Raw genomic sequence first — 141,798 nt, 5'->3', positions numbered from 1 at the left:
ATCACAACAATCTTATCAACAATATTCTGGCGAAGGTCCTTTGTCCTTTAGATTTGGTTGTTGATGCTTAATAATTGCAGTAGGACTTAGTTGTTAATGCTTCTATGCAGATAGAGGGTAACCTTGCACAGGCTGAGGATGCCATCATGCTAGATAAAGATGGTTTTGTATCAGAAACAAATGCAACAAACATTGTAAGTGTACATGGCTGTTATCATGCATTTGTTTGAAATTTACCTCAATATAATTCATATCATCTATTTATTTCTAAAAATGGCACCATGTTAATTTCAGTTTATGGTTAAGAAGGGGATTGTGTTGACACCTCATGCTGAGTACTGCCTTCCAGGCATTACACGTGCAACTGTAAGTATAATCAGGTTCCAATTGGAAAACTATAAGAATTCAGAACAAATCTGATAAATTGGATCTCCCTCCATTGGAATGACATGCAAGAGATTTTTCATACCGTTTTTGTCTGATTGCATGCCATTGCATTTTTCAATTAGTGTTATAGCAATACACATTGCATTGTACACTAATGCACTTGTACAACTATGTTTGTACTGGAAAGTATTGCGCGTAACCAGAGAAACTATTTTTTTTACTGTGACAAAGATGCCCGATACATATTAAATATGAGGTGTTTCTTCTGTTTTTGTGCTCTTTTTCTGTATATGTTGATGTTATTGAATCATTGGCATTTTCTAAATATCTGAAAGACAATAGTGCTAAGTCATCATAATTCTCTGTACCATTAGAATCCCTACTGAGTTAATTTGTTTTGCTAGAGCATTGATTGTCTCTTTTTTCTTTTCGTTTTACATCAATGCAAATGACACATTATGTTTACCTAATGCCTACAGTTATATTTAGAATATATATTTTCCTGTCTTGCTGCATCATGACCTAAAAAAATATGTTCTATCCTTTTACATGCATGGAAGAGAAAATTTGTGGTCTCAGTTAATATGGAGCATTGTGCGATTATCAAGTTGAACACACGTTTCTGAAAAACTCAAAAGGGCCATCTTGGCAGATGCTAACATTTCTCATGTTGGATGAAAATAACAGGTCATGGATCTTGTGGTAAAAGAAAGCTTGGTGCTACATGAACGTCGCATTAGTCTATCAGAATTTCATGCTGCAGATGAGGTTTCACTCTATTTCATGGTCAATATTTATCTAGTGCAAACAAACCTGCTGCCTTTTCAGATAAAAAACTGTAGCTGTCAAAAATATGTTTATTGTTTTAAGGACATGAGGTTACCCTGCCTTTTTAAGGTAGGGGGAAGAGAAAATGCTATGAGCAGAGGTCTGAATATACTCAACCAGAGAACCCCAGTTACACTGTTTTACAGGGCAAGTGAGCAAACAAAATGAACCATCAGAATTATAGTTTGCTTGCTTCAATTAAGCACTACAATTATCTAGTTGGGCATACATTGTTTTCTTAAAAAAACAAAAGACCCGTGTTTGCATATGCTAATATTTTTCACATTTAACTTGATAGATCTTTATCTATATCATGACGAATTACTATAGTATATTTTCTTACAGAACATTTACATGAATACTGATATTGTGGGGTTCTCACATGCAGGTGTGGACAACTGGAACGATGGGTGAAATCACACCAGTGAGTTGATATTTCCAGTGCACTCATGTTTTCCTAGTTTACTGCATGAATTCTGTTTTCTAAACCAAATTATTTGGTCACTCTAGTAAATGACTATATTACACCTACTACTATTCTTCCACACAGGTTATTTTCATAAAGTGCTTCTACTGTTCCTATCAAGGTTCTCATGTTTGCCATATTTTAGAGATGACAAACACACAGTGACCATGAACTTGTTAGTAGTGACAGTCCGTCCTATAGCTGATGCTTCGTTGCTGATTTATTCTACTCTACGACACAGGTAGTAATGATCGATGGTCGTGAAATTGGTGACGGGAAAATAGGTCCCGTCACAAGACAAATCCAGAACGCATACAAAGTCCTGACTGCAGGATCTGGAGTACCAATACCGAGAAATGCTGAAGAATAACAAATAGTGCAGGCGTTCCTGATTCACCTGCCAGGACCAATTTAAACGTGAAATCGATTGTGTACCAGTTTAGAGCAATAATGGCTGCCATGTGATCGCTAATGTGCGAAGATGCGCCGTACAAAATTGTCATTTCAGCTAGAAAATGTATATTACAATTAGGCGACCCTTGCAGTCAACTGTGGAGTTTATTGTTGTTCAATTAGGGCTTTAACCTAAATTTCGGGTTTGATTTTTGGACGATTATGAATTCAATGGACATCCCAAACAAAAAAGAATAATTCAATAAACATGTCCAATGGTACTACTCTGTTTGGCACTGTGATGACCTTTTTAAAAGGACCTGTGCAGTTCTAGTTTTTGTTTTTCATTAAAAAGTTAGTACTACTTGAAAGCATGTATGCTGAAGATAAAAGCCACGTTAGAATGACAAAATATACCTTTCATAAGATCTCACGGTTGAAGGAACACAGGAATATCGTAAGATTGCATGGGTTTGAAATACGAACTGCTGAATTATTTTCAATCTTATTCCTCAATCTGGTAAAATTTCCATAAGCCGCGGCCGCTTAATTCCGGCGGTATTGCTTAAAATCCGACGTGACAGACGGTGGCTTGGGGGAGAGGCGATGGCCGTCCGATGGACAAGAGAATATTTTCCAGGAGTGTAACGTATGGTGATGACCACTGCGCTAAGGTAGTGCTTGTAATCTATACTACTTTAAAAGAAAGCAGAAACAGTGAATCTGTCATCCCACCATCTGTCTTATTTTTTTACCAACTACTCTATGTTCTTTAGTATTAAAAATAGTTTTTCTATATGTTATTAATATCTTATTTCATCTCTAGAATAGAAGTTTACTCATCTCAAAGAATCTACGAAGCATTTGATGTACCATTGCAAAGCATGAGTACTTTGCTAGTTAAACAATTACACATATATGTATCAAACCATGGTTCAATCGAAAAGTTCTCGGGCATGGCGACAATTTTGCAATTTTTCCCTTGCCGCTCTCTGTACGGGCGGCAAGTGGCCAAATTGCAAAATTGCCACCACGCTATCATCGCCCGTCTCTGACTCCCTCTCCGCCGTCTGCCACGTTATCTTTCTGCCTTCTAGGAGGGCGGTAGGAGGTTAGATTTGCAAATTTTGAACATGAAAATATATCTTTGTAAATTATTTATTAAATAAAATTAAAAACATTCACGAATTCACAATGCACCAAGATTACCCACTAAAGCACCCGCTGTAAATTCGGCCCAACAACGGGTGCGCATTCGGGGCCGAAAGGCCCAATAGTTTGTGTGACTCCACATAAAGAACAGCCCAATTCCAGCCTTTTTGCATTTGAAAATGTCCCACATGCAAAACGTCTAGACCACCAGCAGCCACAGCCCAGCATCTCCCATCGGGCCATGTGACACCCGATCCACGCAAGTACGGCCCAACAACTTGCGTGCGTGACGTCCTGACGGGCCCTCCTCACGCAAACAGGTCTTCTCGAATCCAAGCCATCCATCTCCGGCGGCGCACGCACCCCGCCGGCGCGAGCGCTGCCTCGGAGGCGGAGGCCGAAGCGGTTCATACGCACCGAGACCGAGAGAGAGTAGCAGCGCTGGCGAGGCCCGAGGTAGAAGGGCATATACAGCAGTGAGATAATAGTTATCTATATATATATATTTTCGTAAGATTGTTTATTTTACGTGAGTATTATCTATACTTATACTACCGTAAAAAGATAAAAAGGAGGAGTTGGAATTTCTCTATAGCCACCACCAACAATTGTACATAGGATTGACTTAAATCGATTTTTCACCATGAGATGTAGATATCCAATGACCCAAATTGATCAGAAATCTCTCTCCTTGCAATCCTACGCATGATGCATCCTCTAACCACGCCCTCCACGCCATTAACTAATCCTTCTCTCTGGAGGATGTCGTCTCTTCCCCATCGTCGGTCGCCCCCACGCCTCTGCCCGCCGCTTGCCTCCCCCACACCGATGCCCACCGCCGGCCACACCGATGCTCCCGGCCATCGTCGGCTCCCGCCCCCACGCCGTCGGCCGCACCCACGCTCCCATCCGCAGCCGGCTCCCGCCCCCACGCCGCTGGCCGCCCCCAAAACGATGCCCGCTGCCGGTATTTATCACATGACTGACAACTTGTATCAGCTAATTGATCATGTTCATTACAATACATTCAACGTGAAGATGGCATTGTGTTGGTTGGCTGCCTGCACCTGCAATTAGTTGCATGTTCCATATATTTTTCATAGATTGCCATTGCATGAATACCGCAATTTACAGGTGATATATAGTTAATTTACTATCACAAATTATGTCTCTTTTTCAAGAAATCTTACATCTACGAATCTTATTTTTTAGATAATGCCGGCAATAATATTAGCTTTGTTTAGAAATGTGCAGAAACACAGAAAAAAATGTTTAGACCACCTAAGCAAATCAACAGGACACCCTAGCAACTGGTGTTGTCTAATAATAAAAAAGATTATTGGATGTTCTTATTATTTTTATTTAGTTGAGTAATTTCTATTAGTGAAATGCTTTGGCAGAAGTAGACGAGTATTAATTTGTTTGGTTATAGTCTTATAGAGGTTATGTACTGAACATGTGATCCAATAGTGTGTGGCTCTATCAAAAATTACGAAATATTTATTAGGCATGCTACGAAATAATTGACACTGTGTTGATGCTAATTTTTTAAGCCCAAATCTATGTAAAGGCAGCTAGCAGGCATATGACTCTTCTATGTCCTATGAGAACCCTCTCAACAGGAGTGTTGGTATTGCTTTCTTATCTCATAATTAGAATAAATAATTTCCCATTAATGACCATGCAAACAATGATTCAAGATCATAGTGAAGTTTATTTTTATATGGAACATTTCGAGTGTAACTTGCAGTGCTTCAATTCAACGTATCTGTAGCACCATTACCTTGTGTTGTTCATTTACTAAAACCTATAATCAATATATTAACACTGTAGATGTTCATGGTAAGTCAATCAGATGAATATATTGGCCCCTTAAAAATTGTAGCGAACTTTTTATCGGTTTAGCTTTTTTAACCTAGGTCATTGGATGTTGCTGGAGCTGCAACTTCCCAGTTTTGGACTAAACTATTCAGGGTGGTGCACCTGATGTTTTGCTCTAAGTTATCGATATAACCCATTTCAGTATTGGAGTTTTGTATAGTGAACTTTTTAGAAATTCGGTGATGCTTGGAAGGCTTACAAATTTGTTTGGTTATGTTAACGGTTAACTATGCAAATTTGTCTTGTTCCGATATGTGTGACGTTATTCTCTTTTGTAGAAATTATACACTATAATAGACAGATTCAGTTTGAGAATATTGATGCTCTAGGCTTAGTTTTGGTTTTCAATGCAGCTCCAAACATCTGTGCTAACTTGAAGGTATTGCGGGTTGCAGATATTGAGAGGGTTATTTTTTGAAGTTATAGTATTATGGATGACAGGAAGCTACCGTGTAAATAATGATGTTCTTTTCTTCAATTTTGTGTATTGGGGTTCTTTTCTTCGAGGTAGATAGTGAGATTTTCAAGAAAACTGCTAAAGGCCATAACTCTCTTGCTTTTAGACTTTGAATCATTTGTCAAGCTCTGGTAAGACGTATATATATTTTTGCACTTTCTCATCAAGTATCAAAAATGGAGTTATAAATATATGCCATATAGCATTAGATTACACATTATTATTGAACTTAAGTTTATTTTTATGTTTTATGTGTTATACATTGGGGAAAACACAAATATAGTTCGAGTGTATTTATATGCTTTCTGTGTGTCTTGCTATGGGAAAATGTGCATTGCACGTGCATGATTACCGTGGCCGGTAGCTCAACTTTTATCTTAGATTACATCAGTCATTTTTAAGAACTTGGTCATATTATGTTTATCTTTGCCGGCAGGGGTAAGGAAGCCTACGGCTATTTGGTTTTAGAGTGCCTCACAAACAACACGCTACTATCAACGTAATACTGCACGGTAATACATCTCCTAGAAATAACAATACATTTGTCTATGTACATATTATTGCCTTAGTGCCTCTATATGCTGATACACGTGTGTAACGGTGGCTAAAAGGCCAAGGAGAGGCTAATGAGAGGGTTTGAAAATAATCGGTAAATAAACTGCAAGTTTTGAGTTTTGTGTTTCTCCTAAAACACAAGCTACATGATCGATGTGTAATACTTTAGCACCTTCCTTGTTTCTCCTATATCTATATTACTTTTCTTAAATTGTATAATGAAGTATTACCAAGTTGTTTTGGACATGCGGTTGGTAATAGAATCACTCCTGCCTACCAACACCACTAATCACAAGCAGGCCCTTTTTTGAAGATTTCTAGACTGTGGAAACCAGCAAGTAATCGGGATATGGCAGAGTACTAAATCTTTTAATATGTACATTTTTCATCTTCGTATATTGTGTTTTTTGTTCTTCAAAAATAATATGCGGTTATCGGTAAGAGGGTCAATCTTTGTTTTTAGCACTATAATCCTGGTTCTCATGTATTCCATTCATTTATTCAGAGTTCATTGTTAGTACTCCTCTTCAATCAATGCATGCATTTCCTTTTTTTATAATATGCTTCTGATTTTTGTTTAGGCTCAATTTTCTCTCAAATTTTAATGTGTGCTCATTTACATCACAGGAATATCCAGATAATTTACATCACGGAGAAATGCATGCACATCTTTTATATTTGTAGGATGTTTGACTTTTTTCTTATAACGTTTGACCATTTGTCTTATTCAAAAAATTATGAAAATATTATTTATTTTTCTTGTGACTTATTTTTTTTTGATACTTTAAGCACAACTTGTCATTTTTTATATTTGTACTAAATTTTAAATAAGACGAATGGTCGAACGTTGTAACCAAAAAAGTTAAACATCTTATATTATGAAACGGAGGTAGCAACAAATTTGTTTTGCAACTTTGGTTGTGGTGCAATGAATTGCATGGATTGGAGACCCAACTATTTATTTACCATGAAAACCAACATACACACACATCTTGATTTTTAACAAGGGTCTTGTGATCAGTTGATTGTTAATTGAAGCTGTGGTGCTACAACCCGCTTACATTATAGAATAGCTTCAAACTTGGGATATGGTTATAAATTTTAGTAATTTCAGCATGCACAATAGTTTCTTATAAATGGACAAAAAAATTTGAATTCTGGCAAACAGTCTGACCTAAACTATAAACCTAAATCAAAGCTCCTCAAGAGATCCATCTTACCATATTTTTTCTTTCTTTTTTGTTCCAGATATCCAACATAATGAATTCAATGTTTTTGTGCTCAATAAGAAATTGGGAGTTAAAATCACCATCAATGGACTGCTAATTGGGTTTTCAATATAATGGTTAGAGTCGCTCACAAGAAAATATACCATTGTATTGTTAATAAAGATGTCTCCTTTTCTTGTCATAGTATTTGATTTATTTTATACACTTGTTTTCCTTCATCTGAGGTGTCTTTTGTATTATATTATACATTGATTTTCACTAACATTTTATTTTCTTAATTTTTTGAACTATGAGGATTTAACTTGGTTACTACTTGCAAATGTTGTGTAAGTTAGAATGGTTCCTTTAACCACAACCAACCAACAAGTAAAATGTTAGTGAGAGATTTAGAATTTTAATTCGAATAAAGCAACCAAATGTATTAGTTGATCATCATAGGTGAAATTTGTAAAGATATCGTAGGTAAATTTGTAAAATATGCATATTTGTAACAATACTGGTGGCTTCTAAATAAATTTATATCTTTATTTTGTGAAACTGAAGGTATAACTTTAAATGACAAAGCGACTATTTTACAACATATAAATTTTCACAACGTGGATTCCACGTGCACACTTACTAGTTAAAACATAAAAGTTGTCTTTTTGTTCATCTGCTTCTTGGGCACGTGCTTTCAACTTACATGCAATCCTTTTTAGAGAAAAGCTTCATGCATTGATTGCATGCAACAAAATAAAACATAGAAAAAATGTGTATTAAATATTACATAGACAACTAAATAGATAACCTTTTAGAGCAAGTTCAATAGTATAGCCAACTAGTAGCTTCAATTCATCTATAGCCAACTCATACAATATCTAACTACAAAACATATATTACCATGTTCCACGTGTCATACACACATTATGTATTAGAATCTGTGTTGTAACTGGCTATAAATTAGTAGCCCACTTCTCTTCTCTCTTATTTGCTTAAATATATTTATAGCTGACTTATAGCCTGCTATTATACCTGCTCTTCTTATATAAGCTATCTGTTTTCTTTTTTGTCTATATATACTTATAGACAGCAACCGATTTACACAGTTGCATGTGCCCGAAGGGAAGCAGCTTTCTCTCTCTTCAAGCCCCAGACTCCGAGGAGTCAACCGTCCCCTTGGTCAAACGGAGGAGGGCCAGGCCAGACGCCAGCTGGCACAAAGGCGCCCGATCCAATCATGTGGGCCTCTCCTCCCGGTGGGCCCAGCCGAAGCCGGAGAAGCCTCGGGCCAACGCGGGACCCACGTGTCGGTCTCGTTGTGGGGGGCGGGGGTTTTCACTTGCGCTTTTGTGTTGCGTTGCGCGCTGGGGCTGGGCTGGCTGCGGCCGCGTCCCCCCAACCAATAATGCCCAGCACGTGGCCCACCAGCAGCGGCTGGGCCCACCTCCGAGGCTTTCCAGTAGGGGGGTGGTTTTTTTTGCACATGAGACCTCTCTGTTTCTGGTATTTTTCGTCGGCTGAGCCTGAACGTGACTGTTGAGGGGAAGAGAATGGCAAAGACGGATAAAAGTGACTGTGTGTCGTTTTTTGAACCAGGAAATGCGGTATTTTGAGGTGACTGTGGCATGCCACCATGGATGACAAATAGCGAAGCTTGGCTGGTTATAGGCGCGGGGGGGGGGGGGGGGGGGGGGGGGGGGATGAAAATGCTTCGAAACGGGCATAAATTATCTTTACCTTTTTCGTTTTTATATCTTTTCAAAATCAAAATTAAAAATCTCATATACGAAAACGGAATTGAATATTATCGAACATCAAAACAAGACGAATTGGTCAAACGTATGTCATAAATCAAACGTGTTTTTATCATTAAATAATTTTTAAGTGTCTTTTTATCATTTTTGAATTAAAAGTTTCGATAAGATAATTGATCAAACTCAACGTATGTCTAGAAGTCAATGTAATCAAACTAAAAATCCAAAGACAATATAATATAAATTGCTGTAGTTTTCTAATTATGGTTATAAACTATCATCCTATAAATCCAACGTTGACATATTAGCCTTGGTTGCCTTGGTTACACTTGGCTTTGTACCTAAATGCAACCATATTAGAGGAAAAAGTGTCCTTTTTTAGTAGACTAATCTTCGTATTCCTATTATCTTCCCGACATAGCTATGGTTTACAAGCTTAGGTTGTCTACCAAGGAGATTATATAAGCTCATTTCGTGTCAAACACCTTCCTACCCTTAAATAGTCTTTTTCGGCTTGCCTCCCTCCTCACACCTTCTCATCAGTGGCATGACCTCATCTACCCCAACATGTCATTCTAGGGAGACGCGCGTAAGGTTGGCAATGGGATGGGTCGGGACCGGGTTGGCCAAGACTGGTCCCATCCTACCATCGACTTCCTCCCTCGGGCTCGAGCTCGAAGTCGAAATTGGGGCTGAATCACCTCTTGTCCCCAACCCTGCTGGGGCCCGACTAGGACTGCGCAAGTAGATGGTGACGACGAGTGGCGAGGAGGAGCGCGACGATGGCGACGGGTGGTTGGCGTGACAACCAAGCAAAGTCGACAAGGAGGTCGGCCGAGCGGCACAACGTCGATGCTATGGGAGGTAGGTGAGGCGGGGGCTAAGTTACTGTGGTAGGGTTTGTACTGCATATATACCCATTTCATATTTGCACTGTTAGACTTTTTTCAATGGACAATATAGACGTTGGGTATATAGACGTTGGGTCTTCGTGGGGGAACCTACGGAGAATCCCCGTCCCCTGCGAGAGGAGGAAAAATCTTTCCTGGCCCCACGGGGGAAACCACCAACACTAGAGGTGTGAGGTTTGCTAGGCCAACCTAGGCCGAGTTCGTTCCCTCTGGCTAGTAAGCCAAATTACATCTTTTTTCCGCGCGTATGTTTTCCAAACTGATAAACGGTGTGTTTTTTGCAAAAAATTTTAATAGAAAAGTTGTTTTAAAATCATTTTAATCTATTTTTATTTTTTATACCTACTAATTAATTAACTATCCTAACTGCCGAACATAACCATATTCTCCTTTTTTTTCTTGGGTTAGCGGTGAGTGTCCTTGCTATGTTCTCTTACTCATCCGTGATAGTTACCTTCTTGTTACAAACACTAGTGCTGCCTCCCCCACCTACCCACTCCGGATCAAATGGCCTTGTTACCGATCTCACCAACTATTATCTTTTAACCCCACAGCTATGGCCGTGCTGCAGCCACCTCACCCTCTGTCCCATTAATACAAGTGAAATCCCATCTCTTGCTCCTCTCCCAACCGCTCTCCTGCCACGACCCTTATCCCAAAAAGTAAACAATATGTTCTCTATAGGAGTTTCGACGTTGTTCTCATCTCCAAAGAAAACCACCATCACCATTCAACCATCTCTCTCTTCCCCTAACTAGAGCTTAAACCCAATTTCCAAGCCATTATATTGATATATTTAATTCCAACAACTTATGACACATAAGAACTAGCAAATCCATATTTACTATTATCTTCCTCCCATAATAAGCACATGACTATAAAACAACTAAACTATGAGTATATATTTGTTATAGGACGGAGGTAATAGTCATGAGTATTTCGCATCCAAGGATGGTGTACCTGTGAAACATTTTAGCACGGACGACACTGTGTGACCAATGACAAAATTCTGGCTGTGGGCCAATCACCAATCATACTATTATACCAAAACGCCAAAATAAAAGAACAGAGGGTCCAAAACGGGAAAACCGGTATTCCCTTCCACCTTCCACCGCTGCTGCTGCGGTTGCCGTCACCGAAGCCGTACCCGAGGCCGGAAACGAGAAGGGAGGGGAAGGCAACCACGCCAAGGGAACCACCCCCAGCCCAAGCAACAAATTAAAAAGAGGGTGTGTGGTGGTGGCCTCGCTGGGATTCGCGAGCGAGACGCGATCTCCTCCTCCGTCTCCTCCTCGCGCGCGGCTGCGCTTTGTTTTGCTTGCTTGCTTGCCTGCAGAGTTGCGGCCCGATCTCCCCAATCCCCCCCCCCCCTTCAGCCTCTTCGCTTGTGGGGGTGCGGAGATTCGGCGCGTCGAGAGCGATGGACCAGCTCGTCAATTTCATCATCCGGCCTCCCAGGTGAGGAGCGTCGTCTCCGCGGTTCGGTTTGGGGGCGTGTGCAGGGCTCGTGGATCTGGGTGTCGGGTGGGGGTTCCGCGCGGTTTTGGGGGCGCGGGGTGGTTGCGCCGATCGGTTTCGTGTGGGTGGGTGGGGCGGGGTTGCTGGATTGGGCGCGGCGGCCGTTTAATTCCGGCGGGATTTCATGCGTGCTGTTGCGTACGGGGGACTTGCAGCTCGATTAGGGGTGGAGTGCCCGGGGATGCTTGCGTGGTACCATGCGTTGGTCAGGATTTTGCTGTGGATGCGTGGGCTTTTTTTTTCCCGTTATATTCACTTAGCAATTGTTTAGCTGGGGATGGCGGATTTCTGTCTCCTTTTAAGTGAAAGCAGGGTTGACATACCTGCCAATCAACTGACTTTGTGAGATGCTTGCCAATCTTAGGTTAAATTACCCTGAATGAATGCAAGCCTTCCCACTGATGTTGTAAAGCCTACATGTGTTAGCGTGTCTGTTCAAGCATAACAAAACATTATTTCCACGTAACCAAATATGAGGTTTTCAGGAGTTGTTCTTGCTACCATGAATGATCAAGCTAATAGTGTTCTATAGCCTTTTATTCCATGTATTATGCTCCCATGAGCAAATCCAATATTCTATGTTAGTTACTTGATTAACTTGTCTCTCACATTGTTTTATTGCAGAGCTGAATACAGTCCAAATGATGATCTACTGGAGCAGGAGTTTATGTTGAAACGAAGATGGTTTCAGAGAAAGGATTTGGAGGTTATATGTTTAATACGTCCTTCAATATGCTGCTAATATATTAAAATGATGCTGAGGAGCTCATATATTTCTGTTTGCTTTGTAGTAATAATTTTGTATTCGTGAATAATGTAATAAAATCTACTTATGGTCACACTTATCATCACGAAAATTTCAGACCACCATATTTCTGTTGTCCTGCTTTAAAAACTGGGAAAAAAATCTTTCCTCTATGGCGAATCTCATTGATTTTCACAAAAAAGGGCATCAGTTTTTTTCTCTCTTCATTTGGTGCCCAACCAACCAGGCTGCATTGATATCTAATCAGTTTCCCCTTGCTTCTTTCGTGGTGCTTGGATTAAATATGGGTGGTCTCCATTTCAGGTTGTAAATGGCCAGGGCAAGAAATTGCAGTGTAGCCACTACATGCCTACTGTGATCCCCGAAGGAAAAGCTCTTCCTTGCGTTATATACTGTCATGGGAACAGGTACATGTATACTATATATTACATGTTCAATACTTAAAATGAACATACTGTTTCTATTTCTTAATATAGCTGAGCAATACCTTCACACATGTGGAGTTTCTGATGAAGCTAAAAATAGTCCTTACATATATCTGCTAATGTATTATGTTCTTTGTATTTTCTAGGCATTAATTAATCTGCATTATTTATTTTACAGTGGATGCAGAGCTGATGCTAGTGAAGCTGCAATTATTCTTCTACCATCAAATATTACAGTCTTTACACTGGACTTTTCAGGGTCTGGCCTCTCTGAAGGAGAACATGTCACCTTAGGCTGGAATGAAGTAAGCCATTCTTGCACTTATGGACAATAAGATCATACTTCCTCCATCTGAAAATATAAGGCGTCCCTGTTTTCTGCAAAGTCAGCATTTGAAGCTAACAATATATATGTTTTATGTTATGCATGTAGTACCATTAGATTTGTATTTGAAAATAGTTTCTTGTGATGTTAATTTTATAGTTGTTGATAATATATTAAAGGGAATTAATAATCAAAGAATAAGGTTAGAGACCGTGTAAAAAACTAATATGCCTTATATGGGAGTACTTGTTCTTTTTTAAACCTTCTGTTTCATTGTATACTTTGTGCATGCAAAACTAGTTGAAATGTGATTAGGCAAGTTATAAACAACGTGGAATGCTTGATATTTCTTCATGTTCTCATTCAGAAAGAAATAGTGTGGAAAGTAACTGTCAAATGGATGGTTAGAGGCTGAATATGAACCTTTCAATAGGAGTCATCAGACATGTTGGCATGCTGCCTTTAAACCTCTGCATCAGTTTTGTCTCAGTAGCAGCATATTGCCACCGAGCAAACAATGCATATGGATTCTCTTGAGGCTAAGGCAAATTTTTTAATGCTATTTGAAGAGCACAGTGGTAGATGATACCTATGTTGTTTTACAGAGAGAAGATCTGAAAGCTGTTGTCAATTATTTGCGGACAGATGGGAACGTATCCTGTATTGGTTTGTGGGGTCGCTCAATGGGTGCAGTAACAAGGTATCTTCTTTAAGTGAGTAAATTATGCTAGGGTAGCATTCATCTTTAGTATTCTTGTAGAACACATGTTATCCCAAAACTTGAGCAGCTAATTGGAATACAGTATTGACAATTGTCATCCTTTAACATGTGAAATATCATCCTTCGACATGTAGCACCTGCAGCCCATAAACACCCAGAGTCCCACACCAATCTACTCACATTCACAGTCCTTGTCCTAATCTTATATAATGCCAGACATCACCATTTTATATAATATTGACTTTTTGATACTTATGAAAACTGCCACCTTTTGATTTTTCAGTCTGATGTATGGAGCAGAGGATCCATCAATTGCTGGAATGGTTCTTGACAGTCCGTTCTCGAACTTGGTTGACTTGATGATGGAACTAGTGGATACATACAAATATCCCCTACCAAAATTTACGGTGAGGATCATTTGATGACATGGACTTGTTATTTATTAGTGATGAAATTGTTGGCCCAGGGACTAGTTTAGTTGATATGCGCTTTAAATTTACTGTGCTGTTGCTACCATTTGCTCTAAATATTACAACCTTATGGCATCGCTCCTATGCATGAATACGATTATTCAGACCAACTACTGACCATATGGCATCGCTCCTATGCATGAATACTATTATCCACACCTACTACTGGGACTCTGCATGATCTTTTCTATCTTTCTGTCATATCAAAATGCCATGGACTGTATTTTTGGATAAGTGTACATGGAGGTTGAGATTGGAGGAAACACCATTAGATTTGTGCTGGGAACTGGGAGGGGGGAGACAGAGAGGACTTGACATGAGGAAGAGGGCGATGTATTAATTCTTGCTTTAATTGGAGGGGGCCCGTCTGCCCACACAGATTATCTTACAACCCATTTCTAATCATATCTCTAATAAATAGAAACTAAACAAACAACTATTCAATCTAATCTCTTAGTTAGCAAACCTGGGAACAAACTCTTATAGAGAGCAACCTAATCTTGCCATTGGATGTTCAACTGAATTACTGGGTACACCCATGGCAAGTACCAACTATAACTTGTTCTAGCAGTGCATAAGCTGTTTCCAGCCTTCTGTGCACTACCCTGAAGAATATTGTGATACCTGGTTTTGGTATTTTCAATTATGCTTAATTTGTTTACTCTATCTATTAATTTTATTTGGTAATGTATATGCTTAGCTTTTATCCACACCTTCATAAGGTAGATCTCATACTTCCGTCTCATTTTGTGGAACTTCTGTTTGTTTCTTAGGTGAAACTAGCAATACAACATATGCGAAAGGTTGTCAAGAGAAAAGCCAGCTTTGACATCATGGATCTTGATACCATTCAGGTTTGCTACCATCTTAATATGAAGTATGCTAAATATTATGGTTGGCCCATGTTTTTGGCCTGGTGCAGTGATTTGCTCCTCATGGTCTTGATTACAAATGCTGTATCCACGTCAGATGATTTATTTGCTGTGGTATAGCTGTTTTAATCTTTATTTTAAGTTTTGTGTTCTTTGCTTTTTGGTTGTTTTGCGCGTCACAATAGTTTCTAGAAGCTTCTGCTAGCCTCTTTGTTCTGCTCCAATCTTGATAGACAATCCCAGACGGCTAGGTTGGCTTTCTTATACTGTTCTTTCTTCATACCTACCTTGTGCCCCTAAGTACACAAGAGCTAAAGGTTGAATCAGAAACAGAGGAACTCAAGCCTGTCATAGAATGTGGATGTATTTTCTTTTCCAACTGTGAACTATCACAATTTTATTTGAGATGCCCATCCATTGCAGTGGTGGGCTAGGGGTGGGTATCCAGTGTCATGGATATTTGGTTACTCTGTTTTTTCTGGTTTTCTCAAGGGAGTTGGTGGTCCGCCTGTGACATGGGGCTGGACGGATGATTTTAGAGTAGGAAGATAGCCAAATACCTGTGTGTTGCACCTGCTTCCAAGCAAATCTGTGATAAGTTCTAAAATTGAAATGAGATCTATATTTCTCCGGAGAAACATATACGGTTCGCTGGAAAACATCAACACGCTAATAGTCTTATTATCTCATTATGACCCACAGAAGATACTATCAACTCAAGTGGTGGTGCTGGGATGGCATATTTGCTTCCACCACCATATTTCCCTTTGATTTATGTAGTGGAGATAATGCTGTAAAACACCTCCTCGCTGCTTATTAGTGACTATTTTGACCGCACATCAGTACACATTTTTAATATATGAAATGTAATTTTGCAGGTAGCAAAGCGATGTTTTGTTCCTGCTTTGTTTGGACACGCGACTGAAGATGATTTTATACTGCCCCATCATTCAGACAAAATTTATGAAGCATATGTTGTAAGCTTCTACTTTTCCCTTCAATGTGGACAAATGATTCCTTTCCCTGATAAGGTAGTAATGTATGGTTGATTTAAATGCACCTGCAGGGAGATAAAAACATTATTAAATTTGATGGGGACCACAATTCACCCCGTCCACAATTTTACTTTGATTCTATAACAATATTTTTCCATAATGTGCTAAACCCTCCTGATGTTCCTGATGATCATTTTTTCCTGACACCACATGGAAGCCTTGGTCAGGTACTACAGATTGACTTTTCTTAAGAATGGTTACATAATGTTCAACATATCTTACCTTGGGTCCTTCTGATAGGGTCATTGGGATACAGAACATGACATAGAGTATAGGTTTGCTCAATCACCAACAGGTATGAATATGATTTACAAAAATGTGCAATTATGTTTGGTACACCAATAGTGATACAAGCTTCTGTATATGTTATGGAACAGCCCGCGCAGCTACCACAGAAGATGCCATTGCACAGTTGCGTTCGAGAAGGCTCATGAGTAGAATGGAGGTGGGTGTTTTCAGTTCTTTGCCATTATGAGCAATGCTAAAATTCTACTTTATTTTAGCGCCAGTGGTATTGGAGTTAACCGATAGTCATTTCTGTCTGTTAGCAATGAAGCTCAATTGCTAGTAGTGGTATTATAGGCGGATCAAATATTATCAAATAAGTTTTAATATCTGAGGCAGCAGTGATATCTCTTTCATGGAGCAGCAAACTTATTCTTGGTTTCTTTTGATTGTTCTCCAGGTCCCGACTGGTGCCACTGCAGAAGACAGGGCCGACAGAAATGAGGTATTTTTTAATGCTATTTTTAAATACTTTAGGATCATATCTGAGTCCGCCAGTCACAATTTAAGTCTTCTACATGATCATCCACTACCAGACTGAATTTCTGCAGCCAATGTGGTTTCTAGAAAAGAAACAAATGAGTCAGTTGTCACCTAGAACTGTCGTAGTAGCTCAGAATGATTTCCCAAAACGATCATGCAGAATGACTTGAGGGATTAGTGCTAGTGCTGTACTTGAACCCAGCTATAGCCCCATTGCAGCTCCTGCAGTTTTAGTAAAAAAAGATAATTCATGACACGTGTGCATTAATTATAGGAAACTAAATGCCACAACTATAAAGAACAGGTTTCCCATACTTGTAAATGAGGAACTATTAGACAAGGGGCAAAAGTATTCTCGAAAATTTATTTGAGGAAAGGTCATCCCCAAATAAGGATGAAAGAAAGTGATCCTTGATGAATGGATCTGGAGGTGAATGGATATACTAAATACATCTAGTTAAAACAAGAGCACAATAATCCTTGATGATTTTGGGATTATGGATGGAGTGTCATCATTAGGACACTAATAATTCTTTCAATATATATATGGATGAGCTTTCAGAATATAATAATGCTCAGAGCGTCACCTCTGACACTGAGATTGCTATTTGGGTTATCTTTGAACAGGTAATGGACAGTGATAATGGTCCTTCCTCTTCTAGTATATCTACCGCAACTCCTCCTAATGGCCGCAATGGACGGTTGCTAACTCCAACCTCTGACGATGGCGAGTATGTGGAGTACTCATTTGATAGTCTATCAGATATGCCCTACACCGAGGAAGATGAGGATAGAGTAAGTTATTTACCTTAACATCCTTCAGATTTCTCACCATGTCATGTTTCACTATACTTTGTTGTTTCTAGACCCTTGTAGACAGTTCAATATGCATAAAGCATTGTGTAGCGCAGAAAAAGGGGATCTAGTACTGGGTTCCTGGTCAAAGATCAGGCTGGAGAATATTACATCCACAAATCCTTTTTCTTTGGCCAAGGCTTAGGCCCCATTTAATCAAGCAGTTGGGGCTGAGCTGATAGCGGCACACAAAACATGGTGATTCATTAGCGCATGATTAATTAGGTATTAGCTATTAGTAACAAATGTGAAAAATGGATTCATTTGAATTTTTAAGAACTTTTTTGGCAAAAAAACACACCGTTAAGCAATTTCGGAAGTGTGCGCACAGAAAATGGAGTAGCTCAATCAACAATCCAAAACGAACAGGCCTTAACCATTTAATATGGACTCCTCACTAAATCTTTAATCGGTATATATGTAAACACGTCTTTTAAGAAGGATTTATTGTTGTAAATATCTGCTGTAATGTAAAATATGTATCACACTTACCTGTCGATGTTTCCGTTATCAGTTGATATCTTTTTTGCTACTCTGAAATTTAGATGCTAATGCAAGCAATTATGGAGTCCTTGAAGGATCTTGAGCAGTCAAATACAAAGACTGTGCAATCTGTTGCATCTGATGCTGCATCCAAAGAACATAAAGAAGAAAATGGTTGCAATGGTGCAACTGAGGCAGTGTTGGAGCCAGATACATCCTCCACCTCGGCACGGACCACAGATGCTCCCAGCAAGGATCCAACAGCATGCAGCAGCGAAGTAAAGTCATCGGACGTGCAAAGTGCAGACAAGTACACTACAAATAGTGCTGCTTCTGTTAACACTTCTAGTTCATCAGAATCCAATGCATCATCCCAGGTTACGAATGGAAAATCCATCTCATCAGAGTCCCAGAAACCAACACAGAACGCCAATGGCGAGGATGGGACCAGAGCAACCCTGGTGGTACAAAAGAGCCGAACTGGCAGCCTAATAGATGGACTGACACACAAATGGGGTTCCCTTTTCAAGAACAATGACTAAGACAAACGAAGGTATACGATGACGCCAGTTGACGATTTATGTTATTGTGTGTTTAATATAGCCATAGAGCTGCCTCTGGCCGCACATGTCCAGCGTGATTGGTTTACGTGTAAAATGAAAGGGAAAAGGGAAAATACTGTAAAAGTGGTGTATATATACAGCTAGGGTGGTAGTGATCCCATTGATAGTGTATCATCATGTCTCACTCAGCACTGCATTGATTTTGGTGAACTGGCAGGCTCTTTCTTGCAAATATGGTGTGATATGCTGACCCCCTTGCCTCTTGCAGTACTACATAAAATATGGTGTGATATGGTGTGATATGCAGCACTACATAAATTTTCCAAGAGATGTTCATTTTTTTTATTTGTTCCACCTGTGGAGATTTGCACTATTACGTTTAAACCTATATGAGAAGACGGAGCCAAACCTGGATAGTACTGAAATGTAGCTGAAGTGAGCATTATTCAGATGGAACGGTAGCCAGTTCTCTCTATTTTTATGTTGTCAATAGTGGTCATCTCGGTCAGCTATCACCGCGTTAAGAGCGACAATATCCTACCAGATCAACTAGACTCTTGGCGAGATAACTGAAATTATTTGCAATTTTCAGTCATATAAAGTGTAGAGAGTCGCATATTAAAATTAGAGAGGGACATACGTACTGGGGAATGGAATTGAACCAAAAAGTCTAGTTGTATAGACACTCGTAAGAGCAACTCCAACAGTTCGGCAAAAATAGTTTCCCAAATCTGATGTTTTAGCAAGTTCGTAACCAATATGGCAAAGAAAAAATTATTTTATCTCTAATAATTAGGGATATTTTAATTACAAAAACAGATTAAGTTATCAAAACGGTTGGACGTTAAGAGAGATCGTAGATTGCCGTCTCTGTTGTCGCTCCCGGAGCCCCAACATTTTGCTGCCGCGACAGAAACTTGTGATGTTCCTGAATGTTTTAGATGGAAGGGAGAATCCCTTCGTGAAAGCATCAAGTGACACGAGCACTTTCTTGCCCTTCAGCTCGGATTGAAACCAGGAACGAAGGTTAATTTTCCTATGGATGATTTCCCGCTGGTTCTACATTGTAACAATTACTTCTGGTGTCTATACAGGCAGACTTCATGAAGATTCCGTTTTCTGACAACACATACCGGGGCGAGCGGGCGAGAGGCCGAGCGGGACGCCGGGGCGCCGGGCGAGCGGCCGCCGGGGCGGAGCAGGCGACGGCGGCCGGGAACGGGCCTGGCCGGCGGCGGGACGGCGTGCGGCGGCGTCGCCGGTCGGCATTAGACCACGAGTAGCTCACGCTGAGAAAACCTAGCGTCGAACTAATTGTGCAGTGAATCGTAGATAAAAATACAGTAACACAATAACTAATTTACGGTAACAATGTTGAAAATACCCGTGAGGGATCTTATTTTCTAAAACACTTTTTACAAACATTTAAAAAATAATATATGAGATGAGAGATAAAATTGTTTAAAGTTTTAAATCTTAACAAATATCTATACGATTTGTATTAGTATACACTAATGGTATGACAATAGCTATATAACATTGTAACTATGTTGCTACAATGTTGTGATAGAAGTACAGTGACATTATGATACAGGTGCAGTAACATATGCGCTGTTAGTGCATATTTGCAATAACATCGGCATAATTGCAGTAACATCGTGATATAAGTGCAGTAACATATACGCTGTTACTGCACAATTACAGTAGCGTCATGATATAAGTACAATAACATCATGATAGAAATACAGTAACACGCGGTGTGGCTGCATACTGTTACTACAGTACAACTAATACATGTAAGAGAGCTAAAAGATTTATTCCCAATCTTTAGAGAGCAATATCTCACATGTCTTATATTATTTTTTAAAACCGTTTTCACCACAATGGTAAAAAAAGTGATTTAAAAAACTAGATCCGTCATAACTATATTTTGGTGTTGTCACTGTATTTTATATGACATGTTGCTGTACTTTATCTTTGTGTTACTACAGTTTTTAGATATGGAGTGAATAAAGATGGGGTGTGAAGGAAGGTCAAAGAACGAGTTTGATCGCTGGGGAAGAGCTTTGACTAAACCAAAAGAGATGTTTTAGGCCCTTGAAAGGGTGGGACGGAGGTTTAGGCTTTGTGAGGGAGGGGCATAGAATAACTTATTTAAATAGGGGGATACATATTAATTTTGCTATATATATATATATAAATATATATGTATATATGTGTATATATATATGTATATATATGTTTATTTTTTGTTTTTCTCTTCTCGTTTTCATTTTCTATCATTTCTTCTTCATTTTTTCTTTTCTCCTCTCTTCTTTTCCCTTTTTGTCCCCCGTACATGGCCTTGTTATCCGCGTGCAATTCTGGCACAATCGGCTGAATTAAGAAAATAATTTTGAAATAGAGCGAGCACGATTGTTTTCTAATGACTAAAATATCTCTGGGATGAAAACTTCCAAAATTTGGACAAAATGCATCGAACTCGAAACCTCTTACCTGCAAAGTAATCTCTTAACCACTGGACCAACTAGTCGTTATGGACTTTAAATACCCCCGCAGCTCTAATCAACGCGCCACCGCGCCCTCCAAAATTTCGAAGCACCACCTCCCCTCGCAAACCAATCCCCACGCCGCCATCGCCATGCGGCGCAGGGCGAGCAGAAGAGCGAGGGGTCGTCCTACTGTCTCGTCTCTCAGCGAGGTTGAGGAGCTCATCGACTCGCGTGGACGCAGGCGCGGTCTCCGCGTCAAGGTCCCGTTCCTGTCGAGGATGAGCGAGGCGCCGGAGATGCAGAGGCTGCTCCGCCAGCGGGTCCGTAGGAAGGGGTGGAGGATCGACGGTCTCGAGCATCTGGACCCACTGGTGGGCATCCACCCCATCCTCGCCCTCGCCGACGCCGTCCTCGACCACGTGATCGCCGATTACACCGGCGCTCCCGCTTCCGCTTCCGTCCCGTGGCCCGACGTCCTACAGCTCGCGCGGATGGCGCGGGCGGTCGCCCCACGGCGGCGGCGGCGACGACGGCGCGCCCGAGCTCCCACGTCGATCGCGCTCCTCCGCGACGCGGGTGGAGCGCTCTCCGACGTCCGCCTCGGAAGCATCGCTCTGGAGGACGTCCTGCGGCAGCTCGGCGAGCTGCTCGAGGAAATCGGTTGCAGGATCAGCACAGAACGCTGCCGACGCCCCGGGATGGTCGAACTCCTTCGTGGAGACCAGAGGCTGACTCAGACCCTCTTGAACCTGAAGATTCCTGCCAGTGAATTCAACCTGCTGTGAGGTGATCAATTCAGCCTTGTCCTCGTGCTACCTCCCCTCCCTCTTCGATCTCCTGCCTTCGGCCACACATTGTTCTGGTGCCTCTGCATCCGCCATATCGTCGCCAGTAGAGATGCTCCGGGCGCGGCGAAGCTACTGGCCCTGGTTGACGAGATAACACCCGTAAGGCAATCGACTTCTGAACTCCGATCTGTTCGGTGACATCTCCTCAGTCAACTCTGAATTTCTGATGCACTCATTTCCTCTACTGCTGTCCCAGCGACTTCTGATGCTCCCGTTTCCTCTGTAGCGAGAATTTCTGATGCACTCGTTTCCTCTACTGCTGTCGCTGCGATTTCTGATGCTCTCGTTTCCTCTGTCTGTTGCTGTTCTCAATCTGTTATTCCTCTGTCGATTCTGTCTGCTGTCGTTTCGGTTGTTTGCTATGAATTCTGGCTTGCATCGCTTTGTAGCTGTATGCTGTGAATTTAGAATTTGATGAGATTCAGAGAAACATCGTAGGAAATATACGTGATTTCAGTTAGATTTTACTGATGGGATTCAGAGAAACGTTGTACGAAATATATGTGATCCCAATCAGAAGATTTTACTGGATTCATATGCTGAATTCCAGGCCCTTATTAGTTGTTTGTACTGGCTAGCTCATCATCTTCTAGTTTCAACCATGCCATTTGTAGGATTTGGAAGCTGAACACACACCGTAGATCCACCAGTATTAGCACTGCTCCAGCCACCAGATTGTTAATTTGAATGATAGTACACACATCACATAGGTCATAACAAACATATCAACATTTCTGTCTCTAACCAACAAAATTCGTTGCACTTGTTAGGTGTATAGTTCATCTAGTTCCTACTGTTTCATTTCATACTCAAAAAATTACATGTATTCAGTAAAGACAGCAAGAATATCAACATTTCTGTCTCTAAAGAACAAAATTCGTTGCACTTGTTAGGTGTATAGTTCATCTAGTTCCTACTGTTTCATTTCATACTCAAAAAATTACGGTCCTTAGAAGCACACAAATGTCATGTATTCAGTAAGGACAGTTTCCTAAACCATCTATTCCATTCATTCAAGTGTCTATCATTCTGATGAGCAGGCTAGCTTCTGGATCTCCTGAATAATTAGATCCCTCTCCTCATCAAGTTCATCTTCGCCTATAAGATGAAGTGAAATCAGTACTGTTAAACACATCTGCACAATCTTCCTTACACTGCAATTGACTGTTCAGATTATGCCAATGTGTTGAATCTTTCTCCCCATGGGGTTTCAAGGGGAGATAATAGCATATGAAAGAATCAGAGCGGCCACCTTTACTCGTAGGAAGATTTTGGAGTAGCTTCAGCAGTTCTCTGCGATTTTCGATCAAAGCCTCGATGATGCTGCGATGCTTGTTTGGATTGGCAACAAAAACCTGGTATTGCAAAGAAATTTAGATGAATCATGTCGAATTAGAGATAGAAGCTTGTGCGTGAGTTCAGAGGATGATCGGATAGAGTCCGGTACGTGTGGTAATAGCTGTTTTGGTGTAGATAGATTATATCTCTCCATAGTTAGTTAGTCTGTTAATCAAACTTTATCTCATGCACCGTAATATCTCCAACGCACGTACAGGTGCGATCTACCAGATGTAAACGCCACGGCCTGGGGCTGTTCCGGCCTATATATACACGTACGCAACGCAGCACTCAACAGTGTGGCCTATATCCAGAAATTCCACATGGTATCAGAGCATTGATCCAACCTTTCTTCCACCACCAAAGCCTTGCAGAGATCTCGCCATGGCGTCCACATCATCCGCAAGCTCAAAAACCAGCAACCCGCTCCAAGGAAACCCGGTTTCAGAGAAACTCGGGAAAACAAACCACACGTTATGGAAAGCACAGATTAGTGCTGCTGTTCGAGGAGCACGCCTCCTTGGACATATGACTGGCGCCACCAAGAAACCAGATGCTGAGATCACGGAGACCGCCAGCGACAAGATCGTGAAGAAGGTCAACCCAGAATTTGAAGATTGGGAGGCACAAGACCAGCAAGTTCTAGGGTATCTCCTGTCATCTTTGACGCGAGATGTCCTAATCCAGGTCGCAACGTGCGAGACGGCGGCCGAAGCATGGAGTATTATCGAACAGATGTACTCCTCGCACACACGAGCAAGATGCATCAACACACGCATTGCGCTCGCAACCACCAAAAGAGGTAACTTGTCAATCAGTGAATACTTTGCAAAGATAAAGGGACTGCGGGATGAGATGATCGCAGGAGGCAAGATGACCGACGATGAAGATTTGCTGCAGTACATCATCACTGGACTGGGTCCAGATTACAGCGAAGTGGTCTCCGCAGTTTGCGCACGAGTTGAACCCATCACCCTGAGTGAGTTATACTCACAGCTGCTTAATTATGAGACTCGCAGGTCCCTTTACAACGGCACACAGGAAACTGTCGGGAGGGTTAACTCGGCAAGCCGAGGAAACAACTCTTGAGGACAGATTGGTCGCGGATACAACAGCAGCGGCCGAAGCAATGGTGCACCAGGTGCGTCGCGCGGTCGAGGCCATGGACCTAGCGGCTACACTTGTGGCCGTGGACGCGGACAAGGGGCAGGAGGCCTTGATCACCGCCCCACATACCAAGTGTGCTTCAAAAGAGGACACACTGCCACTGAATGCTGGCATCGATTCGAAGAAGATTATGTGCCAGATCCAAAGTTTGTTGCTGCAGCAAGCTCCAACCCATCCTATGGAATAGATCCCAATTGGTACATTGATACCGGTGCCACGGATCACATAACTGGTGAACTTAAAAAACTCACCACAAAGGAGAAGTATGAAGGAGGAGATCAGATCCAAACCGCTAGCGGTGCAGGTATGGACATAAAGTTACATTGGTTCTACTACTGTTCATACCCCTTATAATAGAAAAGTAAAACTACAAAACGTTTTATATGTTCCACAAGCCAAGAAAAATCTTGTTTCAGTTCATAGATTGGTTTCCGAAACTCTGTTTTTCTTGAACTTCATCGTGATTATTTTTCTATTAAGGATCGAGCAATTAACAAAGGAAACTCTGCTTAATGGTCCCTCATGGCGCAGGCTCTATCCCCTACCAGATGCATCCTTGAAGGAAGCCTGCAGTGCCGAAAAAATCTCCTTGACTAGATGGCATAGCCGTCTTGGTCATCCCTCTTTATCAGTTGTTAGACAAATAGTCAATAAATATCACCTTCCGTGTTCAAAACAATTAGTTCAGTCAGTCTGTAATGCTTGTCAGCAAGTAAAGAGTTATCAATTGCTAGAGTACAAATATATATGGACGAGGAATCTATTTTGGATGGTCATTTAAATACGGATATAGAGGATCATATTTGAATAAGCTGTTGGGCATGCTCTAAGCAACTCATTGGCTCTTAGATGATTGGGACCATAAAATTCAATGGGTGAATGTTTATATTCTGTGGTATAAGTATGAATTCTATAAATGCATATGGGTATGTTTGGTTCACGCCTAAGTTTATCAAGCCACATTTTAGGTACACCATGATTTCTAAAACATATATTTTATTCGTGCTATAACTTTATCTTGGCACAGATTTAACTTTTAGCACCCTATCTCACCCGACCGAGTTTCTATCCATAGTTTGCCTTACCCACGGCACTCATTTTCTTCACACTTCAATGACGCGTGCACACTTTAATGAAGTTACCAACATGTACATTTTTTTCATGGATGTAAATGAAAAAAAGCTAAAGCTAAAATTGCTTCAAACGAGGATAAAACCATTAAATCATTTGATGTGCTCCCTCAGTATTAAAATAAAGCATTTTTTTGCTGAATATGACAATACAAATCTAGAATGTGTTATACTCGGTAATATTGCTTCATTTTAGAACGGAGGAAGCAGTCAGCAATAACCACTCATCCAATCTGCACAGTAGTATGCCAACATACGCACGGCTCGGGCTCGGGCTCGATCGGGTATTCGAGCAAGCGAAGCAGATGGTAAGTTTAAGGGCATTCACAATATGGTATAAAAATGGTCCATAAGCAATATAATATGTGATTCAGCCACCCCAACATTATGAAACTAGTCCATAGTAAAGAAATACGTAACAAAAGTTACCCATATATTTGTATCTCTCTCTCTCCTCCTACTCCCATATACAGCCCTAAGTAGTTGTAGTCAGATCAATCGGCTCACTTGACGGCACGACGAGCCGAGCCGGAAGTGCGGTGAGCCAGCTCATTTGGACGCCTTTAAATCTAAAACCCACGCGGAACAAACAAACCAACCCCTGCGCGCTCTGCCCAATTCTCCATCTCCGCCGCCGCCGCCGCCGCCTCCCAATTCAATCCGCGTCTTCCTCATCCCGCCCGTCGGCGTCAATGGCGTCCAGCCCGGACCACGCCGTGAGTCACCCAGATCCCTAGCCACCTGTTCGCCTCGCCGATCTCTCTCTCCCTCTCTCTCTCTGTGTTTGTGTGTGTGCGCTGATCGGCGTGCAGCGTGTTCGTGCCTCTTCTCGCCTCGTCGATCTCTGTGCTGCCTGATGGACGTGTTTGGTGTGCAAGCAGTTCGGAGCCACGCGGTGGATTTCCAGGCTCGTTGCGGAGGACTTCTCCAGGGGGTGCAGGGAGGACCGGACCGGAGGACCGGTTCTGTGTGGAGTGCCTCGCCGCCTTCTGCGGCCACTGCTGCGGCGGCCACCTCCACCTCGGTCACGAGGTCGTCCGCGTCGGGGAGGACAGAGAGGGCCACACCGCCGTCGCTGTGGTGGACCTGCAAAAGCTCCTGGCGTCTCCTGCCGCCGTGGACCGCCTCGTCGACATCGCTTCCGCCGCCGCCAGCGCCAGGGCATCCCGTCGCTCCGGCTCGAGGAAGGACTCGTTCTGCATGGACTGCGCTGCGGCTTTCTCCTCCGCACTCTGCGACCACCACGATGGCCACGAGACCGTCCGCATCGTCCTCCACGAGGGTCGGTACTGCGTGCGCTGCACGGACTCAGAGCCGTGGTTCGAGGAGTTCGACGGCGTCATGGTAACCACCTCGTGCTACCCCTCCCTTCTCCTCCTCCTCCTAAATCTCCGAAGTGGTTTTACGCCGTGCGCTTATCCTCTCGTTTCGATTTTGCACCGCCATTTGCAGACGTACCAGGACGAGTCCAGCGCCGTGCTGGTGCCTCTGCATCCGCCAAGGTATTCAACACTCAGGTTCGGCTGAGATGCTCCGGGCGAGGCGATCCTCCAGGGGACAAGCTACTGGCCTTGGAAGCCAGCTTTCACGAGATAACACCCGTAAGGCAATCGACTTCTGAACTCCGATCTGTTCGGTGACATCTCCTCAGTCAACTCTGAATTTCTGATGCAGTTGTTTCCTCTACTGCTGTCGCTACGACTTCTGATGCTTCGTTTCCTCTGTAGCGAGAATTCCTCTGCTGCTGTCGCTGTGATTTCTGATGCTCACGTTTCTTCTGTCTACGTTTGCTCACGTTGCTGTCGCTGCGATTTCTGATGCTTACGTTTGCTCACGTTTCCTGTCTGTTGCTGTTCTGAATCTGTTGTTCTGAACCTGTTCGTTTCGGTTGTTTGCTATGGATTCTGGCTTGCATTGCTTGTAGCTGTATGCTGCGAATTTAGAATTTGATGAGATTCAGAGAAACATCGTAGGAAATATACGTGATTCCAGTTAGATTTTACTGATAGGATTCAAAGAAACGTTGTACGAAATATACGTGATAACAGTTAGAAGATTTTACTGAATTCGTATGCTGAATTCCATGCCCTTATTAATTGTTTGTACTGGCTATCTTCTAGTTTCAACCATGTCATTTCTGAACGCACACAGTAGATCCATCCATCTCCAGCCTCCAGATTTCCAGATTTTTAATTTGAATGATAGTACACACATCACATAAGTCATAACAAACATATCAACATTTCTGTCACTAAAGAACAAAATTCGCTGCACTTGTTAGGTGTATAGTGCATCTAGTTCCTACTGTTTCATTTCATACTAAAAAAATTACGGTCCTTAGAAGCACACAAATGCCATGTATTCAGTAAAGACATTTTCCTAAACCATCTATTCCATTGATTCAAGTGACTATCATGTTGATGAGCAGGCCAGCTTCTGGATCTCCTGAATAATTAGATCTCTCTCCTCATCAAGTTCATCTTCGCCTATAAGATGAAGTGAAATCAGTACTGTTTAACACATCTGCACAACCTTCCTTACACTGCAATTGACTGTTCAGATTATGCCAATGTGGACTGCAATTAACAGTTCAGATTATGCCAATGTGTTGTCTACAGCTTTAGCGACAACAATTTCTATCATTTTGAATCTTTCTCCCCCATGCGGTTTCAAGGGGAAATAATAGCATATGAAAGAATCAGAGAGGCCACCTTTACTCGTAGGAAGATTTTGGAGTAGCTTCAGTAGTTCTCTGCGATTTTCGATCAAAGCCTCGATGATGCTGCGATGCTTGTTTGGATTGGCAACAAAAACCTGGTATTGCAAAGAAAATTTAGATGAATTAGATGAATCGGTGTCAATTTTTCAGCATCATCTTAACTGAGCTACTACAATCTGATCAATTTAATGTCATCTTAGTTCGATAGATTTTGATTGATTAGATAGGATTAGACTGGGTTCCCTATCCTGAAAGGTAGGCGTTACATTGCATAATTCTCTATTCTCTTTCTCCATCCCTTGATGGTGCGTTGTCGATCATGACTTCACCGTAGGTTCAGGGTCCTTCCCTATTTCCTTCTACTATAATCGAGCTAATTCAGGCCCTTCACCCAAAGTTCACTTGACATGTAATGCCTTGTGTGCGTTTAAGTGCCGTGTGTTTATTTGCACATCCATGTATGCTGCAAACCTTGCTCATGCACACAACCATATTATGAACCTACAGCCTACAGCAAAGCACTTGCGCACAATATCAAATATAGTACCTTAAAAACGTGGAAGGCGCATATTCTAATGTTTTTGCTTGAATCCTACAAAGAGGCTGCAGGTTAGTGACATGGAAGAATAAAAATGTTTATCCAAAATTTGATTATTATATGCAGAAAGTAATAGCTTCTAAATAAATGTGAAGATTTGTTCGTTTGATGGTTTCAGAAGATCTGCAACAATGTATTAGCCTCTTAATGTACTTCAGATAAGGGGTAGAAATTTGTGTCCAAAAGATTAACAAAATGGTCAACCAAAAGGAAGTAACTGGCTTACTACCATAATCTGTTATTAAACATTTATGAATGAACAGTACGTATATAAGTAATACCTTCAGTAGAGTAATCATAATATTTAAGAAACGAACTTCCGTGATATAATGCATTCCGACGGATACTACTCTTACCGTATCCGTTTCCGAAAAAAAATCCGATTCCAATATCGTTTCCGAAAATTTCCGAAAAAATTCCGACCAAATGGTTCTGTTTTCGAAGACATGTCCGGATTCCAAAACAATTCCGATCCGTTTTCATTCCTACTCATGATAGTCTACCTTATAGTGCACAAATCTACCCTATAGTGCACAAATATAGGGACATCAAGTATCTCCTTTGTGGATTTTTCATCTATTGATGTACCATAAGCTAGCTATTGTAGTTTTCAGATTACTGCATGAGCTTGTGTTATGCAGTCCTGCATGGACATTCCTCCCCCAATCTACCCTTGTTTGGAATATCAAGTATCCTGTCCAGCATAGTGGTGTTTTCTGTTTGATCCATAAAGGGCTAGAGAATAAATAGGATACAGTATATAATCCAATCGTACATGTAAGATTAATTTCAAATTCATGATATGTATAAAGGTAGGATGTTGCATACTTGTGTGCTTGTGACTGGCAGAATACGGTTGGTTCATATTCACGGCCAAAAAATGGTTTACTCCACCTTTAGTGCTCTGTTTGATCCTGTACTTTCTTTTCTAATTTTACTTTTTTATTGTATATTAAATTTACTAGATATCCACCTCACCTCCGGGGCCACCCTACGAGCCACCTCCTCTACGCCATCCCTCTGTCGCGCCCTTCCGTCCCACCACCGTTGGTGCCACCGCCTCCTCTACACCAGGTGCTCTGCAGCCTCTTTCACGCCGGTTTCGCGCCTCCACACTTGTATATAGTTTTTCCCCCTATTTTCCATAATCAGCTATATTTAAACTCAATTTTCTGATTGCTAATGGTTGATTTATGTAACTTTTATTTCAAACTTGAAACTGATTGTTGATAAAATTATTGCTGCGGAATAAATTAAATGTTTTATAAAAGTAAGCTTTAACAAATACTTCCTCGTTTCATATTGCATATTGTATTATTAGTGAGCTCACTAATAATACTCCATTTCATAATGAGTTTCTTTCTTACTTAGATTCACGTAGAACACATGCAGAAAAATAAAAAGGGTGATTGTTAATTGGCTTTATAGAGAATAATCTAAATGGCATATTCTCAAACGAAAGTAATTGTGAATAAAACTTTTATATATGTGTTTTTAGAAATCTAAAAGTCAAGGCTAGAAAATAAATTATAATGGAAACACTCCAAAATTAAGTTTAAATATAAGGTTAAAATTTTAAATTTTGGTTTATAGGCATAGGCATGAGCGAAAGATGAGGTAGAAGTCTTTTTGGAATAACAGGAACAGTAGAATCGAAGCTACAATTCGAGTAAAGATAAGCATTCTCCTCCATACATTTATTTATCCTACTTGAAAGCCGCCACTGCCATGGCTATGAGCAAAACATCTGCAGCTACAGTAGCTTATCACGTAACAGTTGAAGGCAGTGTGTGTGAACTGCGCAAGCGTAATGGGCAGACTCATGCAAAATTTATTATACTGTAACAGTCGTCCTTAAACACCACACTTCAGCCTAATCCCACACGGGGATACACAGATTACTAAAATGCACCCGCATGCAATGCTTTAGCAAGCTTAAACATACCGTTGACGCTGGAAATGACAATCAACGGTCACACACGTAGACCTGGGAATCAATCTTAGACCATTTCAGTGCATGACCTAATTCTTAGAAATATTGGGCTTACCAGTCAGTTTGATCCTGTAACTGACAAGATATAATATGGAAAACAGTTAACCCTGAAATCGCTATCAGCCGAATAGCCGATACCGCCCCAGGACCCTAGCCGATGGACTAACGATCGGCTTTATAGGAATTTTATAATATCGAACATAAATATGCCCAATCGGCTGAATCAAGCGCAGGATAAATACTAAACAGACAAATCAGCTACTTAATCTTAAAAGATCGGATCCAACCGACAGTCTTAAAATTAACCAGTCGATCGGACCACTCTAGTACTTATCGTAGGTACAATTAATCAGCCGGACTAACTATGGAATTAAATGTAGACTAGAATGCTATACTAATTACCAACATGAAATAATAATAATTAACAGCATGCATTCTCATACAAGATATAGAAGATCGAACCTAATCGAGACAGTACAGATCTAGACATAATCACACAAGATCAATTAACTATTATAATATGCGAATAATAAGATAGCAGATCAGCGTAGTCTGTCAACCAATTTATTAAACTCAGCCGATCGGACAAACCTCTATGAGCAGATCACACCGAATATACATAGATCAGACCTAACCAAGACAGTATGCAATCTAATACGATATAATCATAGAAACATGAAGATCGACGAGCTTAATGAGCCAATCAACATATTACTTAGGATAATACTGGCTAAAACTCCAGCGATAAGCCCTCACGAGCCCCCAATCCAATCTAGTAGCGTGAACCCGGCAAGCCAAATTGATCGGACCAAACCGAGACAGAATCAGAATCAGGCTAACCAGAACCACATTTACCAGATTGAATAGAAGAACTTATGAGGACTTGATCGAGAACTAATACTACTTCAAGCTAAAACAGATTAAAACAATAATAGAACTCAGCTCGTCAATCAACTAGGCAGGAGATCGGACTTAAACGAGGCAGTCCTTTTCTAGTTGATCGACGGGTTTTGACGAGCAGGAACTTACATTGCGAAGCTGACAAACCCCGCACCGAAAGCTCAAGCAAGTCAAAGGTCTTGAGGCGATGCGCCAAATTGAATTGATCTAGAGATATCTTACAAGGACCCCGGGCACAGATATTTATAGCCCCGGTTATTAACTAACCTATCCGGATAAGAATCCGCAACTAACTAACTTACATTGTTCGGACTCTAATCAAATACAAGAATCCTAACCGAACTTCAAGATAGAACCTAATTAAGCTACACGGACTCACGATTAATACTGAACCCATCTCCAAGCTTTGGTCCTAATCGGACTCCAATCCCGATCTGATTCAGACTCTATCAGTTGCAACTACTCCGCATCCAGTTTCCTACCTCCAGCCGATTCGCACCTTCTTGTCCAATTCGGTCTTTAATCGTGTTTCAATCTATAACGGCAATTTGCCAAAATCTAGCGTTAACATATGCCCCCAATTTCGAAATAATTCATTGTTCCGAAATTTCCTCTCCTATAACCGATCTCTGTCATCGGCTATCACTGTAGCAACGGTATTGTTTCAACGACTCCCCTGTTTTGGCACACTGTGCTAACGGTCGTCTTCACTGGCTTGCGTTATAAGCTTCTTTCTTCCCAGACTTAGGCTCTTCTTACCATCATTCTCTTATTCCCCTCGAGCTCTCTTGCAATCGGCACCCCTGCATCCGGCGCACTTACTCTGCTCCTTGAGCCCGTGTTCCTTGCACAAGATCGCCAGGCCTTACCGCCGCGTCTCAACCAAGCGTACTACCTCAAGACACCTGTGAACCCCGCCGCATCGAATCTCCGCCAGCAGCAATGGCTTCGACAAGCTCTTCTCCGGACACTCCGTATGAGATCCCTGAGGTAAGTTCCCCATTCTGGGTTCATTTCCACTTTCCGCCATAGAGCATTGTGTTTTATCCGCCTAGGGTTTATTGTTTGAATTTCCCGCTCAATACTTCATTTTGCCTTGCACCGATATGATTCTTCACGCCGCCCATCGGCCTGATAACTGATTTACCCTTCTCTTCTCATCCCTGCTTTACTTTCCTTTTTCTAGCAATCCAAAAATCAGATCATGATTCCTAGCTTAAACCCTAGATTTTACTTTCTCGGGCCACTAGGAAATCCTGATCCCACGGAAATCATATGCTCAGAGGCCAACAGAATTCCTTTTAAGAATGCCAGGCTCAATGCTTCCGATTGGACCCAATCTTTTAGATCTTTCCCTACTCCCTTGACTGGTTGGAGGGACTGGTATAATCGGCTCTACAAGACTTATGGTACTCAGTGGGAAGAATTAGACATCAGACACTGTATAGGGCTAAGCTTATCCGAGATGGAGAAATATGAACCCTTGCTAGCTACAGCATCCTACTTTTGGTCTGATGCCTTGAACACATTCATATTCGGCCATGGGATACTTACTCCCACTCTTATGGACATTCTGATGTTAACTGGCCTGAATATCATGGCGCCCTTAAACCCTTTGAACCTGAGGGGAACCTTCCAGCATGGGCTGCAGACTAAAGGCGTTGGAGGCTGGTCAGGATACATCTCCTCCCACCACAAGGACTCCGGGACGGCCGATCACAGGGAGCACAGCGCTTTCCTGAACCTATGGCCAGAGAGGTTCGTTTTTTGCGGACAAACTCTAGGCTCCACAACCAACTTTGAGAACATAGCAGAGCGCTTAGCCGATGGAGACCCTGTACCCCTTGGTCAGTACTTGCTCGGAGCAGTATACTAGATGCTTCACCAAGTGACCTCCAAGCTATCAGTCGGCCAGTCGATTGGACATATTGCTGGCCCATGGTGGTTTCTCCAGCTGTGGCTGCGACTGTATCTTTCCAAAGTACTGGAGTTATCCGCTTTCAGCCAGCGCAGCTATCCCTCCTTATTCCACCTAGAATCAGAACCTACCGAAACCCTGAGATGTATATCTTATGGGGAAGTCGTGTCATCCTTCCCGGGTCATCGATGTCGGCCGTCTGATTAGCACACATCTTCAAACTCTACTACACAGGACCCGAGCCCAACGCACAAACTTGGTTTGCTTACCCAGATTTTCAAGATTATGAAGCCCCAAGCATATTCAGATTAGACGAAGTACAAACAAACAAGTGCTCATCAGAGAACTTCACTTTTGCCCTCACCCCGTGTTTGTTACCGGTGAGTTTTCATGCTGGACGATCGGTTCGACCTTCATATGAATTCTACCATCCAGCTCTCGCGGCACGTCAGCTTGGATGTGGTCAACTGCCAGCCGATCTCTTCCTCCTTGGCAAGATCGAGATGAGGGGCCACATGACTTCGGCCTTGGAATTTGATAGAATTAGCAGGATGGCCGAAGTGATCCCATTTGGGTCAATAACCTCCTTCTCCTTCGAAAACACGGTGTTGGACTTTTACATCGGCTGGTGGGACGAGCTGCAACTGCACCTGTTCTCGACCGCCGTTGGCTTCTTCTGCAGCCGGATTGATCCCGATTACGAATATTCAGATGCTGAGGTAACCTTCGTGCACACCTGGTACTTTACTTCTAGTATCTTCTTCCTGCAATCACTAACTTTTCTTGATCTGTAGCCTACTTTTGCGGTTCCCACTACCAGCAGAAGTGGCAAACCGATCGAGTATTCGACGTCGGCTCTCCCAACTCTGGGCCATGGCACTCCCTCTCCTAGTGCGTACATCAAGAAATTCTCGGGGCCCCCAAGTTCAACGAAAAGGCCTCTTAGGAGTAAGAAGGTGTCACGCCCTGAGTTTTTGCCAAGCCAAGAATTAATTAAATAATGCATTAAAAATAATTTGTCTAATTAAAGTTCAGGAGAAAAACAGTGTAAATTAATTCAATTAATTGGAAGCTTTTTGGATGTTCTAAAATATCCCGAAAGCATTTTAAAATTATTAACATGATTTAAATTTAAACTTCAGAGATTAAAATTTGCTCAAATAAACTTAATAAAAATCAGCAAAGTTGGAGGCAATTTATTTTTTTCCCTCCTTTCTTTTTCTTTTCTTTTTCCTTTCTTTCTTTCTTCCTTTTTCCCTTTTCTTTTTCCTCTTCTTTTTTCCCACCCTGGCCGAACTCCTCCTCCTCCCTGGTCGCACGTCCTGCTCCCTTCCCCCTGGTGCGATCTCCTCTCCCTCCTCCCCCAAGCCGTGAGCCCCCACCTTTCTCTCTCACGGTAAAACAAATCTCTAATCCACTAGGACTCCAAATCTTATCCCTTTAAGATTCTATCTATTTCCTTTTTAATAGAAGATGGATAAGATTTATCTCTAGCTCCCCCTATAAATACCCCCTAGGGCCTCGCCTTTCTCTCCGTCTCCACTGTGCCCTGCTGCTCCCTGTTCACAGCACATCGTCGGCTGGTTTCTCTCCACCAAATCTCAGGTTCACATACATTTTACTCATGCGAATCAATCTATTTTTAATCTATCGTGTAATTGTTTAGATTTTCTAATCTAATTAGCTAGCGTAAGATTGATTTACAGTGCGGAGTTCAATTTTGTACACGTAGATTGATTTTACATTAAAGTCCTTTAGTTTCAGTTTAGCGAGTTGTTAAATCTCGATTTAACGGGCCGTTCAATCCTATCGTTGTTTTGCTTTTAGTGCAACGGTTCGTGTTTCGGGTCTGATTCGTCGTACGAATCTCAGATTCGTGCACATTTCAGTTCTGTCGTGTGAATGCACATTCCGTTCGTAATTTCCTGAGCCACGGCCCAATTCCTCTCCTCTCCTCTCCCTTCGGCCCATCTCCACTCCTCCCCTTCTCGACGCCGGCCCAACACTCCCAGCCCTCCTCTTCCTCCCTCCTAGCCGACAAGGCCGTCGGCTTGCCAGCCCAACTCTCTTCGGACTCCTCCCCTCTCCCGCGTGGGCCGACCCAGCTCTCCCCTTCGGTGCACCGCAGCCCACTCACTCCTGCCTCACTCTCCTCTCTCCGGGCCACTGACACGTGGGGACCACCTATTAGCCCCGTCATCTTCCTCCAGCAGCATGCCCGCGTCTCACCGCGACGTCGCCTCGCCGTGTCGGCGCGCTGCCTCATCGCCGGCCATACTCCGCCCACGCTCGTGGCTCGCCACACTGCACCTTGCGCTCGCCTCGCCCGTGCCACCTCCCTTTGCCTCATTGTTGCGCTGCTGCGCCGTTGCCGCCTCTCTCGCCGCCTTGCCGCACGCGCATCTCGCCAATCCCGTGTGCACCATGCGAGCGCTCACCGTCATCCACCTCCCCGTGCCGTGTCTGCTCACCGCCAGACGCCGTTCTCCGCCGCAACGCCACCGAGCCGCTGCCTACCTCGCTGAGCCACGTTGCGTCATCGGCGTCGGCCACGCCTCACCGTGCACCGCCGCCGAGCTACGCCGCGTATGCGCCACAGCCTCACCACCTCGCGCTCGACTAGCCCTCGCTTGCGCGTTTGCCGCACCACCGTCGCGTCGTGCTCGCCACCACCTCCTCCTGTCGCTCGCCGTGCCCAGGTGCCGAGCTGCATCGCCGTCGTGCCGCTGCCTCGTGCCAAGTTGCCGCGCCCTCACGCCCACGCTTCGTCACCGCCACCACACGCACCCGCGAGTTTGCCCGCCGCGTCGCCGGCGCGCTTCGCCTCTGCCTCGCCGCCGCACTCACTACCATGCCCCACATCCGCTCAGTCGCGCCGCGTCACCGGCCGCCTTTCGCCTCTGCCGCCGTGCCGCGACACGTTCCCCACCGAGCCGACGCTGACCACGTCCTCACCGCGCCGCCGTACTCGCGCCCGCGCCGCGACATCGCCGGCCGTGACTTGCCACCGCTGCACGCTCGCCGTCGCCATGGCCGTTGCCGCCGCGCGCCCTCGCACCAGCGCTTCACCGTCGCTGCATCGCCGCCTCACGCGCTCGTCGCTCGCACCCGTGCGTCATTGCCGCCCGCCTCTGCTCGTGCCCGCCAGACCGCAAGCACGCCCGCTCGCACGCGCAATGCGCGCCACCTCCTGCAACCCGCCTCCCGCGTCGGTGCAATGGCTGACGCCGTTTTTCCTGCACCGGCCGCCGCCGAATCCGTCGCCCGGTGTAACCACCTCCCCGCTTCTTCTGGCGCCATCCCCAATATTTTGGCCAGTTAGCCCATAGGTTAACCGGTCTCTAGTCCTAGAAACTTTCTACTCACGCCATATGGAACACACGAGTTCAGTTGCAGTGCATAGTTCATAATGATTTTTATGAATTTGATTTGCTTTAGTCTAAAACAAATTGTATTTGAATCAAAGACAGATGTAGTAATATATATATATATATATATATATATATATATATGTTTGTTACCAGAAACAAATCATATCAATCTTATGTTGTCTTCTTATGTCCATGCAAGGCGGGTTCCACCCCTTTCTACCTCATCGTTGTTGTCATCTCCGTGATTTGACTCTTGATCACCCCCGCCATCACTCGGAGCTATATCAATTTGAACCGGGGATGATCGAGCGCGTTTGGCGCTTCTTTCGATCCTTGGTGAAGAAGATGGTGCCTTGTGACTGTGGAATAGAGGCATCAATGTTTGGTGCTTGCGGACATGATTCTGGCATCTCATTTTCCGAATGAGAACTCAATAACTGTAACACCCCTAAAATTTGCTAAGTTTTAAAACCGTTTCTATTTTCTCGTGAGTTTTAAAAATCCGCGCGTCGATTTTTTCGTTTCGATCAATTTTGAAAAAGTCGGTCGTTTTCCTTTTATCGTTTTTGTTTCCTTTTGAAATTGCAAAGTTCTTTCCTCAAACTCTTCCATTAACCGATGATCCGTCCTATCGCCGAGCTTCGGCCCATCTTTTCTTTCCCTTAATACCGACCCGTTTTTGTCGGATCAACTAAAATCAATATATCTCTTTTATTTTTCTTCTCCTGACCCATACTGATCTAGACCGAGTTGGCCCAGACCAGCCCAAGCTGAGCCCAACCCAGTCCAGCCCAAAAATTCCACCGCCCCCAACTAGCAAACCAACGTTGCAGTCATCATCCTCATCCTGCCACGCACCAACCTTCACCCCTGCATCGTAAATCTACTCACTGTCCTAAGCAAGCCAATTCCCAAGCAAAAATTAGTTTTACCCCCCTCTGTTCGAGCTATTGAGCTAAAGCTCACCACTGCCCTCTCACCGACCTAGTCTCAGAGTTCATCTACTTCTTGACGAAGCAATGAGCGTCGTCATCCATATCCAGCTGCCATGGTGTATCACAATCCACTCAGCTTGCAACCGACGTAGTCGAGTCTATTTAATCGTTGCCCTTTTCTTGGTCACCGTCGTTTTCCTCTGAACTCCCCTCTGTCTCTCTCTTTCACTGGCTTGAACCCCCGGTATTCATCCAAAATTCGTCGTCGTCGCTGCTCTACCCACGAAATCAACGGTAAAAATGGAACCATAGTGCCCTCATACTCTTTTCCCCTCACTTTCCCCGGCGAAATCGTCGCCGGAATCTCACCGGAGCCATCGTCGGTGCACTGCTCTGTTTGGCCGCTGTCGAGCAGTACGGCGACCAGCTCCTTCGCGCTACCCCGCGCCCAGCTGCTTGCTTTCCTACCGTCACTCCCCATCCCTGAACCTTCCCGCCACCGTGCCCTCGCCGGAGCTTCTCCGGAGCGCCGCCGCCGCGGCCGTCTCCGTCGCCTGCTCCTGGCCGCCGCCGCCACCCTTGCCCGCTGCCTTCCAGCCGCCACTACCGAGGGGAACCGGTCCCCCTCGGCCTCCCGCCGCCGGATCTCGCTTTCCCCGCCGGAGCCGACCATCCCTACCGCCGGCGCCCATCCTCCATGGCCGGCTGCCTCCCTCCCGTAACCTGAGAAAGAAAAGAACGAAGAAGAAAGAGAAGAGAGAGAAAATAGGGATTTTCTCATTTAAAAATAATTACAGAAATTCCCTTTCACTTTAAATCCATTTACCCATCCATTTGACCTCCGATTCCAGATCCGAGACCTATTCTAGGCTTCTTGAATTATTTCGAGTCCAATGAAACCACTTTCATTGCCATCCGAGCATCCGTTGACGCGACTCTAATTTTGACTTTAAGGGTGTGCGATCAATAAAAACCCGAAAATCCCAAAAATCATTTTCAGCATTCTTTCCATATTTTTATGCACTTTCTAAAGATTTGGTGTTTATTTGGAGTTAATCGCTTATCTATTTTATTTTATTTGTGTATCGATAGACTGCGTCGCCGCTGATCCAGAAGGAGCAAGATCGGAGTTCGTCGCCGACACTTACGACACCATAGTTGTAGGGAGTGAAGCCTGGGACGAGTACGCCAACCCTGAAGACAAGTCAAGCATTCTTTGATCATAATTGAACCTAATCTGGAGCTAGGTCATATTTTGGGTAATCGTACTTACCTTGAAGTATATATATAGCTTGCATGTGTTAATTAATTAAATTATCACCTTTACTAGAAGTTACCCATTTATTATATTGCTTTAAATATTGCCATACCTTGATATTGTGTCTGTTATACCTTGATAACCCTGGTTTAGAATAGATGATTATTATATGGCTATCATTATTTCATGTGAAAGCATAGATGTTATATAGTTTATTTGAAAAACTATAAGGACTTAACCACCTTATGTCAGTATATGTAACATAGTTTACACCCATCCACACGATCAAGATACACAGATCTGCAGCATATCTGTGTATATGGCAATATCGGCCTTAGGTGTGTACTGACCCCTGAGTGTTATGAGTATTGTAATTGTTTGAGTGAGGGCGTTGCGTGTGCCCAGGGCGTTGCGTATGCCCAAAGAGGTCAGCAAGAGCTGATGTGCCTCTGAGACGCTCAATAGTGGATGGAAGTTGTGGCGGGTTGGAACACACCCCCTCTGCGTTTGGGACGGGGCCAACAGCCACAAAGTCCTATAAACCGCTAGGCAAATCTTAGATAAGCTTGGGGCTGTATTGTGTTGTGTTATTCATAGCCTGGCTAGCTGTGGGTATCGTGTGGGTAAAGCTGGATAGACGCTGCAGAGTCGTTTGGTATTCGAATACGCCGTGCTCCCGGTTAATGGAGATATGTCTATGAGTGAATCTAGTGTGTTAGCAAAAAGGTAGATTTGGAGTTATTGTATAACATGGTAGGTGAATAACATAAAATGATGGTTATACTTGATTATTATACTGGGTTATTATCTGGGTTTATTTGTAAACAACTGTTAAGGTTAGAGAGTTGAACCAGTTTACTTCCTTTGTTAACCATGCATTACTAGTTTACTATTTTCCCTGCTTGGCTTGTAGAGTACTTGTGTACTCAGTCTTGCATGCTTTTGGCTCCAGTTGGTCAGGGTGAGGTTGCAGGTGAAGTCGAAGAGTTGGAGAACTCACAGGAGTGGGATGAAGATGAAGGCTTCGACTTTTAGATCGACTCTATGCTCAGGCTGTTCCTGTGGCACAGAGTTGCATCTTTTGTTTTTAGGTGTAAGGCTGTAGGCCTGTCGCGTGTGTTTTAGTTTAGCCTGGAGTTGTATTAAAACCTTGTCGGTTTGTATAATTAATCGAAGTATTGTTTCTGTATCATTCTGTGCGTAACTGAACTTCCTGGGCGGTTACGTGAATCAAGTGACGCTTGGATTCAGTACAGGATCGAGCCCCCACAATAACTCCATGAATGTAGTGTCTGTGTAGGATTCCATGTGTTGCGTGCAAAGGAGAGAAAGGAAGAGAGCAGATGTTTCACGGGTGTAGTATTGTGTTGTTCCATTGTTTCCTGGATAAGCCTAGAATTTAATCGTTTTGTTAAGCTTGATGCAGTTGTTCTAGCCGTTGCTTGTTTGTTGCCGTTACTTGTTTGTTGCCCGATTTGTTGAAGATATTTACATGTTTGTTGACTTATTTGAAGATATGCATGTGCGTTCTGTTTGTTTGGCAGCTACTTATTTGTTTTTTTACCTCCAATTTTTCTGGTTCGTTGACTGATTCTAGCGCTGACGCCATCAGCGTTTAACCAATTTTTTTGTTGGAGCACCGCGTGAAGCATCGGCTTCCTGCTCTAAGAGCCTTGCCGGAATAAAAAAAACCCGATTTTTTTATAAACACCTCTGTTGAGAGCTGCCTTGGAGGCACGTATGTCTGTTCGACGGTTACAGAAGAAGTTTTTTATACACGGATAAAGCCGACTCCGTGGATACTGGATTAAGCCAACTCTTTTGGTCGCGGTCGTCCCCCAGCTCAAATCCAACTCCTCCCGACACAGGGGAGAGGAGCGGCGAGCGGCGGCGCGGGGTGGGATCCAGCGGCGGCCCGGCGAGGAGATAGCCGGCTTCGACGGGGAACAGCCGTTGCGATGGAAAGCGCCGGTGGTGCTGCTCGCCGCCGCCGCCGCGCTCTACTACCACCTCGCGCCCCTCTCGCCTCCTCTTCTTCGCCTCCGCCTCCTCGTGCTATATTAGGACGAGAGCTTGCACTGGTAAGGAGATATCCACACTGGTTTCTTTGTGGTGACCATAAATAGATTTTGTACTCAAATGATGAAATGATTGACCCAGATATTTTCAGTATGGATACACTGAATGAATGTGCTATATTATTAGACTTATTAGCCAATAATAGTAGATGAATGTGCTCATACTGTCATCCTTTCTCTGTTAATATTTTTGTGTGTACTTTTAACTAATCCACAAATGTTTTCTTGTCTTGTATGTGATAGAGCGACTAGCTCCTGACAGATGGATCATATTGTTAGCCAAAATTATTAGCCCCTGAATTATATTGTTTATTACATTTCAATTGGCCCACTTATCAACGAAATTCTATGTGAATTACTTTAGTGGTATCTTCACTGAATGGTTCCCCTGCTGTACAGATGGATGCTCGGGAGGCCACAAAGAAGTACAATATGGCTATGCAGCAACTCAATGAAGCCCACAAAGCTACAAGGACAGAAGCAATTGCTTGCCACTGAACTAGATCTAATGGAAGAAGAGAAGGCAGTACTTGAAGTTCAACTGAAAGAAGTGGAAGGAAAAAAAAAAAGCTGTACTTAGAAACACACTGTTGGATGTGGAATTGGAGTTAGCTAAGAAGTAGATAGATAATTGGATGGTTAAGACTCAGTAGGTTGTGCATCCTTTTGGTTTGTGAGATGACTTGTAATTTTGCAACCTGATGAAATGAACCTATAGTGTGCAACCTGATGAAATGACTTATGAAATGATCCATTTGGTTTGTGAGATGACCTGTGCCCCTATCTATGTGAATTCTGTGTGAAATTTGCAAGTTGTGAAATGAACTACTGTTATGCAGGAACCAACATCCATTTTTAGTCAGATTTCATCATGCATTGTTCTCATTGTGAAAAGAACTGAACCAAACAATTGCAAATTCTGTGAAACTGAACCATAGGCATTGGAACAGAACCAAACCAGCTAGTCTCCTGAAATCAAAAGAAATCTGTCTACATGAAAAAAGATACAATGTCATTCCACAAACAGAATATGGTCTCAAATAGTCATGTGAATTCCATTACATGGGTTTCATCATCACAATATTACAAATTCTGCATACAAAACAATAATTGCTAACTGATAGCAGCTATTCATCATCACTGTCAACATCAAGTGTAGCGCCTCCATCATCGCTACAATACTCCAAAAGTGTGTCATCTTCTTCCTCTTTGTAATGAATCTGATGCCCTTCTTTGCCATGAATCTGATGCCCTTTGTGACATTCTTTAACCAGCCGAGCAATTTCAGCAGCATCAAAAATAGGGCCTCGTTCTTTCTGTTCAAAGGAATATCATATGCCATGTCTATCACTGTTGCTCGTCTTTCGTCCCCATCACAACATTCATCCTCTTGATATGCAGGAGCATTATATTGTGCAGACTCAATTTCCCTTACATTGTAAAGATGCCTATGGTCATATGTCTGGACAACTTGCCATTTGTTACCCAAAAGTGTGTCTGCCAAGTAGAAGACCTTTCTAGCCTGAGTGGCCAAAATTAAAGAATCATCCTTATACCATAGACTTCCAACATTGATGCTTTTAAAGAAACCATCATATTGAAGTTGAGTATTCCTCCCATCAAGTTTAAACCAATCACATTTAAACAAAACTACTGTTCTCTCTTCAGAATTATACTCTAACTCAATTATCTCTTTTAAGGTTCCAAAAAAATCAATGAACTGACCATTGTGTGTACCTTGTGTCATGACTCCACTGTTTTGTGTTTTCTTATTTTTGTCACGGTCAACAGTGTTAAACCTCACACCGTTCACTATGCATGAGCTGTATTTCTTGACTCTAAAATCAGGACCACATGCCAAGGAAAAGACATCATCAGACACCTCTTCTGGATGAGTATCCCGCAAACTTGATCTGGCACATGTAACACACACATATTAGAATTTATACTAAAAAATAGAAAGAAACATATCGATGTAAACTAACATGTTTCCGGAACCAGATCTGAAATCCTAGCCGAATCTTTCTTTCAATGTTAGGCACCCCTTCTCTCTCTAATTCATCTCTAAACATTCTGCAGAAAAAAAATTGAAGTTAGCATATGTGCAACACAAAGGTGGCAGAAAAAAAGAATACCATAAATACAACTTACTTCACATATTTCTCAATTTGACTACAATTGTTAAGCACATACCACACCATTTGATCAAAACCATTTTCATCATATTGGAGTTCAGATGCGGAAGTAAAATGAACTCCATGTCCAAAAACGTCAACTTCGTATGCCTCTTCATTGGAAAAACCTTTATTCCTTGGTTCCCGATTAAATCTTGTTTCAACACCATCCATGTATTTAGAGCAAAATGTCAAGCATTCGTCAGCAATATATGCCTCGGCAATTGAGCCTTCTGGACGCGCCCTATTCCTCACATAACGCTTCAAAGTGTACAACCGTCTTTCAATTGGATACATCCAACCATATTGCACAGGACCTCGGAGTAATGCTTCATCAAGTAAATGGATAGCAAGGTGCATCATGACATCAAAGAAAGCAGGGGGGGAATTTTCTCAAGCTTCACCAAAATAATAGGGATCTCTTTCTTCATTTTAGCCAATACATCCTTGTTAAGTGTTCTGCTACATAGTTCCCTGAAAAACTTCCCTACCTCCGCTATTGCTTCATAAATGTCCTTGTCCAAGAATCCTCTCATGGCAGCTAGTAAGATTCTTTGCAAAAGAATGTGACAATCATGTGTTTTTAGCCCTTGTACCTTGGTCCCATCAGCATTTACACATGTTGAGATGTTGGAACCAAAGCCATCTGGAAACTTCAACTCCTGTAAAAATTTACAAAAGGTCTCCTTTTGTTTTGTGGACAAGGTATATCGAGCACGAGGCATCTCACCATCCTCTCTAAATTGTAGCTCCTCTCTAATTCCCAAATCTTTCAGATCAAGCTAGCTTTAGTTGTATCCTTTGTCTTCCCAAGTATGTTCAGAATTGTCCCAATGAGAGCCTCACATATGTTTTTCTCAATATGCATGACATCAAGATTATGTCTCAGCTTCAAATCTTTCCAATATGGTAACCGCCAGAAACTAACCATCCGACTCCAAATTCGACGCACATGACGCCCTTCCATGTCAGAACGCTTCCTCTTCCCACATTCTTATTGGTTCCCAGGTCTAACATCTTTAACTTTCTCCAGTTCAGCCAATAGCTCTTCTATAGTGAACTGACATGGTTGCTCATTGCTTTCATGAAGTCCAACAAACTCATTGTTTCTCCACAAACGATGTCCTTTTGGGAGGAATCGAAAGTGCCCAATATACCCAATTTTGCTTCTTAGGCTGTATGAAAGAGGGTGCTTGTCACAATGAGTACATGCAAAATAGCCTTTTGTGGTACGCCCTGAAAGAGTACTCAAAGCTGGGTAGTCATGGATGCACCACAGAACTGCAGCACGAAGGCTAAATGTCTTGCAAGTACTAGCATCAAAAGTACGCACACCCTTCCAAAGATCAAGTAAATCTTCTATAAGAGGCTCTAAAAATATATCAAAGTCCTTCCCAGGTGATTTAGGTCCCGGAATAAGCAAAGCCATCATGAAGTTTGACTCCTTCATGCATGCCCAAGGTGGAAGGTTGTATGGCACAACAAATACAGGCCACATGCTATATCTTGAGTTTTGTTCTAAAAAAGGATTGAACCCATCAGTAGCAAGTCCAAGTCTAAGATTTCTTTCGCAAAATCTGGATATACTTGGTCGAAATGTTGCCATGCCTCACCGTCAGCCGGGTAGCTCATTTCCTTCTCACTTGGCTCCTGCTTTAACTTGTGCCATTGTGCTTCCTCTGATGCTTCTTTGGTTGCAAACATCCTTTTTAGCCTAGGTGCCAATGGAAAATGCCGCAACACTTTCTGTGGTATCTTCTTCCTTTCTGGGTCTTTCCATCTTGAGAGACCACAAACAGGACAATTGTCATGCTTAGCATATTTCTTTCTAAACAACACACAATTATTGTAGCACACATGTATTGATTCATATCCAAGACCTAATTCCTTTAGAAGACTCTTTGCTTCATTATATGATTTTGGGAGCGTATTCCATTTTGGGAATGCTTCAGCCAATAGCTTCATTACTGCAGAAAAAGCGGGATTGTTTATCCTATATAATGATTTCATATGAAGCAGCTTTACCACAAAGGAGAACCTTGAAAATTTTGTACAACCAGGATAAAGTTGACGCTTTGCCTCTCTCATGGCTATTTTGAAAAATGAATCATGTTCATCAGGTTCTGCATCAGCTTCCTGATTTTGTCCATCATGTCTTGTTTGTTCTTCTGCAGTGTTTAGGTCTCCTAAAACTGCTACTAAAGGATCAAAACCATAGTTGTCATCCTCTGTCATATCTATGTCATGCACATCAACAGGATCGTCAATAACATCGACAAACAAGTTCTCTCCATGATGAATCCATCGAGTATAAGTACAGTCCATTCCATTTGTCAATATGTGCTTCTTTACTACAACCTGACATTGATACTTTTGATTAAGGCATCTACCACATGGGCACAGAATGTCAATCTTTTCACCGAATTTTTCACTAATAAAGCTCATAAATTCTTTCACACCATCAATGTGCTCGGGGGAAAACAGTTTGCTATGCACCCAAGTTCGATCCATCTATTCAAGAATAGCAGAATAACCAAAATGAACAAGTTTGCACTAATTAAAAAAACATGGTAAAGAAAGAAGATTACAGAGACATACTTTGCTTGCTGACTGACGGATCGTTGTTCAGCTGGGGGAAAAGGTTTGCCTCTTAGCAGAAGTTATGGTCGCAAGCCTGTGATGCCGTCGATGTCGTGCACCCGTGGCCGTTTGGGATGAGGCAGCAATGGCGGGCGCCGGCCGTGCAGGATCCAAGAAATGGCGGGCGGCGCCGGTGTTGGATGAGGCGGCAATGGTGGGCCAGGGCCGGTGGCGTGGTAGACTGGTAGCGATGGGCAATGGCGGTACGGGATCGGACGGTGGAGGGTGGAGGCGCCCGTCGACGGCGGCGCAGCAGGAGCCACCGTCGGGAAGGGGACAGACTCAGTTGTGGATATCGCTGATTTACCAACGACATTTTGTCCGCACCATTTTTTTGCAGATGACCAGGCGCGGGCAGGCAGTCAACTGAGTAAATAACCAAGGCCGCAACTAATGAGTGAAAAACCAATCTTTGTCACAAAAGATTGTGCGGTGTGGTGGTAGGTCTTGCGCATGTCTAGCATGAGGTCTGCACTTTTTCCTTTTTTTTTTTGCTCCTGTGTGCTATGCCATGAATGCTAAATTTATTTTGCTCCTGTGTGCTATGGCATGAATGTTAAATTTATTAATCTTCCCTGTGTGCAATGACAATAATTCTAAATTTATTAATCATGACGGATTTGCTAAAACGTCACATGTTTTGGGCTGGTTTACGACAAAATCTTATGTGTTATGGGTGTTATATCCATAGTTGCATATCAGCGACGATCTCTGAAAACGTTACGGATATTTCATCAAAATTCGTCATAGATTAAATGGTTTCTTCTAGTGGTTGTTGGTTTTACCATTGAAAAATATGGTACATCAAAATATCAATAATGATAAAATTATCTTTTTGAATATAATAAATGTTAGACATGTAGTCTTAAAAACTTTATAAATGCTAACAAAAGGATTATAGGACGATAGGTAACAAAAAGAGCAGAGGTAATATATATTCCACATATTATGTATTTATACGTACATAATTACATTTCTCCAAGATAGAGTTCCACCCAAATATGGATTTGAGGATAGACATAGCACTATTGCATATTCAGACATGACTAAATTACATTATCATTTTTTTTTGGTTTTGGAACTATGATTCTTACTACTAAGATAGCCGTATCGCGCGCATATATATATATATATATATATATATATATATATATATATATATATATATATATATATATATATATATATATATATATATATATATATATATATATATATATAGACACACACACACGAGAGTCGACGCCGCCTCGGCCGGACCTGCTGCGGTGGTACACGGCGGCGCGGGCTGGCAGACGAGGCGCGCGCCAGGTTCGACGCCGGGCGGGCGTGCACCGCCGCCGCGCCATCGGGATGCCACGCGTAGCACGTTTTTTACTTTTTATTTAAACTTTTTAATAAATAATTTTATTACTAAAACTCTAGCAGGGATGCCGCGCCGTCATATGAACATTTTGGCCACGCATTAACATTGGCGCGGTGAAACGGTTTGACATACCATGCTACGCCGACCAGTATGCATGGCAGTATTATCTGAGCACACCATCAACAGGCCACGTGGCCAAAAGGTTTAGGTTTGAAAAATTTTGTCCGATGGTTTAGTAATAAAAATTACTTGCTAAAACGATTTATTTAATAAAAAAAATTCGCGTATCGATCTCCTCGCGCCGCCGGCGACGTCGAGGCCGAGCTCGAGAGCGCCGTGCGCGAGATCAAGAACAAACGCGTTCTCCGGCTGGCGTGCGCACAGGTGGCGAAGACCCGCCGCCGCAAGCACGCTCCCCGGCTCGGCTGGGACGCGTCCCGGCGCGTGGCGGAGAGGGGAGGTATTTATTTGTGTAGGGAGAGGGAAATTATTCGTATATATATACGAGCTGTAAGATGCAACAGGAAAGTATTTATTTGTGTACAAATGTGCAACATCCGTTACGATTGTTTTGCTATGTTAGGTGGTGTTTAGGACAAGCGACTTATTTTTAGTCACTGATCCTATCGAATGTTTGGATATTTATTATAGATATTAAACATAGACTATTAATAAAACTCATTTATAATCTTAGTCTAATTCGCGAGATGAATCTATTGAGCCTAATTAATCCATGATTAACATATGTGATGCTACAGTAAACATGATCTAATTATGGATTAATTAGGCTTAAAAAATTCGTCTCGCAGATTACCACTCATTTATGAAATTAATTTTTTTATTAGTATATGTTTAATACTTCAAATTAGTGTCTAAACATTCGATGTGAGATGGGGCTAAAAAAGTTTAGCCCCATCTAAACAACCCTTAATATTAACGAGGAAAATTGCTCTTCTTAAAGGACATTAATTACCACCGTCATCTGTCGTTCCCAACTCACAATTCTCCATTTAGGTCACTTACCAATGTAATTATTAGCTGACTATCCCTATTACAATGTGAGTAAATATGATCGTAGATAAAAGAGATAAGAAGAAAGAGAAAAATAATCGTTAAACATGTCCCTACTTTGTTTGTTAGGAGTGGATCCTACCAGAAGTTCCAACTACTAGCTCTAATTCATCTATAGTCAATTTATACAATAGTTACCTATAAAACATTAGTACATGATCTCACATGTCATACGTACACTCTATCTTGGAGTCTGTGTGCAGCTGATAGCTTATCTCTCATCTCTCTCCCCTCTTATCTCTTTAAAATATGTTTATAGCTGGCTTATAGTCTGTTATTATACCTGCTCTAACATACACTTTAACTGCTCGTAAGGTAAGTTGTGACATTCACACCACCTCATCCTTTTCCGGTCTCCCCGAATAACTTATCCAATTCTCAAATAAGAGATGACACACTTCTCAATAAGTAAGATTTTTAAGCTCTTAAAAACTAAAAACTATGTTTCGTTTATTTATTACATAAAACTCCATTGCAGTGTTTCTGAAGTAAGATTTCTAATTTATGCTCTCTCTGCTTTATATTATAAATCTCTTCAGATTTATTTTAGGTCAAATCTATTTAAGATTGCTCAAATTTATAATTTCTGGTTTACTTTAAGTCAAACTTATTCAAGATTGCTAAAGTTTATAAAAAATATAGAAACATTTTGTAACCTAAAATAAATATACTGCAAAAATATATTTAACGCTGGATCTACTAATTTAGCGCTATGGATGTTAGCATGTTTTCTATAAGCTTGAACACAAAAATTAAATAGTCATTAAATCTTCGGATCTCATATATCTAAAAACCAACGAGCCATCCCTCTCCTACCCACCGCCACCATAGAACCCTAGTCCGGGTGGAACCGAGCGTCGACAATTAATCTTGATTAGTTTGTTGGAAAATCGTTCACCAATTAAGATTCTCACGTGCTTCGACAATCATGTTTCCTTCCCACAGGCCCACACCCATCCATCCACCAAAAAAAAATGATGTTCTTCCTATCCATGAAAACAGAGAGTACATAGGGTTTCACGGAAACTGAGCTATTTTCTATAGAGATTAAGACTTTCTTTGCAAAATGTGTAATGACAATTATTTTCTGCGAAGCTAAACAACTAAACATTGTTGTTGAAACCAGACAGGGCAGACAGTTGGAACTAAAAAAAAAGAGCAATGTTTGTTGTATGGCCAAAACATTTGTATTTAAGCTGTGAATTTACCATAGCATTGTAGAATAAATCAAATCACAGCCAACTACTTCCTCTATATTTTAATATATCAGACTGTAGAGTTTTTTCATACGTTTGACTATTCATCTAATTTAAAAACTTACTTGTCATTTATTTTCATTAGATTTATTACTATATATATATTGCCTTATATTTTTCATATTTCTATAAAAAATTTTAAATACGACGAACGATCAAACGCATGTAAAAAATCAACAACAATACTAAAATTCAAATACATCAAAAATAAAAGGGGCAATTGCAAATTTAACACTACTTCGAAGACGAACTATGGATTTGATCCTACTTTTTTAGCTTTACAGATTTGACTTTTTTTCAAAAACAAATCAGCTGACTGACCCTGCTCCATGAAAGTCATTTAACGGTGTTAAATGAAGGGCGACTTGACTGTTTTGCCCTTGCTATTTTGACCCTACTGTATGTTAACTTTTAGGAAATAAATGTAAATATTTATTCAGAAATATTAGAATAAATGTTGAAATATATTTGATAGATTTGATGTTAGTTTGATATATATAATTTCAAATTAGAGAAATTTGAACTTAAATTAATGCAATTTGAAATTTGTTATTTATTTGATAGATTTGAGGTTAGTTTGATATATATATATATATATATATAATTCTAAATTCGATAAATTTGAATGGAAATTAATAAACTTCAAATTTGAATTTTATTTGATAGATTTGAGCGGATATATAAAATTCCAAATTCATTAAATTTGAACTTAAATTAATACAATTCGAAATTTGGTATTTAGTTGATAGATTTGGGGTTAGTTTGATATATATAATTTCAAATTTGATAAAATTGAAATTAAATAAATATAATTCAAAAATTCTCTGGCGTCCGAGAAATATAGTTCAAATTTCTCAGCGGCATCGGCAAGGGAGCGTCCGGCGCCGCGGTGTCGCTCGCGGTGGACGACGCCTCCGGGGAGTTGTTCGTGGTTAAGTCGGCCGCTGGGGAGGGCGCCGCCGCGAGGCAGCAGCTCCGGCGCGAGTGGAGCATCATGTCCGGGCTGTCGTCGCAGCACGTGCTCAAGTGCCTCGGGTTCACATCCGGCGGCGAGCACCGCCTGTTCCTCGAGTTCTCTCCCGGCAGGTCGCTCTTCGACATGGTTGCGAGGAATGGGGGGTGCCTCGACGAGGGCGCCTGTTCCTCGAGTGCGTGGCGGACGTGCTGAGGGGGCTCGATTACCTCCACGGGAAACAAGTCGTGCATGGCGATGTGAATGGGAGTAATGTGGTCGTCGGCGCCGATGGTCAGGCCAAGCTCGCCGACTTCAGGTGTGCGAGCGTGGTAATCCCGGGTGGTTCCAAGCAGCCGGTGGTCGGTGGAACGCCGACGTTCATGGCGCCCGAGGTGGCACGCGGCGAGGAGCAAGGGCCGACCGCCGACGTGTGGGCTCTGGGCTGCACCGTCGTCGAGATGTTCACCGGCCGCGCCCCAAGCCTGACGCCGCCTCGCCGCCCCCCTCCCCACCTCCCACGCACGGCTGGCGACGCCGCCGCTCTCTCCCAACGCCGCCGCCTACGCCGCCTCCCCCACAGCCCACCGGCGTTGCCTCCTCCCTCACTGCCGACCGCCGCACGCGCCGCCTCCTCCCCCACTGCACGACGACGACGCCGCCGCCGCCGCCCCCACAGCCCGCCGCTGCCTTCTCCCTCACTGCCGGCTGCCGCCGGCGCCCCACTGCCCGACGCCGCCCACTCCAGCTTGGCCGCCGCCTCCGACCAAGACGGCTGCTCGCTCGGCCACCGCCTCCTCGCACCACACGGCTCAGATATGAGAAAACCATGAGTTAAGAGAGATGATGCAACATATGACTCAAGGGGCAGAATAGTCCATTCATAATTGAAATTTATTTTATTTATCGTAAACCCTAACGGCATACATCAACTAGGGTCAGACGGCTGGTTCATTTTTAAAAAAGAAGGTCAAATTTGCAAAGTTTAAAAAGTATGATCAGATTCATAATTAACCTTCGAAGTAGGGTCAGATATATAATTCTCCCTAAATAAAAACTTGAAGCAGGTATTTTAGTTTCTTGAACTGTCGGTAAAAAATGTGAATAACCGTTCTGACGGACGACAGCCCAGTGAATCGACCTACCCACCAGTTTAATTCCAACGTGGGTCTAAGCATTGCTCCTTTGTTGTATATGGTCTCGTCTTGGTTAAATTCATCCACGGATGAATATTATATAATTTGTACATGTCAACTAGAGGATACGATTCCATACTGGCGGAAGAAATTATGAGCACAAAAATGACGCCTTGCATGGCGGCAGGCTCATCACCGGGGACGAGAAGGACGCCATGTCCACACGCACACCACACGTATGGACACGTGCGCTTGCGTGGCCACAGCCATGACCATAGTAGTGAGCATTGTTGTTCTCACCTCGCTCAACGACACTAATTTATATTGGATGTTAACGATTGGTATCATCTGATAATGTTACCAACTAGTATAGTATTATCTGGTAAGATATAAATAAGTACTATTGACGCTACCTTGTGAGTCAACACGGAGGTGTGGCGGAGCTTAGGAGAGGCATGTGCTGGCGTGCGAAACCGGCGAGGGTAGCAACATGGGGGTTGTTTGTTTTTAGGGACTAAACTTTAGCCACTAGTCACATCGGATATTTGGACACTTATTATAATAAATAGTAAACGTAATCTATAAATAAAACCCATGCATAATTTTGGACTAATTTACGAGACGAAACTAATGAGCCTAATTAATTCATAATTAGCCTATGTGATGCTACAGTAAATATTTGCTAATAATGAATTAATTAGGCTTAAAAAATTTGTCTCATAGATTAATTTGATTAGTCTATATCTAATACTTCAAATTAATGTCCAAACATCCGATGTGACATGGGATAAACAACCCCGTATAGGGGTGGAGGGGCACAGCCGGAGAGGCGGTGCGGGGTGGAAACGAATCATGTACAAACAGAGGTACGTTCGGTATATTTTATATGATTTAGGCCTGGTTTAGTTTCTAAATTTTTTTCAAAAATATCACGGCAAATCTTTTGAACATTTAAATAGAACATTAAATATAGATAAAAATAAAAACTAATAGCACAGTTATGGGGAAAATTGTTTGACGAATTTTTTGAGCCTAATTAGTCCATGATTAGCTATAATGCTACAGTAACACATATTTGCTAATGACGGGTAGGCTCAAAAGATTCGTCTCGTGGTTTCCAGGCGAGCTGAAATTCGTTTTTCATTCGTATCCAAAACCCCTTTCGACATTCAATCAAGCGTTCGACATGACTCTTTTGCCAAAAATTTTTTATAACTAAACAAGGCCTTATATATATAGATATATATAAGTTGATTAATATTTATATGAATCAACTGTGAAGTCATATACTCCCTTTGATTTTTTTTAATTGACGTCATTGATATTTATATTTACGTTTGATCTTTTATCTTATTCAAAATTTTTGTCTAAATATACAAAATTATCGTACTAAAGTTATTTAGTAATATATCAAGTCATCACAAAATAATTTATAATTATATAATTTTTTTAATTAGATGAAGGGTTAAACGTACCTTTGAAAGTCAACTACGAAAATACCAGAGTGAGTATTAAACGGAGAGAGTGCTGTTGCTGGTAATTTGACTTGACGATATTAATGTGACACAGGAGTGCAGGGCAGGACATTTCAATCAAACAGAGAACATCGCGTGTCACGGACGCGGCGGCGTCGTTGTCGTCGTGCCATTTACCACATCGCGAGGCTGGAAGCGGGCGACCAAATCCACGAGGTTGGCGTGCGACGAGCCCCCCTCGCGCATGGCCGCCCTCGCCTGCGCCGCCAGTGCGCGCGCCCGCCGCCTCCTCGCCTCGCCCTCCTCCCCGCCGTCCATGACGCTCCTCACCGCCGCCTCCACCGTCGCCCTCCCGACCACGATCTCCTTCCTGTCCGCCCGGTACACGACCGGCTCCTCCACCCCGACGCCCACCCCGATGCTGAGCACCTCCACCGCCATCTTCGCGTTCAGGAACTGGTCGCTGAAGTGCGGCCACGCCACCACCGGCAGCCCCGCCGCCGCCGCCTCCAGCGTCGAGTTCCACCCGCAGTGCGTCACGAACGCGCCCGCCGCGCGGTGGGACAGGATCAGCGCCTGCGGCGCCCACCCGCGGATGATCAGGCCGCGCCCGGCCGTCCGCGCCTCGAGCTCCCGCAGGAAGGCGAGCGACGCCTCGCCGTGGTGGTCGGGGCTCTTCACCGCCCAGATGAACGGCTGCCCCGACGCCTCCAGCCCGAGGCCGAGCTCCACGATCTGTTTCTCCTCCGGGTGCACGATGCTGCCGAAGCTGACGTACACGACGGAGCCGGGCTCCTTGCCGTCGAGCCACTGGAGGCACTCGTCGGCGCCGATGGCGGCGGCGTTCCCTCTCGCCGCCAGCGTCGCGGTGCTCTGGTGGTAGAGCGCGACCGGCCCGACGGTCCAGACCTTCATCCCCCTGGCGTCTGCGTAGCCGGAGACGTACTCCGGCTCCATCTCGAGGAAGGTGTTCATGACAACGCCGTCGGCCTCGGCGCGGGCGCGCTCCACGTCGTCGGCGAACTTCTCCCACCCGGGGTTGCGGAAGAAGCCCGGGGCCTGCGCGCGCGTGACCTCGAACCTCCTCGCAAGGCCAGGCACGACCACCGGCTCGTTGTCGTCGGCGACGCCGTCGTAGGCGTGGAACCTCTCCACGTTGTGCTGGCAGAGGAGGCAGAAGGCGCACATGCTGAAGAAGGTGAGCCGCGGCACGCCGAGGCCGGCGGCGAGCTCCGACGTCCACGGGTGGCAGAAGTCCGACACGACGCACGTCGGGTACGGCGCCCCGGCGCGGAGGTGGCGCTCGACCGGCGCGCGGAGCCGCGCCACGGCGAGGAAGTAGCGCGCGATGAACTCGCCCGGGACGTTGTCGATGTTGTCCACACCCTCCGGCATGCCGGCGCCGGCGTAGTCGAGCGGGAACTCCGCGAGCCGGACGCGCAGGCCGGACCCCTTGGCCGACTCGACGGTCGGGCGCACCCTCGCCGCCGTGGCCGGCGTGGCGACGATGGTGCAGACCGCGCCGTGGGTGGCCAGCAGCAGCGCGGTGTCCACCGCCGGTATCAGGTGGCCCTGCGCCATGAGCGGGACGAACACGAAGTGCGCCCGCGCCGTCATCGGCATCTCGATCGACACTACTGCAGCTAGCTAGTGTTCTCGCCGGCCGGCGATGGATCTTGAATGATGCGGTGCTGTGCTGCTGATCCATGCATGTCTTAAAGGGATCGATCGGCTGGCTTCATTGGCTATGGTCCAGGCCGGCGGCCGTCAGCATCACTGAGTTATTGAGAAGCCGGCCATATGTATCTGACAAGGATGGCTATTTTTTTCCCCTTATGTTTGTGTCTTTGTGAGCGAGTAACAGTAGTGTGTCTATGGGTGATCTCGGTGGATAACGAGCCAGCTCGTTAGGAATTAGGAATGCAAAAGGTTAGCTTGGCTCGACTCGTTCGAAAATTTAAGCCGACTCGTTAGGCTTGTGAGCCAATGCTTAGACAGCCGGAACATGGCCAGTGGAGGACGGGGCCACACAACGGCGGACGGAGACACAAAGCGGAGGCCTAGGCGACTCCCCGATGTCTAGGCGCCTGGCAGACTCAGTGGCAGGCTAGCGGCATGAAGGTGCGGATACACGGATAGTGAGACCTGGCGCGGCACCGATGGGCGATAGGCAAGGGTGGCGTGATGATTGGCTGATGGCGATGGGAGCCGACGATGGCGAGTCAGTGTCGGTGACGGGAGTGGGCGATGTGCCGATGGCAATGACGAGTGGGCGATGAGAGCCGGCGATGAGAGCCAGCGATGAAAGGCGAGGACCCGGCGATGGCGAGTCGGCCTCGGCGCCTACGGGTTGCAGTCAGGGCGGAAGCAGAAACTAATCATGTGTAGGGCTAAATCAACACGTGCTTCGTTATTTTTAAAATACATGGTAAATTAACAAGATATAAGTGAGATTATTGAGCTAAACATAGGGTTTAAGCCCTAACTGCCCTACATTTGATTCTGCCCCTGGCTGCAGTGCTGCATAGATGGATGGTGAGTCGGCCTCGGCGGCTGCGAGTTGCAGTGTTGCACGGATGGAGTTCGTCAGGTAAGCACTGGACATGATAGAAGTAGGGTTTGCCCTTTTCCGCTGGCCTATGCGGCATGGGCTACTGCCCTGTGGGCCTCTCTGGCTCGTTATGGCTAGTGAGTCAACTCGAGTTGTTTTGTTAATGAGCTAACATGCTAGCTCAACTCGTTAAAAAAATAAAACGAGTTGGACAAACTAACGAGTCACGCGCTTTCTGTCCATCCCTATGTATAACAGATTAATGTCACTATGGCAAGGATTTGGATCCTCTGGAATAATCCTCACGGTCATATATATGGGTCCAATAGCATGCGAGACTTACAAGTCGGTGAGTAGTATCGTATTGTAGAGGATCCCAACTTATATGGTCACCGGTATTAGCTTATGTCACCCAGACAAATTGTATATGCTTCCGTTTCTTAAACAAAATATATAATTAATGGAGCACGAAGAAATTATGTAAATTTATATCGCTGGGGCTATATAATTAGAAAAAAATAAAATAGAAACACCGCATGCACCACGTGCCACCAACACAACCGTATATTGGTGTGGAAAAAGCCCAGCACAATGTTGGGCACTGCTACCGATGTGCCAGCCTACACAAACTCGCCCCGTTTTTTGAAGAGAAAAACAAACGAGTTTATTTACAAATAAAAATAATTTATAAGCAAAATTTTTATTTATGTTCTCATAGAATTTAAGAACCAAATGTTATAAATTATGATAAAAAACCATTAAATTAACTTTAAGATTATATTTTAAATTTATATTTTGACTTATAAGTAATTATAACAATGAAACAATGAAAACTGAGGTCTCCAAAACAGCATGGATATATCAACTAGAGATTCCTAGAAGCACCTCAACAACACTCTCAAGAGGTTATGGTGCCCGAAGGCACTACCATTGCCTGCCTAGTAGTGCACAGGGCTAGGCTTTGAGCTTTGTCTTTCTCAGGGATGTTGTAGCCCTATCGTATGCCTGTGTATCTAGAGATTGTCTTCCTCACTAATCTTATGGTTTTGTTATCAGTCTTGCTATACGTATGACCTAATTATACTATTTGTGTACGTCTGAAACACTGCACCTATTTATTAGACAAACGGGTCAAGTGAGTGGCACTACAGCCATTGATCAATTGGATCGTACGTAAGTCAAATGGATGAGTCGTACACATAGCAATTTTCTTTTGTTATCCATCCGCTCAGATAGGAGTAGCACTAGACGCTTGGTATCCATTATGCATCCCCATATCAATATCCACAGTAGATGGATAGAATATGAGTAAGAAAAATATCAATCTAAATTTTGAATACAAGGAGACCAATACACATTATATGGACTTTGTCTATAACCATTGAACATGTGAGAAACTCGTGAGCCGGATTCGGCAATTTCTGCTACTGGCCGTCACCCACTTCACAGCCATTGTGCCCTAACCGAGCGTTACCCTAGCCTAGTGCCACTTACACCCATGCATAGGCCACGACACTGCTATCCAGTGGTGGAATTAATATAGGACCATTAAAACCCTTATAAAATTTTACAGTAAAAATCAATAAAAATAACGGCTGAAACTATATCTACTACGTTAATATCCTCCTAATCTCGATCCGCCGCCGCTAATATCGTCACCTATGGAATAGCCGCAAACGGCACCATCACCGTCCAACAATCACCTCATCCTTTTTATACGCTGCCCGAGCACGACAGGAGCCACCCGCTATCGTGGAACCATGTGAGGGGCTATCGATCTATCGACCAACACGCCACGCGCGCACCGTAGTTTGTTCACCATGAGGAACCACGTACGTACTAGACCTAAATATAGAAGGGAAGGTTGGTGAGAAAGGAAAAAAAAGAGATGAGAAAGAGGAATTAAGAAGGAAGGGGATGGATGGATGGAGCAATACAAGATGGATCTGGGGCCACGCTACGAGTGACACGGGAGTCATTACGTGTTTTAACTAGAGTATATGAATCATGAAAGGTAATACGTCCATTTCCGTAAATTATTACTCCCTCCGTTTCATAACGTAGGATGTTTGATTATTTACTTGTAAAGTTTGATCATTCGTCTTATTTAAAAAAATTATAAAAATATCATTTTTTTTCTTATGACTTACTTTATTATAAAAAAAACTTTAAACATGACTTGTTATTTTTTATATTTATACTAATTTTTTGAATAAGACGAATGGTTAAACGTTGTAAAAAAAATCAAACATCTTTATATTATAAATATAAAACGGAGGTAGTATTAGAAAAGCGATAGGTAACGTATATAATCAGATTTAGTGTGCTCCCATGTCCCATGTTAAGTCTTTCTTTTTATTGAGAGGTCTAATTAGAGGGTGATAGGTTGATCTTCGGAGTAGGGTCGAACGGCAAACAAATCAAAACCGTCGGTACGGTGAGACATATGGTGGGCAACGAGCTCTCGCTGATAGGGGTGATAATGCCCTAACTTTTTAACCTATAAATTTTAAGGATTAGATAAAAATAAGGTAGGCTAAAGTTTTATAGATTTTGGGTCTATTTTGTTTGAAGGAATCTTAATTTATAGAAATAAGACAAGGCAGAAATAGTAATGCATGTCCACGCTAATTCATATGTATTTTTCCAAGAGGTTTAATTAGATAAAAAAAATTCTACATTTTTCACTATAGCTTATAGGAAAGAAAAAAAATTTCTTTAGTTTTTCTATACTTCATCATACAAATTGAATAAATTTTGTAGAAATCAAATCCTTTATGTTTGCTCTAGGAATAGACCCTTGGAGCTAAAATTAAGTTGTAAAAAACCTATGGGTCAAGACCCACTGCAATCCCCGACTGCCCCGAGGAGTGCAGTGAAAGGAGAACTAAAAGCATCAACTTCTCGGCCTTGATCGGTTAATTCCAATCATAAGGAGATTTAAAGGAATTAAAAAGAGATTTATTCCATACCTATTATGATATAGAATTATTTTTTTTTAATACTCTTCAATCTCTCTTGGAGAATAACCGAACAAGACCGGACTAATACTAGTTGGCCGTTAATACAGGGACCAGAGATGACGACGGCCCTTCACTCTACAGCGAGAATTGATTGAGGTGGCACCAAGCCAAACCACCCCTGGAGCTGACCTTACTGGTACCATCCTTCGTTGGTCAGCTCGTTCCTCATGCAGATGCAGGACGAGAAAACAAACATGAAGGACGAGAAGACTAATATAATAATTTATAATCGTATCATTATAATTTTATAAAGTTAGAGATAAATTGTTGTTATCTCAATAACATGTGAGATCTATATGAGTAAATGACATATAAGTCAGGATGACATATCTCCAATTTTATAAAATTATAATGGTATTCTTACAATTTTCATGGCACTAGTTTTGGTATAACATAAACACCCCCTTCTTTTCAACTCTTACGATTCAAAATTTAAATTTTCAACCTTAAAATTAAAATTGTTAAGAGTTTTTTCACCAAAGTTTATTCTCTAGCTTTTTCTTTTAAATCTTTAAAAATACATATATAAAATATTTATTAATATATTATTTTTATTTATAAATATGTCGTTTGATATTTTTAATAAAAAAACTCAAACAATCACCTTCAAAGTTTTATAGAAGCACTACTGCTTTGTCCCACAGCCAATCCAATTTATTCTTTTTTTTCTATTTAACCTTATTTATCTCTTGTTGAGTACTCCTATTCTATTTGTTTAACGTTATATTTGCTATGAAGGGAGTAAGGCATAGGGTAGTGTTTACTATCCAACCCTAATTTATTGTAAAACTTTTATAAATACTTATATTTTAAAATAGACAGAGTGACTAACAAAATTAAGTACGTGAGAGTCTTTCTTATCACATCAATGTCATACCTTGGTGACGTGCAAGGCTTTGGTCATACCACATTCATGGTCCCATGCTTCAGTTCAGTGAACCATAGCCAAAGTATGGCGAAGAATACAAAGGACTGTCCTTGAATATGGCAGAAAGAGGTACGGGATATTTCCCATGAGAGAAATATGTTTAGGCATGCTCTACTTCTCTGTCTCACGGTCGAAATTCACTCTCTTGATATCCGCAATCTTTGTGTAACTCCATTGAGAAGATCAAGAGTTTAGTTATTATTCCTGAAACAGTTATTATGGTACGTTCATTTGGTTATTCATCGCCAAGAGAATTTCATAAATGACACTGGACACTAGTATGAATATGTCACAGTGGCATAAAAAAACAATATAATCTCACTGTACAGACAACTATTTTCTGGGGATAAATCTTTGATTAATTGACACAACATTTTCAATCCATAAAGAAAATGAAGTTTTCATTTGTTTTTTATATACTTCACTCGTATAGACCAAATCTAAATCTTCTGCCTTTTTTTTCTTAAAACCCGAGGGAGCCCTGGTGTGCTCAACGTAAGTCCACCACACAATAATCACAATCATACGCGACAAATGCCGCCTCAATAATAGGGTTTTAAATTTTTGGAATATATAATCATCTTAGGCTAACAGGCGTGTGGTTTCAGGGATGGGATGAGTTGGCCCTGACCGTGTTTGGTTGGTGGATGGGTGGGATGAGTTGGACTCAGAAGAGGAATATTCCTCCAAGATCCAGGTCCAACCCATCCCACCAAAATGGTGGGACGGCTTCGTCCCAGGACGACTACGATGCACAGAGGGATATTCATTTTATTTATTAAATTTATTTAAAATATATTACTGGTACAAATATATATTTAATTTAGATTATTCATATATTAATCCTAGTATTTAATATTTTATTTTGGGTATGAGAGGTAACATTTATCCCATCTCATCCCTTCAACTGAACAAAAAACAAGTCTAACTCATCCCATCTCATCTCTTCCACCAAACAAAAAACATGGTCCAACTCATCCATCCAACCAAACAGAAAAATGAAACCAACCCATCCTACAATCTAAGGATAGAGCCAACCCAACCCACCTCGTTCACGAACCAAACACATCCTTATATTTAGCTAGTGCCATATAAAGATATCCACGTGTCAAAAGTGGTCTTTGTAGCTTTATAAAGATTACTTGACCATTATGAAAGGTGTATTAGAAAATAAAATATTATAAGTTACCTTTAGCTGTATAGTCTACGTATATGAATTAAATAGGAAAAATTGCGAAGATGTCATTATAATTTTACGAAATCGTAGATATATCATTCTGACCCATGTGTTATTGATTTATGTGGGCCCTATATGTCATCGAGATACTAGTGACATATTTCTGACTTTGCAAAATTACAATGGTAGGGTTGTAAATTTTCCATTAAAATATATTGTCTCTACTCTCTTGTGAGAGAGATAAGACTAGTGAATGTGATTTGTAGGTTCTACATTATCTATTATAACTTTATATATTGTATAAATTGAAGTAAAAAATCATCTAGATTCTAGATACGTCCATATATCTACGCTGGGGATGCTGCCAGATCGCGCAGGGCCGGCCAACTTGACGTCGACGGTAGCAGCCCGGCGTCCACTGCTGGCATCAGCCGTGGGGCGGACACGACGAGCAAACGCCCCGCCATCGGCATCTCGCTGCTGCTAAGAGCATCTTCAATAAAAGGCTAATATTAATCCCAAAAATTAAATTTTAGTATTAGAGACTAAAACCTTCGAATGTCTAAAAGCACTCTTAAACTTTTAGTATCCCCAAGCACATTCACTTATTGAGCTAAATTTTAGCATTCTACTAGGATTCCAAATACAACAATTCGTCACTCTTGGGAACATCCCAGTTGGCTGCTGCCGACGTCTTCCTCCCGGTCATCTTCATGGCTGGTTGATAGATTTCACTAGTTGATGTACCTAAATAGGGTTCTATGATGTAGCTCAGCGTAGATTGCAATCTGAAAAATATATTGACGTAGCACACTAAAGTATTATAACAGATATATACTAGCTCATAAAGTTTTTTGTGCACAAAAAGCAGAATGATTATATCCAGCATTTTACTCTGAAGTATAATACCAATGATTTTAATTGAGACAAAAGATTAACATAGTCCATTTCAAAAATTTTAGGAACCAATTATAGGGCCACGGTTAGAGATGGGGATGGTTTTGACCCCAACATTTATTGGCTTGCCCCCAATCCAGGATTTTAGGAGCTAATTTTTAGCCTGCTGTTGGAGATGCTCTAATTACTGGAGTACTTCCATCTGGATTTAAGTGCATTCGTAGCTTTTTTTTTTGTCTAACATTTTGACTTTTCGTTTTATTTTAAAATATTATTCATATTTTATCATTTTATAAAACTCTCTCCATTCCAAATTGAGTATCATATAAGGTCTCGATACAAAGACCAAGAATCTATTTAATTAGCATTGGAAAACTAGAGTCACAAATCCCAAACTGCATGTATACATGCATAATCGAAATTTATAAATCACATCAAAGCTGATTGGGTAGGCACATGTAAACATTTCATGTGTGTTAACCAAAGGGTCTTTTACACTACAATTAATGCATAATAGTCTATCTTCTCTTAGGGCACATACAAAGATGATTATTAGCTGACTCTCTCAATCGTCACGTAAGTAAATTTGGTGACGTGAAGGGAAGAGAGGGAAGGAGAGAGAAAAGCTATTGTCATACATGGCAACGGCTTAGAGTCGACTCTTAGCATTTATTAAAGAAAACTTTCTTGCATGAGAGTGTATAAAAAGGAAACTAATATAATAAAAAAAATATTTTATACATTAATAAAGAAACCATACTTGACTCTACCTTTGTATGTATCGTTATAAAATAGACTCTTGTTGTTGACGTGGCTTGAGATAGAGCTCATAAGCTCTACCATTAAACATGCAATGCACTTATATGATGACCAATTTGTGATTCCTAGTTTTTCCTTGTATGATGATCAATTTAATTTTTTTTAAATAAGACGTGCAAAACCACACTTTCTATGGGACAGAGGTATAGCTCGCGTACTTGTCATCGGCCATGTATCGTGTGGAGTGCATATATGGTAGGATGTTTCACATAATTATAAATTATTTTGAGTTTGTTCTAAATTAAATATCTTTAAATTTAAGTTTAACCTAATTATAAAAACACCTGTGATACTAAAGTTGGTTTTATATATTACCTCCTCCGATAAATTATCTTTACAATATGTTTATTTTGTATCGAAGATATTGCTATTATTTTTTCTATAAACTTAGTTAACCGTAGAGAGATTTGGAGTGACTAGGAGGGGTTTGTTTCTAGGGGCTAAACTTTAGCCCCTAGTCACATCGGATGTTTGGATACTTTTTATAAAAAATAGTAAATGTATACTATTAATAAAACCCATCCATAATCTTGGACTAATTCGCGAGACGAATCTAATGAGCCTAATTAATCCATGATTAGTCTAAGTGATGCTACAATCTGCTAATTATGGACTAATTAGGCTCAAAAAATTTATCTCGCGAATTAGCTCTCCTTTATGAAATTAGTCTTTTTATTAGTCTATATTTAATACTTTAAATTAACGTCCAAACATTCGATTTGATATGAGGCTAAAAAGTTTAGCCCTATCTAAACACCCACTGGGATCGAGCAGCAACTGGCTGATCCATGCATGTATCAGGTATGTATTCTAGAAAGGCAGACGTACGTGTGCATGAGGGCTGCAGTGACGTGAGTTCGTTTGGCTGCATGCATATCTGTATGCACGCACGCTGTTTTGGGAGGACGATCGGCCTTGTCATTGATCCCGATGGCCCCGGCCGGCACCTGCATGTCAGCGTCACCCGGCCGAGGTGTTCCAGAAGCTGGCCAGCAAGTATATCGGAGTATGTATACAAGACGACGGCTTTCACCCCTCGTTGTTAAAATTAAATTTAAGTTTGAGTAGAGTAAATCAGCGATCCTTAAATTTGTATGGATATGTCATCTAGGTCTCTGAACTCTCAAAATGTATGTTTGGGTCCCTGAACTTGTCTGGTGTGTCATATAAGTTTAAACGGGCTCTGACCCACTCCATCCGTTGATATGACATGCTATAATGGCGCCTACGTGTTGGTGAGAACATGTGGGTCCCACACGGTGACGACGTCACCGTGTGGGACCCATATGGCCCACTAACACGTAGGCTCTAACGTGGCATGCCACGTCAACGGATGGAGCGGTCGGAGTCCGTTTGGATCTATATGACACAACAGACAAGTTTAGGGACCCAAAAAAACATTTTGAGAGTTTAATAATCTAGATGGCACATGTACGTAAGTTTAGAGACTGCTGGTGCACTTCACTCTTTAAGTTTTTATATTATAGTTTATTTTAGCCTTTGTTTTTAAGTTATTAAATATATATATATAGTTATACATTATTGTTTATTTTTAAATATGTTGTTTGACTTTTTTTATGACCATTTTGCTTCTTTATAATGTCTCTCTTTTGCTTCTTTACTATGGGCGCGTTTACAGCCAGCACATGAGCCAAACTTTTTTTTTCCAGGTGCACGCTTCCCGAACCGTTAAACAGTGTATTTTTTCTAAAAAAATTATATAAAAGTTGTTTAAAAAATTAGATTAATTGATTTGTCAAGTTTGTAAAAATCAGTAGTCAATTAATCATGTGCTAACAGTTTTCTTCATTTTACGTGCGGTGATTAGACTCATTGGCAGTGCGGATGATCCATATCTCTTAGCATATGTGTGTGACAAATGACAATATCGCAATTGCCAATTGGCAAGCTTGGCATACACCCGCAATGACATGTAAGAGCATCTTCAACAAATGCCCCATCCCACTCTCTAAATTAAATTTTAGCCATTCTAGTCAAAAAACACGCTCCAACAGCCTCTTCAACCGGCCGGCTGGCCAAAACCCTCCCTCCACTGGTCAAATTTGACCTTTCTATTTGGCTGGCCAATAGTGGGCCCCACACAGCCCATCTCCTCCATCCCCACACGGCAAGCACGGGAGGAGCACGAAGCCGGTCGCCGCACCACACCATCGCCTGCAACGCCGACGCCTGCAAGAACACCACCATCAACCACGACCTCCACTTTATCTCCTAGGACAACCCGCCCATGCAGCACCCGTACTACCTCACCGCCGGCGACTGGGACCGGATGCTCGCCAGCAAGGCCCCCTTCGCCCGCAAGTTCCGCCGCGACGAGCCGGTGCCGCCGTGGCCCTGTCCGGCAGCGAGAGTGAGACAGCGCTCCAATCCCCGTGCCGCCGCACCGGCCGTGCCATCCACGCCGTGCTGCCTCCGCGCGCAGGGACGCCGTCGCGCCGCGCCGCCTGTTGCCTCCTTGCGCCGCCTCCCCGGGAACGGACGCCGCCGGCTCCGCCGCCGCCTCCATCTGCCGCCCTAGGAAGAAAAGGGAAGAAAAGAGAAGGAAAGAGAAAAGGAAAGATAGGAGAAAGAGATTGAGGGGAAGGGAGAGAAAAGAAGGATGACACGTGGGGTCTAGGTGTCATAGACTCCAAATAGAGATTGTGGAAGGAAAGATTGTTAGAGTAAAAAACAAAATTAAGTGGTTAAAATAAAATGAAGAGTTGCCAAATAGACATTTAAAGAATAAGATTTGGAGAGACCGTTAGAGATGCTCTGATATGCTCGCAGAATATCTGAAAGCTACCTCAACACACTACCATTAGATTCTTTGCAGTTAACCATCCCAACGTACGGAGCGCAGCTGGTGTCCTCGTAGAACGTATTAATACTAAACAATTGCACTAACGTGCATCGGGTTAAATTAATTTTAATTATATAAATTAAAATACTTTAAAAATAAATTATTTTTAATGTTTATTTAATAATAAATTAAATCATAACAAGATAATCAATACTTATATAATTCTTTTTATAAACTAAAAGTCACAAATGACAAATAAAAAAACAGATAAAGCATTTGCAGAACCATGGTTGTCTGATGAAGAAGGAACCGCAGTATAACAAGGCTCTCATCGTTTCTCTTTTTGGCAGAGAAGGCGAAACAACTTATTTGCAATGGAAAATAATTTTTAAGTAAAACTTTAGTTAGAAAATTAATTCTAAAATTAAGTTTAAAAATTCAAATTTTAGTTTAGAAGCAGTTACAATTACAAAAAGATTGGAGCCAAATAATCCTTCCTTTTCTACTATCTGTTCCAAATCACTTGTCGTTCATATTTGTTCTATGCCAAAATATTTATCTTGTATCATCAATTTCTACAGATTCGTATAGTTTAACAACACACAAATTATATATGATGAAAATACTTTTATGGTGAATATAACAGATACATCCAAAGATGCTTTACTGTACGAAATTTTAGAAAATTAATGGTCAAAAATATACATGATTTACTTAACACAAACTAAGTAATTTGGAACTGGGTAGTATATAAAGTACAAGAATTGTGTCAGTCGTTGGATTCAAAAGTTCCACAAATATCAACCATTAGAAATATAGAAGCGGCGCATGCTGCGCGGCCGCGGAGGTATGCCACGTCAGAAATGAATAGTGCCTTTTTTTGGCCTTTTGGTCTGCCCGGTTGGCTTGCTGCTAGCTTCTGCTTGTTTGGCTTCTACGTCCTCTGCGCGCGTCTCGCAGCTGCCGCTGCTCGGTGGCCCTCCTCCCGGGTTGGTCCCGCCGTCAGTCGCCGCTGTCAGCCGCTCTGTTAGCCGGGTTGGAACCGCACACGGCACACTACCGCTGCTCCTCACTAGGGCTTTGCTCACCGCAGGGGGTCCCCGCGACGCGGCGCTGGCAGCCTCGAGCGACCACGTCGCCGGGTCGGCGTTCTCGTCGCGGTTGTCGCCGCCGTCGTACGGGGTACACTTCGTTGGCTCCGAGGGGTGGGTACTCGACCGTGCCCTTCTACTCGCCCTCGTTGTTCTTGTCCATCGGCCAGGCGGTCACCATCGGGTTTGGTGGATCCAGCTTCTTTTTCGTGCTCATGGGGTTTGCTGCACTCCTTTACCTCACTGGTTTCCTCTCTGATTCTTCTGGCAGTAGCGTGCTCACCGAGATGGAGAAGACCACCGTTCTCAACCTGCAGGTTCTTCCTCTCTCTTAGTTTAGATTTTTTTTTTCAAGGGATTTGCATCAGCAATAAAATGGGTCGATCGTCATTATCATTCTTACATTAGGCAAGAAGAGATGTAAATTTTTGTTACATACTTAGATACTTAGATTGATTAGTATTATACATTTATACTTAATCCACTTCTTGATTAGCATCGGGTGGCATTGTAATCGAACATGGTCTGCTAGACTGATTGTGTGGTACTGTGGTACACTACGATGCTTGAGCAGAATTGATATTTGAGGCTATTTGGCTGCGAGCTACTTTTATGAGGTACCAAATTCTCTTTCGATTCTTTGTAGGTGAATAGAGGATTCCATTTTTCACTTTCTAATCTATACTTATGTTTATAGGTTGGCTTGCTGGGCATGGCCCGATCATTTCAGAAATAGCTTGATTAGATAGCTGAAAAGGCAGATACATCTACCCCAGCTGGGCTGAGCTACGAGCTAACTGATAAAATCAAAGTTAGCAGGTCATATATGCTGCTTTGTTTTAGCAGGTAATTTTATGGCATGGATATTTTGAAATGGCATAATTGTTCTGTTCATTTTGATTCTTATTGTTTCAGCAATTGACTGGGTTTATTTACCTTGCTTTGTTCAGAGAGATACTCCGATTGACATAGTTTCATATGGAATGATACCATGAGGGGCTTTTGGTTTTTTAGCGCAATCTGGAAAAGAAAAACAAAGAAAACAATGCTTTGTTTTACAAGTTGTCTTGTTGTCTGCTATACATCCTGAAATAAAACTTCTATTGATAATGTAGTCAAAGTATATAGACTACATTACACTGCAATTCATTTTGAAAACTTACCAACATATGTTATTTTCTAAAGATTTTTACTATTACTTTGAAATCATCTTATATATGATTTCTTTTCTGCTGTTTTGTAGAGACAACATTGGCATTACTTAGGTATCCAGATTGCTGCACTCAGCTTATTCATCGGTATGTATGCTTTGTCCTTGAGTTTATATTAATTAGTTTATGCCTCTCCCTTCCATGGATTATTACTGAGATAATTTGATATTTTATTCTTATATCGTCCTTCAATAGAATGTAATTCAACTTTACTGTAGCTCCTCGGAAAGTGAAAAATAAATGTTAGATAATACATTTACGTATGGATGATAATGACAGTCATAGACTTGCTAATTTTTTAAACTGGTATCAGTATGTGTTCTTCATATAATCTATAAGCAAAATAGTCACCCCATATGCAAGCACTATATCATGTAATAGTCGTTTGTTGCCACATCATATATATTTGGATTTTGATCAGCTCCTTTTTTTAATATATTTGTTCTCCAGGCTGATGTGAAACGAAGCATAGATGATGGCGAGAAACGTTTTAATCAACTATCAATTCAAGAACGAGGCAAATTTGATGAAGAGACACTTGTTAATGTGAACAACATCAAGAGACAAAAAGCAGGAAGCCAAAGATCGAACCGTTTTAGCAACAAGTACATTGTGGTATGGTTATTTTCTTAGACAAGTTGATTAGGTGATAAAATGATAGGCATTTTTGTTATGTGATACCTGACATGGAACTTCGTAAGGTGTTGCAAATGTTGCTCCACAGGACACGGTCAGGACAGTGTGGCCGAGCTCATGGTAATTATATTCTCCTGCTTGTTGTGGCCCACTTTAGTAGGCAGACTAATTTAGTTGTTGCTGCATAGGCTAATGATAGGAATTATCAATACAGTTCTGAACATTGTGTTGTTTGCTCTGGGTGCAATCATACATCGGTTGGCATCGCACACGATGCGTTAAACACTTTGTTCAGTGAGACAGGTGCTGGCAAGCATGTACCTAGGGCCATCTGTGTCAACATTGAGCCCACTATCATCGATGAGGTTCGCTCTGCGTCCTACCGTCAGCTCTTCCGCCCAGAGCAGCTCATCTGTAGAATATGCCAATATCCTGCAAGCAACAAAGAATGAAATGAAGTCTGATGTTTCCATAGAAGTGTTTCTATTAATGTAAGAACTATCTGCTTTATATCCTTGCCTTTATAAGTGTGCTAATATAATTCAAGCAATGTTTCCAGTTCTGCTCTGCTTTATTACATAACCAGTGTTGTAGATGATCGGCAATATGTGCAGGTATAGGAGAACGAAGACACGTGTGTTGTATACAAACTGCTACCTAATAAATTGGTCATGAATATGTTATTTAAATGTTTGAACAAGCAGTCCTGATGCATACATGCAACATGTTTATCTGTACATATGAACATATGCATTTTTGTATACTTCTTAATTTTTGTTATACCTAGATACATCAGTTCTTAAATTTCCATAGACAATTAACATGTGAAATGAAGATTTGGCTTCAGTTAAATCAAAATTTTCATGGAACAAATATCACGCATCCATGGAAATTGGATGTTAGCCTATTAAATAGCTGCACAAAGCTAGCTATCTGGGTTTTAAACATTCATATATACATTTACATATATCGTTTTTATTTCCACAAAAACACAGTGCTTCTACTCTTCTTCTCATGACTAATTCCTCTGTTTGGATGTATTTTAGGAAAATGTCACAAGCTGAAGAACAAATTCTATTCCTCTTGCAACATGCCTTTCTTCAGCCTGGTACGTTTAAGACAATTTGCAAAAGTAAAAATATATTCTAATCGCTATCCAATTATGCATCAATTCTATTAAGAAGAGTTCTTTGCTTTAGATACATCATATGAATTGAACTGTTGAGAAGATGCATGCATTTATGTTATCAATTATATTGCCAACTTACATGTATACAGGTGCTCCCCTTACCCACCTTTCAAAGTTTCATAGAATGGCATTGGTAAATAAAAATTCCATGCAAGGCATCTGTACAACGATATTGATCAAACTTATATGGAACCATTCCAGAATCAGGGTTTGCTAAGGATTGTTTTTCACTTTTAGTTTAGGAGGACATCCCCAAAGTATTTTGTTTGAGTGAACATGGGCATAAGTGCATCACCCGATCCATGCAATTATTAATGTACTACAACATTTGTGCGTATATCTTTGTTTGGCTATTTAGGTTGCATTCTTTCTCCAGATTTTTCCTCGCCTTTTGCTTTTATTTTGTAGATGGTGTTTGACTTGCTCTCTGTAGTATTTCCCCACTAAGCAAGCACTGATCAGCCTCCTATTCATGTCAATATAGTGTTTGCCGATGAGAATGTAATATTTTTACACATGAGCATATTGTTTTGTTTTATTCCGTCACTTAGTGATCTTTTTTTATAATCTCAATACAATCAACCTCCAATTATCTGCATGTAACTCAGCTCTTCCCTCTTGATCAACCTACATCAACCACATCATGAAGTGCTTATATCAGAAAAGTTTCACCAATGGCAACTAACATCCACCCCCACAAAGAAAGCAAATTGAACTAGCGATCCCACCAGCGCTAAAAATGATATCCTTGTAGCTAACGGCAAATAGATCCATCACAATCAACCACCAAGCATCTACTACACCGCTGTCCATTTAGCCTATTAAGCAAAATATGTTGTGTACAGGCTGAGGCAGCGCGCCAAGGCGCGCTCCAGTCTCTAGTTAGATTTATGTGTCGCTACAACACTGAGGGGTTTTTTTGTTCCCGCGGTGAGTAATTGCTCGGTCTCATGACAAATGGGGGCAGGCGGTGCCTCAGTCTCCACGCAAGAATGGCACCCGGTCAAGAGTCGGGGCCCGACAAGGACACTGAGGTCGATGGTTGAGGCCCAACAAGGACACTGATGGGGGATGATTTCCCCCGATCTCTTCATTTAACCTAGGGGTGATAACAAGCCAGCTTGGCTCGATTCGGTCTGGCTCGTTAGGGTAACAAGCTAGCTCGGATCGGCTCGTTATCGTAACGAGCTAAAAAACCAGCTCGGCTGGGATCGTTACAAAGCTCGAGATGACTCGTTGAACCATGCATGAAAAGTAAATCTAAACAATTTTTCAATAGATTATACAAGCAACTTTTTAGTTTAAACATGAAAATCATATGAAATTGTATCTAAATATTAAAGTTTGAACCAACATATCACATGGTGAACCTACGAAGTACTGAACATATGTATTCTAGGGGTGGAATCAATGAACACACGTGTCTTTGGTCTAGCTCGTTAGGCTCGCGAGCAGCTCACGAGCTAGCTCGTTATCTCTAACGAGCTAAAATGCTAGCTCGGCTCGTTAAAAAAATAAAACGAGTCGAGTCGAGTTTGTCACGAGTCGAACAAGCTAACGAGGCACGAGTTTTCTGTCCACCCCTAGTCCAACCCCATCCTGACCCGCCCGTTACCAACCCTATATCTTGGGGCGGGAAAAACTCGCGACTTACTAGCTTTCTCGACTCAGCTCATCGTGAATATGAATCCATGCATACAAGCATATTCAAATTGGGCTCGGCTGACGCTTGCCGGCCAAACCATCCACCGAGCTAGGTCCGGGCCTATATATTGAAGCACAAAAACCTATAAAAAATAAAATTTATTAAAAGCCCAAAAATAACTGAAAAAGACCGAAAAGGCTCGGCCTGGCCCAAAAAGGCTGGAGGTCGAGTCGTGAGCAAGCTTTGTTTTATATTGATTGTTGGGCTCAACCATGAGTTTTTAGGTCGGCCTTTTTCCAGCCCTGCCCAAAGCCTAACCTAGCCCAGAGTTTGAATAGGCCTAGTAGAAACATTTTGCAGAGATTTGAGTGGATAAAAAGATTTATGTTTTACCTCTACAACTTGTAGGAAAGAATTTTTTTTCTTTGCTTTTCCTATATTGGATTCGTACATATCAAATGGCTTCCATAGGAATTAATCCTTAGAAATCCAAATCCTTTTGATTTTTCTCTAAACTGAATAGACACTTAATGGTAGAGCCAACTACTAGTAGTTATAAAGTAATATTGGAGCTAACATGTACAATATATTAGCTATAAATTTGTTATATTTATTTTGTTATATCTCTTTCTCTCACTTAAGTATTTAATGCATATATCTTGAGCTATATCTTGCATGAAGCCAACACTACTCACTTTTTTTCTCGCTCACTTAGGTTTGTAGTTGGCTTGTAGTCCATTATCGTACTTGCTCTTATATAATGGGCAAAATTTGCTACGGGGCATTGAAAAAACGCGTAACTAGCCGGTGGACACCGTAAGATCATAAATTTGCTGCAGAGCACCATAGAAATATGGTAATTAGCTGGTAGACACTCCGCTCATTATTTTATTATTTTTAGAGTAAAAATGACGAGATTGCTCTCGGTGACCAACCCGTTATGTCGACTGGGTCCGGTCGAACCAGACTCAGTCGGTCTCGGCGCCGCACCACACCCGAACCCTAGTCTACAGAGCGACTGAGCAGACGGGGCAGCGGTGACCCAGCTGCAGCGAGGGTGGCGGCGAACCGACCACCGAGGGCAATCTCGTCATTTTTAAAATTTTTGACTCTAAAATTAATAAAATAATGGGCGGAGTGTCTACCAGCTAATTACCATATTTTTGTGGTGCTCTTCCGGTGTCCACAGACTAATTACACGTTTTTTCGATATCCTATAGCAAATTTTGCCTATATAATGTGTATATTGATTTCTTTCTTTCTCTCATGATTTCAGAGGAAGGAAATACTAGAACTGTGTTCGTTTCTCTACGCTGGAAAAATCTCCTAAACACGCAAAATGGATCAAAGCATTAGCACATAATTAATTAAGTACTCACTCTATTTCATATGCATGGTAAGACCTTTAGCTATACCTATATTTAAATATATTGTTTGAATATATGTCTAGATTTATCGGTATATATCCATATGAATATAAACAATACTAAAATAACTTATATTATGAAACAGATGTAAAATTAGCTTAAAACATGATATTTTGATTAATATCATCTTCTAAAGCAATTTTCATGTATTTTTTTAAGAAAATACACTATTTAATACTCTAGGAAACGGATGTATAAAAACGAACGAGTAAAAAGATGAAAACTTGCAGTATCCAACGCTGCCCCTAGTAGTAGTATAAAGGAAGAAACGAGGTCGGGCGCTTAGCTATAGCTAGGATAATTTGAGATGGGATGGTACCAATCAGGCCAAACCACTGAATGGAGTTTGACCTGACCTTTCTTTGGTCCGTTCGGTTCTCAGTTAACTCTTGCCTAATACGAGAAGACATAAAACGTGTCAAGGAGGCATATAGCTAATATAAACGGTGTGTTGACAGACTACGCTAAGTTAGAGCAAAACCAGCAGCTCGTGCATCACGTCATTCATGATATGAAGAGAAAAACAGACTCTAACAGATCATACATCCTATCATGTAAAAATAGATGGTCATCCAAATTAGAAAGAGGTCATTCAAAAATTTAGATGTTCTCTCTTCTTCGTCCATATTTCAACATCTAATCACAAGAAGAGAGCAATATTAACATGAAAATATGTGGTTGTAAAATATTAATGGAATAAAATATGTATGATGTATTATGGATGATCTTTTGGATCAATTGCAAGGTGATATATATGAGGAATCTTTTTTTAGATGATCATCCAAATAACCACATAGAGGATCATATTTGCATAAGCTGTTGGGTTTGCTCCACTGTAAGAGTGTTCGTCTTAATGAAAAAAATATACAGAATGCCAGAGGTTGTAACAAACAATCCACGTAACACGTGTTTGATAAGATTAATTTGTCTCCTACGATTCGTCCGTGTATAGGATTTATACTCTCTATGTTTTTATTTATTTGACGTGTTAACTTTTAGATATATTTTTAATATTCGTTTTATTTATAAAATTTATATAATTTTATTATAATTTAATTTATCACTAAAGGAACTTTAAGCATGACTATTTAGATAAACATTTTAAATAAGATGAACGATCAAAGATAAATCTAAAAGTTAATACTGTCAGATAAAAACAGGGGAGGATGTGTCTAGATCAATTAGCATTTATATAAATTTTGGAATGGTCATAAAAATCATATAACCTGAAATAAAGATAATACAAAATCAATGACCCATTTAAGCAAATTTACAAAACAATAATGAAACCACACTCAGTTATACGTTGTGAATTGTTGTACTACTCCCTCCGGTCAATTCAGTTATACGTTGTAATACAAAATAAACTATATTTTTTTCATAGGACAAAGGGTCCGAAAATAAACGACGTCAATTAAAAACGAAAGGAGTATTATACATGCATCAGCCTCATATTTTTTGCCTTTTAAGTATAAACGAAACGGTTTATTAATAATCTAAAAAATAATCTTGGCTAAAACATTTATATACATGTTCTTGTCGTTTTAAAAAGAAAAGACTAAAACATAAACTACGATGAAAATTCTAAAATTAATTTCAATTTTAAATTTTAAATTTTGCTAAATAAGTATAAGCGTATGCGTAAAGCTGAGGCTAAGTAGTTTCCCAAGTTCGCAGTATTTGTAATTTAAAAACCTTAAATAAGTAAGTAATAAAAACCGAGTATAAAGAGTCAAGAGTGTGCAGTATTTAGTTGGATTTGGACCGGACAGAATCCCCGACGGGGCCCATCGTCGTCAGATTAGAAGGTCTCGTCCCAGTAGGCCACTAACGTAAAAGTTTCGTCGGCGAAGCGAAACCAAACCCACCCATAAAACCCCACCACCTCCGCCACCGCCTCCGGCGGTAGCTAGCAGTGCACCTCGACCTCGTCGGCCGCCGCCGTGGCTTCGACCTCCTCCGCCTCCGGCGCCGCGCGCGGCCGTCTCTTCCGTTGTCCGAGAGTCCGAGGTAGGAGAGGCGCGCGCACGCACCGCGGGACGGGAGACGGGATGGGCGCCCCCGCTTCGTCGGCTCCGCCACCGGTAGGTCGCCCGCGCGCTTCGCGCACATTCACGCTGCATCGATCGCCTCTCCAACCGCCCGCGATCTCGCTGACCCCCGTCCCCTCTGCCTGCGTCGTCGATCGGAGAGATCGCACGCGTTGCGCTTGCGCTGGGATCCATCGGCCGCGTGCCCTTCTAGAGCCACCTTCCGATCGGCGGAATGAAGCGCGTGATTTTGCCCGCGCCGCCGTCGGAAACTACTCGCCTCTCCTCATGATCAGCCTTTCTTATTTTTGGCTCCTAAATCACTGGCCGTGGGCAGTTTTTTCACAGTGTTTCACCGTTTGCGACGATAATGCAGGTCGGGAAATCCTTCACCAAGCTGTGCAAGGGCCTCGCCGCCATCCTGTTCCTTGCCCACGTTGTGATCCGGCTGTTCCCTTCAACTGTCACCTACCTCGCGCTTATTCCCTCCAGGTGCCAACCTTCGTCGTAAACCCCCAGAAGATTAATTGGCCTTTTTTTTTCATGAGAGGCATCTAAAACATTTTTGCGTTCTGGTCCTGCATTTGGTATTCAGTGCATTTTCTTGCCACTCAGATGTATCTTGAAGGAGCAACTATGTCCACGATTACATCACGTTTGCGGTTCATATAAATTAGAATGTTCATTTGTTACTGATCTCTTAATACCTGACCATGGCTCACTGACTCTGTTATTCAGTTTATGCAACGAGAAATATAATTATATCAATGCACAGCATAGATCTTATTAAGATTTTCCTTTTTTTACCATTTTGTGAAATGGCTGCAATTGATCGAGGCGACTGTTTCCAAATGAATGATTAAGTGTATCTTTTACAGGACAATCCCATTTGCTTGGAACCTTGTAACTTCAGGTTATATTGAGCAAACAATTCCCGGGGTAGGTTTTGCCATTGATGTGCATCAATAGCACGCATTCTGACTTCTTATATTGTATTCTTCGACCATCTTTCTCTAGCTTTGTTTCCTAAGTTTTGTTAGGCTTGTTCACCTTGGACACTCATTAATATACAGTTATACACTTTACCTATTGCATTAGTGCAACTGCAGCCTTATCTGACACGGATGATGCACTTACAGGTGATTGTCAGCATATCTGGTCTTCTTATTTTGGGAAAAGTGTTGGAGCCTTTGTGGGGTGCTAAGGAATTACTGAAGTTCATTTTTGTTATCAATCTCTCAACTTCAGCATGTGTCTTTGTAACTGCTATTGTTTTGTACTACATAACACAACAGGAGAGCTACCTGTAAATGCACATCTATGCAATGACTTGCCAGTAAAATTGGGTAGTTGCAAATCAGGCTCTTCATGTCCTTCAAACTCTGCGCTCTCGCTTTTAGGATTTTTGTGTGCAGATTGATCCAATAAATACATGATTCCTCTGCTCCTCTAGGCTCAAGTTCTTTGAAATGAGTATAGCTCACTTGATTTGAAATTATGATTCTAGCTTCCATTTTTCCTTCCGATAGGATCAATAATTGATACGATGAAACCAGTGTTATCTAGCGTGTTCAGAATGCATGAAATGTGATTTTTTTCTCAATATAGGATCTCTATGAATGAATCTTGACCATGAAAAATTATTTGATTCTGCAGTTACACACCTGTTTCTGGGTTCTATGGAGTTCTTTCAGGATTTCTAGTAGGTATCAAGCAAATTTTACCTGATCAGGAGATTAATCTTTTCTTGCTGAATATTAAGGCAAAGGTTTGTTCACATCTATTGTTAGATTAATCCAATTTGGCATTGAATCTTGTCCTCGAGGGATAACTGACGCCTCCATTTTGTGTTTACTCAGTGGGTTCCATCTCTTATTGCACTTATTTCGGTATCCGTAAGCTTCTTCATGAAGGAATCAATGCCATACATTTCAATCATATTATTTGGCATCTATATGAGCTGGATTTACTTGCGTTACTTCCAAAAGAGGCTAGAGGCAGGCTTAAAGGGGGATCCAAGTGATGAATTTTCATTCTCAAGCTTCTTCCCTGGATTTTTGAGGTACTGATTTTCCATTGGGATCTTTCATCTTAATACGTGCTGTTTCTGTAAACCAGCTGAAGTCCAAAGCAATCACACAGTATTTATGCAAATATTTGAAACATTATAGGGTCCCCCTTGAAATAAACTTGTTTTGTTGACTAACACGCAAATATTCCTGTAAGTAATCAAAATGTTCAGGTTTACTTTATTTATGGGGAAAAGCCAGCCGTACTTACACAACAATTATAAAAAAATGCTCAAGAATTTTTTTGCCGAGCAAAAATGCTCAAGAATTGAAAATTAACCCGGGAGAGGATTGGTGAGTACCTAACCAACACTCTGGCAAGCTAAGGCAGAAGTTACTAGGAATTCATGATTTCATTCTGTCATCTTAGCACCAGGGATTGTGCGAAGAGTTCTAAAAAAATTCTTCATGGATTTTTTATATATTACTCAGCGTTTTTAACTAGCTATACAGGATGAAATTTTATTGAAATAAATAAATCCAGCACTCTATTTGAGTTCAAAAGTCCATAGGGATTTTCTTCTTAAGAGAATTTTGGGGATAAATGCATATTTTACATTCCATAAGATATATTCTTTCTGATCTATTGAAACATGCAGGCCAGTTTTGGACCCAATAGCATCTGTGTTCCATACACTTGTTTGTGGACGATCTGAAAGATCTGAAGCCAACGATCAGACACTGGATGGACTGTTACCTGATTCATATTCTGTTGAGGCAAACCGGAGAAGGTGTGGATTCTGCTTTCCTTTTCACCCTATCTACTTCGTGTTTGGAACCATCATATTGCTGACCATATGATGTTACATTCATTGAACTGCATCTTTACAAGACTCTGAAAAAACTAAAAAAAATTACAGTAATGCAATAATTGTGTGACCTTTTTTAATATATATAAAAAAATTACGGTTTTTCGGCGAAATCTATAATTTATTTTATAATTAGACGTTTAATACTTTAAATATGTATACCCGATGTGATGTTTTCGTAAAAAAAAATTGCAAACGGGGCTCAAGAACCTGCTGGCTGCTGTTTGACTACTGTTTGTTCACTGCAGAGAAAGGGGTCAAAGGGCACTTGAGCAAAGGTTGGCTGAAAAGCTGGCGGCAGTGAGGAGCTCGGAGACCATGCCTCATCACCATCACCAGCAGCAGGAGGCGGAGACGAGGATGCTTCTGATAAAGTCTGAGCACCCTCTTCCGCGTTTGGTGGACTCGCAGAGTCGCAGCTGGAGCAGCGTTGTGCTGCTAGCCTGCCAGGAGATTCTTCTAGGAATTGGAAAATAACATCATATGTGTGTTTTGTTATGTCAGTCTGATGCATCCTCACGAGCTCCTTTAAGCCCTAATTTGCAGCTAGAAATCGTGGCATGAGCAGTGTGTAATGTGATCTGTCTTCACTGTCTCGGTGAAAAAAAAATTACTCCCATTCCCATTTCGTAACGTAAGTCTTTCTACATTGTCTACATTCATTACGATTTATATAGATACTAATAAATCTAGACATACATAAATTATATACATTCTTTAATCGCATGATTTTGGTTATGATCCTCTGGAACGGTCGATATGAAGCTAACAGTACCAATTACCGCAAGACAATGAATGAATGTTTCACTTTGAGGCTTCTGACACTGTTTTTCCTCCATACTATATCTGTACTTTGTTGTGTATTCTGGCCCAACCAACTTTTCCCAGCATATCAATATCACGTGCGAACTGGCATTTTATATGCTTGTGTTATACGTCTTAGGCCGCGCTTTCGTTTGGATTTAACTTATCCCGGCGTGGAAAATATAGTAATAGATTAATACATGATTATTTAATTATTAATTATTAAAAATATATAATAGATTAATATGATTTTTTAAAACAACTTTCCTATAGAAATTTTTTTTAAAAAAATACATCATTTAGCAGTTTGAAAAGCGTGCGCGCGGAAAAAGAAAGTGGTAACCGGTAAGTTATCTAAGAGGGACGGACAAACGCGGCCTTAGGGCTTCTTCGGATTAAGGAAATTTGGAGGAACTAATGCCTTGTTTAGTTCGCAAAAGAATTTCCCAAAAACATCACATCAAATCTTTAGACATTTAAATAAAGCACTAAATATACATGAACATTAAAACTAATTATACAATTATGGGGGAAATCGTGAGACGAATCTTTTGAGCCTAATTAGTATATGATTAGCCATAAGTGCTACAGTAACCAACATGTGTTAATGACGGATTAATTAGACTCAAAGATTCGTCTTACGGTTTTCTAGGCATCTGAAATTTGTTTTATAATTAAACTATGTTTAATACTTTAAATATATGCCGTACGCGTTAACGTTAACGTGACACCCTTCCAAAAAAATTTCCCCATCTGCTAAAATAAATCCTACGATAAAATCATGTTCAGTCTGTAACCCATGATGCCGAAGGCATCCTTTGGCTGAGCTCTCCACCAAAGTCAGGCCATAGATATTCTTTCCTTTGGCCACTGCACCCTGCACTACTGTCGTAGGCATAAAAAAAGAACTTCTTTACGTGTGTGCGAGTGGTGCTACTGTGCGTGCGTTGACCCCAAATCAAATGGACGGAGATTGCCTGCCTGCGGTTATTGCTGTAAAGTGTGTAGGTGCAGCTAACAGGTGCGCTCTACATCCCACCTCAAATCAAATAGTAGGCCTTACGATATTTATAAATGAAAAAATAATTTGTAAATAAAATTTATATATATATATATTCTTAGCGATATAAAAGTAAGGCACCGTAAAAAAACCCTAAAATATATTTTAACTTTACGATTAAAAATTTAAATTTTAGTTTATAAATATAAGAATTAGAGAAAAATAGGGGTGAAAGTGTAAAGACAAAACCACAAACCATTACGATATGTTTGTTGGTAGGATGGAATAGGACTATTCCATATTCCATCACGTACGTGGTGTTTGATTTATGGATCAAATGGGCTAGGTTAAACCAGGAGAAAATATTTCCTCGTTATACTGGTGGAATGGTTCACAGAATCGGTGGGACTGGGTGGAACGGGACGAACGCAGGACGGCGCATCGCACGCACAGAGAGAGGGGGATGAGGGCATCGCGGTGGCCAGGAGGGGGCTGGGGTCGGCGCCGCCGGGAGGTGAAGGTCTCGCCACCGCCGGGGGAATGAGCTCGCCGCCGCCGCGGGGAGTGGCCAGTGGTGGGGGGACGAGCTCGCCGCGTCGGGTGGGGGCCGAGCTCGCCGCCGCAGGGGATTGGCTGAGGATGGGGGGTGGGGGAAGAGGTCGCCGCGCCGTGTGTGGGGGGGGGGGGGGGTGGTCGTCGCGCTAGGGGGTGTCCGAGCTCACCGCCGCCGCGGGGAGTGGCTGGGGGTGGGGGCCCGAGCTCGCCGCGTCGGGGGTGGCCAAGTTTGCCGCCTCCGTAGGAGTGGCCAGGGGTAGGGGGAAGAAGCTGTCGTGCCGTGGAGGGGGTGGTCGCCGCGTTGGGAGGTGGTCGAGCTCGCCGCCGGCGTGGGGAGTGGCCTCGGGTGGGGGGAGAGCTCGGACTTGCCGCCGGCTGTGCTTGCTGTGTTGTATTTTTTCCTCCGTGGCCTCTGTACGCTTGTCGCCGGAGGGGAGTAGCAGTACATATTAACATATATGTTTCTTCTTGGACAGTATATATATGCTTCTTGTTTCCTCTATATGATTTTAAATATAACTTGTATAAACAAACACAACATTATGTTAGATTATTTAAATATTAATTATAGTATCTCATATGCATGAGAGGTAACTTTACCAACTCATTGTGAAAGATAATCATATATAGTCATCTAACCTCCATCCTTTGAACCAAATAAAGGATAGATTCACTCCATTCCATCTCATCCCTCCAACTAAACAGAAAACATGGTTCAACCCATCCCACCAACCAAACAGAAAAATAAAACCAACCCATCTTGAAAATCAAAGATGGAACTAACCCATCCCACCTGGTCCACGAAGCAAACACAACCTTACCGTCCACTGCACATAGTTTCATCTTGTCGATCGTACATGTTATGTCTCAGGAATCTCAACAGTTGTTTTAAGCCAAGCCACAAAAATCCAGTATAGAGGAAACAGTACTGCCTACCCAACTCTACTTACAAAGATAGATCACAAATACAATACACGAATGAGGGGAACATTAGAAAAAAAACTATTGAGCATCCCATAGGTCTCTAGATATTACAACCAGAATACCATATACTTTGCCTACTTCTGCAAATCAAGGATGGGGAGGGTATGAGATCTAGTTCTCGAGTGCCTTCTGGATGTCTTTCTGTACATTTTAAACATATGTATTAGAATTTTTTGCGTGCGTATAGAGGGAGAAGAGGATGAGGAAGAGAGAAAAAGAGAGAGAAAAGAGAGACCTCAATTGACATTGGATTGGTCGCAGTTGAGTATCTGTCAATGACTTTACCATTCTTGTCGAGAAGAAATTTGGTAAAGTTCCACTTTATTCTAGATCCAAACAAGCCAGGTTTGCTAGCTTTCAGGAACTTGTAAACCGGTGCAGCATCTGGGCCATTTACACGCACCTGCAGATCCAAATATTGAAAAATAAGTAAATAACCATCAGCTTCCAATAAAATAAAATAAAATAAATCCTACCCTTGCTAGTTAGTATGGCTATGTAATGCTTGTCAACAAAATGGGATTCAAACAACTACTCAAAACACCTAATTAGATAGTATTGTTTTGCATTAGGGTCAAAGTTACAATACAAAATATAGAATTAGTCTATAGCTATTATTTTAACCGATTGAGAATTTTTTTAATAAATCAGGCAAATATCTTGTGGCAGATATATTGTAGAGATTTTCATCTTCATGAAAATTGTAAAGTAGGCTCTTTTTTATGGCAATGTGTCCTAAAACAATAGTTTAGTTGAGGCATTAGCTAGACCTGAATTAGGGGATGGCACATCAATTATTTCCTGAAGAAGAATATCCTTGTGTACATTCATATGCATAAGGGAAAATGTGAAGATCTCAAAACTTCTATTGCTGGATGAATAGATTATGACTTGCAAGATTTTCACTTCTGTTATAAATTGCCAGTCTGAAAGAGCAGTTTGTCATAATCTCTTTTGTAGAGAAGCATGATTACAAGGATACCTGATCTCCCTTTTGTGGATATAGTATGTTTTATTGTGTACAAAAAAATCTATAATACTTTCTGGTTGGTCTGAAACCTGTCCTGTCATAGATTTGGTTTGGAAGAATAAATGCATGTTTAAGCATAAAGTATTCTTACAAACACTTTTGAAAAGGAAAAATCAGTGCAAGAGGAATGGTGAAGAACAAATAACTTAACTCGCAATCTGTATTGTGCTATATGTAATTTCAGCGCAGGACTGGATGCAACTAGTTTCTTTTTTGTCTGTTCATCAAACCCATTGAGATACTCCAATTCCAAATATAAGCTGTATTGCCTTCACAATCCATTTCCTGAATATAAACCATCCTAGAATTCTGCCATTTTCCCTCGTCCCCTCCCTGGTCCTTGCTAAATAAATGCTATCACTCCAATGAATAAATGACCCATCTTTTTCAAGTGGTATAATGGAGAGAAACAAAATCACTTGATTTACTTTCTTAATCTTCATGCACGCATTTAATTAATTGGTATCATTGCTATTGCTTGACGAAGGCACATGCTCGTCCCATGAAAGCTAATTGGAACGTCTGGACATAAAGGAAAAGAAGCATGCATGAGAACGGTCCACTAGTGAGGCACAGATGGGCAATAACTTTGTACTTGGACTTGGTTTGGCTCAAACCATGATGTTGTAAGATGTTGGTTGATGCTCTGAACAATTGGATGGGATAGTTTGTGTTAAAAATTCGAGTTTATCATCTGTAACATTTTGGTTGCTGCTAGAGTTTTAAGGCCTGTGGTTTGAACTTTCTGCTCCTTTTGATCTTTGTGGATTCATATGTATTTTATTTATTTTAGAATAATTTCCCTACTGTTTCATGTTAAAAAGAAAAGATACATATAGTGTTCTAAGCTACCAATAATAAGGGACTCAAACTGATATTCATTAATAAAAAAAAGGAATTGGAAGATTCCAGTTCCAGCAAGCAGGCAGGTCTCTTACCTTCTGAAAAACTGGATATTCAGCTTTAAATCTTGTGCAAGCAAAGTCCTTTATCTGTTGGTCAGATCCTGGCTCTTGTCGCAAGAACTGGTTGCAGGGGAATGCTAGTATCTCAAAATCTAGTCACGTTGGAAGCAGATGAAGTTAGTTTTTATCCTAAACCCAAAGATAAATTGGAACTTTTAATGAAGTACTCCATCCATATATAATCAAATACTGAAAGTAACATAGTAAAATCCAATATGTCCTATGTATTGGATTCATTAAGTAATATTCGATCAGAGAGCCATGGGACTTAGAATGCATAAATTACAACATGCCACTATAATTTTCAACTAAATTCAGTCTCCTTGCAGTTTCAAGAGTACGAGCTATACTTTGATAACACTGATCAGAGTAACATGTTACTCCTTTCAAAAGGATAAAAATTTACAGCCTAGTCACCAACAAGCTTCCATACGATGGGTGCTACTCTAGTAGTCCAATTCGAATAATTAGCATAGTTCTTCAGTCACTGGGCATCGCCAAGAACACGCGTAGCGTAGACTGGACTGACCTGTGTCCCTGTATTTCTGATAGAGCTCCGTCAGCTGCGTGTAATTGGTCTCCGTGAACCCACTGCCGGCACAGATCAAAGGCGGTCAAGTCAAGAACACCATTTTCGCGCGTCAGGAAGAAACTCCTATCTACACCAACGACGAGGAGAGGCAGGAGCACGGCGCGGTACCATTTGGAGGCGACGTTGACGACGAGCAGCACCTTCCCCTTGTACATCCCCAGGCTCACCTCCTTGCCGTTGCAATCCTGCCCAGACAAAAATTCAAAAAAAATAAAAATCCCCAAGAAACGAAGAGGAGGAGGAGAAAAAAAAAAGTCTGCAAAAATCCTCCGCGTAATCCTCCGGGTGAGAGAGAGGGGAAGGGGGATCGCCGCACCTTGACGGTGAATTCGTGTATGGAGGTCTCCGGCACGGACTCCGCCGCCCCCATCGCTCCGGGCTCCGGCCCCGCCTCGCGGATTTCGCCGTGGAAGGGAGAGGAAAAGAGGAAGGAAAAAAAAAAACTGAAATCCTCGGCGCCTCTCTGATGGAGGAGAGCGTGCGTGACTTTATAGGTGGGTGTGGCTAGCCTGGGAGGAGGGGAAGCTGGAGGGTGGGGCCCACGCAGCAGTGGCACAGGCTGCCCGGCCCGCGGCTGGTCGGGTCGGCGGCTGCGGCGGGCTGGTCTGGCAAGCAAAGCGTGGAACGACTTTATTTATTGCGACGGCAAAGGTCATTTTTCTCGGTTTTTTACCCATGCTCGGTGGCGTATCCAGCATTTTCATTTGGATGGGTCAACTTAGACCCCGTTTAGTTCAAAAACATTTCTTAAAAACATCCTTTTGAATTTTTAGATATTTAAATAAAACATTAAATATATATAAATATTAGAACTAATTACATAGTTATGGAGAAAATAGTGAGACGAATCTTTGAGCCTAATTAGGACGTGATTAGCCATAGGTGCTACAGTAACCAACGTGTGCTAATGACGGATTAATTAGACTCAAAAGATTTGTCTCGCGGTTTCCAGACGGAATCCGAAATTTGTTTTATAATTAGACTACGTTTAATACTTTAAATGTGTGTTTAAAGTTTTGATGTGATGTTTTTTAAATTTTTTTTGCAAACTAAACAATGTCTTACATAAATTTTTAATTATCACAAATATAGCATATAATATATAATATAGTAGAAATATAAAAATGATCAAATATGTATTTGACATATATTAATAAATAATATTTTGTATTTATTATATATATTCACTTAAGTTGAGGATTTTTTTTTCACCCCTGTCTCCGCCCCTGCCCATGCTACTTAGGGACTGTTTGTATCCAAGGATTTTTTTAAGTTTCTTGTCACATCGGATGTTTGGACGTTAATTAGGAGTATTAAATATAGACTGATAACAAAACTAATCGTATAAGTAAAGACTATTTCATTAGACAATTTTTTAAGCCTAATTAATCCACGATTAGCAAATGTTTACTGTAGCATCACATTTGCTAATCATGGACCAATTAGGCTTAATAGATTCGTCTCGCGAAATAGTCCAGAATATGAGGTGGGTTTTATTAATAGTCTATATTTAATATTTCTAATCAGTGATGTGACGGGGACTTAAAAAAACTGAGGGAAACCAAACACCCCCTTGAATGTCTTCCATGACTATGAATATGTCGTCCCACCGATTTTACAGATTTTTAATAAATTGGACTCTGTTTTTTGATAGTATATAATAATACAAATTTAGTTTAAACAAGTGGTATTATCATAATTAGTAAAAAATTATAACATTCTATAATATATTTTTATAGTAAAACATGGGTATTTCGCTAGTTAAACGAAGCCTAAGAGCGGAGGGGGTGGCAATTCTAACGCATGAACATCTATGCGCCTGTTGGAACAAACATTATATGTAGGATTTTTTTATAATTTGGATTTGTATGTATAATGTTTTATATTTATATTAGATTGTTATTTATATATATAAGTTGTACATAGAAACAGATATAAAGTATATATAGGAAAAAATATCCACATGAAAATATCATTTAAAAAGTGTATCTACAAATATTATGCAGCGAAAAGTTTATATATAGCGTTTGTATATAAAGTTATATAAACATTATATATATATGAAGTGCTCGTGTAGATTAACAGGTGTGCAAACGTTCGCCATTAGTCCTTTCACAAGCAGGACAGTATGAAATGAAAGTGTTTCTAAATTCGAATGTATCATAAAATGCCTCGTAAAGCATATCGGTCGGTATTCCACGTGGTTATACTTACACATATTACTTTAATCCAACTATTTTATGTTTAATCTTTTGACAGAGGATAATGGCATAAAGTGGCTGTGTTTTATACTTTCCCGTTTACTCGATGGTTTACCAAGTTAAATTTTAAGAATTAATTTTATAGTTGAGTTTGGATTTTGTTTTTATCGTCGTCTATTTTTTATAATGACTATAAACCATAAATATTATAATATTATGTATACAAAATGTTAGTTACAGATTACTGTTATTGTTGTTATGTGTTGCTTCATTCCTATTAGCATAGCTCAACTAGTCAGAGTATTGAGGCCGCGTTGGGCTGATGGAGTGATAAGTTAACTTATTCGGCACGAAAAACGTAGTAATAGGTTAGTACATAATTAATTAATTATTGATTATTAAAAATATTAAATAGATTAATATGTTTTAAAACAACTTTTCCTATAGATTTTTTTTGCAAAAAATACACCGTTTAGCAGTTCGGAAAGTGTGCCTGTGAAAAATGAGAAGGTTAAGTTAACTTGTGGGTGCTGTTGAACGCGGCCTGAGTTGGCCCCAATATCGTTGGATACGAGAATCCATTGTTGGAGTAAAGCATAGCCTAATAATTAGGGCAATACATGAACTGCAAAAATATTTGTGTTGATATCCGTAAATTAACTTTTAATGATGTTTCATACTTTCGTAATCCCATGGAGACTTGGTTTCTAGCAATTAAATTTTGTCCCTTAAAAAATTAATTAGTAGGGATTACCTCCAATAAAGTTATGGGTGCATATTTAATTAGTGCCTAGAAAGTACCAGAGTATCGATAAAATGCACCATAGTCATTTTACCTACTACTAATTTATCAAAGAATTAATATAAATAAAGTATTTTACGGGATGGATGGAGTAGTATTTTAAGAGATAAACCTGCTTGGCGAGTTTAAATTCTAAGAAGCAATAGATAATAATTTGATAAAATAGGTTAGAATTTTAGCTCCTGATGTCTAGTCCATTCTCTCAATTCTACAACTGCAGATTCTCAAAATCAAGTGCCATTTATGGAGGTTTTGACAAATGAAGCTTACATGAAAAGTTGTAGGTACTACGAGATCCTCTAAACAGAGCCATAGTATATTGAACATGATAAACATATAAATAACTATGTAACGCATAAATATCACCTGATAAAGACTCAATATTGTTATACTAACAAATATTTATGTTATTACTAGAGTAAATTGCACGTTACGCCACCCTAAATTTAATTTGGACTACCCTTTAACCAATATTTATTCAAAGGACTACCCTTTCTTCCATTTTAGTTCACTATAGATCCTTCTTCCTCCAACTCTATGTCCTTATATGCACGCTGGAATTAGCCAAAGCAGACTTATATTAGAGTAAATGCCTGGCCAAGCGGTTAGCTAGAGGTGCGAGCGCTAAGTTGCAACAGGCGATGACATTGTCATACATTTGCCGAACAAGCAGTTCCACGTCGTGATCGTGGTCATACATTTGCACCAGTATGCAGTAGGGAGTGGAACACACTTGATGTCTTCAAACGTATCTTACTAATTTCTTTCTCTAAAATTTTTATGCCTCTAATGTGTTCGATGAAATGAGGCAGTTGGATGGTTTGCTACTTGCTCAGCTTAGGGAGGTCGCTGTTGCGAGTTGGCCTCTTGAAGGAAAGGAGTGGGAGAAGAGGGGGACAATAGCGAAGGAAAAGTGGTTTAAAGTGAAAAGAATGATAAATAGGTGATCTAAGATGAAACTCATCTAAAAGTAAATGGTTCATTATGCAATTCACTATTATTATATATAGTAGTAGTAAAAGGTACCATCAAAGTATATTTATACCTAGTTTGAAATTTCTCATTTATTCATATGCAAATAATACTAATAAAATTTTGGTATCCACATCATTGTAACAACATTTGTTCTATGTGGAGCCTATGTTCATTATAATTCTATTGACTCTTACTTTTGATTTATACATTTATTGATTAATAAACAAGTAATAAAACGTCCGTCTTTAGTCTTTTTTTCTCCTAGCTCAGTTTTGGCTTCTTGTCATCCACTAGATATGTTTGCACGATGATATGTTACATAGATGTGCTAGCAAACACAAGGATCTTGCTTATCATTGAACTCACGAGGTATTATTAATTGGATGTTTCTCTTTATTTTTTTTTCAAACATATGTTAGATCGATAACTAGAATCTTGCTCATATTCATCGTAGAAAAATGAGTAGCCTCACATATATATATGTCTTGTCAACCTAGTTTAGGGCTTGTTTGGGGGAAGCTTCTCCCAGTACAGCTTTTCTCAAAAGCTGCTTCTGCCAGAAACTGCCCTAAATGATCCACAACTTCTTAGAATCTCTAGTTATGGATTCTAAAAAAATAAACTAAAAATATAGAAGCTGGAGAAGTTGGGTTTAAGAGTTTTTCTAGATTCCCAGAAGTTGGCTAACAAGCAGCAGCTTCTCAGAACCCCAAACATGGCCTTAGTTTTGTTGCTGCTTAGCTTTCCTCTTGGTCTTATTAAATTAAAAACATCAACTAACAACAATATACTCTACTGGGATCGAAATTAGACCACAAGTAACAAAAATACTATCACTACCTTTTCATAGTTAAAAAAACACAAAAAAAAAAAATCAACGGAGATGGCAGTAGCAGAGAGCAGGCAGATGGCATGCGGCGGCAGAGCCACACCATCCACATAACACCCCGCCCCCTCTTCGTCACGCGCACCGCCACTCCCACTTCACCCTTCCCACGCTCTCCCTTCCCCTTCCTTCCGCCGAACTACCCACCCACCCAACCTCACACGCTCTCTCTCTTTCTCCTTCCCTTCTCTTCTCCTCAACTGAAAAAAAAAATCCCACGAATAAAACTCGGAGGAAAAAAAAAAGAAGAGAAGAGGGAGAGGGAAAAAAAAAATCCACACATGCGGCCGCCGCCGCCGCCGCCGAGGACGAGGAGGGGAGGAGGAGAGTTGGGCGCCGCCCTCGCCGCTTCTTGTGGTGCGGCCGCGTCACGGGGCATCGCCGTCGTCGCGGGGGGCCCCGGGGCATACTCCCCGTGAGTCGTTCCTGATCGCCGGTGGTTGAGGGGTGGAGACAGTTGGGCTGTGGCGGGGCGGGCGGCGGGAGGGGGATGGCGCCCGCGAGGAAGAAGCGCGCTGCGGCTGCCGCCGCCGCCGCGGCGGCGGCGGCGGCGGCGGCGGCGGCGCAGTGGAAGGTGGGGGACCTTGTGCTCGCCAAGATGAAGGGCTTCCCGGCGTGGCCGGCCATGGTGAGTTTGTGGCGTGCTCGTAGTTTGCTGATCTGTGGCCGTAATCCGTGTACTTGCTTAGGGGGGGTGGCTTGGGGTTAGGGGATTCTGGGGGTAGCTTGGCTAGGGTTTGGTTGGGGGCGCGCGAAGGCAGGTTCTGGGCTGCGGCGTGTCCCTTCTTGCTAAATCTTAGGGTTCTTGGATGGTCTCCTGCCCCGATTTGGCCGTTTTAGCTGTTAATCCGTGCTAGCTTCGTGGTTTTGTTCATTCTTGTCGTTGTGATTTGGTGTACGTGGGGTTTCAGGTACATGTACTTAAGAATGATTGGATCTTCGACTGCAAGAAGCTTTCTGTGTCCCACTTCCTGCTGAGCTTTCTAGATTAACTGTTAGTTTGTACTGTAATTTTGACCTAGCTCGTGTCAGTCCCTGTTAATTTCTTGGTTTAGCGCTGCCTTATTGCTAAGATTTGACTTTGCTGGCGATTTAGGGCTTGGATGGTCTTGGGATTTTAGGTATGATTTGGGTGATGTCATGCTACCTGCACTATGTTTGGAACTTTGAGTATGCCATGAAGGTAGGTCTTTACCAAATTTTGTTCTTTGAAGTTTATCAGTTACAGACGTGGTTTTATATTTTATTCTTCATGATTTCGCATCGAGTGACTAGTTGCCTTTTGTAAGTTTTGACGATTTTCTGATTATTTGGTTGGGAATGAAGAGGTGTATTTACTATCTAGGGTAAGCACTACTTAATCATAATCTTACTATTTTTTCTGTTAAAATCGTTATCTAGCATTTTTTACCTAGTAAGCACCATATACCAAAATAAGAAAAACACTGTTTTACATATTGTTATCCGTTTGCTTTTCTTAGTTTGGTGTGCACATATTCTATAGTTAAAGTGAAATACACTACATATACTTCCTTGCATGTTGAATTTGATTTTAATTTGGACCTTGGAAGGCAGGTAGGCTGGTATGAAGAGACTACCCTTTTCTCATATTGGAAGGTGTACCACTGGTTTAGTATGCACGACAACTTGAGGACTTAAGACTGACCGGCAGTTTCAACGTTTGATTTATCTCTTCAGAAGTTATGGGTGTTGGGTTAATATGCATGTTTGTTTTTCGTCCATTGATTTTCTGACTCACTTTTAGGTTTAATATGTAAAATGCAAACAGTATAATATGAACTTTGTAAGCGTGTAAGTGTGCAGATTGTAGCACTCGATTTGGTAGACCTTTTTATCTCTTATTTTCTTCACTTTCAATGTTTTCAAATCGTAAAGTTGAGGCTAGTTGTAAGGGGACCGATCAGATGATTAGTCATCGATCAAGTTCATTTAGTCAGGGCTAGTCATCCTTCTACCCAGGACTTGTGTGTATGTATTTATACTACTAACTACTATACTGTTGTATAGTACTATAGTATGTTTACTTAAGTATAACTATACATTAGATTACTACTATACTAGTCAAATACATTGTAATAAATGTGTAAATAAGCATTTTTAGTGGCTACTTTGAGGCCTCTTTCAAACTAGTTGTCCACCTCCCAATTACATGACTAACCATGATTAATCAATGACTAATCGGACGACTAGTTTCCTGATCGAGCTGATCTCCTCGAGGTGCATGATCGAGCCACAGGTTTCGATTATGCTGACTAATCATGATTAATCGTGACTAATCGGATGACTTAATAACACTGCTCATTTGATGTATCACTGGTTGGTGCATTACAGTATATAACTCTGACTAGGACCGATATAGCATATTCTATAAATAAAGTCTGTCAATTCCTTCATTCTCCTACAACAGTGCATTGGGCTGCAGTGAAGCGAATATTGAGATATCTAAGGCAATGTACAAAAATGGGGATTGGAATTCATAAGTCAGTCTCTACTGCTGTTAGTGGGTATTCTGATGCAGATTGGGCTGGCAGTATAGATGATCGGAGATCCACAGGAGGTTTTGCAGTATTTCTTGGATCAAATTTAGTATCCTGGAGTGCTAGAAAACAGCCCACAGTGTCAAGGTCCAGTACAGAGTCAGAGTACAAGGCTATAGCTAATGCAACGGCAGAAATTATATGGGTACAAACCCTTTTGGCTGAACTTGGAGTAAAATGTCCTCAAGCAGCTAAAATTTGGTGTGATAATCTGGGAGCAAAATACCTATCAGCTAATCCAGTGTTTCATGCCAGAACAAAACATATAGAAGTTGATTATCACTTTGTTAGAGAAAGAGTGAGTAAGAAACTTCTTGAGATTGACTTTGTGTCGTCTGGAGATCAAGTCGCAGATGGGTTTACTAAACCATTGTCAGTTAGATTAATGGAGAATTTCAGAAGCAATCTTAACCTAGTACGGTTATGATTGAGAGAGGGTGTTAATAGAGTTGGTTTCTATCAGCCCGTATAAACACATCGGATACTAATCTATCTTCTAGAAGCTTAAATACTAAATTTATTACTGTTATAGGCTTATGATGGACTACACACATGTCATGTCATAAAATAGTAGTGTAGTGTTTCGTGATGTAGTTATCCTTCATTAGAACAAAAAGACAAGGATAATTAGCAAGGAACGTTGCGTTTCACATCATATCTGGCATTCTTCTCTGCTAAGTTCTGAATTAGATATAACTTAGGACAATTACATCAACACCCATGCAAGCCTTTCAGTATATCCCTGTATTTATTGTGTATTGGTATGTGTTACCACACAATTACATCAACTTTCGTGGAAGTGTGGAACTGCTCTATAAGCTTGGTTCTGATATTTTAGCGTTTATTTTTAAGTCTGAGGCATCAGTTTGAATGAACATGGAGTTTACATGCTAAGATATCATTTTAGAATCTAATGGATTTGTATATTGTTGCAGATAAGTGAGCCAGAGCAGTGGGGCCTGACTTCCGTTAAAAAGAAGCTGCTGGTGTACTTCTATGGAACTAAACAGATGTAAGTTTTAATGACAGAACCATGTGTCTTTATACGTGCTATCTACCAGAACATCTTTTAGAGATATCCTAAGATACTATCGATTAGGTTATTATCCTTCTTTTTGGCAAGAAAGTTCCTGGATCATCAATTTATTTACATGTTATGTACATGATTATGAAATGGGACTAGACATGATGTTTTGTTTGTAAACCTTGCATGTTCTTTTGGGACCATTGATATTGCACTTATCTTTGCATATGAACTACTATTGTGAGTTAAATAGTAACTTGCAGAGGAAATAGATCAAAGCCACTAGCAGCCTGGGTCATTGGTAGCTAAAACTTTGGGGACAAACTAGAGTAGGATTCTTTGGGATGTCGGAGGTAACCAAAATAAATGTGGCAATGAGCCTTGGTCATTGATTGAATTATGATGCTATTTATAAATATAAGGCATACAAAGGAAAATAGGTGGCCTATCCTCCCTGCCCCTCTTCTGCCAAGGCTGCTTCTCTATTGAACCATAGTGCCAGCCACCACCTCCCTTAGAGCCTCTGTTGCGAACTTGCCCTCTTTTGCATCCTACTTGCCTCTCCCACTTCCCCTCATGTCTGACGAAGCATGGTGGTGGTGAATGCTTCAAAAGCGATGGTGATCTGATGATGACTGGTTGCGGATGATGGGAAGCAATATCACTGTCTAAACTTACATATTCGTTCCCTTTCCCGTTGATTCATTACTAGGTGGCTTCCCGGTGGGCAACCAATGGTCACCGTGAAGCTGTGATTACCTGATTGGGAGTAACCTATCCAGGGTCACAAAGTGCTGATTGATTTCCTGGTGACTTTGCAGATGGAAATTTTATTTTTTGGGAACAGTTTGCATGGATTAAACCCTGACTTTCTGTTCCTTTTGTTTTTGCTGTAATTTGCAATTTTGCATGCAAGATTTTTTAGATTCTCTCCTTTGCATTCTGGGAACCTGAGAAATGTAATAAAGTTAAGGGAGGGTTTGAAGGTTGATCTCACTGACTCAAATTCTTATAGTCTAATTGGAATATTCATTAGGTTGGGACAATTGCCACATATATAAAGGATGATAGTTATGTCTGTCTTACACCTAGTAGCTTAGCTTATTGCCTTTTTATATAAAAAAATACTTCAACTACTTAATTACTTCACCACTTTAAAGCCACGATCTTGTTAGTTCATGTTACTTTGGGATTAGAACATATGAATTAGGATATTAGTATCCTAACCATTAGTTAGGAAGTAAAAGCTGTATTCTTGAGAGAATATATGGTTCAGTGTGAATAGCACCAAATGAGTATGTAGCGCTGGAATCCTTCCTATAAAACAGACCCATGCAATCTATTATGCATTAAGCAATGAATGTACAAAGTTAGTCTAGTATAGGCATGGCAATGGGTAAATACCCATCGAGTAAACCCTAGACCCATACCCACCAGCAAAATTTTGTACCATCAAAATACACATACCCGTCACGGGCAGGAAAATTTCTCTAGACCCATACCTGCTTGGGTAAACCTTACCCGTCGGGTCACCCATGTACCTATAACAGTTTAAAACAATCAAAATTGCATAGTTTCCATATAGTATATTACAGTAGACACTACATACTTAAGACATCATATATTCACGTAGTGTGGTGGAAAAGATATGGATGGTTTAAATATCTAGGGTTTTGATTAATTAGGCTAGACTAATTTGATATTGGGCCATGACGTGCATTTAAACTTGTGGGTATTTATTACCCATGGGTAAACGGGTATGGGGATCATAAGAACGTTTCCATACCCACGTATCCATCGGGTGAAGATATTTGCCCGGTTACTTACCCGTGGGTGATATATTTAGTTCATACACATACCCTAATAGAGTAAATACCCATCGGGTCTCGGGTCCCCATTGCCATCTCTAGTCCAGTAAGCCTCATAGTCTCTCTAGCATGACAGGGAGAAGTTCTTCTGGCCCTAGTAGAGGTTAGGTTACCCTATCCAGCAGCCTCATAGTCTCTCTAGCATTTTGTGTCATATTTATGCTCCTGTAATTCTTATGTGTGTTTTGTTATCCCAATCAATAATCATGAGCAAGCATCAAACTGAATCGGTGTAATGAGTTTTGGAGTCTCCGCTCTTGTACCTCTTAAGAAGTGGATCCAGTTATATGCTTCCCACATGTGGTCTTTTCTTTCTTTCTTTTTTTTTTTTTGTGTGTGTGTGTGGGGTTGGGGGGGGGGTCGAATGTAACCATTTCCCCCCAAACTAGTATTACTGCCAAGCTTTGAGAAAATTTTGATTAGTTGGCTTTAAGTTTTTCTCTGATAGTTAAGAAATTTGTTCCGCCGATAGGTTTGGTTAAAGTTGTCCTTTGGGCTAGCAGTGGTTAAAGTTGTCATTTGGGCTAGCAGTACACCGTTGTTGATGTATTATGTATATGCCAAGGGCATAAATGCTCCACAAGGTTGAGCTATGAATTTGCGATCTATGAAATCTGCTCCACACGGCTGTTAATGACTAGGAAATGAAACATCTTATACATGTAAAGATTTGCTTTATGACACTTGATCCGTGAATGTAGCGCTATCACACTTCCACCCTCCCAGTATTGAATTATCCTATACCATTGTGGTTGTGTTCCATGTGCTCTTATCATCATCTTTGTGGTAAGAAGATGTTCTTTTGAGTTTATGTGATGTATTTGCAATGTATGGGCTATGGACTAACTAAAACTCACTGTTGGTGGCTTGGTAGTTGGTTCAATGAAAAGTGTGAAATTTCACTTTTTTAATTTAGGGTCTAATATTTAAAACTACAATTAGGAAATTCTAGATAAGACATGGTATACTGATTTGGAAATATGTGATATACTGATTTCCTTATGTATAACCCTGCATACCTACATCTGACTTCCTGTTCTTTTTATTGTAGCGCTTTCTGCAACTATGCAGATCTTGAAGCATTCACTGAAGAGAAACGGAGGTCTCTACTCTCTAAGCGACAGGGCAAAGGATCTGATTTTGTGAGGGCAGTTGATGAGATAATAGATGCTTATGATTCTTTGAAGGAAGGTAATAATAAGCTTGGTTTGGCTACCAATGAAGTGAAGCCAGGTGTAAAAAACCTTGCTAATAATAATAGCAGCGTGGATACGGAAGGTCTATTAAATAGCTCTAATATGGGCAGTGATAAAAAGCAAGAAGACCATTCCATCGTTGCAAGTGGTCATAACACGGTCGATTCTGATGAGCCTTCTGTCACTGCAGTTGGAAGTGAGCGATGTGTTGTAAATTCTGCTCCTGATGATCCTACTGAAAATGTGTCCATCCTTGATGAAATGAGAAATATCCCTTTGTCTACCAGTTCAATTTCAAAGAAGCTAAGGGATGCACAGCCTCAGAATTGCTATACGCGGAGTAGGGTTTCATCACTACGGAGGTCAAGAAGTTCACTAAACACTGATACCAGAAAAGCTCAGGATGCTGGCAAGCTTTCAGGTGGAACCAGTTTGGCTTCAGTTGGTTTGGCTGTTGATGGCAACAAGGAAGGTTCCACTCATCATGTGTATGTTGAGGATGTAAAAGGTAACTCAGGTTCCCCTTCAACACAGGATGATGTTTGTTTGCATTCAAATGCGGGCATCGACAATCAACCTGGCACACCTGGCACTAGTAACAACAATAAAAGGTTGAATACTGTGGTCGATAGTACCTGTGACAGTGAAGCATCTCAAAATGGAGCTTCAGAGACAGAATTTAAATCTCATGAGACTTCAAGTATTCCCATGAAAAAATCGGTTATTTTCAAGAGAAAGAGAAAGCCAAATAGAAAGCAATTTTCTCATTCTACAGACAAGGATGGAGAATTTCAGGCTGAGTTAAGTGAAAATACTGCAGATTCTCCAAATCCAAAGACCGAAGTAAATAAGTCAGATGGAGATGAGCACTTGCCATTGGTCAAAAGGGCAAGGGTTCGAATGGGAAGGCCTCAGTTGGAAGATTCACCGGTTGATAAGATTGATGCTACTAATAACAGACGAGAGCTTGCTATGCTTCAAGATCGATGTAATATGCATAACACAGTTACACTACCTGGTGATGATTGCTCCGCTGAGCAGTCAGCAGTGGTAAATAGCGTTTCCTTGCAAGGAAGAGTTGCAAATACTGTTTCGAAGCCATCATCATCCAAGCTATACATGCCTGGTCCATCAAATGAAGGTCAGTCTGCTTGGAAGAATAAAGAATATCAACCAAAGGTTTTAACGTTGGATGTTGAAGCTGCTTTGCCTCCATCAAAACGTCTTCATCGTGCCTTAGAAGCTATGTCTGCTAATGTTGCTGAAACTAATAATCTGCCTGAAGTGACAGGGTCAAAGCAATTGATTCCAAATGGCTGCGTGGCTTCAGAAAACAGGCACTCTAATAAATCTTCAGACACAGTAGTCACAACCACTAATGGATCTGCAATAGCAGAAAGCTCTAGACCATCTTTGTGCACAGAATCCATGCATAGCCCAAAGTGCAAAACACAACACTCAGAATCAATTTTGCAAAATAACAGTCTTCCTGCTTCTGCTTCTGTTCCTTCAGAAGCAAAAGATGATGAAAGTCATATTGTTACAAAAGACAATATTTGTGAAGAAACTCACGTTGATAGCAAAACTTCTGATTGTTTGTTGGTCTCTAATGAAGTTGTGAATGATGGCTGCGGGAAAGGTTCAGCTCTTTCAACGAAGTTGAATGAGTCTGCTCTCGGTGGTTCACAGACCATAGCTGTTCCTGATCGTTTATCTTCATCTTTAGGGACAACTAGTGTTAATGAGGTTGCCAAACCAATCAACTGCAATGAAGGCCCAAAACCAGTTGACTGTCCTGCATATGATACTGACAGAAGTGTTCAGAGATGTGATGAGCCAATTTACCAATCGAAGTTGCCTTCTTCTGATAATAATGTGATCGGTGATTCTGTACCCAATAATGAAACTGTTTTAGCTGAACCAGTAGTCAATGTGGCTGATACAGCAAGCACCTCTTCGCTGGCCACTAAATCTTCCAGTATACAATCTGATGCAGACACACGGACATTTGAAGTGTAAGCTTTCATGCCAAATTGACTTCCATTATGTCTGCTATTTGTTTACCATGATATGCTCCATATCTTCTTGTTCATCACCTTTTTGTGACAAATTTAGGACATGCATTATTTTAGGTTTGCTTCTCCAAATTTATGCTGATGTCTCATTTACTTCAAAATAATAGATAGTGCATAATTGTGTATACAAGAATAATTTTGATCTATGCCCTTGTAATGTCATTGTGTCAACATGATGTTCTTATCCATGAAAATGCATTTCTTTAGAGATTCAATCACTTGGGTAATGTATGTCTTAAACATATTACTAACACTTCATAATATAGTTGACTGAATAAAATTATATGGGCAAATTGATGCGCTCTGGAATCTATATAAATGGCATGAATGAATGAATGATTATCTTGTTTTGCAAATCAATGATGATCTTATTATTCTAATGCTCCTTTGTAGATTCGTTAATTTATGAGTTGGGTTTTCAAATATTCTGATTATAACTTCTTTAGTTATATCATTTAGATCTTTCCAAACCATGGCCTTGTGGATCCTAATATGTATTGTGTGGGATATTTCAGTTCACAATTCTTTATCAAGGAGAATTAGTTGGGTGTTCTACCTCCAGGCGGCCCTAACTTATATGTCTGCTCTATCTTGATTTTAACTATAGAGCCTATTATTGGAGTCTGACATTACTATCCAGTGGAAAATAATATTTAGGTCCCAGTGGCTATGCCATTCTTGGTTCATGACTGAAATCTATGTGTTTAGCTGTACACTTTCCAAACCTCCTTGCTCTATCTTAGCAGGAATGCTTATTTTGCAAGATACAATATGATGAACTGATGACCTATTCACGCAGAATGCCTTAAATAACAACTCTTTTGGTATATGTTGTACCTTATGAATTTGTACTTCATAAATTTGATTTAAGATGGCCTTCTGAAAAGGCATGACAATACTTACTTTTGTATTGCAGGCACACCTTCTCAGCTTTGGCATTAAAAGAACTGAATCATAGAAACCTAAAGGATAAGAACACTTCTCCAGATTCGATGCCTATGAAAGAACTTATTGCTGTTGCACAAGCTAGAAGGTTCTCTCGGTCAACTTCTTTTCCAGATACCTTTCTGAATGCCAAGTATATTGCTGAGACAGTAGTTGATGCACCTGCTTTCAACGAAGGATCACAGAAGCAGCTGTCACCTTTGAATCGGATAATCAGATCCACCTCTACAAATGATAATATTCATTCTAGAAGTCCTTTTGGTAGTCAGCAATCGAAGAGCTTGAGCAAGTTAACAGGGCATGATGAGGCTAATGCAGCACGAAAGGCTTTTGGAGCTTTTCTTGGTATACTGACAAGAACAAAAGAAAATATAGCACGTGCAACACGTCTTGCAATTGAGTGTGCCAAACATGGCATTGCCGGGGAGGTTAGACCATGCATGCCACTTCTTCTTTTTTTTCCTTCTACAGATACACTGGAACCTGTCATCCTCATTTCTCGTGCTGTTGCTGTGTCTTTCTTGAGTAGCATCATCATTTACTTGCTTGTAGATTTACTGATTTAGCAAACACTGTTGCTTTCTTTGTCTTGTGGTGGAAGGGGAAGTTTGCTTCTTGATTTGCAGGCTAATTAGTAATTATGATGCTATGTTTCTGTGCCGACTGCCATCTTTTTAGGATGGATCATCAGGCATCTGGAACTTATTGTTGTTCCTCAAGGGTCAATCGTATTTTCCATTAAAGAGCACCATGTCTTGTATTGTGTAGTTGCTACATGCTTTTGGTTTGGTATTGCAACATATCTCAGCAAACTTACGTACTTTGAAATAACCAATGATAATTCTGGTAGATGTTGCTTTGTTTACCACTTTATTCTCGTTTAGATTATGAAATCTTGTCTGTATGCACGATGCTTTCAGATTACCAATAAAAAGGATACATACCTTTCAAACCAACCAATTGCCAAATAATTTTCCTGATATTTTTGCATATTTAGGCTATTGATATTATTGTTGAGCGCTTGGAGAAGGAGTCGAATTTATATAAGAGGGTGGACCTTTTCTTTCTTGTGGATTCAATAACTCAATACTCTCGCAACCAGAAAGGTATAGCCTTCTGCCTTCATGATCCTTTTCTTTTATATTTTGCTTGCACTCTATTCTTTTTAATGCTGTAAGGAATTTTGCAGGTGGAGCTGGAGATGTGTACCCCTCTCTTATCCAGGCAGTTCTACCTCGATTACTTTATGCTGCTGCACCTCCTGGAAATTCAGCATGGGAGAATCGAAGGCAATGTCTTAAGGCAGGCACCTTCAATAGTCTGATAGAACAGGTGTCATTTGCAATGTTCCTTTTCTCCTCTAAAAAGTTTATGATTTTATTATCAGGTTTTGAAGCTTTGGCTTGAGAGGAAAACACTCCCAGAGTACATTATTCGCCACCATATTAGAGAACTTGAGGCTATCAATGAGGCATCTTTTGGAAGTTCTCGCCGTCCTTCAAGGACAGAGAGAGCTTTAAATGACCCATTGCGTGACAATGAAGGAATGCTTGTTGATGAGTATGGCAGGTATGCTTATCAAACTGATGAATGAAAGTAGTACGGCATGCATATAATATTTAATGTTCACAGACATGTGTCAAGTGTAGGGAAGCAGTCATAGTGGATTTGATGGGAGACTGCAATTTTGAGTAATTTATTAGGGCATGGATATTCTTCAGGTGATCTTGTTGGTCATTCAAGCAGTGTGCTATGACATGGATAAATGATGCTGACATCCAACTATGAACTATTGGATAAAACCCACCATAGCTAAACATCAGCTAGCAAAAAGAGTCGTTCCTGAATTATTGGGGTTGAATTTTGTAACATTGCAAACCTGGCTAATTTTTAGTTGGTATCCTTTTCATATTGGCTGTGTTTGGAAGAGCTGGCTGCTACTGCTGCAGCCCAGAAGCAGCTACATATCCAGCAAGCAAATTTTTTCTAGAGCTGCTGTAGCACTGTGGCTGTGCAGCCGCAGCCCAGCTGAACCAGTTAGCCCCATTATCTAAGAGAGGAAGCTATTTGTAAATAAAACAAGATATGCATCAATACATGCAGTGCATTAATATGACCTCATTACTTTAGCAATTCACTGTTCTTCATATTCAATTATGTAGAAGTGTCTCATCCAGTTCTTTCCCTATGTTCCATTATTTGTCACAGCAATGCTGGTTTTCAACTACCAAACTTAATTTCCACCAAAGTACTTGAAGATGATGATGGAAGCTCCTCAGAGGATAGAAGTTTTGAAGCTGTTACACCGGAACATGATACTCCATGCACTACTGAGAAGGAAGAATCACAAATGCCAGCAGAAAAGCATCATCGTGTCCTTGAAGAAGTTGATGGTGAGCTTGAGATGGAGGATGTAGCTCCACCATCTGAAGTTGAAGCTAGCACTAGATGTCGGCCAGAACAGATTGACACTAAATGCAGAACATCTGACCGACATACTTCAGATAATGGTCCGCCCCTCCCTGATGATAGGCCTCCATCGCCTCCACCATTGCCATCATCTCCTCCACCTGTTCCGCCACCACCACCTGCTCCAATTACTCAGACTGCACAATTGCAGCCAACTTTACCAATGGCATCTGATCCGGTTGGTCCGCATCCTCCAAGAGCTACCAATGTATGCATATTTGACTTCTCACATTCTCTGCAAGAAGTATATGGTTTTTTATTTAGAAACTAATGCTTACCTTTCTTTTGCAGAACATTCAGACACAGCAGCCAAATTCTATTATGGAACGCCCAGGCAGTATGAATCCTTCTGTAGCTGCATTGCAGCATCCACCATTTTGCAACTCAGGCTATGGGGGACATCCAAATCAGATGCCACCTCCGCCACCTGTTGCACCACTCAATCCACCTGGACCCCATGGCAATTTTCCTGCACCCCCTGCACCATATCATGGGAATAACTATCATCAACCCCCAATGGCATCGATACCTAATGAAGGATATCATTTGCAACCACCACCCCCTCCGCCTCCTATAAACCAATACCCCTATCGACCACCAGAACCTCAGCAACGACCAAGGCCTTGGGTTAATAATAGTTCATCCTACCCTGAGAGATACCGGTATAATGGACATGATCGAGATCATCACAGGCATGATAGAAGACATCATGGGCATGATAGACGACACCACTTTGACGATGGAGGATACCACTATGATGATAGAGGGTATCATTACGATGATAGAGGATATCACTTTGATGATAGAGGACATCATTTTGATGACAGAGGACGTTCCTTTGATGAGAGAGCTATTAGGGGACAAATGCACCATGAAGTCGCTGACAGGGGCAGATTTCCTTTTCCTCCAGGTACTTTTTTCGTGGATCGTTGTCATTTTTTTCCTGGCATAGTTTTCATTCTGTAAGGTCACCCTAGAAACACCAGCCATGAATTGTTATTGTACAATTCACCAATATTAAGTTAATGCGTCCTGTTCCAGACCATTTTGAAGCATCGTCAGCAGCCCCAGTGAACTATGGACGACCTTCAGATCCTCCACCAGGTCCTTGCTCTGGGTGGTCAATGCCTCCTATGTCATCTAATTATTCTCCCTCCAGACATTCTATGGAGCCTCCAGTTCCACACGTAGGAGGTCCGTTACATGCTCTTGTCATTCCACTTCCTAGTATAACTTGCATTGATTTGCCTCTTACCGTTTGATATTGGTTTATCCAAAAAATTCAGTTTCATAAGCTTTTGCCCTGTCAGGAGCAACCATATGGTAGAAACATTTCAACCTTAACTGTAGAACTAGACTGAAGTGAAAAGTCATGACGGGGAGGCTTGAAAGAAAATAATATTATTGTTAATGTTGTGACCAATGTTTTGGCCTCATCTTGTTTGCATTCTAATATAACCTGCACTAGTCCTAATCAATACTTCGTCCTAGTTCACGACGTATTTCGGTTGCGCTATATAAATTGTTTGGCATAATATGCTCAAAACTAACAAGCTTTCAGTTGCGCTATATAAATTGGTTGGCATAATATTGCTCAAAACTAACAAGCTGTTGAAAAGAGAAACTTCAGGTCGCATCAGGTGACAGGATACTAACTCATCATCTTTTATCGCAGCACATGGTAGCTGGAGGCCAAGATAACATTTTTGCTATATGTGAGTGGTATGCCATCTGTTCTGTTCCCCCGGTTACCATATGCGACAGTTATCTTCTGTTCTGATTCATCCTACATTCTGCTCTCCAGGGTTGATGCTTTTGTCAGCTGGGCACCTGGAGATGCTTTTGTCAATGCTCTCTGATTCTTCGGTTTCCTCCCATGGAGCCTGGCACCAAGGACCCTCCAGAAAAGAGGGAGATAAGTACATGCCTCCTTGTAAATATGTATCTTAGAAATAGTTTCTTCTGCATTTGTCAATGCAGAAGCGGAAGGCAGACCGACGACCGTAGCGAGAGCTGTATTGTAGGAATAGGCTGTCACTATATCAACCAATCTTTAGCCATAGGTTGTATTGCTACTTGCTAGCCTAACAATGCTGTATTTCTCTTCGGAGAATCTCATTGTTCATGTCCATTCATGAAACCCTCCTGGTACCCTCTGACAAATGCTACCCCAGATGACATACTGACACCGTACATAAATAACAAATACAAATCATTTTGCCACATTTTTTTTTGTCAATTGCAATTGGTATAGCTGCAGCACAAAAGCATCAAACATGCCTGTGTTCCTTTCATAAACACATCTTATGTATATTTGCTTTTGTTAGCAGTTGTGTAAGCATCTCTGTAGCGAGTTAGATTTGACCAGCTTTGTCAACTTTGACCACTTTTTTTTTTCTCACACGTGACACATCATCTATGGATAATTGGTTGTGAATTTCTTGTGGAATGAATCATTAGCTGCGCACCGTATGCAAGCTTGGCTGATGCCTACCATTGTGTTCGTGCACTTAATGAGCATACCACCGTTCGACCGTAGCTCTGAACATTTTAGGACTGTAGTCTTGTTATGAGCAATTCAGTAATCAGCATTCAGCAGTGCAGCACCCATTTTCTGTTGCTGAGTACAGAGATAAATCTGTGCATAGCAGAGGTATTCTTTTTAATATGATGGATAATAAAGTATGTCCTTGATTTCAACAAAACTACAACCTCCTATTACAAAGTTTTGCAAGCAACATCTAATCTATTAGACACCAAGTAAACAAGAGATATGTTAATTATAGCAAAAGTATACAGACAAACTAGAAAAATTTAACATAAAACCAAACACAAATCTCTCTCTCTCTCTCTCTCTCTCTCTAAATCATGTTTTCTGATATAAGCATTAACCAAAGTGCCACAGACCGTTCACCAACAGTGCATCTGTGCATGTAAACGAGTTGGTCATGGTTAAACGTACAAGCCTGGTATCCGATTGCAGAATGCCACCGGCATGATGCACCTAATTTTAACCATGCATCTCACCCTCCCTAATCCTTTTTTTTTTTGGGTCACGTTACCCAACTACTTGAAAAAAACAATTAACTAGTAATCCTTTAAGTCTTTATATATAAGAAGTGACACTTAAGCCAGCAAGTGAGGCCTAGGCACTAACCCTGCAGCTAGCCAATGGCGGCGTCGGCGCTTCACGCGGCGGCGGTCGCCGCCGTCCTCCTCCTCCTCCCTTCCCTCCTCGCGGCCGTCGCGGCGCAGTCCAAGGCCAAGGCCTTCTGCATCAGCCAGTTCGCCATCGCCAGCCAGGCCTGCTCCATCCTGCCGCCGAGCCCCCCCGAAGAGCACGACGACGACGACGACGACGACGATGACGATGACGAGGACCACCACGACGGTAGTGATGACGACGACAACGACGGCGGCGGCGGCGACGACGAAGGCGGCGGGGACCACCGTGAGCGCCACCACCACCGCCACGCCCGTGGCCGCCGTGGCCACGCCGCCGTGATCGACTTCTCGGCGCTCGTGGCCTCGAGCAACGACAGCATGAACGGCACCGTCACGGGTAACGGTGCGGGCGGCCACCGCGGCAACCACACCAGCGGCGGCGGCGGCCGCGGACGCCGCCGCGGCCGTGGCAGGCGCGGCCGTCTGCGCGATGACGAGGACGACCACGGAGGCGACGACGACCACGATGACGACGACCACCACGACGACGATGACGAAGACGACGACGAGCACCACGACGAGGAGCTCCGGGCGTACCGCGACTGCTGCCGGTGGCTGCAGGAGGTGTCCAAGGACTGCGTGTGCGACGCGCTGCTGCGGCTGCCGCCGTTCCTGGTGAAGCCGCAGCACACGTACGTGGTGAGGGTCGGCAGGACGTGCCGGATCACCTACCGCTGCGGCGGCATCTAGCCCTCCGGCCGTCGCCGCCGGCGAGCGCAACTCGTGGTTGATTACCAAGCTTGGCTGACGTCACTCGCGCTATGCATGTTAATTTGGGCATTTATATTATGTCAGGTAGATATATGAAATATGATGAGGTCCTTGCTTAATTATCAGGTAGATTTCAAAATCTGAACTTCGGATTTTATGTTGCATTGAAATTTTGGGTTTCATAATTTGAGAAAAAAAATCAAATGTAATTTCAATTTACTAATCTAAATTCTGATAATTGTATTAGCCAAATTCAGGCTTTAAAATTTTAGATTTTTTAATCATAGGCCTCATGATGTAATTTTGAAATTAAATTCACTTGATGATAATATCTAATTAAACAAGCTGCGGAACCGACCGAGAGACAGACCATTCTATCAGTTTGGAGTGCTCTAATAGCCCCAACCTGACCTAATGACAGCAAAAACAGGGTGGAGCTAGGAAATTGGTTTAACTAGTACTCCATTCGTTTCGTAATATTATTATTGTCAGAATATATTGTATTTGCTTAATTTTTATTGTCATATTCATTACCTAACCTATATAACCATACATTTCACGGGAGGTCATCAGGACGTCGGGCTGTATTGTAGCTCCGTCCCTTAGCAAAAATGAAATCATGGGTCACTACACCATGCCCTAAAATCCTCAACACATCATCTATCGGCAAAGGCCCCTATCCGCGTCAAATGATCTGTCAGGAAAGACCTTTCTCGACAGATAGGGTGTGTCGCTGAAAATCCTGTCGAGAAAGATATCTGCCCACAGACAGAAACTTTTACGACACACGGTCTGACCTAGATGTTCTAACTTTCCCGACAGACAAATCTATCCCAACAGACAACACAGCAGACATCAAGATCAACCATTGCAGTATAACTCATTGTTTGATTATTTGATAGCATTGGCCCAGAACCATTTGTAAATTTCTGTCATTAACAAATACACACTAACCGCTTTAGAATTCCAATGTATTCCACATATTCTGTTGAATATGACAACAATTGTCAAAAGCGCAAGTGACAAGGTCCTTTACATAGCATGCTAAAGCAAGTTCACAAATGTGACAGACAAACTACATTCTCACTATCAATTCTGTTGCATGGAACATCTTACATTAAGTTCTATTAACATAATACTTAACTATCAAGTTCTATAACTATTCTAACATGTAGTTCATTGGGGTGCAGCTCCCAGCTTTGGCCACCTGTGCCCATATTCATATGTTAGCCAAGTTGATGCCAGTTCCTGCAAACAGATCAATATGGTTTGTGTAAAATACCTATAAAGAGTCATCTACAAATACTTGAATGCAGGTGTATTTCCTTATGGAGGTTTAACATTCATGATGCATCCAATTAATATAACAGATAACATATAAAGTGAAGAAAAATTTACATGTGGTACATGTAAACTAAAAACTCGAAGGAAAAAATTAAAGATTTACTTGTGTATACATGTAAATTGATATTTGTAAAGGAAAAATTATTGCATACTGTTGGTGAAACTGTTTAGTCCAATAAGTCCATTTCAGAACTTCAATGGCAAATTAAAAGTTGGTGAAACTGTTTAGTAGCTAGTTATCAAATTATAAGGTCTTTCTTTTCAACTCTGACCATACTACATTATCCATTGAGTTCTGTATCAGAGGCTAATAATCATTCAATAGCTATGTGCAAAACTTCAAACTCAGCTTATCTACTGCTTTCAAGTATATCTGAATTAATGAGCTAGGATGACTGAATCAATGTACACCCTGCCATTTTACTTGTTACAAGATATAAATTATTAAGGTTTGCCATCCTTTTGGAACAATTAATTATTCCATCTTCTAATAGATTCAGGCTACAAAATCATACAATTGTCCAACAAATCTAATCTAAAGGGAGCAGAAAAGTAAATGCCATGCAAATTAACATATATAACAGATTCTTGTTTAGTAAATTTTATAAAACCTATAGAGAATATGTGTTTCTCTCTTGTATGCTTGCTTGCTTTGTGATTCCAACAATAATAACAAATTAAGGGAATAGCTCTAAAAAAGTCCCATGAAGATGAGCAGTGTTATCAGAGGTTGTCACTACAAAGGCACGGAGTCACTGCTCCCGACTAAGTAACTAAGCTACTCTACAGATCGAGCATAAACAGACAATAAAATCTGTACACCCTGCAATCATGAGTGCAACCAAAAACATACTTACACAGTGACCAATAGCGCAGATGTCTCCAAGGTCCAGGCTCCAGCTATCTCTGCCACAGTGAGCTAACTAAGTGAAGGCATCCACGGAATCTGCTGTGAAGGGAACTAATTAAGCACTCGATCTGACCGGGATTTGCAACCGCAAGATGAACGGGGACTGGATCTAGCAGTGAGGAGGCTGGGGGTCGTGGAGGCCGGCACTAGATGAGGAGGGGCACGGAGGCTGGAGCCCCTCGTCGAGCACCACCAGGCGTAGGGGCGGAGCAGGTAGACGACGCTCCTCGCCTAGCACCGGGGTGAGGTGACGGCGGCGCAGGCGGCCCATGCTCCTCGGCTCCTCACCAGGAGATGGGGCGAGGTAGCGGTGAGGTAGGAGGGGACTGATTCTGCGCGAGGAGGACGCCACAACTCCGGCCTCTGGTAGGCATCGGGCTGCAACGATCGACGGAAGGGAAGGAGAGAACGATGTGGGAGGGAGCTTGATCCAGATCCATGTGGGAGGCGGCGGCAGAAATGGGGGTGGGTTCTAGGGTTGCGGAGAACTAGTGAGACCTTATATAGCATATTTGGTAAATGAATGTGGGCCGTTTGTTTTGGATCGAATGGATGAAGCTTTTGCGACAAACAGAGGGTCGGTATACTTTTGGCGACACACAGTTTGACATGAGATTGACAACTGCCGACAGATAATGTGACCCGAAAAATCTATAGAACTAATCTGTCTCAGATCGTAGCATTGCCAACAGATAGTCTATCGCCAACCTTTCCCGACAGATGATTAGTTGATGATTATGTATTTTTACCTACACACATCTGTCGGCGATGTTGTGTCATGGTACAGTGGGTAAACATAATTATAGCGAGAAGTTGTAAAATTAGTACCATATCAGTATGTTGCGTGCATTCCAGAAGAGTTCCTGTATGTTTTTTTTCACCTCATCTTTTCACTTATGCATATAAGCTAAAATTTAAATTTCAACCTTGATTTTGGAGTTTTCTCATCGAAGTTTATTTTTCAGTATTAGTTTTTAGGTTGCTAAGAATACGTATATAAAGTTTTAGTTGTAAATTATTTTTTGTTTGAGAATATGTTGTTTGACTTTTTTAAACCATCATCCTTTCGTTTCGTCCGATCTAGAAAAGAAAACAAAAAGACAGAATAACAATCGAATCAAACAGTAGAAACCGTTCATGCATGACACTCCAGCACGGTAGAGAACTTGAGGCAGCCAATTGGGAGGGAGATGCAGACCCACACTCTGGGTAAATCATCTATTTTGGCAGCCTTGTGAAGCCACGGGAAAACCCGTTGCCCGTCACAGGCAACCACCAGCACAGAACACCAAACAGTTGGTCGTCGTTAAACCGGCACGAATAGATGGTTCGTTTTAGAACCGGCACGGATGAGACTCTCGACAGCTTTTGCTTCTGCGGCAGCAGGCAGCCGTAGGCGTGTAATTGTTGGGAATGGGTATAGTACGGTTCATCGTGCGTATGCACGGCATCATCGTAAACAGTGACAGAGACACACCTGCCATCGCTTGAACAGATGAGAATAATTAACTTTTTTTTCACTCCTACAAATAGTGTGGCTCCTCCTCTAACGCTAGCGAATCACCGTTACGATGTCCTTCGGTAAGACCCTCACCATCCTAGCTTGGCAAATGTTTTGATTAGGCAAGCAGAATGTCCTTCGGCAAGACACTCATCGTCCTAGCATGGCAAATGATTTAATTAGGCAAGCAGGTAGCTAGTGCTATATGACCATGTTTTGGTTTTAGTTTTTAATCTTTTATAAGTTAAATAAAAAATATCATAATACAGTGTATCATACGATGCTGCTGTCAACATGATGGTTTTCAAAACTAGTACCCTCTCAATTCGTTAGCTAGTACCAACCGAGTATCAGCTTTATCATTCTGGATATTAGGTTCAGTACCAGTGAGGTATCAATATATCAGGCTGGGTGCCTCGTAGAAATTATTCCGTTTCAAAATGAGATATTGTACCACAACAACTCCCTTTTATTTATTACTAGTAATAAATATTCCCGTGTGTTATAATAGAAAACTAAAATTATGATATCTAGTAAAAATAACACTAACCTTAAAAATTGCCAACAACATATCAAATAAAAAACTTATTATGACCCGCCTCTCAATTTGGAGATCATTCTGCTCGAGGATCAGAACTCGATGGTCGCTTTATGCATCAAATCAAATTCGATTACTTCAAATGAACCGCCAAGGGGAAATTTAGGAAAATAAACATAAAAACTGTCCAATCCACTTCTGTCCTAGAGTAGGGATGAAAACTGTTGGGAAACAGATGGACAATTACCTCTCATATTTTTGTTTTCATATTTTGTTGGAATCGGAAACCGAAAATGAAATCGAATATTATCGAGTACGAAATCAGATCAAATAAGGTAATGAAAATTTGCCACATTATAAAATCACTCAAACCGAGCTTCCATTTTTTCCTAAAATAGTAGATCAAAAATTTTAAATTTTAGCAACTAACTATATCACTTGATACCATCAGGATTACAGCTCACTTCATAAATCACTTTGTCAATGAACGTCACAACATACCAAGTAAATGTCACAGTTCACATATTATTACAAATTCAAATGCACATCTCACAGGTTATTACAAAATTCATATTTCATATTACAAAGCAAATTGCACATCATACATGTCATAACAAAGTAAAGGGTTTGTATGGCTAGTTAAAAACTTAGGGTTAACTTCTAATAGTGGGCTTACCTATTTGGGCTACTGTTATGGATTTATGGTGTATGTCCTGCTGCTTTTACCGTATATGTTTCTATTTCCAAGGGAAAATTCTAAATTTGTTTTTGTTTCCAATAATTTCCATAAAAAAAAGATCGATAATTTCTATTTATGAAAATAGCTCCGGAATTCAAAAAGTTTCCAAACCATTTTCACTCTAGGCCGGAGGAATGGGAAAATGAGGTTTTGCCACCATGGCCATAAAAATCACATTGAAAAAACCAAGAAAAATCAATAGGAGAGATGACCTTCAACAGTATCAAAAACAAATTCATTCATTCACTACAACAAAATGGTCTACCCCAAGACAAATAAGAGTCTCTTACCAACATGCATTCATACAACTAAGCAGTTCTAGAGGATATTTTTACCAGCCTCAGCCTACACATGTTCTTATTTTAAACATGTGGTTCTGGTCTTTCGCTGGGCCAGCATATGATGCTGAACATTGACGTGTTTAAAGAAAATATAGAAACAAAGCCAATTCATCTAAATTGCTAGAATTGACAATACATTCATTCTAATCCCTTTGGACATTTCATCAAAACATATGGCAATTCATGCAGCAAGATCTGACACCACCTCTCAAAGGACCCACAGTATAGATTTATAGAACTAATCGATGTCAGCGATGATCTTAATATTATCCACCCATACAGAGAAACTCTATATTTGGATGTTCTCTCTATTCTTTAAAGAGATACGAAAGATGTCATGTATGTATTGATGAGATGCTGTACTGCTGAGGATACCAAGACCAAAATCACTCGAATAAATTAAATTCATCAATTAATTTTGTGAGACATTCACTGAAATAGAACGGTAATAAAAGAAACCAAACAAATTAGCATGTGGGAAACAAACACAAATCTTCAAGCAAATGCAATGAATTAAAAAGTCGATTGATAGATTAAAATTTTTTCAGGTGATCGATAAATAGCAAAACTAGATTTTAAAACATGTACTCTATAATTGTAGCACATCTTAAAACTGTTTGTAAAACGTCAAAAACACATTTAGCAAACAAAATTTAACAAAAAACCACCCTTCTTATCTTTCTTGTATCTAAAATCCACAGCTATATATATTACAGCTGCACCAGCTGCGGCCTCAGGCACGCCGCCTCCAGTGGTTGGACCGGCGAAACGGCGGCGGCGGCGTAGTCGTCCGCCGCCGCGAGGAAGCGGTTTACCGTCGCCTCGCACGGCTTCCACACCGCGGCTTCCCACGTCTCCCCGTGGGGCGCGCCCTCCGCCATGCGCGTGAACACGGCGGTCGCGTCCACGCGCCGGACGTCCCACCCGTCCAGCGTGCTCAGGCGGCCGATCTTGGCCACCTGCGCGGCGGCGAGCCGGAAGGTGTTGTCCTTGATGTCGCGCACGGCGCGCTCGAGCATGGACGCGAGCTCGGCCTCCTCGCCGGAGCGCTCGGCGAGCAGGTATCCGTGCATCTCCGGGAGCCCGATGGCGCGGCGCGCGCCACGGGTGTAGTCCGCGGCGGCATCGAACGCCGCGCGGGCCTCGTCCACCAGCCCGCGCCGCACCATGTCGTCCACGCGCTCCCCGGTGTACCACCGCAGCAGCTCCGGCGAGGCGTCCGTCCACAGGAACAGGCAGTCGTGCGCCGCGCGGAACGCGCCGCCGCAGCCCTCCACCAGCGCCTCGATGTAGGTGTTCGACCCGCCGGCCACGACGGGGAGGCGGCCGGCCGCGAGGACGCGGGCGATGGCGGCGGCCGCCTCGCGCCGGAAGTCGTCGGCGGTGAAGTCGGCGTCTGGGTGCAGGACGCCGAGGAGGTGGTGGGGGACGCCGTCGGTCTCCTCCTCGGTGACCTTGTTGGTGATGATGGGAAACCCCTCGTGCACCTGGATCTTGTCGGAGTTGATGACCTCGCCGCCGAACCGCTTGGCGATGAAGATGGCGAGCTTGGACTTTCCGGTGGCCGTGGCGCCGAGCACGAAGACGACCTTGGGCTTCGGTTGTCCGGTGACACTGCCAGCGTGGTACGCCATTGATGACCTGAAGCTGCTCACCGGAGACGAGGAGGCAAGCCATGGTTACGTTGCAAAGACGGTAAAATTTGTTGCACCTCCAAATTATATATCATGCATAAAAAACATATGTGTGCATAATATGTTGAGTTAATAGTAAAAAACGCTAAATACCACGAAACCATTGACAAGTAAAAAGATTGCATGCTCCGTTCTAAAATACAAGTGTTTTAATATTTGAATTTTATAATAAAATATAATCACTTATCGTACTATTTATAGTAATACTTGTCTCATCAATCACTTTTCATTCAAATTTTTTCTTATTTCTATCCCTACTTACCCTCTCACCGATACATTCTTATTTGTTAAGGATCATCCCAGCCTTTTCATTTAAACATTAATCGCTAATAAACAATCTCTAGAAATATTTATATTTTAGAACGGAGTTAGTATGAACATATGATTAATTTCTATGCCCACATAAAAATTGTAGAAATTATCGCATTTAACTTCCGCGTTTTTTTAAAAATAAAACCCTTCATGATTCATGCATGGATAATGAACTACTTTGGTCAGATTTTCATCAACTCCATGAAACCAATACATACCAAAGGAAGAAAACTTGACATGTTCGTATGCATTACAATCTTCAGGGTAAACTTGAAATATGTTCATATTATCTATTTTGAGAGAGAAAATAAATATGTTTTATGTTCACCACCTTTTAGCTTTGACATAGCCCAAATCACTATCTTATATACAAACGCATACTATTTATTCATACTAAGGTTAGGTTTATGTTCACATAAGGGGCAAACCCAGTAGTTAATTAAGAAGACCGGTAGGCCATAGGTCAGCCTTAGGTATTTTTAAATTAGATCGGACCATATGGGATTAGAAACTAGGTCCTAGGCCATGGTCTGAGTGGCTTAAGATGTAGTTCTGTCCTTGTTCATATAACACCAGTGGTGGATACAAGGCTAGGGTGAAGGCAGGGGCGGATCCAACATGGGGGCGGGGACTCGAGCCTCGCTACCTTCGTTAAAGTTATTGGAGCCCTATGAAGAACCCCCTAAAATTTTATAGCAAAAATTAATAGAAAGGATGATGAAACTCTATCTAAAGTATTCAGACCCCCCTAATCTTATTGGCTAGATTCGTCACTGGGTGAAGGTGAGCCCTAGGTTTACCTCTCTATCCCCTTTTCACATCCTGTTATGTAATAGAAAAATCAATCATACAAAGCAAGATGCATTAGTTGACTCTTATATTTAAGGTAATTCCTATTTCTATTCCAACATGACACACTATAATAACATTGAAATCTGAGATTTATGCCAACGTGGAATTTGAGCTTATGACTAAAAGCCTTGACTTATAATATCTAACTTTAATGGTCTAAAAGCCGAGACTTAGGATATCAAACTTTAACGGTCTAAAAGCCGCGACTTAGACTATCCAACTTTAACGGTCTAAAAGCCTCGACTTACAATATCAAACTAAACTCCTAAGCACAAGAGTGAAAACCCTCTCTCAGATCAAACAAAACCGCCAAAATAACAAGGTATGCTTAACCTTTTCTTTTGAAACACACTCTTCAACAGGAAAAAAGAAAAATAAAAGGAACCAAACATTGCGACAAAACCTTCCTGGAGAGTTTTAGGACGTTGTTGATTGCAAGCAAAACATATGGCAGCCAAAGCAAAGCTAGCCGGGGTAACGTACCTGACACGCGAGGAGATCGACCACAGAGCTGCTAGCCGCCGCCGCCGCCGCCGCCGGAGTTGTCGACTGGTCGCCGGAGATCGACGGTGGCCGGAGCTGCACAAGGCGAGAGGTTTAATTCTGAGGAGGTCACAGTGGCTACTAGCCTATTGTATTTATACTGTCCCTGGATCGATTAGGCCGGTGCAGATATGCCCAATGCGTCTTAATGCCTACCATAAATCGATCGGAATAGCCATATCTGTCAATAACCTGTATGACACTGTTTCATTGGCGTGGATCGAATTCGAAGCCAGCCAGCCAAAATGGATAACCCATGGGCGAAAAATGGAAATCCTTGTTGGAATGAACGATCACATGGAAACACGGACACCGTGATCATACTCTTTCCAGCAGTGTATATCCGTTAAAGGTAGCATGTCATAATAGCTAATTGCGAGGTTATTATGGTAACCGAAGATTAACTTTCCTGCTATTTTCGTGTGTATCCTGATATATGCATATGCATGTACGTACATGCCACCTCCGAGCTGCAGGAAATCGGGAAATAAATGTACGATTCATCGGCACATCCACCAATTTTCTAGCCGTTTCTACCGTATTTGTATCCTATTCCTAGCATCCGTTTTGAGAAAGTCTCAAAATGGTAGTTTATTTATGTGAGTAACCTTATCACATTCACACCACAGTTGCATACACACCTGGACTTTTGTTTTATACTAGACTAGTTCATATTCACAAATCAAGAAGGGATTTTGAAAAAAAAGTAAACAAGCTTAGAGTGAAATTTTCAGCTCTTTAGGAACCCCAAAAGTTAGTAGCAAACATTGCCAATTAATTCCCCCTCATCCCAAATAAGTTCATCAGTTACTTAAGATGAGTGCTTTACTACAAATTCGCACTCACCATTTTGAGTCCTGTCAAACGGTAGCCAACTCTTCTAGTAATCCGTCTGGTCAAAAATATTTGTAGTTTAGAACAACATTTAGTCAAACTTATAAAATTATAATAAACAATTCTTTTTTAAATGTTGTTGCTTGTCAAAATTTTATTTTAATCAAATTTTGTTATAAATGATAAATATTTTTGACCGGAGATGGTAGATGAGAATGCACACAGCACACTCAGAGTTTCAGACCACGTTCACTTCACCTGGAGTGCTCAATAAACTCGCTGATCAATCTAGTCATAACCTGGCATAACTGACATGCCGCTGAACAATCTAGTCATGCATCTCTCGGCATCTAAGATACTTAGTTTACACTTCCTCCGGTCAAATATCAGTTAAACTTTTAAAATTTTGAACATTAATAATTCCTCAAATGCGTAGTTTAAAAAGAGATAATGTACTCCTCTATCCAAAACTACAGAAACATCTGACTACGAATCTTATTCAGATTCATATGCTTTGTCTATATTCAAAGACAAATGTCCCTTATATTTATTGGAGGATGGAGTATATATATTTGCCTCAAAAGTACTATCATAATATTAATAAATGTATTCCTAACATAAGATTAATTTTAGAAATTTTTAAAGTTTGATAAAATATTCTCATAAATGTCAATATTTTTGAATGAAGAGAATATTTTTCATAACCTTGTATGTCTATAGGGTATTTTGGATACTTTAGAAAATATACCCAGCTTACTAAACCGATCAAATATTATAGAATAATTGATAACTTATTAGATATTAGATTGGGACAATGTCAATTATACCGTTGAACTTATCAAAATGAGTTGGCATTGAGTAGTTTCTCCCTTCTTTTAAAGGAGTATAGAAATATATACACTTATTAATTATTATGCCTCGTTTTGATATATCGATGAAAGCATGTCGCCGGGCTGCAAAATGTAAAGAACAAGTACAAAGATAATGCCATAGACGAAATTAGTAAATAGTTAAAAAAGATTAGGTCAACACTAGCAAGAATTTAGAGACAAATTTGAAAGTGATACTTGGACGAGCGGTCATCTATAAGACTATGAGTCTGTTTGGGGAGTTTTAAATTCCGATAAGCAGCTGTTTGGTAGTCAGCTTCTAAGAATCTGAAAAAGCTTAAACTTAGCTTCTGGATTCTTATATCATTTTTCAAAATCTGTAACTACAGATTCTTAGAGGCTGTACACCGTTTAAAACAACTTCTGACATAAATAGTTTTTTACAGAAAGCTGCAGCCGAGAGAAACATGCCCTATGTCCAACGCTCCTACTTAACGAATAGCCTCAGCCCATCACGTACAAGACAAAAGGCCCACGTACGTACCCCGTGTCGAGGCATTGCTGGTGATAGGCTGATACGTTGGGATATATTAATGGTGACTTCACGCTACAGTCTCCACTCGAGTGGCACCAGGGAATACAAATTTGCCACCTTCAATCCTCACTGTCAACATTGATTTTGGGGTACAAGTGTAAAATACATATTAATAAAGCTATTAGGTTGAGAACACTCCACTAAGTTAGAGTGTCCTCATCGCATGGCTTTAGATTTTCTGGGCCAAACCGAGACCATTTTGCATGTGGATGGTGTGGTTTATGATTTGGGTCTACATGGCAAACTTAGATCATTTCTAGAAGGCTCGTGGTATATAAGAAACAAATAGCTATATTTTCTATAATTGAGGGGTCATTATTTTGTTTTTTCAAGAAAAAAAACAAACAACATAACTTGCAAATACAAATAATTTATGAATAAACCGTTTACATATATGTTTTTGGCAATCTTAAAAAACAAAACCTCAAAATTTAAGACAGAAAATTCAAATTTTATCTTATAAACATGAAAAACAAAAAGATAAGAGTGTAAATACCTCTTCATGTTCTTTCTAATTTTAGATTTAGGATTTTTGTTAGCACGGTTTTCAAGATTCTAAATGATGCGTTTCATGAAAAAAAATATATATAAATGTCTCATTTGGTCTTAAAAACATAATTTTCAATTTTACAATAGATAATTGTGTTATTTATACAGTAACACAGAAATCGATAATTCAGTACGATAACAGGGGAAAGGATATTTTTAATACATTAACAATAGCATCGGCCACCAATGCGAGCTCTTCTGTTTTTAATACTGCTGCTGCCGCCTTCGCCCCCCCTCCCCCCACATAGTGAGAGTTTTTTTTGTTCTTGTGTCGAAGTTGGCTATAAGCTTATAAGCTTACAGACTGCTTACACACTGTCTCTCATCCATTCTCTCCTCCACATAAGCATATAATCAGTTTATAGCCTGCTATTATACTTGCTCTTATCCAGTACTACTGCATTTCACTATCCATCCACCTGATGAACCTTCTTGGGGAGGAGGTGAGGCTCTCGATTCTTCTTCCTGCTCTTCTCAATCTGTAGTTGTTTTTTTACTTCTATTTTGTTCTTTATTTTTGTCTCATCTTGTCCAATAATGGTTGTCTGTACTCCTTGTACTACTTTTGGGGATGATGGGTTCTAGTAGTAGTTTGTTTGATTGAAAAATCAAAATGTAATTTCAATCTATGTAGAATTTTGGTTTGGGGGTATTGGTCAGTTATTTCACACAGCCTGTTATTTCTCTTGCTGACCTGCTGTAATGCTTAACCAAAAACAGGTAGGATCCCTGAAACTGTGTCTTCTCGTGTTGAAAGGCTTTGGGTGTGTAATTGGAGTGGCATGGATGCTTCATGGGTTAGAGAAGGGGATTGATCAAAAACGGAAGTTGTTTGAGCAATGGAGGAACTCGACGACTTTGTGGTTTCGATTGATTGTTGCGGCGTCTATACTCTATTCAACAACCTAGACAGAAATCAAATTTCAGTTCTAATGTTCGAAAGTTAAATTATTTGTCATACTATTTATAGCCATCATCAGCTACTGTTTTGTTTCCTTTTGAGAGATTAGTGTGGAACTCACAGAAACGTACCATGTGTTATACTACTATTTTTTTTTTTCCTTTGAAGCTATACATCTGAGAAGTGATTTGGATATCTGCATTCACAAAACTCAGCATGCCATGTTACAATCTTACAAGTTACAACTAATTATCATCTCCCTTTTCAGGTGTAACAAGAAGTAATAATCAGAAATGGCGTCACTTAGTGCTGATCTTTTACATGACATACTGAAGCGTCTCGATGGCACAGCGCTGGCAAGAGCAGGCTGTGCCTGTGCCGACTTCCATGCCGCATCAAGGGAAGAAGAATTATGGGAAAATGCATGCCGATCCATGTGGCCATCAACAAGGCGAGACGACGTTAGGAGCTTGATAATCTCGATCGGTGGGTTCAGAAAATTCTACGCAGATTGCTTCACCCTAATACTGAACAAGGATGTCCCTGTGGTTCAGACCAACGAAAGCAACCTTTTCGGTGAAGAATGGGGAGTCTGACTACCACTACTATGACGACGACGACATGGATGAGCTTGAGCCTGACGATGCCTTGCCTTCGGACTTCGTGTCTCTGATCGACGAGAGGTACAGAGATCGCGCGCTCTACTCGGAGGTCGTATGGGGAATTCCTAACTCGGATGGCGCGAACGGATGGTTCTACGACTGCCCGTTTCGGATGGACCTGCTCGACCACTCCTCCGAAGACAATGGCAACAACGACGACGACGGTGAGTTGCTCCTGCCAGCCATCAATGACCTGCCATGGTTGCCATCGATGGAGCAAGAACGGAAAGACGGTAAGCTGTGGAAGGAGCTACACGACGGCGTGAAGCTGAGCTGGATCGTCAACCGGAGGATGGAGCGGGCGGTGAACCTGGCGAGCTGGCACCCTCTGGGGGGGGGGGGGCACTGGCCGACCGACGCCGGCTTCGTGCTGCGGGTTCGGGTCGGTCCTCCAGGCGGCGAAGGAGGCCCTGCCGCCGCCATTGCCGTGGTGCCGGGTGGCGGAGTGCGTCCTGCTCGTGAAGCTCCGTGTGAGGAGCATGGGGAGGCGGGAGACCGGGGAGCCGCAGCCGCCGGCGCTCGCGCTGAGCGAGGTGAGCATGCGGTCCATGCGGATCGAGGACATGAGCGGCGGCCGCCTCGACGGGCGGCGCAGGTGGCATCCCGGTGTTCGCTGCCCTGTGTACCATGTGGTACAGAAAGCTGGACAACTTCTGAAAGTCGGTAGCGTTGCAGACTTGCAGTGTAATGTTTGCGGCCTTGTGCCGTCCATGCTGCACAGAAAGGAGTTCAGATCCTCAGATCCTCTGGATGTTTGGGAATTTCAGAAATATTTTGGAGGACTGCATGAGTAAACTGTGTTTATTAATATCTTCGCTCCGTATGTTCTGTTATCTTATTAAGTGTACAATATCATGCGATGTTGTGTTGTGTGTTTAGAACAATGCGGGTGTAGAATGTCACTTTATAGTCCAAACTAGAATGATACAGAGTTGAAGAATATAATCATGCATAAGCACCACTCAACAATCACAAGATTTATACAGTATGACAATGCCAAGAGTACAATACAAGAGGAACAGAAAGTGGAAAGTCTGAACATCAATGTGCATCATACATCCCAAAACCTCGCTAAGAAATAACCGCTTGTACCAAATTGAGGGTAAAAATAATATACACATGGATGGACAAGAACCATAACAAGCTCAAAACAATGTACTGACGCCCTTGGTGCTGCATAGCGCAGACCATGTACAAATAAAGAATACCCTGTAAAACTTGGGATAACAGCAGAGAAAGCCACCGGCAATCGTCTTTGAAACATGACCAAGATTGCTGACTAACATGGCCTCTCATGTACCATGTCAACAATCAAGCAAGAGAGAACTAGTAAACAGGCAACCGCTGTAGTGGGAAATAGACCGTGCTTCAGAAAAGATCATGCTTCCTTTTCTGCAATTCTTGTTTCCACCCTGGCTGCTGGTAGAACTCTTCCTTCGTAATACCAAAGACGGTCTGGAATTCACTGTCCGACAAATATGTCTGCAGAAGGTGCACAAAATTAGCCATTGAAACTCATGAAACCTCCATTTACATTACTAAGTTGTTCATTTGGAGCATTAACAGATAGTAAATGATGTGACTACAGATGGTAGTCACTAATGCACCGGTTGTGAATGTGCCGTGGTTTTGCGTTTAACTAAGATTATCTGTTGCAGTTCTACTAGATAAGGATAGAATTTGAAGGGTCTGTCAGATAGATGATTGGCAATAATCCTCGAATGGTCAGTTGCGGCCAAACATGTACATGTGAGCAGCAAAAATCTGGAGGATACCAAAGAACATGGTATATTTATTTAATTAAGAAGAGGCACCTGAACTTGGGCCCAAGAGGAGTTAACTCCGGTTGGGCGTGACACCCAAACCTCGCACCAATTGAGCTAGGCTCAATTCCTATTATCTAAAATTTCTTCAAGTACACTATCAACTTGGCTTAGTCCTCTCTTGATTGGCTTGCTTGCATATTTGTAAGCTACGCACCATATTCTATCCACGTGAACTACTGACACCTTACCTTGTTGACCTCACTACAACTTCTGTTTTGTACTGCATTTGAATTACTAAACCACATAGGCACATACACATTACACATAGTTACTGGTACGGTTTACTATTACAAAGTTCCTTAGTTTTATTACTGAAGATCAATTTCTTCTCTTTTATGTGTCAACTTGTACAGGCAGTCAACTGGTATCTTATATGGGGCACGTGTTTATCCATTTCACAAGGTAAAAAAGAATATATAGCAGTAACTTTACTTCCAAGGGTTGCAATGAAAAAACAAACCTCTCTGCGTTTGTAATCTATCCCACGAACAGGATTGGCAGATTTTGATATCAGCCGATCATAGCTGAAGGTTGTTTCACCTCCATTTTCATTAGCAGTCTGTTCCTCTGATACATCAGGCTCTGTCCGCCCTCCCTCAGAAGAAGCTCCATCTCCTGGGGCATCCTTATCTGCAGAAAATTCCGATGACTCCGCTGCTTCAGACTGAGGGGACACAGCAGATGGAGTTAATTCGGTCTTCTCAGCATCTGCATCAACTGATGTTGGCAAGATTCCACGTCAATACAAGGAAAGGAGAGGTAACCCCAAAATTCTGCAAGCATCATATTCATCTAGTATTCTTACAGTTCTAATCAGCAAAGTGCACTATTACTCGTCCAGAATTTACCAAACAGTAACAATGAAAACAGTCAACGCATAATAATGCATCCAAAGTCTCACGTTCTCAGCTTCTTACAGAAGAAAATACAGTATTAATGAAAAATGTCTAGTGAAAATGACACAACACCTATAATATCTCTATTATTATTTAGTAGTGCCACATGAAGGAAATTGATAGCTACATACTTTCGCTGTCCTTAAAATATGTGCAAGGGAAGAAGGAAACAGTCATAAGTCTTACCTGCAGATGGGGATGACCTGGTGCGAGGGCTTTGAGTAGAACCCTCAGCAGTCAAAACATTGGACAGCGCAGCAACAGCAGCTGCTCGCTGAGAACCTTGACCTGCACGAGATGGCGGTGGGCTTTTGGGTTTTGCGGATGGGTTGAATGCTGAGGTTAAGGCAGCCATTGCTGAAGCACGCTGGGTGGGTCCTCCATCACCTGAGCTTGTAGGCCTATCGTTGGACTAAAAAAACACATTGTTGCTAGTTTGTAAGATCAGCAAATTTTATCCATAATATTTTTTTTCATTGCTGTGTTGGGAATGTTAACAGTACCTGTTTCTTTTGGGAAGGGTTGAATGCAGAAGAAAGAGCTGCCAATGCTGATGCCCTTTGGGTTGGTCCACCATCACCTGAACTCTTCGATCCACTCTGCGAACAATTAATGAGATGGGTTACTAAAATATGAGTCCATATTTATTATCTCCAAATATCCACTTTTGATATTAAGAGAAAATAATTTATAGGTTTCAAAATTTAAGAGCAAACATTGTAACTTACCTCTGAGCGCATTCCGAAAAGAAGTGAAAGTTTCTTCTGAAACGAATTTCCATGAATCTGTTTCAAGGTGAAAAGTATTATATCATGTGCTAAGATGGTACAGCCAAATACCATTATAGCAAAGTACTAAGAAATCATGGAGAAATACATTCTAAAGAGACATTATTTCTATAACACAAGCATGACAAGTCAAAGTTCCTAAAAAGTAATAGAAAGGGTGAAACTTAATTAAGTACAATGAAAATGAGTTGAAAATTAGTACCACAGAATGAGAAATTAAAAAGGTCCTAGAGATAAATACTTGCATACAATAGTTAATATAAGAGGAATATATTGCACAATTGATGAACCAAATAATTGAAGAAAGCATGATGACTTCGTTGCAACAGGTCCCAAGTTCCACGGCAAATATGCAGATTTTATTTCATATGTGCAAAGATGCTCGTGTTCTCCAATCCTTTCAATTGATTTTTAAAATCTCAACCGGATCCAGTATAACCTCGCCAGGTCCCTTTTGCTTCTATTAAGGACTACCAACCAAAGTTGGTATAAAGAAAAGGCAAAAAGAAATTTTATTTGTTGGGTCTAAAAGTACTGTGAATTCAATGCCATATGTTCAGCACATGGCAAACAATCTAAGCAAATGCACCATAAAAACACCACAAACATAATGAGAAATATATGCACTAGGCACTTGTTGGTTCAGCCCAAGAAACTGGGAATGAGAGATAGCAGCACACGGAAGAGCTCAGTGCAGCAACATTTCTCTGATGCCCTCATACAAATGGATGATAGAACAGAATTAGAAGCCGAGAAAGATTTATTGGTACATGTCCAATAGCATACCACAGATCTTGTGTTATCCCAGGAGAAGTATGTTCTGAAGAAGCATGGTTCATTTCCTTCAATGACTTTGTACAGAGGCACATCAGGAGAAAGACCTTCAAAGGTCACCGCATGTTCTACGTATTTCTGAGAGAACAGTTTATTACTATGAGTTGAGCAAAAATGGCAATACTATCTTAGTTCAGCGAGAGTAAATGGTCATGTCATACCTGACCAATTTCAAATGCCTTCTGCTTCTCTTTTGTGTCCACACATTGACCCATCCAAACAAAGACTTCTCCATGTGTATCAAGAATCATCATGTCTTCAGTCAACAAATCATCTTGTGAAAAATTGAAAATTTCAGTGACCTGCAAATAGAAAAGGTTTTCAGAAACTATAATACAAATTGCTGAAGCATGACAAATGTATTATAGGATGACAAACCTCTAGCTTCCCTGATAAATGGTGATCAAGTTATTCAAAAAGAAACCAAAAGAAAAGAAGAAACATTAGGTCACTGTTAGACAATATCAAAAAACACATATAAAGCATAACAGGACAATTTTGCAATCAGGTTTTGACTGGAACTAACCATTCCTCAACGAGAATGTATACAAATGAGGATCTCTAACAACAACATCATGTGTGACATTTCTGCTTGTGTAATTCTGCTTTCCACCAAGAGCAAACCAAAAGGCAGAACTCTCAGTTCCCTCCTTGCAATGTTTGACAGCAACACCAGGCTGCAAGGTTTGCAAACATCAGATAGCATTTTTGAGTGATAAATAACTAAGAATCAAAAGAAATATCTAATATTTTTCAGTTTATTCAGAGAAACACATTCCAGAGAGTAACAACCAAGTTATTTCTATGACAGCCAAAACAGATTTTCAGTAAAAAAAAACATCAGGAGGTAGTAACCTCACACAGAAAAATGATATATCTATGCAGAGCCTTTTGATTCATACTGGTCAACTTTTATATGAAATGACACTTTTTAGTCTAATCAACAAAGGTGTGGAACAACTATTAGTAACAAGAAAAAGATACATGACAGAAAAAGAATAAAAAAATGAAATTATATCCTTGAGCTTCAGTATCATAAGATTCTCAAGTGCTGACATAAATCACTTTTCCAAATAATGACCACATTGAAATATCAAATGTGGTTTCCTAATCTCATACCTTCAAGAATTCAGCAATTTTTGCAGCCCACTGTTGCTGTTCATAAGAACTGGCATTGCCAATCCATGTAAACATTGAATTTCCAGATTGCAGAACAAAACAATCTGTGGGACTCAAGCTTGACGACACCTATAAAAAGAATGTTATTGATAAGTTGATGAGAGCAATAATTCACAGACAATGGATGGCATTGAATTTTATATATTACTAGCAAAAAAATAAAAAGGTCATTGCAAAGGACAAAAATAATGTGGCTGCAATGAAATTAAAATATCAGCAGCCCAATTCGCATGTCAAATGGCATCATTCAGGCACTACCACCATACCAATCATATTTCAAAAGCAATAACTCACAAGAAAACCAAGCTGACTGTGCACCTATAGAAAAATACTGCCAAAATGCACAATGGGTATTCTCTTGTTTCTCTTTTGATGGCATGAACAGATCAGCACATTAATGAAACAAAAAATTATACCATTATTCAGTGGATACATCGCCTAGACTTTTCTTGTTTCACTGAGCTAGAGATTCACACCAGTTACACCTTAAGGCCGTTGTTAATCAACATATTTTAATCTCTATTTATTCACAGTCATTATACTCTATGATCTCACTGAGAGATTCAAACTAGTTGCAACTTAAGAGCATCATTAATCTAACATATTTTAAGTTCTCCTTGTTCGCATTCATCATACTCTATGATCTTAAAGGCCATCAATTGTGCTATAGAAGCTGTGTACCAAATACCCTATACTTTTTTAGTATAGAGTTCCAGATTAGTTTGCTATTATGAAGGGCCATTTTGAAACACATAAAATCATCAAATATATTAAGTCATACTTCAATGAAAAAAGCTTCATCATCTTGTTAGATCTTCATATATTCAGCTTGCAGGAGAGGTAAATATTACCGCATCAACTTGAAGTGCTTTATTATTATGCATTGATGTTCCAGAAACTCGAACAAGAGCAATGCCATCGCCAGAATATGTTTCATCTTTCAAGCCCTTCTCTTCCACAAATTTCTTGTATCCAGAGCTGATTCCACCCTGCACAGTATGCCAAATATACCCCGCAGATTTTTTAAAAAAAAAACTGTATTAGAATTGCAGTTCAGCTGTATATATAGTGATCACCTAGCCCCTTAAAATTAGAAAACAATACCCAATGCTGATTCTATATAACATGATTATGATAAGGACCAAGTACCACACCTTTAAAACAACCATGGGCTGGAAAAGGGCAATAAATTGTGGTGGTTCTTTCCCTTGATAAATACGGCCCTACAAAACCAGATATAATACATCAAACTCCTTCCTAGAAAATATATCTGCATTGTCAAAGTAGAAATATAGTACCAGAGCAGGTCTTCCTTTCAATGAATTCCAAATTGAATTAGCTGTTTGGAAAGCCATCTCTTGATCTTCCTGCATGAAATCCACCAAAGAGTAAATTCACAGATCACACGCATAGTTGTAGGAGCCACAAATATTATTTGTCACTTATGAAATCTGATTAATAATATTTAATTTTGAGAAAAACAGCTAATTATTTGACATAAAAGTGAAGAATCATGTCTCTTCAACATAACATGCCATTCACAGGATCTTGTGTTGGTCAAACACAAAGTAACAAGAAAGCACTATACACTATAGTATAGAAGTTCAATAATAGTATAGCGAACTATATTCTAAAGCATGGAAACATTGAAGGGCACAATTACCGGCATGCTGTCCTTGCCGATCCAGTAAGTTAAATAGAATTCTTCTCTCTTGTCACCAGAATGATACGTATATAGAACAATATAGCAATCTCCACTGTAAAACTTTCCAAGCTCCTCCTTTGGAAGTGCAGTCTTAGAACTGCCATTAATACACCAAACCTGAAATACACATGTTTCTTATGGTTACATACTTACATTTCTACTATAACATTTTTCTTGCTTTCCTTTGAAGTTGTTATAAAAACTTAATAGTGTGTACCTCAATTTTTCCATCGCCTTCTAGCAAAGGAGGAACTTCCTCATCTACTGGTGCACTGCTTTTTGAGGCTCCCTTGACATCAACTCCTTGTTGCTTCAACAGAGCTACAGGAAAAGCAAATATTACTAAGAATGGCCGAGGGTCAATTATTTGATCTCAGTGAAAATGAACAAACATACTACCTGCAACTTTCCCTCTCCCTTCCTCCATGCTAGCACTTCCTGCTGCACTATTTAGTGGCCAGGATTCAAATTTAGACTTGAATGTATGATTCTCATAGCCTTGAATGACTCTAGTTACTCTTGTTGTCTTTGGCCTGTTTTGAGTAGCAATGAATTCCTACAAGAGGCAAATTCAGATATGAACAAATTTGAACAAGGCAGAAAAACAAGAACAATGGCTTAGGTTTTACCTCAACTGCCGCATTAGCAGCTTTTCTCTCGTCCACTTGTGTTAGTCGACCAACCCATATAAATAAATCAGCCCCACAGTCGACCAAAAAGCACTTATTGTTCTCAAGAATTGATTTTGACAGAACAGTGTCTTCTAACTTTAATTGACCATTATTGATGCTGCAACACAAGAGTTGATGGCATGGGGAAAAAATCAAGATATAAAAGATAAAGTTGAACCACTGAAAAAACAGTAAGACAAACATAGCAGTACAGATACATATAGTCTCAGACCTAAGGATATAATAAGCTCAGTGGACCAGCGAGCAAACCATTAAAACATCAGAAGCTTTTGAAAATGTGTATGCCCCAACTTCATCCAGACAAACCAATTTATTCGCAAAAAAAGTAACCATCTAACAGGAAGCCGTTTACATTTACAGTAACATTAGCTACAAATTCACATGGTTAAATAAAGGTAGTATCTTCACACAGGACATAGGTTGTGTGATCAAGGAGGAAATTAGTTCATTTACATTCTCTATGGATTAACCATCCAGCCCATGTTTTATCATGTTGTGAGAACAATACATTAGACAAATGTTGGCACAGAATTACGGTAATGTACCATACAAAGCCACATAGGAAGACAAGTCTGCACAGTTCTTTGGAGCAACAAATTACTAAAGGGCAAAAGGTCCTAGTGTCATGGGCACTGGACCAAGAGGCTGAGGTCCACAGGCAGACCAATAGCACGCAGCGAACTAAATTCACGGTTCTGCAAGTGCTAACCCAAAAAAAGTACTCACCTGTAAAGCTTGGGAGCTGTGGCTTCAAGAACAACATCATCGTCACTTACAGCTTTCTTCCCGATTGGTGCAAAACCTCCAAAAAGGACCCAGAATTCGCCTGAATCTGATTCTGCTTGCAATTTTCCATCATCTATCATGGAAACATTGTAAGAAATTGTCAGATTTGTGGCAGTAAAATACATTTGCTGAGATTTAATAGTTGATCATACCAACAATTGCAACATCACACACTCCATTATGGTACGTCTCCTTTAAATGTTGAATCGCTTCCAAAGCTTTCGCTCTCTCTTGAATATTGGAGTTTGCACCATTGAATTGATATATTTTATTCTCAGTATCCAAGATAAATACATCATCATGGTTCAATGATGAACGAGCAAAGGGAACCTAAACAGGTAGGACATTTAATGTATGTAACGCAAGGATATAGAGTAGTTTAAAAAACAAGGAGGTGAAATAATATGCACCTCTTTGACTCTGATAGCCCTCTTCCCTTTGCAAATATATAGCCGTGTTTCAAACTTTTCCTCTTCAGGTTTTTTAAACCCAGAGGCAAAACCCCCCTCCAAGGGTATAATGCATGGCTTGAAGTATGATAGGAACTTATCAGACTCATAGCCTTGGAGTTCTCTGTGCTGGACTGCGCGACCTCCAAGCATGGTGTCAAATTCAACTGTCTTAATTGCTGCAGTCCCAGATTCATCCTGCATGAAAACACATAAAATCAAAAGGTGGGCTCGAAATGCCATTTGTTGGTACAGAAAACTAAAAATGTTATAGAAATGTACTTGGCTAGAATCTTTCCCAATCCAAAAGTGGATGTCAAAAAGATAGGCACCACCACCTTTGTTGCAAGTCGTCTACAAAAATGTTACCAGATCATTGAAACACTTGTATATTATGGAGATAATAGAAAGAAGGTTATAAAAGGTGAATAGAACAAAATTTCACCTGGAGAACTATATATGAATCTCCACAGTAAAATTTTCCATAATCTGATTTTGGCAAAGGAACTGGTTTAAAATCTTGAATCCTCCATATTTCTGTGCCACTATATTTATATTAAGGGGTATACATCATAAAATGAGAGTGTCTTCTACACAATGATTCTAAAAGATCATAGATAAACAAACATAAAGGCATTTAAAGAAGGATACGGTTTTTGGCCAGCTCCTTGAAATGCAGGATCAAGCACAGGCTTTGCACTTGACATTGAGCAGCAGCCTTACAAAAGGTTTACTTGAAGACTAGGGAGTGGCAGGTGGCTCCTCCACGGAATACTAGGAACTTGTACACTGGAAAGGGGAAGGAAAACTAACTGTTTCAATAACATTAGAGAGTAAAACAGCTAATATGGAATTCAATACATGGGTCAAACAAACAATCAATTGGAGAAGTTAGCTGTTGAGAAATACAAATGAACAGAACACGAGCAAAGCATCAAAAGGAGCATATCCTCAATGATACAATCATAAATAGAGAATAACCTGAAGGATATCATCATCAATTACAGGCAGCACAGTAATGGCACGCCAGATTTGCATAGTTTCATTCTTAAACAAATCAGTAATTCTGATCAAAACTAAAAAGCAGAATAAACCATACGCAACGTACTGGTTACATATGCATGAGCTCCATCTAGATTTGGAAGACATTGCAACATAGAGTACCGTTATGTTTGCTAATGGAGATGCACCTATCACAGGACTCAAACCAAAATACGCCTATCTGATTGATCTCATAATGAATATGTGGCTGCACAGCACCACCGGCCTCATGCGCTTAAAACAATCACCCACATCCCTCATGAAGGAGATGATACTGAATTACTGATTACCGGCTGCATTATGGGATCAATCAAGGCGAACACTATCATATGCAGATCTCATCACCAGCCCCCTCGGACCACGCCAAATTTGGAAGAGGCGCCTATCAATCATCTGCATATTTGCTCCGGCAAATGTGCTCATGGGCACGGTGGCCACCAGCCAGATTGGGAAAGGTGATTAGCGCCACTCAACCCCAACTACGTCACTAATAATTCATTCGTCACCCCCGACGAAGAGAAAGGGAAAACCAATCACAGCGGATAGGAGAGCTAATTGACGGATCAACGCGCACATTCCACCTCCGATCTCATTGATCGGCTACACAGCCCAACCAGACGGCCCCGGATCGCCGGAGACCGACACCACTCCTCACCCTCACACCACAACCGGACGCATCCCCTCTCCCATGAACAGTCACCCCCAGCAACAATGGCCGGCGTCACCAAGTCCCCGGAGCGGATCGCCGAACGAAAACCAAAAAAATCAAACCAAACCAAACCCACCCATTTCCCGAAGCACAAACAACAATTGCACGCACGCACGCACGCACACACCCGGCGAGTCGTTCGAGGATCGGAGAGGGCACTACCTGGGGCGGGGGGCAGGACGGGATCCGATCGGAGCCGGCGAGGTGTGGGGAGGGAGGGGGGTAGGAGGAAGGAGGAGGGGGGGGGGGGGGCGGCGATCGAGGTGGCCGGCGGAAAAGCGGAGAGGGGGGTGACGCGGCCTAATAAAGGAAGCGGGGGCGCTATGATTGCTCCCTTCCGCCTCTGCCTCTCTGTCTCTCCTCTCGCTCCGCCTGTCCCCGTGCCGTGCGTGACGCGGATGTGGACGCGGGTGGAACGGGGTAGATCTGGCAGGAAGCTCTCGCTCGCTCGCTCCCCCTGTTTTAGCGCAGGCTACAGCGGCGTCGCGTCGCGAGGGGGAGCCTTGGTCCCTGGACGGTGGGGAGACAAAGAAGTGGCAGTGGCTGAGGTAAGCGAGGAAACTGGGGGAGCGTTTTGGTGATGGGAATTTGAACGGGTAGCGTGGCTGGAGGAAAATTGACGATGGTGATCGCATGCGTCGGTGTCAAAGTGTCAAATTAGGGGCATAAAGTATACTCCTCAAAAACCAATTATCCGGTTTCCATGTCCAACATTTGACTATCCGTTTTATTTGAAAAATTTTTAGAAAATTAAAAAAAATTAGTCATACATAAAATACTATTCATGATTTATCATCTAATAAAAACAAAAATATCAATCGCAAAAAAATTTGAATAAGACGAAAAGTTAAAAATTGTAGGTAAAAAATGAAAAATTGGTTTATTTTGGAACAGAGGGAGTATCTATTTGGTCCTTCGAGTTTTTTTTCCCTGGTTAACTTTAGTGCATGATGTTTTGTCTTGTTCAAATCGGGCATCGGGCTTTTCTTTTCTTTTCAATACGGTCCATAATGTCACCTAATAAATCCAAGACGATCAAGGCAACGTTTGGCCATGACCACAAGTTAACTAAGCCTCCTCGTTTTCTGCGTGCATACTTCCCGAACTACTAAACGGTATATTTTTTATAAAAAAATTTATAGGAAAGTTGTTTTAAAAAATCATATTAATCTATTTTATATTTTTAATAATTAATTAATCATGTACTAATATACTACTATGTTTTCTGTGCCAGGCATAAGTAACTTATGTCCCCCATGCCGAACGAAGCCCAAGGCATCTTAGCAGGCTATCATAAACAGATAAACGGATTAGAGTTAGGGTTATGGTTTTAAGGGTACGGTTTAGGAGATGACGGCATTGGGAAGGAGAAAGCACGAGGATTGCCCTTAGAAGGATGGTGGAGGGCCTTGGACGTGACATTAGGGGCGGAGCAAGAACAAAATATAGGGGGTGTCAATCACTTGTTTTTAGTGCTTTAAACTGGATTTAGACTACTACGGGTGTCTAAATTTAAATTGAGAAGGTACATATATGGTGAAAATAGATAAATTCTACATAAAATATTTTTGAACCGGGTACCTGGGAACCCCCCAGGCACCATATAGCTCCGCCCCTATGTGATACTGAGCCACGGGATTGATGGTAGATCACAGGTCGTGTTGTTGTCGAGGACAAAGTAGAGTGGGCAGTTACTGTTTAGGTGACAAGGACGGTAATGGATACGGGAAAGACAAGGCGGTGGAACCACCTTGTCGTCACCTGTCTTAGAAAGGAGGAGAGGGAAGAGGGGAGGGGAGACCGGCCAAGTAAAGCCTCACTAGAACTGGCGAGGCCAGGAGGCGGCATGATGGGATGGAGACTGCAAATGATCGGGGGTATGCAAATATTAGCTATATCTTGAGTTCACTATATGGGGTCATCTTTGTTGCCATAGTATTCACTGGAGGGAGGACGCCACCATTGTTGTTGCTTGCTCTTTCTCCATGGACAATGTGAGAAAGAGATGAATGGTGAAAACTATGTCACCATGGGTTGTCATCTTGCGAGCGCATGTGGGTTGGACCGTCATAACTCGATTGCGCACTGTGTGGGTTGCGCAAATATCCACTTATTAGACCGACCTCATGAAAGGCTACTCTTGAGAGGGTGATTGGTTACATCCCTCGAGGAGTCGAGGTGCAATACCAAATCTCCGATGTGCCAAAACATTCAACATGTGTGATCACACTTATAACTGATTACGTGTTTTCAACCTATGCGATCCCACATGTCAATGACATGATTTTCTATCTAAGCTTACCTAAGGTGTGATCATCATTTTGTTAGCTATACTTCTTGTGTCAAGCCACATATTGTCTAAGGTGAGGTCTGACAAAGTTAGGCATCATCCAAATAAGCCATGTAGACTATTTTTACCATTATACTTTACTTCTAAAATAAAATAGTAATTAAAGAGGACATTGTTTAAATCCTCCACTAAGTAGTGCCAAATTGTGTTATCTTCATAACTTATCAGTCTAATTACAACTTTAAGCAAAAGGCAAAATCCTATGGACTGGTTTGGATAAAATGAAACTTTAGTGGCCAAAATGGCTCTAAAGGGACGACCGAGGGATAAAATGATCGCCTAGTCTCTCCTATTACTAGCATAAATCATCATGATTAAGATGAATTTTAATAGCTTGACAAACATAATAACAATTGCTATGATAAAATGTTATTACTATGATAAAATGGTTCATAACGAAAGACTATATGTGAATTTGGTGTAATAAGGTGTCACTCAGCAATCTCCTAATAACTCCAACCTCCTCTGTCCAAAAAGATTGAACTCCTAAATCCCAAGATATTCTTAAGATGAAAGACCGAAAAACCTATATGTCCCTTCTTATGTCGCGTTCTTTTCGACAACTAGAATTAGTTGTTCAGGCTCGCGCAAAAATAGAAATATGAATAGTATATGACTAATTGATAATAAATTATTAAAAATTGAAAAAATAGATCTATTTGATTTTCTCAAAGAAACTTATATATATAAAAATTTCACACGAAACATGCCATTTAACAAATTGCAAAATGTGCTAACAGATATCGAGAGACTAGCTAATCTTATCGTGTTGTTTGGAAGTCACCCTTAATGAGAGCCAATTGTGAATTGAAAGCTGATAAGAAAGTAAAAGTTGGTTTATTCTAGAACAAAATTAAATTAAATGGATCACTTGGCAGCAAGCATTCAGTTAAGGGCATCTTTAATTTATATTTTCTTATAAAGTTATAAGGCTAGACATGTCATGATAAGGTGTTAGTTTGGTCAAATGTGCTCCAATGTTTAGACTTATGTAGGTTAGCTAAGGGCGGGACCTACTCGGATAAAACATCTCTTTCTCACATTTTCCCATCCCACAACATTAAATATTGGGGCCTTTGTAAATTTGCCACTTGTTTTTTTATTGCAGCGATATCACTCGAATGACAGTTATGGTGGCAGTTTTATAATTTTTTTAGTAGTTTTGTAATAACGATTCAAACCGTTGGTAAATTTTCAATTGCACCTAAATATTTTAGCTAAAATATTTTTTAATCTAATCACTAATTGCTCAAATAAGACATAGGTGCTTAGAAGATGTAGCATATCACTTTTACTCCAATGTATTGCACTTCACTCACACGTTTCTTTCTCCTTCGTACACCTCCTCAAAACACACATTCAAGCTGCCCTTAGAGCCAAAGCACTGACGTTTATTCTTTATCGTCGTTGCAGATCGAGGTACAGGTAAGGTGCCACATGTTGGGTAGAAGAGAAAAAGGATGGATGTATGTACCAAATAGCTGGAGTATACCTTCTACATGACCATATTCTAATGGATGTGGAGGGCAAGCTAGGTTCCATGGTTAACATCACAAGCAAAAGCGCACGCCCCTGACTCGATAAATTTTGTCAATGATCAGGAATTCAGGGATTGACTTTGCACATGCACATATGTGGGGTGATCATTTGTTTTTTTCGTGGAAAGTCAATTGACATATTTACAAGTGAAAATTAATTTGTAAATAAAATTGTTACATATGTTCTTAGCGATCTAAAAGCAAAAACTGAAAAATAAATTATGATAAAAAACATCAAAATCAACTCTAAATTTCAAGGTTAAAAATTCAAATTTGGCTTATAAGTATAAACAGAAGAGAAAAGATGGGGCCGCTAATTATTTTGTTTCTTAATATTAAATCTTCAAACCTACCGGGAAGTGAAATGCAGAGAGCATTTTGCACTGCGTGGACATCGCCGTGTTTCGACATGCCACTTTGTGTTGTAAGGAGGTGAGATTTCATGACCCCTTGTGTGGTCATGATTTATTTTTAATTTTAAAACTAAAACATCATAAAAATTATTTTTAAAATCTAAAACTTTTGGCCATATCACCCCGCATGACGTGGCCAAATAACGTCATGCATTCTAGACTAATGTTATGATGTTATTTGGCCACGACATGCGGGGTGACATGACTAAAAGGTTTAAATCTAGAAATGATCATTATGCCAATCCCGTTGGCATAACAATGTTATTTGGTTAGGCCAGGTGAGCTAACAGGGCTAAACAGTTCAAATTTGGAATTAAGTTTTTTGGGTTTAGTTCTAAAATTAAAAAATGTGTTAGTATCGACTCTTGCAGTTTTGCAAAGTTATCCTTGTTCTTATTGATAATTTGTAGTTGATCCTTACTACAATATGCATTATTATGCCTAGGACCTTTACAGATAGTAAAATACAATGCAGAGAAAAGAAAATCCTATAGCCCTCTATCCCCCACCCCAGAACCCTAGCCACCATTGTCCCTTACCCACGCAACGACCACTCACATCGTCTTGACCTCCCCTGTGCTTATTTCTCTCCTTGATGTCGTCCTCACCCGCCCTCCTGGCCTCCCCTTGTAGACTTCATATTCAAATTTCTTTGCAAAATAATAGTAACATGTCTATCAAAACATCTTACCTCTTACTTAAATATCAGAATAGTAGTCTTTCATCGACCGTCTCTTGTTCCATGAATTAAGGTAAAATTGGTTGTACAATATCAAAAGGTTTTGTATAGTTTTAGAGCATCGAAAATTTCTGATTTACCTTAATTAACATGAAAGTCACATCCTTTACTCATTTAGTATTCCTCCAAACTCTGATAGTTTTTTCTTTTTATTATTTCCAAATAAAGCGTCAATCTCATCCATGGCACTGACATTACCCTAATCATCTTCATTCAATCTTTGTCCTCCCCATCTTAGCATCAAGCTCATCCATGGCACTAGTGGCGGGTGTCCCACCTATTTTATTCGAAAGCTCATTTTAGCTCACCATGTACATTAGCTTCTCCTCGCCATGAAAGATAATTGTCAATGATATTAAAGTAAATCGAGAGCTTCTATTACAATAGGAGTAAAAGAGGAAAATTTGGGCACTTTAGCCCTTGTTTCGGTTTTTTATTAGTTGTAGCTTCTTTCATAAATCTATGGCTCTTCAAAATAGTCTAGATTCTCACATAGACTATAGGAATTTGTATTTATAGAATTCAAAAATGACCTAGAAAACAAATGTCGAGAAACCCATATTTCTCAAATTCTCACAAACTATTCATCATAATATCATGCTCTCCCATACACAAGCTAATAATCGATTTTGCCTAGACATGCATCCTACCACAATCCAGAATTTTCATGTGGGCGATGGCTTTTTATGAGATGCAAAAAGGACCCACCAAAAAAATTATAATTTTGTGGAAGGGAATCAAAACCGCCAAGAAAAAGTGAATTACCTTGTTGGGTCCTTTGCAACACCACGAAAAATGCCTTTTTTGTTGGTTTCATTGCATCGACAAGAACACTAGTCTACGGATCCAAAATTTGGCTAATGCATGTACCCATGCGATTTGCTCTAGCTCTAGCAAAAAAAAAAGAAGCGTGAATGGGTAAAAACCACACGAGATTTAGACATAAAATATACTAAGTCATGGGGACGTGTCTCCCTAGACCAAAAGAAAGCCTTGCCCTCTCTCTATAATACCTCCCTCTTGTTCTCCCCTCTGCCCAATGCCTCAAATCCACCCCCCCAAAAAAAGAATCTTCTCCGCTTCTTCCTTCCACCACAACCGTCCCTCAACTGCTTCTTGATGGGTTTCTCACTAGGATTGCAGTGAGTAGGGCAGAGACAGGAGTAGGGCGGCTAGGGATGCAGCTCTACTCCTGATCCTAAATATGTATTGAAATTCTATTTTAAAACTTCAAGAACTAGAAGATAAAGACAAAATTGTATAAATTCAACTAATTGAGCCCTATGTTTGAAAAAAGTATTGAAATTCTATTTTAAAACTTCAAGAACTAGAAGATAAAGGACAAAATTGTATAAATTCAACTAATTGAGCCCTATGTTTGAAAAAAGTATGAATCCACCACTGGCGGTGATGGGATGCTGCAACAGGCAAGGAAGGTCGTGGTCTACATCTAAGGTGGTGTTTAGTTGCCAAAATTTTTTAGCAAAAACATCACATCGAACGTTTGACCGGATGTCGGAAGGGGTTTTCGGACACGAATGAAAAAGCGAATTTTATGGCTAGCCTAGAAACCGCAAGACGAATCTTTTGTGCCTAATTAATCTGTCATTAGCACATGTTAGTTACTGTAGAATTTATGGCTAATCATGAACTAATTAGGCTCAAAAGATTCGTCTTAAGATTTCTTCCATAACTGTGCAATTAGTTTTTTGGTTCATCTATATTTAATGCTTTATTTAGATGTAAAAAATTCGATGGGACGTTTTTGGAAAAAAAATTTGGGAACTAAACAAGGCCTAACACCAACACATACCCTAGATTTGTTTCTTCTTTCCTGGTAAGACAATCCTAACTTGCTTGGTTACATCAATGGCTGATTTTTTTTCTAGTATTGAATCTACTCGATGGGATCTTGATTTTGGTCTGTTAAAGGCTGGTGCTTTAGTATTCCCGACGCTCTAGTCGTGAGTGCTTTTGCATGGCGTCTCACCAATACAAAGCATGAGATCCCTTTTTTTGGGAGGGGGGGGGGAATTTAACTATTTTCCACTCGTAAAAGTGACAATTCTTCAAATGCTACTCTTAGATTTGGTTTTACATTTTTGCCATCGGAGAGAGAAGATTGTTAATATTTTACCACTTTCGCCTACATGGCATAACACATCACAATGTCAACATGGACACAATGCTTGAAAAGTCTATTTTGCCCATGGTTACAACATTATCCTTCTACTTATTCATGGCCTTCTCTACCCACTTTTCTTTCTTTGTATGATTTTTTTCATGTGTATTATTTTCTGAAATGAAACATGTACCGAACATTTTGTAATACAAATTAATCTAATTTCATGGAAAAAAATGTAAGACCAAATCTAAAAATGGCATTCGAAGAGTCGCCATTTTAAGTGTGGCACATAGTTAAATTTCCCTTTTTTCTGGTAGTGCATGCAAGGCAAAACAGGAAATGCCATCTTTCAATCTTGAAATGACACATTCATAAGGTATCGTTCTTCTAAAATTTTATTTGCACGCTTCCTAAACTCATAAACAATGTTTTTTGTGTAAGAATTATATATATATACATATATATTTTTTGAAAAACTTTTTAGAATATATAACTTTTAACTTAGTAAGAGTTAATTTATTCGCTTATACAATTAAAAATCTATAAGAGGAATCAAATAATCCACCAGTCTATCCAATTGAGGGGGGTTTGCACATGTGAGAAGCAGCAAGCGGGATAACAGCTCGAGCACACCGTATTTGCTCTGTTTTCTCTCGACGACTATATATCGCAGCTACTTTCTTTTCTTTTGGAAACAACAGCGATCTCAGGACGGGCTCAGCCGCTCAGGCAGGGCAGCATGCAGAGATGATCGACGAGAAATCCTGAATTCAGAAAGCAGCTTTGCTCGCAGGTGGCCGCGCGCCCGGGGGAGTCCATCGCCCCGCCTGAACCACGCCGGCTCGTGGCCCCGCCGGCCTACTGCCGGTGCCGGCAGATCACCCGCGGCAGCCAGCCAGGGTCGAGGTACACCCCGCCCCCCCCCCCCCCTTGACCCGGAGGGAGCTTCTTCAATTTCTACGGGGCTAAAAAATATCCAAATTTCTAATGTGACATGAGGCTTATCGTGCCATAAATTTAAGAACCGGCTATGTACTTTATTTAAAAAAATTAAATATCTATTAGAATTATTTAAGTCTCCCGTCCTCACTCCCATCGAGAAGTAGCTAGGGATTAGTCGTGACTGTCCTTAAACTTTGTCCGTAAGAAACCCTCTATATTATTTTATATTTATAGTACCTTCTACCTAAAATTATACTTATATTTTTGATTTACAATCTTTACAAAATTTAATATATATGATATTAACATGTGACGTAAAACTAATCAAACGAAAAATTTTCGAGCTGCCCCCGGTAGGATCGATCCAGAATAATATGATGCATTGCACATGCTAGCTTTTAACGCGAGGATCCTTTGCGGGGCATCGCATCGCATGGCCATGCATGCACCGCTGTCGATCGCTGCGGCCGGCCGTGGGCCCCCACAAGGTCCATGTGTGTTCGGGCAAGCTGCATTAATTTTAATAATCCTGTAGTAGTAGTACTCCGCTCGCTCACTAGCTAGCCTCACAGACAGATGTGGATCGATCAGTCTACACTTGTGCAGAGTAGTGTGTGTGTGCGCCGCTGCTCGCTTTACAGCCAGCAGAACATGCCAGGTGCATCATGCATGCATGCATGCACGGCTGATTAATCATCCAATTAATACACTCGACTGGCATAAAGGGAACTAACCAGTTGATTAAATTAATCGTACGATCAATCATTATATATATATATATATACACACACCAGGTGTAGCTACTCCCTTCGCGTCTAAGATGCAAAAATATCTCTATATATATTTCTTTTCTCTTCCAACAGAAAGAACAAACTCTATACATATATGTAGTTATATCATTCACATGAGATTTAATATTTAATAGAATCTATACTTTCTATTGAATGGCCTGTTGGATGGGAGCAGAAACAGTTATAAAAATATTTTTCATCATAAACATGCAGGGAGTAGCTACACATGATAGTAAGATCTAATTTTCATATATAAGAAACATCTATCCTACTACCAGGTGGTATATTTTAAAGTAGAGTTAATAAAATATTTTGATATATATATGTCTAAGTTATTCTTTCTTTTAAAAAATAGAAGAGAGTTACAGATTCACCACCATTACTATTTCTTTTTATAGTATATAGGAGTAGTAGTCTTCAATCTTCACATAGTAGAAACATTGCAGTGGAGCTTTATTCAAATACCACCATGGCGCGCGCATGAGAGTGAGACACTGACTAACTGAGTGATGATAGAAGAGCAGGTTGAGCAACTCGTGGGAATGTTCTAGTTGTTTGATAACCTTGGATAGGTTAAAGACTAAAAATTATACTCCCTTCTAACATTTTTGTTAGCCAACACTTCAAACATTTTCACACACAGAGAGAGTATGTTCCGGTCAATTGTCCTTTGGTATGCTATAATTCGATTATGGATTTTCACAAGTATATTTTTTAAAATACTAAACGATATGTTTCGTAGAAACATTCTAAATAAAAGCTCTATGTCTGATTTTTCTAAAATAAGACTTTTTTTACTTCATAATAATAAATCCAACCATTTAGCTATAAAGATTAGATATTCTTTCAATCTCATTTATCCTAGCCACCACTGGATGCCAAATTTGATTAATTAGTTCTGTTTTTCCATTCATGCTTATCCTTATAAACCAAAATTTGAATTCTCAACCTTTTAAGTTGATCCTAGGGTTTTTTATCCTAATTTATTTTAAAACTTTTGCTTTTATATTAATAAGAACATGTATATAAAAGTTCTATTTATAAATTATTTTTTATTTATAAATATGTTGTTTGTTTTTTTGAAAAACGAAAAGATCCCCTTAGATTATTCTATGGGCATTAGACTTTCACTTTTTGCATTCTCCGGTTGCCTTAGAGCATCTCCGGTGGATATCTAAAATTGATTCTTAAAATTAAATTTTAGGAATTGAGCTAGGAAAAATATCTCCAACAGGTTACCAAATATATTCATAATATTTGCATATACCTAAAATTAGCTCACATGTATCTTAATTTTTGGTCAAACATATGTGTTTCTAATACAAGTTATTTATTTTTATATTTCTATTAAATGAGTGTGTAACTTTTATGCCTAATTTTTTCTAAGATGAACCCAATATAAATTTTTAGAATTTGTGGATGCTCTTAGTGCATTTACAGGATTATTCCTGCCCGATAACAGTCAATGCTCCATCAAAGGTCATGCGTCCAAAACAGTCAAGCAGCTTCATTACGGCCTTGTTTGGATGGGCTACAGTTCAAGCCCAGGAATTTCTTTTCGACATCCCGGCCTAGTTACGTGGATGGACCCAGATCACGGCCCGTCTAAACAAAAGGCCTCATCGATTGCTGCAAACAATAGCTTGAAATCTGACGAATTTTTTGAATTTTGAATTTTATTTATTAAATAATTTACAAATTTAATTTTGCATTTCAAAAAATCATAAAACTAACCTCCTGCCGCCCTGTAAGTTTTGCATTATGCAAATTTGCCGTGCTGCCCATGAATTTTATGATTGAACCGAGAATTTTTTGATTAAACCACAATTTGATACATATATGTATACTGTATGTAATTATTTAATTACAATAACTAACTTAGCTCAGTGGTCACTATTTCACTCTTTTATTTAGGAGACCAAGGGTCGAATCCTAATAAAAGCATATTTTGTCATTTTTTCTCGGACTGGCAAAAAATAAGAAGAAATATACTCCTACAAGGATTCAAACCTTGGTCTACTAGATAGAAAAGGAGTAAGATGACCACTGAGTAAGTAGTAGTATTGACTAGAAAATTTCATACATCGTATATATCTGCCAAACCCCAGTTAAATCGTAAAATTTTCGGACGGCGTGGCAAATTTTGCACTTAAGTCCTTGTCGCTCTTAGAGAGGGCGGAAAGGGCCTAAAAGCAAAATTCGCTGTGTCGCCGGTTCCAGCCGTTGTTCGCAACCAAGTGGCCGTTTGCCACGTTGTAGTAGGTTAGTTTTGTGATTTTTTGAAATGCAAAAGTAAATTTATAGATTATTTAATAAATAAAATTCGAAATTCAAAAAATTCGAAATCTGACAATGTTGCATGTATTCAGTATTAACCGAATTCCTGTCCTAAAGGCTAAAATATCTATTTATGATTAGAGCGAGTGTCTGGCTACCCCTCTGTACCAAAATAGATAAACCTAGGAATGGATGAAACATTTTATAGTTCAGAAATATTCCATCTAATTTTAGGTTTGTTTATTTAGAGTGGACGGATTATAATTAACCTCATTAATAGTTTAAGTTGCATGGCTCCAGATTCTGGCCTCTATTTGTTTGGATGCCACCTGTTACAGGGATGATCGATGGGTCTTTTTAGAAAAACAAACTACTCCTAATCGACATATTTACAATGAAAAATAATTGAGAGTAAAATTTTATATACATGTTCTTATTGTTATAAAAATCAAGGCTGAAAAATAAGCTACGATATAAAACACTAAAATCAACTATAAATTTAAGATTAAAGATTTAAATTTTGACTTATAAACATAAGTAAAACTAAAAAATGAGACTGATAACCGGAGAAAATAAGGCAGCCGGCTCCCTTCACTCTCTCAAATTCAGCGCGAAGCGTGAGGCAACTAGAAAAATACAGTGGTGAAAATACAGTGGTGGAATCACGTACGTATAATTCATTCACCGAGAAGATTTAAATCATGTTGCCACGAACGTTACAATTACATTGACATGCTTTCTTAAGGATTTGTCACTCGGTTCTTATATTTGAGATGGCGTACTTGCCTTGTGGTGTATGTTCACTTTTCTCATTATTGACTATGCACTATTATTCACGTCGATATGTTTCGCACGTAAATTTTCTATATAAAGATATTCTCATCCATTGTTTCAAAATTCAAAAGTAAAATTTTCAACTTTGTTTACCTATTTATATACTTAAATAATTATAATAAAATCAAAATCAGATAATGATAATATAAAATTATAGAAACAACACGCCGGTGGAAAAAATGTTTGGTTTACATAGATATACTAATTTCTCTAGTTTTTATTTCGATATCATTAATTTTTATATTTATGTTTGGTATATATCTTATTCAAAAATTTTCTACATATATATAAAATAAAAACTTATGCTTAAAGTTTATAAAATAGATCAGATTGTAACAAAATTAGATGATACCCTGCGTGTTGCTGCGGGAGAACTGTGTGATAATAGAGTAGATATGAGTTATACAAAAAATTCTTACCTATTTTACAAATTTTTTCATGTGTTTATATATTTTTATGTTTTTATCAATCATCCATAGGTTATAAATGGTTAGGTTGTACGGTGTGACTTTTAGGATAAGAGATGCAATTTATATTCTTGATGAATCATCGAAAGGCTAAAAACAATTGAGATGATGTGAAGAGATATAATTTACACTCTTGATGTATTATTCTAAGACTAAAAACAATTAAGATGATGTGAATGGGATACAAATTTACACTCATTGAGATGGTGTGACTTGTGACTTTTTGAGAGAAAAGAGAATTAGCATTAACTGGGCCTTAATTTTTTAGAGAAGGAATAACCATATAAAATTTTTAAATGAGATCCACGACCAAAATTAACGGCGTCGAACAAATGAATGAAGCGATACTCCCTCCATATTTTTTATATGACACCGTTGACTTTTAAATCTAGATTTGACCATTAGTCTTATTCAAAATTTATATCTAAATATGTAAAATTATAAAGCATACTTAAAATTCTTATAATAATAAAT

General features: G+C 40.8%; 13 protein-coding genes, 2 long non-coding RNA genes and 1 pseudogene across 20 annotated transcripts in view; 10 read left to right on the top strand and 6 right to left on the bottom strand.

The window, feature by feature from the left end:
* Nucleotides 1–2,371, top strand: part of LOC102706644 (branched-chain-amino-acid aminotransferase-like protein 1) — a 6,971-nt gene extending 4,600 nt beyond the window's left edge. Inside the window, exons 14-19 of the mRNA XM_006651336.3 lie at nt 1–35; nt 111–194; nt 295–366; nt 1,075–1,155; nt 1,604–1,639; nt 1,923–2,371. The exon at nt 1–35 is cut by the window's left edge and continues 19 nt beyond it. Of these exons, the coding sequence (XP_006651399.2) occupies nt 1–35; nt 111–194; nt 295–366; nt 1,075–1,155; nt 1,604–1,639; nt 1,923–2,051 (437 nt within the window). The 3' untranslated portion in view covers nt 2,052–2,371. The remainder of the gene's footprint in view (nt 36–110; nt 195–294; nt 367–1,074; nt 1,156–1,603; nt 1,640–1,922) is intronic.
* A 1,463-nt stretch (nt 2,372–3,834) lies between these two features.
* On the top strand, nt 3,835–7,601 carry LOC107303857. The gene is made up of 3 exons (XR_001549822.2): nt 3,835–4,193; nt 6,001–6,076; nt 7,368–7,601. It is a non-coding gene; the product is annotated as an uncharacterized LOC107303857 (long non-coding RNA).
* Nucleotides 7,602–11,165: 3,564 nt separating this feature from the next.
* On the top strand, nt 11,166–19,136 carry LOC102716943. Of its 3 annotated transcripts, none has more exons than XM_015835599.2 (14): nt 11,166–11,450; nt 12,135–12,216; nt 12,580–12,683; nt 12,880–13,006; nt 13,632–13,726; nt 14,031–14,154; nt 14,991–15,071; nt 15,968–16,066; nt 16,156–16,311; nt 16,385–16,439; nt 16,522–16,589; nt 16,830–16,874; nt 17,540–17,707; nt 18,346–19,136. In XM_015835599.2, the coding sequence occupies exons 1-14, from the start codon at nt 11,413–11,415 to the stop codon at nt 18,790–18,792; spliced, it is 1,689 nt and encodes a 562-aa protein (XP_015691085.1). In that variant the 5' UTR covers nt 11,166–11,412; the 3' UTR covers nt 18,793–19,136. The 3 variants fall into 3 exon arrangements, with proteins under 3 accessions (XP_015691085.1, XP_006650100.1, XP_040377964.1); XM_006650037.3 differs by having other exon boundaries at nt 11,167–11,450; nt 18,313–18,984; XM_040522030.1 differs by lacking the exons at nt 11,166–11,450; nt 12,135–12,216 and having other exon boundaries at nt 12,629–12,683; nt 12,960–13,006; nt 18,313–18,984.
* A 5,517-nt stretch (nt 19,137–24,653) lies between these two features.
* On the top strand, nt 24,654–27,867 carry LOC102706370. Its single transcript, XM_015834418.1, has 4 exons — nt 24,654–24,804; nt 26,396–26,504; nt 26,670–27,132; nt 27,241–27,867. Exons 1-4 carry the CDS (start codon nt 24,654–24,656, stop codon nt 27,313–27,315), a joined length of 798 nt encoding a protein of 265 aa, XP_015689904.1. The 3' UTR covers nt 27,316–27,867.
* Nucleotides 27,868–28,168: 301 nt separating this feature from the next.
* Nucleotides 28,169–29,440, bottom strand: LOC107303759 (degreening-related gene dee76 protein-like). Its single transcript, XM_015834417.1, has 4 exons — nt 29,387–29,440; nt 29,055–29,099; nt 28,500–28,602; nt 28,169–28,274 (listed from the first exon to the last, which is right to left on the bottom strand). The coding sequence occupies exons 1-4, from the start codon at nt 29,438–29,440 to the stop codon at nt 28,201–28,203; spliced, it is 276 nt and encodes a 91-aa protein (XP_015689903.1). The 3' UTR covers nt 28,169–28,200.
* An 8,963-nt stretch (nt 29,441–38,403) lies between these two features.
* On the top strand, nt 38,404–40,947 carry LOC102716766. Its single transcript, XR_423288.3, has 3 exons — nt 38,404–38,516; nt 39,315–39,481; nt 40,433–40,947. It is a non-coding gene; the product is annotated as an uncharacterized LOC102716766 (long non-coding RNA).
* A 2,433-nt stretch (nt 40,948–43,380) lies between these two features.
* On the bottom strand, nt 43,381–45,134 carry LOC107303853. The gene is made up of 3 exons (XM_015835045.1): nt 43,710–45,134; nt 43,544–43,631; nt 43,381–43,471 (listed from the first exon to the last, which is right to left on the bottom strand). The coding sequence occupies exons 1-3, from the start codon at nt 44,093–44,095 to the stop codon at nt 43,433–43,435; spliced, it is 513 nt and encodes a 170-aa protein (XP_015690531.1). The 5' UTR covers nt 44,096–45,134; the 3' UTR covers nt 43,381–43,432.
* Nucleotides 45,135–53,692: 8,558 nt separating this feature from the next.
* LOC107303758 (UDP-glycosyltransferase 73E1-like) lies at nt 53,693–55,227 on the bottom strand. Its single transcript, XM_040522739.1, has one exon. It carries the CDS (start codon nt 55,207–55,209, stop codon nt 53,767–53,769), a length of 1,443 nt encoding a protein of 480 aa, XP_040378673.1. The 5' UTR covers nt 55,210–55,227; the 3' UTR covers nt 53,693–53,766.
* A 10,044-nt stretch (nt 55,228–65,271) lies between these two features.
* On the top strand, nt 65,272–70,483 carry LOC102705519 (annotated as a pseudogene).
* A 4,356-nt stretch (nt 70,484–74,839) lies between these two features.
* LOC102705240 (rhomboid-like protein 19) lies at nt 74,840–78,712 on the top strand. Its single transcript, XM_015835099.2, has 8 exons — nt 74,840–75,109; nt 75,432–75,547; nt 75,934–75,994; nt 76,195–76,361; nt 76,712–76,823; nt 76,915–77,117; nt 77,724–77,855; nt 78,182–78,712. The coding sequence occupies exons 1-8, from the start codon at nt 75,077–75,079 to the stop codon at nt 78,408–78,410; spliced, it is 1,053 nt and encodes a 350-aa protein (XP_015690585.1). The 5' UTR covers nt 74,840–75,076; the 3' UTR covers nt 78,411–78,712.
* Nucleotides 78,713–81,109: 2,397 nt separating this feature from the next.
* On the bottom strand, nt 81,110–84,316 carry LOC102716486 (probable glutathione peroxidase 4). The gene is made up of 6 exons (XM_006650036.3): nt 84,180–84,316; nt 83,972–84,048; nt 83,801–83,862; nt 83,245–83,363; nt 81,512–81,679; nt 81,110–81,417 (listed from the first exon to the last, which is right to left on the bottom strand). The coding sequence occupies exons 1-6, from the start codon at nt 84,231–84,233 to the stop codon at nt 81,388–81,390; spliced, it is 510 nt and encodes a 169-aa protein (XP_006650099.1). The 5' UTR covers nt 84,234–84,316; the 3' UTR covers nt 81,110–81,387.
* Nucleotides 84,317–89,000: 4,684 nt separating this feature from the next.
* LOC102716023 (protein HUA2-LIKE 3-like) lies at nt 89,001–103,085 on the top strand. Of its 4 annotated transcripts, none has more exons than XM_040522873.1 (13): nt 89,001–89,355; nt 89,824–89,910; nt 92,221–92,297; nt 95,229–97,388; nt 98,365–98,821; nt 99,391–99,499; nt 99,583–99,695; nt 99,781–99,962; nt 100,602–101,040; nt 101,154–101,772; nt 101,904–102,056; nt 102,538–102,584; nt 102,667–103,085. In XM_040522873.1, the coding sequence occupies exons 1-12, from the start codon at nt 89,218–89,220 to the stop codon at nt 102,561–102,563; spliced, it is 4,560 nt and encodes a 1,519-aa protein (XP_040378807.1). In that variant the 5' UTR covers nt 89,001–89,217; the 3' UTR covers nt 102,564–102,584; nt 102,667–103,085. The 4 variants fall into 4 exon arrangements, with proteins under 4 accessions (XP_040378807.1, XP_015690830.2, XP_006650098.3 ...); XM_015835344.2 differs by having other exon boundaries at nt 100,602–101,070; nt 102,538–102,577; XM_006650035.3 differs by having other exon boundaries at nt 100,602–101,070.
* Nucleotides 103,086–104,008: 923 nt separating this feature from the next.
* On the top strand, nt 104,009–105,049 carry LOC102704967 (putative carbonic anhydrase 2). The gene has a single exon (XM_040522644.1). The coding sequence runs from the start codon at nt 104,034–104,036 to the stop codon at nt 104,775–104,777; it is 744 nt and encodes a 247-aa protein (XP_040378578.1). The 5' UTR covers nt 104,009–104,033; the 3' UTR covers nt 104,778–105,049.
* Nucleotides 105,050–110,881: 5,832 nt separating this feature from the next.
* Nucleotides 110,882–111,805, bottom strand: LOC102704691 (adenylate isopentenyltransferase 5, chloroplastic-like). Its single transcript, XM_040522872.1, has one exon. It carries the CDS (start codon nt 111,803–111,805, stop codon nt 110,882–110,884), a length of 924 nt encoding a protein of 307 aa, XP_040378806.1.
* Nucleotides 111,806–117,574: 5,769 nt separating this feature from the next.
* Nucleotides 117,575–118,737, top strand: LOC107303757 (F-box protein At3g44326-like). Its single transcript, XM_040521590.1, has 3 exons — nt 117,575–117,732; nt 117,836–118,256; nt 118,339–118,737. The coding sequence occupies exons 1-3, from the start codon at nt 117,575–117,577 to the stop codon at nt 118,735–118,737; spliced, it is 978 nt and encodes a 325-aa protein (XP_040377524.1).
* Nucleotides 118,738–118,878: 141 nt separating this feature from the next.
* On the bottom strand, nt 118,879–129,047 carry LOC102715743 (villin-2). The gene is made up of 24 exons (XM_006650033.3): nt 129,011–129,047; nt 127,750–127,887; nt 127,544–127,643; nt 127,381–127,452; nt 127,060–127,296; nt 126,802–126,979; nt 126,590–126,722; nt 125,801–125,960; nt 125,571–125,727; nt 125,389–125,492; nt 125,130–125,288; nt 124,765–124,833; nt 124,621–124,689; nt 124,318–124,455; nt 123,407–123,535; nt 122,814–122,964; nt 122,666–122,676; nt 122,449–122,589; nt 122,240–122,365; nt 121,394–121,450; nt 121,169–121,264; nt 120,852–121,077; nt 120,230–120,486; nt 118,879–119,425 (listed from the first exon to the last, which is right to left on the bottom strand). Exons 2-24 carry the CDS (start codon nt 127,803–127,805, stop codon nt 119,312–119,314), a joined length of 2,940 nt encoding a protein of 979 aa, XP_006650096.1. The 5' UTR covers nt 127,806–127,887; nt 129,011–129,047; the 3' UTR covers nt 118,879–119,311.
* Between the last annotated feature and the right edge of the window lie 12,751 nt (nt 129,048–141,798).

This window comes from Oryza brachyantha, chromosome 3, assembly GCF_000231095.2.
Source record: "Oryza brachyantha chromosome 3, ObraRS2, whole genome shotgun sequence".
Classification (NCBI taxonomy): domain Eukaryota; kingdom Viridiplantae; phylum Streptophyta; class Magnoliopsida; order Poales; family Poaceae; genus Oryza; species Oryza brachyantha.
The sequence above is the reverse complement of the archived record's forward strand: the minus strand, read 5'-3'. Positions and strand labels throughout refer to the sequence as shown.

What these genes read in the sequence shown, in the direction of transcription:
- LOC102716943 (XM_006650037.3), top strand. Translation starts at nt 11,413, where the DNA reads ATGGACCAGCTCGTCAATTTCATCATCCGGCCTCCCAG. An exon ending in AAATTTATGAAGCATATGTT is followed by an intron (nt 16,067 to 16,155) that starts GTAAGCTTCTAC and finishes ATGCACCTGCAG; the next exon opens with GGAGATAAAAACATTATTAA. An exon ending in CACATGGAAGCCTTGGTCAG is followed by an intron (nt 16,312 to 16,384) that starts GTACTACAGATT and finishes TCCTTCTGATAG; the next exon opens with GGTCATTGGGATACAGAACA.
- LOC102706370 (XM_015834418.1), top strand. Translation starts at nt 24,654, where the DNA reads ATGGACCTAGCGGCTACACTTGTGGCCGTGGACGCGGACAAGGGGCAG. An exon ending in GATTATGTGCCAGATCCAAA is followed by an intron (nt 24,805 to 26,395) that starts GTTTGTTGCTGC and finishes CAACCCCTGCGC; the next exon opens with GCTCTGCCCAATTCTCCATC. An exon ending in AGGAGTTCGACGGCGTCATG is followed by an intron (nt 27,133 to 27,240) that starts GTAACCACCTCG and finishes CGCCATTTGCAG; the next exon opens with ACGTACCAGGACGAGTCCAG.
- LOC107303759 (XM_015834417.1), bottom strand. Translation starts at nt 29,440, where the DNA reads ATGCATTATATCACGGAAGTTCGTTTCTTAAATATTATGATTACTCTA. An exon ending in GCGCCTTCCACGTTTTTAAG is followed by an intron (nt 28,603 to 29,054) that starts GTACTATATTTG and finishes TTGCAATACCAG; the next exon opens with GTTTTTGTTGCCAATCCAAA. An exon ending in AAATCTTCCTACGAGTAAAG is followed by an intron (nt 28,275 to 28,499) that starts GTGGCCTCTCTG and finishes TTCATCTTATAG; the next exon opens with GCGAAGATGAACTTGATGAG.
- LOC107303853 (XM_015835045.1), bottom strand. Translation starts at nt 44,095, where the DNA reads ATGATGCACCTTGCTATCCATTTACTTGATGAAGCATTACTCCGAGGT. An exon ending in CAAATTGAGAAATATGTGAA is followed by an intron (nt 43,632 to 43,709) that starts GTAAGTTGTATT and finishes TTTTTTCTGCAG; the next exon opens with AATGTTTAGAGATGAATTAG. An exon ending in AGATCTGGTTCCGGAAACAT is followed by an intron (nt 43,472 to 43,543) that starts GTTAGTTTACAT and finishes TACATGTGCCAG; the next exon opens with ATCAAGTTTGCGGGATACTC.
- LOC107303758 (XM_040522739.1), bottom strand. Translation starts at nt 55,209, where the DNA reads ATGGCGCAGGGCCACCTGATACCGGCGGTGGACACCGCGCTGCTGCTG.
- LOC102705240 (XM_015835099.2), top strand. Translation starts at nt 75,077, where the DNA reads ATGGGCGCCCCCGCTTCGTCGGCTCCGCCACCG. An exon ending in CTTCGTCGGCTCCGCCACCG is followed by an intron (nt 75,110 to 75,431) that starts GTAGGTCGCCCG and finishes ACGATAATGCAG; the next exon opens with GTCGGGAAATCCTTCACCAA. An exon ending in ACACAACAGGAGAGCTACCT is followed by an intron (nt 76,362 to 76,711) that starts GTAAATGCACAT and finishes TTGATTCTGCAG; the next exon opens with TTACACACCTGTTTCTGGGT.
- LOC102716486 (XM_006650036.3), bottom strand. Translation starts at nt 84,233, where the DNA reads ATGGGGGCGGCGGAGTCCGTGCCGGAGACCTCCATACACGAATTCACC. An exon ending in GTCAACGTCGCCTCCAAATG is followed by an intron (nt 83,863 to 83,971) that starts GTACCGCGCCGT and finishes CTGTGCCGGCAG; the next exon opens with TGGGTTCACGGAGACCAATT. An exon ending in TCAGAAATACAGGGACACAG is followed by an intron (nt 83,364 to 83,800) that starts GTCAGTCCAGTC and finishes CAACGTGACTAG; the next exon opens with ATTTTGAGATACTAGCATTC.
- LOC102716023 (XM_015835344.2), top strand. Translation starts at nt 89,218, where the DNA reads ATGGCGCCCGCGAGGAAGAAGCGCGCTGCGGCTGCCGCCGCCGCCGCG. An exon ending in GACACACGGACATTTGAAGT is followed by an intron (nt 97,389 to 98,364) that starts GTAAGCTTTCAT and finishes TTTGTATTGCAG; the next exon opens with GCACACCTTCTCAGCTTTGG. An exon ending in ATCCTCCAAGAGCTACCAAT is followed by an intron (nt 101,071 to 101,153) that starts GTATGCATATTT and finishes TTTCTTTTGCAG; the next exon opens with AACATTCAGACACAGCAGCC.
- LOC102704967 (XM_040522644.1), top strand. Translation starts at nt 104,034, where the DNA reads ATGGCGGCGTCGGCGCTTCACGCGGCGGCGGTCGCCGCCGTCCTCCTC.
- LOC102704691 (XM_040522872.1), bottom strand. Translation starts at nt 111,805, where the DNA reads ATGGCGTACCACGCTGGCAGTGTCACCGGACAACCGAAGCCCAAGGTC.
- LOC107303757 (XM_040521590.1), top strand. Translation starts at nt 117,575, where the DNA reads ATGGCGTCACTTAGTGCTGATCTTTTACATGACATACTGAAGCGTCTC. An exon ending in TCCATGTGGCCATCAACAAG is followed by an intron (nt 117,733 to 117,835) that starts GCGAGACGACGT and finishes CCTGTGGTTCAG; the next exon opens with ACCAACGAAAGCAACCTTTT. An exon ending in TGGAGCGGGCGGTGAACCTG is followed by an intron (nt 118,257 to 118,338) that starts GCGAGCTGGCAC and finishes TCGGTCCTCCAG; the next exon opens with GCGGCGAAGGAGGCCCTGCC.
- LOC102715743 (XM_006650033.3), bottom strand. Translation starts at nt 127,805, where the DNA reads ATGTCAAGTGCAAAGCCTGTGCTTGATCCTGCATTTCAAGGAGCTGGC. An exon ending in ACAGCTCCCAAGCTTTACAG is followed by an intron (nt 125,961 to 126,589) that starts GTGAGTACTTTT and finishes CTTGTGTTGCAG; the next exon opens with CATCAATAATGGTCAATTAA. An exon ending in CAGGTCATCCCCATCTGCAG is followed by an intron (nt 120,487 to 120,851) that starts GTAAGACTTATG and finishes TGCCAACATCAG; the next exon opens with TTGATGCAGATGCTGAGAAG.